This window comes from Podarcis filfolensis, assembly GCF_964270895.1.
Source record: "Podarcis filfolensis genome assembly, chromosome: 8".
NCBI classification, from domain to species: domain Eukaryota; kingdom Metazoa; phylum Chordata; class Lepidosauria; order Squamata; family Lacertidae; genus Podarcis; species Podarcis filfolensis.
Genome location: NC_139611.1, coordinates 55,850,929 through 55,986,703, shown reverse-complemented (window position 1 = coordinate 55,986,703; position 135,775 = coordinate 55,850,929). Strand labels below are relative to the sequence as shown.

The window sequence follows — 135,775 nt, the reverse complement described above, 5'->3', positions numbered from 1 at the left end:
TCCCCCACCACCACCACTCCCCTTCCGTTTTTGCTGTTAAATGCGAATTTAGAATGTGGAGGTAGACCTCACTAACTGCGGAGCCTTTAGAAGGGGGAGGGTTATAATTTATTTCTGTCGGTCCACAGTGGCCTTAGGAGCATCACAGCGTTCCTTTGAGCCACTGCTGAAAGCATCCAGTCTGCTCATAATTGCCTGCCTCCTGGAATTGCACTCTCCCCACCCTCTTTGATGCCAGGTACAGGGTCATGGCTAATGCCAAACATTGTCACATTAGAGGAGAGAAGTGGTGCTCATGGTATTTGCTAAAAACATAGCACTCCTCAGACTTTGATCTCCAGGTGATGATGGAACTGCAACTCCCACCATCATTGACCAGTGGCCAAGTGCAGTAGGTTAGATTCCAGCCATGCAAGCCACACACTTTTCCATCCAAGCAAGCATTATCCTAGTTCAGGACTCCGTTGAATGGCTGGTAGAGTGGAAGGCAGAGACCAACAGGAAGTGGAGCCAAAGTTGTGGGAGGCAGAGACTTTTTAATTCTACTTTTATCCCCTTCCTCCTCCTCCTTTTCCTTACTCAGTTCTACAATAGCAACACTGAGACGAAGGGCAGTGGCATACGCTGGACTGGATGCAAGAAAGACAAACAGATGTGGGGTCTGGCTTGCGCTAATAAATCAGTGTGATGTAGTGGTTAGAGTATCAGACTAGGACCTGGTCAACTAGGGTTCAAATCCCTACGTGACCATGAAACTCACTGGGTGACTTTGGGTCAGTCATTGCCTCCCAGCCTAACCTACCTCCTAACCTACCTCCCAGGGTTGTTGGGATTAAATGAGAAGGGGGAGAACCATGTACGCCACCATGAGCTCCTTAGAGAAACATGTGGGATGAAAATTTAACAAATCAGTTATGGTTCGATGCGCCCAGGACTTCGGCTATAATATCCAAATGGATGTGTAGGAAAGACTCTGGAAGGTAGACATAAAATTCACCGCATGTTATAATCTGAAAGAAAATCTGATGAAAATGTTTTACAGATGGTAGCTGACCCCAGCCAAATTAGCCAAAATGTATTATTAAAAAAAAAAATCGAGCGTTTGCTGGTGGTGTAAGAAGTCAGAAGGTACAATGCTACATATGTGGTGGAACTGTGTGAAAGTTAGAGAATTCTGGGACATTATATATAATGAACTTTTTAAAAATCTTTAAATTTTCATTCCAAAAAACCAGAAACCTTCCTGTTGGGAATCATGTACAATGAAATCCCAAAAAACTCTAGAAGAATTTTCATGTATGCAACAACGGTGGCTAGAATTTTGATAGCAAATAATTGGAAAGGAGAGGTGATATCCACCAAATTAGACTGGCAGGTGAAGATGATAGAATATATAGAACTAGCCAAAGTGACTGGAAGTTTAAGAGATGATTCAAAACAGAGATTAAATAAAGAATGGAATGTCTTTAAATAATATTTACAGACACATTGTAAAAACTTAAACGCTTTGACAAGTCTAGACTGAACCTTGCAGGACAATAGGGAACACGAGTAAATTAAGTGATAATTAAAATTAAGAAGTGATAATACAAAGTGTGAAATTGAAAATGAAGCCTAGAAAACATAGTGGGATGAATGGAAGTCAAAAGAATATGTGGTGTTTTTTCTTGTTTGTTTGTTCTTTGATGCTGTTACTGCATTGTTTTGTTTTGTTGTGTGTGTTTTTTTGTTTGATTGTTTGTTTGTAAAGTATTGTTTCAATAAAGTAATTTTTAAAAGAAAGAAAGAAAATTTAACAAATACGGTAAATAAACAAACTTTCCAGTTCAGGGACACATTCCAGCCAAGCAAAAATGGGGAGAGTGCTGGGGGTCTGGTGTGACCACCCTTTGCCTCTCGGTCCACACAATGACTAGCAGCCACTCTCCAGGGTCTCAGGACTGTTGCCTCTCCAAACCCTTCCTGGCAATGTTAGGAACTGAACCCAGGATCTTCTGCATGCCTATTCTGTGTTCTACAACTACAAGCAACAGCCTCCGATCTCACCAGTGTACACCCTCTCTGGTCTGAAGTTGGTTTCAATTAGTGGGAGCTCAGTAGCAAAATGTAAGAGCTGCAATTTTCATTCTTTTTTGGAGTCTGTCTCCCCACCCCTTCCTTTTATCGTGATAGATTTATCTGTGCGCAAAGCGCTCACTCCCCCAGTGGGATTTTTTAAAGATTCAAATTGCAGCTAATTATTTAAGCTCTTAGACTAGAGGCTTAGACAGAAGGCCTCTCCCAGCCTCGGTGTGGTTTCTATTAAAGGCGATATCCATCTGTCAAAGGGCTCTTTTGATTTCTGAACTCTCAGACTAAATAGTTGAGTAATACTTGCTCTCTTCACCCTGCGCTCTCTCTCCTTTTCCGTAGAAAAACACACTTTGTGTGTTGTTTAAGGGAAGGGGGGGGGGGGAGAGAAACTTGGGATCTTCCCAGGAATCTGATGTCCAGGCTCTGCAAGAGCAGAAAAAGTTAGCTTCAGGAATGCAGCTCAAGCTGTGGCCAAACTGGCAAAGAGACTACACAGAGCAGGACATGTAAGATGACTGCAGCAGTCTGCTGCTGTGCTCTTTAACGCATAAGAAATAACAGGATAACTTGTTCCAGGGCAGAAGCACACACAGTGGGATGGAAGCAAAACTAATGATGAGGAGCAGGTATTGAAAGAGATCCGAAGAACCAAGAAGTCCCTCTTGCTTTCTGAGCGGTGTTCTCCTTTGATGTTTTGTGTCCTTTTGCATCTGTGCTCTCTATCTGCTTCTACTAATTTCCTTCTTACCCTGTCATGTGGGTGCTGCACCCTCCCAGTCAGTTTACAAGTTCTCTCTGGGCAGAGTCCTCCTCTTTCTCCCCTGTGTGTTGCACACCACCGGTGCAGAGTGCCATGGCCTCATCATGCCACGTGTCTTAATCTGTGCTTTTCTTTTACAGCCCCCACAAGAGTTGTGAAATCATTTCCATAGAAGAAACTAACATTTCCCAGCCAAATGGAAGCTCTTGAATGGATTTCCGTTCGGAGTTTTGCCCCTGCTGCTTTTTTGACAAAGCAGAGGCTGCCAAGGTGAAATGGAAAGCTTTGACCTTTTCCCCTTCTCCCCTCCTCTTCCTCTCCCCACTCACCTTGGCTGTGCCTGCCTGGCAGATACTGGGAAGGCATACCTGCAGTGACAGCCGCTAACCTGGACGACTTTAAAAGAGGACTAGGCAAATTCATAGAGGAGAGGGCTATCGGTGGCCACCAACCACAATGGCTATGCTCTGCCTCTACAGCTGGAAGCAGCAAGCTTCTGAATACCAGTTGCCAGAACCCACAGGAGGTGAGAGTATTGCTATTGTGCTTGGTTCCTGCTTGCAGGTTTCCCACAGGCATTTGGTTGGCCACTGTGAGAATAGGATCCAGGACTAGGACTAGATGGGCCATTGGCTTAATCCAGTAGCGTCTTCTTATGTTTTTATGATTTCCAGTGTTCTCTGGCAGCCACCACGTTTTTGCATTTGGGTTCTTTGTTGCTCTTGATGTCATGTATGTGCACTCCTCCCAGAATCGCCTCTGGCAACCAGATGGATATGCATTTGCATCATTTCCATGCAATACAAGAGGCAATATGCACCTACACACACCATGGGAAGTAAAACCTATATCACAACAACCCTTTGGGTTCTTTTGAACTCTGTTCTCTCTCCCCCCCCCCTTCCTTCCCTTGAATGCCCCCCACCCACCTACCCTGCTTCTCCAACTGAGTATAGAGATCCCAGGCTGCAATATATTATAGTGTGTATAAATACCATCAGAGTGATTAATCTGGGGTAGCTGCTTATATAAATCTGGAGTTTCTGATACCTCGAAGGAGAGCCTTAATTAAAAAAAACACCCAAACCCACAATAGCAATATTATGTTTTCTTGTTCTTTCGATTTCACAAAAACAGTCACTTCTGCAGCGTTCTAGAGAAAGACCACGAAAGAATGAAGGGCGAAGGATGCCTCACACTTCTGAATGTATAAACTGGGATTTCTTCAGAGCAAAGAGTCATTTTAATGTAAACATTAACAAGCAAGGTATATACATTCTCTAGGTTGCTATGGAGGCAGAAGGCTAGTAAATTATTATTGGGGGGCTGCACATGAGCATGTTAAACTTGGCTTGCCAGGGAAGCTGGCGAAAGTTGGGATTTATATTAAACATGGGAGGAAGAAGATAATCCGTACAATTTGTCACTGTGGTGGGGGGTATGCTGGACTTTCAGCTGAACTCTGGGTGGGTTTCTTTGGGAAGACAAGAGTGGGCAGAGAGACAGAGAGCCTGGCGTTGTATGTGATATAATATTTTTCTGGCAACTGCTGATTCTCCACCACTCAATTTTTTATCACTTGCTAAATATACCTGGGTATGACTGCTCCTCATCCTTTCCTACTTATTTGCCATGTTCTTTTTACTTAACTACTCTGCAGGGCCCTTTGTGGCTAGAGATCATGGCTCTGGGTGGCATAAAACTTCCCACAACAAGGGACTGGCCTCTGGGTCCCCAAAAAGAGAGAACATGGGGTGAGGTTGATTCCTGATCTTGGTTGAAGCAAAACTCTCTGGTTCTGCTGGGGCTCATCTCAGCTGCAGGTTATGGGGGCTTTCTGTTTGATGATGATGCCAAGGTACCAGCGAGGAAGGGCTGCAAGCAGCACCACTAACAACTCCCCGTCACAGCATATAGAACAATATTTCACCTATGAGATCACCTTACCCCGTATGTGCCCACTTGACCACTTCAGTCAGTGGAACTGCCAGTGTTAGAGGTGCCACATAATATCTGTTCCACATTTAGTGTGGCGACTGCTACACTTTGGAACTCCCTGCCTGTTGATATCGGGCAGGAGCTTTCACTGTACTCTTTTCGGCACCTGCTAAAAACATTTATTTAAACAAACCCACCCAGATGTTTAGAAAGGTGATACGAGTTGTCATCTGTTTTTTGGCCATCATTATTAAACTTTTTGAAAGTCTTAAATATTGTTAATTTTTTCTCAGTGATAATTTTATCTTTTTTTTGTAAACAGCTTTGAGGGTTGTTGTTTTTTAAAAGGAGGAGGAGGAGGAGGACTTGCTTTTTTCTATCCTGAATCATCCAACATTTAGCTTCATTGGACACCCATGAGTTCTAGTCCATGGGAGAGGGAGAAAAACTTTCCTCTGTCCACTCTTCTGTTGCAAAGGCACAGGGCAAGGGAGTGCTCTGCTAAGGTAATTGTTCCGACGGAGTCAGTCTCATAACAGAGCATCTTAGCGACTTGAGGCCCCACTCAGACAAAGGCCCTTCTTTTGCCAGGAAGCTTTCGGAGTTCTGGAGGGTCACGCGGCCCACTGCTGAGATGCCGCAGCAGAAACAAGCTGCTTATCTCTCACTCGCCGGGGGGAGAAATTTTAGAAGGAGCCGAGAAGACCTCCTTCGGCTTTTGCCTCAACATAATCTCTGCGCGGTTCAAAGGCTGAGCCTGGAGGAGCTCTTGCCCACTTGCGGCCTGGTATGCTGCTCGTTTATCATCGCGCTGAAATGGAATCCCCTCCGAAAGATATAACGGCGCAGTGTTTACTTAAGTGCAAAGTGGATGATGGGCCTGGCAGCCCTGCTGTGAACAAGCAGTCCGGGAGAGCTCGGTACAGCTCTGGAATTGACACAACTATTCCGCTCCCACACCCCTGCTGGAGCCAGGAAGGCAATCCGGTGAGCCTTCCCTAGAAACGTAACTGCCCAATCCCCTTGGCTGCAAACAGAAACCAGGGTGGAAATTCCTAGCAGGACAATGGAACTGCAAGAGGGAACCGGACTTGGCTGGTGTACACCCACAGGAGAAGCCTTGTGTTCCCATGCTGCAGGCCCGACACTCGTCCCTCCAGGACTCATTGCTCAACAGCCACGTCCAGTGCAGAATCATAAAATCATGGAATTGTAGCGTTTGAAGGGACCCCAAGGGTCATCTCAACCAACCCCCTGGAATGCGGAAATCGCAGCCAAAGATTCCCTGACAGATGGCCATCCAACCTCTGTTGAAAAATCTCTGATTTTTCAGCCACCTTCCAAGGAAGTCTGTTCCCTTGTCAAACAGCTCTTACCCTCACGAAGTTCTTCATTGTTTTCTGCTGATCCAGAGGGTAGGACCCAAACCATTGGATTCAGGGCTTATCCATACTTAACCTTTCTCCACTATTTCCAGGCACAGTCTGCGCATTAAAGCTTCATTTCCAGAGCTTTTTCTGCGAAAACCTGCTCTTTACAGCTAAATTGGCACAAGCAGCAATCCGCTAAAAACCCGAATTAATGTTTTCTCTGATTGAGTGCTAAAGAGTGAGTTTTCATGGGGGTAGTTGTGGGGCAAAACAAACAAAACAAAACAACACTTGGACACAGAGCTTTTAAGCGCAGACTTGTGCCTGAAAAGAACAGGGCAAAAGGTAAGCCTGGATAAGCTCTCAAATTACAGGAAAGGAGATTCTACCTAGGAAGAACTTTCTGACAGTAGTGTGGCAGAGGAGGCCTCAGGATTGGGGGCCTCCAGTCTGGGTGATGTTTCGCGGGTGCAAACAGCATTGAAAGCACAATCACATAAAAATGCCATGGTGGCATCATAAGCACCAAACATCATGAATGCACAATAGAAAGAATGTTTAAGCAGACCTTTTATGTACCCTGAAGGATGAGAATACTCTTTTCAGAGATAACTACTTTGAAGATGATCTGCAGACATCAGAATGGGACTATTTTTGGGGTTTTTTAATCTGAAATTTTGAAGCAGTATCAGGGCAAACACCCCTGGACGTTCATCACAGATATGCAACACATATTCTCAGTGATACAGGTTGAAACACAATGGAGAGGACTTGAAAGCAGCCTTTGTGCATTTCCAGATTTTGAGCAAACTCATTCCAGTCTTGTCCTTGGCATTGGGAACTGTCTCCTCTCATGCCGTCTGTCCATAGTGACTCCAGCTGGAGATGTTTGCTCAGTGGCCCTCCTTAAAGCACATGCCTTCTTCCCTCCCATCATCCCAACATCAAGTCTTGGGCACTCTGGTCAAGAGCACCTTGTTGAGACAGTCCCCTTGCTAAGGAACCACGAGGAATTTCCATGTTTCTGATACACTACGCCAGATATAGGTGGGTCTGCATTTTTGTACGTTCTGCCCATAGAAGGATCCTTCCGTCTGTCCAGCCATGTCTTACGTCATCGTGGTGCAGTGTTTTGGTTCAATAAAGCTTTCATATACATAGCAGCAATGGAGGTTTGTCATCGCACAGCTGTGGAGGGACAGCTACGGAGCAGAGGTCACAGGCACAACTGTTCCCCTGGGCTGGCCTTTCCTTCTCCTGACACGGCCGTCCTTGGCATCTTTCCGGCTTCTGTCCTCATTCGCGTTGTCTCTCTTTCCTTGCTCTTCCTTTTTCTTTTTCCATCCTGCAAACAAGCAAAAGGCCAAGAGTGAGACGGAGGAACAGATTGCCTGCTAGTTGAGAGGAGGTTGTCCCCTAACCTGCATCTGCTGTTCAGCAAGAGGACATGAGACACTCTGAAATGGTACATAAACAATCAACACCACGTGCTACCTGTGCATAGGAAGCTGTCTTATATGGAGACTGGCCATGGGTCCACCTAGCTCAATCTTATCTACTCTTGAGTCACAGCAACAACTCTCCAGGATCTCAGGCAGAAGCTTTTCACAGCCCTGTGTAGAAATGCTGCAGGTTAGACCTGGGGCCATCTGTGCACAGAGCAGGTTTCCTACCTCTGGGCCTTCTCAACAGAGAGAGATCGCCCTCCTTCTTCAAGCTATAATGTTGTCTCTGAGGGGCAAAAAAGCTCATTCCCCCCAGATCAATTAACACAGGAAGCTGCCTTATACCAAGTCAGATCACTTGTCCATCTCACTATTGTCTACACTGACTGGCATTGGCTTCTCCAGAATTTCAGGCTGTGTTCTCTGTCCTCTGTACCTGGAGGTGCTGTCAGGGAATGAACCTGGGACCTTCTGCATCCAAACCAGATGCTCTGCTACTGAGCTATGGCCCTTCCCCTGGATGCAAAGGCAGGGGATGGCTTTTCACCTAGCTTTTGAGATAGACATAGGGAGTGGAGTACAGGCTCCTGCAATGGCCTTGGATGAGTTGAAGAAGTGATGTTGCTGACACTCAGAAGTTGTCGGTGAGGGAAAGTCAGCCTGGAGGACAGGCAGGAAGGGAATGGGGGATGGCCCTGAGAAGGTTCTGCTGAACATGCTGAGAGTCCTGCTTCTGCCTCTCTCCCCCAGGCCCAGGGCTTGGCCTGATAGACTACAAAAGGACTGCTGCTGCTGCCCAGCAGAGAGTACTGTTTACATTCTTTTAAACTGCTTTTTATTTTATTTTAATTAAAATGGTTCTTGACTTTTTATGTGTTTTGAGGGTGTTGATTGGCTCTTTCTGTTTTGATTATGCATTTTGTGTTTCTGTATTGTAATTTTATATTGTGAACCACCCTGAGACGTACAGGTATAGGGCAGTATATACATTTTAATAATAATAACAATAATAATATGCCTTGGTCCACGTCACAGTATTTTTATTCTAGGTGCCTCATGGGATGGAGTTGCACACAATGCAAACCTGTCTTTTCACAGGAAATGTAGTCTTATCCAAGGCAAACAGCACCACAAATCAACAGATAGCCTGATACATTTTGAAAACGGGGCTAAAGGGTCACAGCCCACATTCTTCCTCCCTGCACACCCAAGACAACAATGTTGAAAAATGAGGCAACAAGAGCGCAGTTGTTCCTTTTGACTTAGCTGGCCGGTTTTCAGCTTGAGCACCACCTGCCCCTGCGAGATACATCCCTAGCCGTGTGTTGCTTATGCAAATCTGAACTGCATTGGAATTGGAGAACTGCTGACTCTGAAAAGGGCATGGAAAATTCAGCCGGTCCAAAATGCAGCAATGAAAGTCCAGCAAAGCCTCCATTGGATTTACCAGCTAGCCAGTTGAAGAGAACGCTTACATTTCGGGACATAAAGCAACCGTCTCTCTCATTCTTTGCCCTGTGCTTATGCCAACCAAGCAAAGGGGCTAAGTGGAACTCATAATCCATTCACCTTCTGGGCACGGGTTCTTCACCACTGTGCATCTCCGGAGCTCGGTATTGGCTGGGCACACAGACACGTCCCCCAAGGAGGGCGCCTGAAGGACCTTCCGAGAGCGCTCCTCGTTGCCTCTCCGGAAGCCGCAGAGCTTCTTTTTCTTGGAGCAAGGGCCCCATGGACCCCACTCGCTCATTTCACATTGTGCTATAAAAAAGCAGGGGGTGGGGAGAGAGAGGGGGGTCTGTTTGTCACAGAGTCATAGACCTTGGGGGATTTTTTTTGCCCCTGTTTTCATGGAAACCAAAATATACATCAAGGTGCTTCAGTGAATACAGCAAAGGCTGAATAATCCTGGGGAACATGGTGGCCTCTGACCAAAGTCCCCTCCTGCTCTGGCACCTCCAGGGCCCCCTGGGCCTGAGCTACTGGCTGCCCTGGGCAGGGCAGGCAAGGAGACCTCCTCCAGCACCACCACCCCTCTTGACTGTCATGCTCACCAGGACTGCTGCATTCCATGGTGCCGTTGGCAGCAGAATAACCCTCAGGGCAGGTGGCGTAACATCTTCCTTTGTGCAAGTACAGGCCTTCCTTGCACTTTGTGCAAAAGTTTCGGCTGAAACAGTCCTCACAGTTGTCGATTTTGCATTCTGTGTCCCGTGGGAGAGAAAGAAAAATGACCAGCTAGAATTACCGCCTCAAATGGAAATCTCCCTCCCACCCAACAGTCCCCCTGTGAGTGGATCCCAAATTAGGTGGCCAAGAGGTCCCATGTGGTTGGCGGGGGGCGGGGCAGGGATGGCAACAGAGCTGGCACTGAAGTAAGATGGAATTGGCACCTGCCACTAAAAGAAAACAACACACAGGAAACAGTTTGTGCCCTGCCAGTGTGTTGGGCCCTCATCGATCAGGGGCTTGCTAAGAGGAAAGTGAAGTGTCCATTCTCTGCCTTGAGAACTGAACATGGCCCTGATCAGTTCCCACCTGTCTGTCTAAAATTCGGGACAGCTAAAAGGAAGTCCTCTACAGAGCACATAGTTCAACTACGTAACTTGCTCCTACAGGACGCTGTGATGACCTTCCAGCTGGATGGCTTTAGAAGAGGATTAGGCAAATGATTGAGGAAAGGGTTATGAGTGGCACTGTCAGAGGCAGCAATGCTTTTGAAACCACAGGGGAGGAGAGTTGCTCTGCTCGAATCCTGGTTGCAGGTTTCCTACAGGCATACAGTAGCATGAAAGGGCAGCAAAGTGGAGTTGCTGCTATATTTTTGCTCCCAGGGAGTGGTCCTGCTTGTGGGGTTACCTGCCTCAGGTGCCAAGGTATCCCGACCAGCCTTGGGCGCTGTGCCTTTTGACTTGGTGAATGGGGTCCCATTTGCTCTCCCATGTCAGGCAGCCAAAGGTATTGGATCAGCCCTGACTTCACCTCCCTGCAGGTGTGATGCTCTGCATGCTTTCTCCTCTTTGTCCATACTTTCTAAGGGATCTTTCTGTGCATAGTCATCCAGCCCTGGCATCAAAGGAGGCATGCCTCCTTCTGCCGCACTGTCCCCTTCCACAGGAATGCAACCAAGCTTATAGCTTACAGAGCTGTTCTTGAGGAACCAAGGAGTGCTCTGGTATCCCATCTACACTTTATTGATTGATGACATTTATAGCCCATCCTTTGCTCCATGGAGCTCAAGGTGGCCTGCATAGTTCTCCCTCTCAACCTGGTGAGGTAGGTTAGGCTGAGAGGCAATGACTGGTTTAAGTGAGCTTCATGGCTGAATGGGGATTCAAACCCTGGTCTCCCAGGTCCTAGTCCAACATGACAACCACTGGCTATGGGGCCAGAGGACTTTCTTCATCCATTCCGCTGATGTACGCACTGAAATGAGCTCTTGGAAACCCATGATATTTTTCGTTCCAATGGAGGCCAAAAACATTTGCCTTAGGTGAAAATGCATTTCCTAAGTTAAGAACCTTCCTTATAGGAGTTTAGATGGCTGGCTCACACCTCAGATTACGTATCAGTTGTTCAAAAATCAGAAATCACACAGAATATTACAAAGAGACCATTATATGGTGAGAAATGACATTCAAACATGGCTGAATTTCACAAGAAAATAATGCTGGGCTGCTCCCTCCCCCCACCCTATTCCCCCCCAACCCCCATCCCAAAGACTCACTCATGCACTTGTTCATGTCTGGGTTCCGCACATCGAAGTAGCCCGGTGGGCAAGAGGGCAGGCAGATGCCAATTTGGCGAATGTCGTTCCTCTCCAGAAGGATGAAGAGTTTGGGGGAGCATTTGAGGCACCCGTTGAACTCAGAGCACAGGTCACATCCCTTCGCACAGCCTTGAGTCATCTCAGTACTGACTGGAAGGAGGGAGAGAGAAGTGAGCACCATAGAGCAAGATCACCTGCCTGCTTCTATGAAGGGTCATAGCTCAGTGCAAGCAGGAGGTCCCAGGAGTTGGGAGCAGAGACCCAAAGCATCTCCCAAACACCCTTTGGCATGTGGTTGCCCATCACTGCTAGCTAGGCCCTTGAGAAGCTGGAGATGTTCACAGAATGCACATTGGGCAAGTTGAAGCAATAAAGCAACTAAAACAACAACAACAGATTCTGCCTAAACCTTAGGAAGAACTTTCTGAGGGTAAGAGCTGTTTGACAGTGGAATGGACATCCTCAGAAGGAGGTGAGCGCTCCTTCCTTGGAGGCCTTTAAAGAGAGATTGGGTGGCCATCTGTCAGGGATTCTTGAGCTGTGATTTCTGCATTGCATGGGGTTGCATTAGATGACCCTTGGGATCTCTTCCAAGTCTACAATTCTATGATTTCTTGCTGTCAGAATCCCCTGGCATCTCAGGGACATCACCACAGGACCCTGGGACTGGTTTGCTTAAGTTTCTTGGGAACGGATTCTGAAGTTGCTATTTCCACCATTGTCAACAACAGCTACAGATGGAGGACCAGCTTCTTGTACCTTCCCATTAAAGCAGTTTGTGGTTGGGCGCAGAGGCCAATCTCCCAGGCAGAGCAGAAGCCAGCCTTAGAGGGTCAAGGGAAATGACACATCTGTCCATGTATGGCTGTGGGTCTGGACCATTCAAGATTTAAACTGCACATGCCAGGCAGACTATGGCCTGACCCAGAAGAAGCTTTGCCGAATCATAGAATAATAGAATTGGAGAGCTGGAAGGTACCCCAAGTGTCAGCTTGCCCAACCCTCTGCAATGCAGGAATCACAAAAAATAAAAATAAAAAATCCCTGACAGATGACCATCCAACCTCTGCTTAAAAACCTCCAAGGAAGGAGAGTCCACCACCTCTGAGGTGGTCCGTTCCACCGCTCTTACCATAAGAAAGTTGTTCCTAATGTTTAGGCAGAATCTCCTTGTCATTTGAATCTATTGGTTCAGGTCTTTCCCTCTGGAGCAGCAGAAAGCAAGCTTGCTCCATCTTGCATGTGACAGCCCACCGGATCTATGAAGATGGCTATCCTATTAGCTCTCAGCCTTTCCTTCTCCAGGCTAAACAGACTCAGCTCCCAAGAATGTTTTGGAATTGCTTCCTTCCCTCAATTCACACAAGGTTTTGAGAAGAGTAAAGGTTTGCCCCAGCAGAACCTACAAGGAAAAGTCGAGGCTCCCACAGCCTTGTCTCTGCTCTGCTCTCCTCCAGGGAGGCTTCCCTCTCTGAACTCGCTTGGATGGAAGCAGAAGTCCAGATCCGGAGAGGACAGAGACTCACTCCTCCTGGGCCCTCCTTGGCTCAGGCCAACAAAAACATCCCCTTTTATGTCTGTGCTGCTTTCTGGTATCAATTATCATGGACAACTCAGCCAGGTTTTTAAACAAATCGTCACAGGTTATTTATATTTATACTGGTTAATTATGCAAGCATTGGCTTTTGTTTATAGCAAGTCTACATCTTTTTTGACTTTATTTTAAACACATTATTTATTCTTCCTGCAAAGCAAGTGCTCTGACATTCCTGAGAGTCAAAGGCCCGGCTTCTCGGTGGTGGGGAGATAGGCAGAGGCTGCAAAGGCCTCCCGTCAGGCTGCGAGATTGGGAGAGAAGCAGCAGGACCAATTTGTCAACTCAGCCACGACTGGATTTGCAGGGGGAAGCTGTTAGAAGCGGAGCCTGTCTTGAGAAATTGGGAGCCGATTCCTTCTCCGAAGTGAGTCCACTTCAACCACCATGGACCACTGGGACATCAGATTTTTTCCCATCTTAATATATTAGAAGATTGAATTTAAGTCCTGCTTAACACACTTGTGTCTCAGACACAGTTTCATGACCACTTCAAATTGTAATAATAATAATAATAATAATAATAATAATAATAATAATAATAATAATTTTTTATTTATACCCCACCCTTCCCGGTTCAGAAAACCGGGCTCATGGCGGCTAACAACAAATTTAAAATGCTTAAGTGTAGAAGCAGCATAAAATACACTATAAAAACATGAATAACTAAAATTCAAAGTTCAGAAATCAATTTGGGGAAAATCCATCTAATAAGCATTAGATAGTAACCAGGGCTAGCTGGCTGAATTAGTCCTACTTGGGCCAGCGAGGAGGCCAGGGGAGAATTAGCTGTGGGGTCTCAGAGCAGGTAATCTTCATAAAAGGGGAAGGGGAGGGAAGAGAAGGGAAATAAAAGATCAGGCTGAATTCAAATTAAAGGCCAGGTGGAATAGCTCTCTCTTACAGGCCCGACAGAAGGAGGTTAAATCCTGAAGGGCCCTAGTCTCATGGGACAGAGCATTCCACCAGGTCGGAGCCGTCACTGAAAAGGCCCTGGCCCTAGTGGAGGATAGTCTGACTTCCTTAGGGCCCAGGACCTCTAAACTATGGTTATTCATGGACCTTAAAGTCCTCTTCCAATTGTAGAGTTGGAAAGGGCCCTGGGGGTCATCTAGTCCAAGCTCCCGCAATGCAGGAATTGCACCCCTGTTTCCCTCTCACATCCTCCAGGGTCCACAGAGATGACTGCTGTTGTTTTGGCACAGTGACTTCTCTACTGTTTACAGGGACAGGGCAGGTGGGCTCCCATTTGCTCCCCTACTCTTTGTAAATGGCACACATAGGGACCCAGTGTGGATCTGGAATGCAGCAGACCCCAAGAAGTTAAGCCCCCCACTCCAGCCCCAGCCGCTGCTGCCTGCCAGTCCTGACTGATGTACATCCCTTCTCCATGCTAGCCCCTTGACAAAAAAAAAAAAGCCCACCCCCTTCAGGGCAAACCATGCAGTTAATGTCGCATGTAGTTTGATCTGCAAATATATATACACACACATCTCCCATATCTATTCTGGCAGAAGGTATATTGCAATATGGTTATTGAAATGACACTTCTGGCAGCATAAAAGTGAGACATTCTTTAAACCACATTCACACCATATATTTAAAACACTATGGTGCTACTTTAAACAGTCACAGCTTGCCTAAGGAATCCTGGGAACTGTAGTTAAGGGTGCTGAGAGTTGTTGAGATGCCCCTGTTCCTCTCACAGAATGATTTAACAGTCAATCCCTCTTCCTTGGGAACTCAGAGCTGTCACTCAGGGAGGAGAATAAGGGTTTTCCAGCAACTCTTGGTAGCAGGTATGTCAAATAGCCAGAATGTGGAAATATGGAGTCCAGAATGAAAGGCCATGAAAGCTTATGGGGATGCTACAGATGCTGGACTAGATGAGCCTTGCGGTCCCTTCCAACTTTACAATCCTAGGATTCTATGACACCCCACACTCTACGCAAATGGACAGGAAGGTGTCTAGAAGCTCAGTTTCCTTTCTTCCATAAGAACCACTCTCCAACTAAGACACCTTTCAACCACACAGCATGCTGTTTCCTGAATCTAGGAAACATGGCATTTCTCACATCAATATTAAGGCCACCCTCACACCCCAAAAGGGGTGAATGCCAAAAATATGGCAATACTAGGATCTAGGAGAGGGGAGCTTGGCTTGAGTCTGGCAGGTGGAGGAGGGGCTGCTATTTTTTATAAAGAAGCTAAGAAGAGCCTGCTGGATCAGGCCAAGGGCCCCTTTAGTTTAGCATCCTCTTCTCACAGTGGCCAACCAATGGGAAACCTGCAAGGAGGATTTAAGCACAAGAGCCCTCTCCTCTCCTGTGTTTCCCAGCAACTGGCATTTAAAAGCATTGCTGCCTCCAACTGTGGAGGCAGAGCAGAGCCATCATCAGATCAAGGCCAGATCACCCTCCTAGACAATTCCTGTCAGCCCCAAGCGCTACGTTGCCTGAAAACGCAATGCAAGAAGAATAGGTCAATGACGCAGGTCTGCAACTTGCCATTTCAAAGGGCTTTCATACATACTTCGTCTTTGCCTCTTGCCCTTCAGTGCTTTGCTGCTGCTGCTGCTGCTGCTGCTGTCTGCAAGATCCGCCAAGCTCAGAAAAACCACCACTGTGCACAGTCCAAACTGCATAGTAACTTCCCAGCAGCTCAGACCCTCGAAGGCAGAGTGACTGGAAGGACTCCGGCCCACAGACTGGGTCGCGGTGTGTGAAGCTTTTTCCTAACGTGTTCGGGACTTGATCAGAACCACGAGTCTGTACACAACGCCCAGTAAAAGACCATCTTCACGAACCAAGGTCTTGACCCCGAAAGCATTAGGTTGCAGATAACATGATTCTGTTTCCAACCCCATAAGGAGCCTGAGAGGCGAGAGGCGGCAGTCCCATTGGGCACAGACAGCGAGGGTGAGCTTGGGGCGACTTGAGTCGTCTGCTTGCACCAAGACACTGGAAGGAAGGGAGAAAGGAAGATGGTTAGTTAGCTGGTTTATTGCATTCACATCCCTCCCTTTCATCCAAGGAGCTCAAGGTGGCAAACATTGTCCTCCCCCTTCTCATTTAATCCCCACAACAACCCTATGACGTAGGTTAGGTCACACCCAGTGAGCTTCATGGCTGAGTGGGAACTGGAACCCTGGTCTCCCAGGTGCTAGTCCGGCACTCTAACCAGTACTCCCCACTAACTCTACAAGCCTTCATTTCACAGCCTTCATTCTCAGCTGCTCTAGATTCCTAGAAGGCTCCCGGCAGGCATCTTCTAACATTTTGCCTTTCTGAAAACAGTCAAGACTGTGACAGTTTCCAAATATGCTATCACTTAAGGCTGTGACAGTCAGATGCTGCATGCAACAGACAAAACAAGGAGCAGAGGTCAAGTAACAAAGGGGATGTAGTATTTATATACAGGTTGGACCACTTCCTTTATCATTCTGTGGAAACTCCCACTCTGCTAAAGCTGGAAAGGCCCGTAATTCAGAACACATCTGTGGGCGCCTCTCCTGCTTGTAAGACCACTGTGGCAGGACTCCAGCGAAGAGGGGGAGAAAGGAGCTGAAAGACTCTTCTCAGCATTACACAGACCACAGACTTGAACAGCACCACACATGCCACGGAAAGGGCAAATTCCACGCTAGGGATCACTAGGAATGGAATTGAAAATAAAACTGCCAGTATCATGATGCTGTTACACAATTCTAGGGTGTGGCCGTATTTGGAATACTGTGTACAGTTATGGATGCCTCGTCTCACAAAGGATATTGCACAGCTGGGAAAGGTTCAGAAAAGGGGAACCAATGGGATGGAGCGACTCCCCTATAAGGAATGGTTGCAGCATTTAGGACTTTAGTTTAGAGAAAAGGCAAGGAAGAGGTGACATGATAGAAGTTAATAAATGGAGAAAGTGATTAGAGAAAAGGTTTTCTCCCTGTCTAGAACTAATAGACATCCAATGAAGCTGAATGTTGCAAGATTCAGGACACATCCAAGGATGCCTTAAACTTAGGACACATCCAAGGAAATGCCTTCTTTACGCAGCACAGAATTAAACCATGGAACTCGCTTCCACAGGGCTTTAAATTCCTGGAGTACAGGGCTATCAGTGGCTACTAGCCAATATGGCTGTGCTCTGCCTCCTTGGTCGGAGGCAGGAATGCTTCTGAATACCAGCTGCAAGTATTTCACAGGAGGGGAAAGGGCTCTTGTGCTTGAATCTTGCTTTGGGGTTTCCCACAGGCATCTGGTCGGCCCCTGTGAGAAAAGGATGCTGGACTAGATGAGCTGTTGCCCTGACCCAGCAGGCTCTTCTGATGTTCTTACGTTCTTATGCTCCGAGTTGAGTTTGGTAGTGGCATAGCTAATTGCGGCCCTAAGGAGCCAGGTCATTGTTGGCCTTGGCTGAGAGATGGAGCAACTGCAGTTCAAGCCCTTGAGCCAAACAGATGGAGCCGAACCTTCTCTCCACGCTTCTGCCGTCACTCTTCAGGTCGTTGCCAAGGCTGCCAGATTATCTTGGTGTCAAGCATGTGTTTGCACTTACGAGGGACACTGTATCATTAAACTTGTCTGCGTCGTTCGTGTGTGTATGCCTGCGCACGTGCACGTAGATTTCAAATAAACAATTAGCTGCTTGTGTAAATCCTGCCTGCCTCTTGACTTGGAAGTCTGTCTGATGCACTTGGCATCACCTTTTAAGCTTCTCTGACCAAGCATAGTTTCATTTTTAGTGAGGGTGGGGGAGAGGGGGACTAGGAGCACCCAAAACTGTTTCCCAAGTAGTTGAGAATGAGAAACAGCCTTTGAGAAATCCATTCTGCTGAAAGGATCCTCTGTTAAACCCCAAACCACTGTTGAATGTGCAGGGAGTCTCTGTCGCAGGAACACAGCATGAGGTCCTAAGAGCCCTCCTGGATCCAGCCAAAGGGGGCCCATCTAGTCCAGCATTTTGTTCAGACAGTCGCCAACCAGAAGCCTATGGGAATCCCTATTTCTGCTGCTCAGCAACTGGAAGTCATAGACATACTTCCCCTAAGAGCGGAGACAGAATATACCGGTAGGCATCAACAGCCTTATCCTCCAGGAATCTGTGTAGCCATCACTGTATCCAGCGGGATCAAATTCCATAGTTTAACTGTGCACCATGTGAAGAAGTACTTTCTTTTGTCTGTTCTGAAATCTTCTGGCATTCACCTTCATTGGCTGTCTTGAATCTGGACACCCCAGCCAGGGATGGAGGAGAAATCCGATTCAGTTTGCATTTAACCTTCCTGATTTGCGCTTTTCAAAACAATTCCCAGACCGAAACACAGCCAAATTTGCCCTTCTCCAAATTTTGCAATGCCATCCTCCAGCCAACTAAGGTGTTCAAAAATGCATATGCTGGTGTAAAGTGTGCATACAAATGCATATACTTATGGAAATGACTTGCAAAGTTGCAGACAAAACTGTCGTATTAGGAGAAATTTGCACTAAAATGCATGTGGATTTTCACAAAGATATCTTTGTTTAAGAAATTTCAAAATGATGAAATGATGTGGAAATTTTGAGAACTTAAGATGGGGAGGGGGTTAGAAACGGAGAGAAACAGATATCGAAAATTTTGCCCGTCCCTCACCCTACAGGGCAATATTGTTAATTGTGTGTATGGAAAATGCTGCTTTGTCTACACTGGGAATGCCAAAGTGTGGCATAAGTGTGCTTTGTGTGTATGGTGTGGGTGTTGTCTACCATGTGAGCAGAGCATTCAGAATGTACAGACCATGTGATCAAGAACAGAAATTTAGGCTGCGAAAGGGAAAGCTGTGATTCCTGCATCGCAGGGGGTTGGACTAAATGACCCTTGGGATACCTTTCAACGCTACAGTTCTATGATTCTAGGTAAAACTCATTTATTAGTAGCAGGAGTAGTATTCCATCACTTACTAGATAAAGTATCTCAAAGTGACTAATATAAAATACAAAATTGAAAGTGAGTACAAAACAATATTGAATATTTGCACCGGGCATTTGACATCACAGCACAAATTAGGAGTTTTGTCCATGTCCCACCCGCCTTCCTAGAGATGATTTTAGACCTGGTGTCATGGGTCTCCATTTCTTTCATTCTTTAGAACTTCAGCATTGCCTGAGGTCCTCTTGTTGGGGCAATTCAGGATCTCATGGCTGCCTTGGCAACCTGGGGGCTCTCACAGAATGACACATGTGGCAACAGGTGACCCATACAGTCTGACGGTGTGGTTTGGGTGGGGAGCTGGTGGTCCATGTTGGGTGGAGGTGTCAACAGGGCCTTCATCACTACCTCAAGGGATTTGGACTCACTGAGTAACCTTCAGAGGTTGGTGGTGTTCTGAATTTGGAGAATTTCCTGTTGACCTTGCTGGCTCACCTATCAAAGCCTGGTCAGTCTTTGTCCATAAGAACACGAGAAGAGGCTGCTGGATGAGGCCAATGGCCCATCTAGTGCTGCCTTCTGTTCTCACAGTGGCCAACCATACGCTTGTAGGAAACCTGCAAACAGGATTTGAGGACAAGAGCCCTGTCCCCTCCTGTGGTTTCCAGCAGCTGGTCTTCGGAAGCATTGCTGCCTCCATCTGTGGAGGCTCAAGTGACAATTGTGGCTTAAAGTGCTTCTTACTGATTTCATTTGACCCATGGAAGAAAGCAGGATCACTACAGTTATCCACACTTTACTAAACCCAGATTAGATTATGCAGTATTTGTAGGGAAGCCTATGAATAAAAGGTTTGGAAACTGCAACTGGTCTAGGTTATTAACAGATGCTGGCCAGCTGGCCAGATTCTGCCAGTGCTGAAACATCTTTTCTGGCTTCCAGTTTGTTTCTGTGCACAATATAAGGGATGTGACTTTTTCTCTTCCTGGGCTAGGCTCCACAGGGATGTTTCCAAGCAACTTTAATAATATCCTTTCGGCATCAGGGGAAAACTATTTCAATTACTAAGTCCTCAATTTATGGCCAGTCTTTTTTATGTCTTCTGCAAAGTGCAATTTTGGGATTTGCATAGTGGATTATTGGGGAGGGGGTGGGTTAGTTGAACTTTTTAGAGTTAAAACAACAAACTTTTACGAAAGAGGTCTTAGATGTGTGTGTGTGTGTGTAATATATAATCGGAAGAACTTTCTGATAGTAAGCTATGCAATCGTAGTACAGACCACATTGGAAGGTGGCAGACTCTTCTTCCTTTGAAGTTTTTAATCAGGTTGGTAGCCATCTTTCTGTGATTCCTGGGGTGAAGGGGGGTGGACTTGATGACCCTTGGGGGGCCCATCCAACTCTACATTTCTATGATTCCATATAGCAAATACTAGGGGCTCTGACCCTACTTGCTCCATTCACCAACCTCACCTACTCCTTTGGCAACCCCCTTTCCCCCACATCGGACCAAACACCTCTCCCTTTACACCTCCCCACTCCAAAGACCCTGTCCCTCCCAGCTCACCCCAGTCACTCCTTTTTAAGTGAGCCAGGGGAGGGGCATTTCACAGAGCAGCTAGCTATGTGGGTGAAGCCCCCCTCCCCTCCATTAAACCTCACTGCAAGTTCCTTTAGCATAGCAAGGGCAGGTGCGTCAGCCAGAAGCTCACTATATCATTGAGTGAATGGCCTCTTCACTCTCCACCGAACCTCGCTGCAGGCACATTAAATGGGCTCATTATTCTCATGCTGCGGTTTATTATTTATTGCATTTATTTCTTGTGTTTATATCCCACCTTTCCTCAAAGGAGCCCAAGGTGGCAAACCTAGTTCTCCCTATTTTATCCTCACAACAAACCTGTGAGGTAGGTTAGGCTAAGAGACAGTGACTGGCCCAAGATCCCCCAGTGAGTTCCATGGCACAATGGTGATTTGAACCCTGGTCTCCCAGGTCCTAGACCAACACACTAACCGCTACACCACCTCTGGCTCCTATTGGTGGCCACACCAGCATGATGACATTATACCTTTTTATGTGTATAGGAAGATAGGTAGATGATCTATCTATCTATCATCTATCTATCTATCTATCTATCTATCTATCTATCTAGTAAGCCAGTGTCTCTTCAGTGTTCTGTGTGTGTCCCAGGGATCTCCCATTGCCTTCACCAGGAAGAGGGGTGTGGTCTGCAAAGTGAGAATGTGCTCATGCTGCAGCCAACCTTTTTGGCTGCCACTTGAAGAGTGAGGATGGTGCAGCTGTTGAGCTGAGTTGTGGGACATTTCCTGGTCTTGGGGCACCAGTGTTGCCACCCTTCTAGAGTCAGCCCCGACCTCAATTTAGCACCCTTTGCAGAGGATATATCACACCATCACACGGGTCTTTATTTGTTTCACGGTCTATAAAACTACCCCCCCTCTGCTCCCCCCATTCTCTGCCAGGTTTTGCTGGTAAGTAACATGGCAGTGCATGCCAGCAGGCTGCCACCTTTCTTCTCCATCTTGCGCCTTGAGCACCCTGGTTTTCTTTCACCTGCCAGAGATCTTGCTTCCCATTAATTCTGCATGTTTGGAGGGATTCCCTGGCACACGTTCAGGACCGCCTACCTCTGCCTCGGGGGAGTTGTGTTGCCATCCATCAGGATCCAATGCAGCAGCCAAAAACCAAGAGCAGACGAAACAGGCTCATCCCTGCCAGCAGGTGGGTGTTTCCTTTGGCTGCAGCTGAAGAACGAGATCAGGGAGCAATGGCAAGGCCTTCCTGCTTCACGATCCTGTCAACAGGGAAGAGGGTGCCTCTGGGAAGCCACCAAGCAGGCTAGGTGGCCATTCCACCACCGCCCCACAGCAGCAATTGTCATTTTTACTTTTACAGTGGTACCCCAGGTTAAGTACTTAATTCATTCCAGAGGTCCGTTCTTAACCTGAAACTGTTCTTAACCTGAAGCACCACTTTAGCTAATGGGGCCTCCTGCTGCTGCTGCGCCGCCGGAGCACAATTTCTGTTCTCATCCTGAAGCAAAGTTCTTAACCCGAGGTACTATTTCTGGGTTAGTGGAGTCTGTAACCTGAAGCATATGTAACCTGAAGCGTATGTAACCCGAGGTACCACTGTAGTTCTAGATTTAGAACCATACACCTGTTGCAATGACTAGTAGCTACTGATAGCCTTACCCTCTGTGAATTTGTCTAACTTCCTGTTAAATGGTGGTGGTCACCATCACTGCATCATGTAGGAGCAAACCCCATATTTTAACACTGCGCTGCATGAAGAAGTCATTCCAGTCCTGAATCTTCAGCTTTGTTCGAGTTCAAGGTAGAGGCTACTGTTCTGTTGTTGTTTTTCCAGCAGATTGTGCTCTTGTGTCACATCACACAGCCAACTCCCCCATCTCCATGAAGCCAAAAGTATAAAACTGTTTTGGTATGGGGAAAAAATGCAGATCAGATCTTTGAACAGAAAAATGTTTAAGGTGCTTGAAAAAAAGCAAAACTCCAAAGTGGGCTTTGCAATGAGATGTTGGGTGCAAAAACTGCCTGTCCAAATGGGGACTGGAGGTAGGAGCAGAGCTCACCCAGCAGGAGAAGAGCCTTCAGGTACTCCTGCCTTCATCTCAATACTATACTTCTGTTGATTCAACCTAGAATAGCATTAGCCTCTTTCACTGCTGTATCACACAGTTGATTCATGTTAAACTTGTGGTCTACCAAGACCTCTAGATCCTTTTCATATGTTCTACTAACAAGCCAGGTTTCCTACATCTTATATTTGTGAAGCTTTTTATTCCTGTCTAAGTGCAGAACCTTACATTTACCTCTATTGAAGTTTATTTTGTAAGCTTTGGCCCAGTTCTCCAATCTGTTAAGGTCATCTTGAACCCCAATTCTGTCTTCTGCATCATTAGCAGCTACCCTTCCCAGTTTGGTGCCATCTGCCAATTTGATGAGCATCCCATCAATTCCTTCATCCAAATCGCTTATAAAGGCATTGAACAACAACAGGCCCAGGACACAATGCTGCAGGACCCCATTTGTCACTTTTTTACAAGATGATGAAGAACCATTAATGAGCCCTTTTGGGGTTCAGTCAGTCAACCAGATACAAATCCACCTAAAGGTTACCTTGTCCAGCCCATATTTTACCAGCTTCTCCACAAGAATATCATGAGGGATTTTGTCAAAAGTCTTACTGAAATCAAGATACACTATGTCTACAGCATTGCCCTGATCCACAAAACTTGTAACTCTATCAAGAAAAGAAATGAGGTTCATCTGGCATGACTTGTTTTTGATAAACCTATGCTGACTTTTAGTAATCACAGCATCTTTTTCTAAGTGCTCACAGACTGACTTTAATGATCAGTTCTGTTATAAGAAAATAGATGGTCTAGATGCACCTTTGTTCTGATTAATCAGGACTCTTCTTATGTTCATACTGCCTTTGAACCTGGAGAAAGTTGCACCACTTTCCACTTTGTGATAGAGAATCCAAAGCCCACCTGACAAGCCCAGATGGACACACATGGCACAACAGCAGCACACAGAGCTTAACCTACTATAGTCCTGGGAACTAGCAACAAGTTCCCCCAATAACAGCTGGCCTGACTCAATGGGCCTGCAGATGAGAGAAAACAGCAGTAGAGGAACAAGGAAGGAGAGGCTCCTATTGCCTGTAACTAAGAGTGCAAGGGTGGGCCAGAGAACGCATAAGAACATAAGATCCTGCTGGATCAGACAAAGGTGGGGGTGGACATCTAGTCCAGCATCCTGTTCCTACAGTGGCCAACCAGATGCCTGTCAGAAACCAGCAAGCAGGATCTGAGCACGAGAGTACTCTCTCCCTCCTGTGTTTTTTAACAACTGGTATTCAGAAACATTACTTTCTCCAACTTTGGAGACAGAGCACAGTCATCATGGGTAGTAGCCATCAGTAGTCCTCACTTCAATGAATTTGTTTAATCCTCTTTCAAAGCCATCCAAGTAAGTGGCCATCACTGCCTCCTGTGGGAATGAATTCCATAGTTTAAGAGAGAGTTGGGGAGGGAGGCTCCATTGCCTCCATACAAGCCCAGATACTGACTTCTACCTGTCAGGCTGGGCTTCCAAACCTCTTGAGTTTCTGCTGTTCCCATCCATAAAAGATATTCCCTGGGGTCACTCTTGCAATGGGTTGACACCTCATAGTTTACTTAAGTGACAAGTGGTTTTAGGAGCCCTGGCCCCAAAGCCCATTCCAAAGCAACCCGGGGGCTGCTGCAATGCATAATGTCACATTGTACATCAAAAGTGATGGGGGCCTTTCCTGTCAGATTCCTTAGCAGTTACAATTGTGGGCCGATGAATCCTCCCAACCCGTTAAGTTTCCATTTGGCTCCACAACTGAGGTGCTTAACTCCTGCAGGCCTCATTGCCTAGAAAGTTGATTTGGTGCAGACGCGTGAACCTCCTCCAGCCAAAACAACCATGTCCTCGGCATCAATAAATAAATCTCCTTCATAAATAGAGATTTTAATAAATTCCTGCAAGCCAAACAAGGATTACGCCAGCTTCGCAGGGTGATTCATCCCCTGTTTACATCCTGTGATCTCCACTTTGCTGTGCTCTTCCCCCTAAGAGGGACGGCTCAGAGAGTCTCTTCGTTGGTATGGTTCACACAGACCAGTCAAAGGCTGGCTGGGTGGCTGGCTGGCTGGGTGGCTGGCTGGGTGGCTTGCAAGGGGTCTTGAGACCAGCAGGACTCCTTTGCCAGCACTACCAGCATCTACTGAAGTGCAGTTCCCACCAGTGGCGTAGTGTGGGTTGTCAGCACCCGGGCAAGGCAAGTAATTTGCGCCCCCTAACCCGTGGATTTACGCCCCCTAACCCGTGGATTTGCGCCCCCTAACCCTAACCCCCAGATGTTGCGCCCGGTGCGGCCGGCACCCCCTGCACCCCCCACGCTATGCCACTGGTTCCCACTCCTGGTGCCAGCGTGCATAGGAGTGGAGGGAAGACGGAAGCAGGTTGGGTGACTGGTGGCAATCCTGACACTTAGGCATCTCTCACTCCACAACAATTGCGGTGGGAGGGGGGCAGGGCATGCCAATATAGCTGGCCCTTGTAAGCCCTGTAGCAACCTCACATAGCCTGTGATAACTACTACCCAGGATGCTCAACTGTGGCCCTGGAGCCCCTTTCCATCCTGCTACATGTGAAGCAATAACAAAGCAGAAGATTAACCTGAGCATGTGCAGAGTGCTTTACCATCGCCACCATACTAGGATTGGGGGAAGAAAAAATCCAAGGCAAAAGGTGTGGCTGGAAGGCTGACTCGAGCAATGGCTGGTTCTCTGGCCTACCCACCCCTGCTGCCACCCCAGAAGTTTGCAAGATATGGATGGTTAGCTCATTCAGTAGAGTACAACACTCTTAATCTCAGGCTTAGGGGTTTGAGCCCCATGTTGGGCAAAAAAATCCTACATTACGGGGAGTTGGACTAGATGTCCCTCGTACTCCCTTCCAACTCTACAATTCTAAGATCTAAGAAGGAAACACAGATCCGTTTGCCCTCTCCCACCTTCATGGAGGCATTCCCTGGCAGTGACCCTCTGACTGACCCCTTCCCACCCCTCTGGCCCATCATCATTTCCTGCCTGCTCTGGGGGTCAACATCCTGCTTGGCACGCTGAGCAGGGAGAGAGCCGCACAGGACAGAACTGCCATCTCTCGCCTCCCGTGGTGCACAAGGTCACCGAAAGCAGAGAAAGATCCGTGTGGCTGGCAGGGGGAGAGAGGGGGGCCGTCGCTGCTCTATCCCCACATGATGCTGAAAATGCACTTTGTTTTGCTTAATCCTCCAAGCCATAAAAACAGGCTGGGCTCTGTTGTGTTTCCTAACCAGAAGGTCAACATTTGGTTTTGATAGGAGTTTCTCTAATCCTGAAATATAAACTGAAGGGCAAGGAAGCCATGGAAGAAGACCACTGAAGTCTGCAGGAGCCTTCTCAAAATCTGTGTCCTCCTGCCCAACCCTGGCTCCTGCTCAGTACTCAGGTGGGCTCTGCTAACCTGCAACCCCCTCCTCTCCCTCCCCCTGCTGCCCTCAGAAAGCCTCGTTCTGGCAGCCTCAGAAGCCTCAATTACCTTCTCTTGCCTGTGAATCCCTTGCAAAAGGTCCCATCAAACTAGAGGTTCTGTTTTAGTTTGTAAAATTATGCATGGCATGGAGAAAGCCTTTCTCCCTCTCTCATAACACTAGAACTCATGAACATCCAACGAAGCAATGTTGGAAGATTCAGGAGGAAGTCCTCCTTCACTCAGGGCATACTTAAACTACGTAACTCACTCCCGCAGCAGGCAGTGGGGGCCACCAACCTAAATGGCTTTAAAAGAGATTTCGAAAAAACTGGTGGAGGAGGTTAAAGCTAACAGTGACTACTAGCCTGAATACTTCTGAATTCAGAATGCTTCTGAATACTAGTTGCTGGAAACCACAGATGGGGAGAGTGGTCTTGTTCCCTGGATGGCCACTGTGAAAACAGGATGCTGGACTGGATAGCCCATTGGCCTGATCCAGCAAGCCCTTCTGATGTTCTAATTCTCACTTTCCCTGCTTCCTCGCCAGTCCATTGGCCTACAGTATGCATTGCATGGAAGCATGGGAATAAGTACACTAACAAAGCTATCAGGCTTTATACAGTAGCCAAAGGAAATGGAGCCATGATATTCATGCCAATGGCAGTAAACAATGACACCTTGAAGCTTTTCTAAAGCTCATCGCCAACAACTCACACAATGCCTCTTGGCATTAAGAATATAAGAAGAGCCTGATGGATCAGGCCAATGGCCTGTCTAGTGAAAGATTTGGTTCTCACAGTGGCCAACAAGACGCCTATGAGATGCCTGGAAGCAGGACCGAGAGCAAGAGCCCTCTCCTCTCCTGCAGTTTCCAAAAACTGGTATTCAGAAGCATTGGTGCCTTGACTGTCGAGACAGAGTGTAACCATCATGGTGAGATCAGCTGGTGTGGACTTCAAAAGGTTAACTCTTTTGGGGTTGGGGTGATGTTCTCACTGGCTGAGGGTTTTCAGTTCATCCCACTTCTGAGGCTCACTTGTGCTTGATCTTGTTTGGGCAAAGAGTCCTGAGGAAGGGTGCTGCCAAAGGGTCAGCAAAAGAAGGAAATGGGCTGTTGACAAACTCGCCTCCTTTAACATAACATAATTGTGCCCAGATTTTACAGCTTCCCGTTATTTCTCAGGGAGGCATTGCTTTCGGAACAAAACAAAAACTCCTGGGTGCATTTCTTTCCTGCAAGAAGACGGTCATCACCAGCCTCCAGTCCTTTTTCTCTGTTTGTTTTTTCTTCTTTTTTGGCATTCAGCATTCCCTGTTTCTTATGGACCCCGCCCTGAACCCCAAGTGCAGTACCAGCCCTGCCTCATTCCAGGCAGATGGAGAATCCCTGGGGGATCATGCTTCCTGCTGGGACTTTGCCAGACGCCCCCAGATGCCAAGGTGCGGTTCTTTCAGGCATGGAGAAACTTGCTGCAGGGTTGAATTCTGTCCTCACTCATCATCCTCACCCAAAAGGAGGGATCTGCTGGATCTCCCTCAGGGGATAGCCTGCGCTGGTCCTTGAAGCCAGGTGCCTTCTTTCTCCAGCTTTGGTTTCAAAGGAGTGCCTCCTGCACAGCCCAGGAAATCATGCAGAAGAGCAGCAAATCATTGAGCCACACAGGAAACTGCTGCCCAAAGGATCCATGTCAGAGGATTGTTATTTTGAGAATCTGAGAGGCTTTGTGGCCAGTGATGTGCTTATCTCAAAATCTCTTCAACCAGAGAAGCAGTGTGGCGTAATGGTGTGTCTGACTAGGACCTGGGTTGAAATCACCTCTTGGCCGTGAAGCTCACAGGGTGACCTTGGGCCAGTCACTGCCTCTCCCAGCCTAGCCTACCTCACAGGGTTGTTGTGGGGATTAAATGAGGAGGGATAGAATTATACAGGCCACCTTGAGCTCCTTGGAGGAAAAGGTAGGATATAAATCAGGCATTGGCAAACTCCGGCCCTCCAGATGTTTGGGACTACAATTCCCATCATCCCTAGCTAACAGGACCAGTGGTCAGGGATGATGTGAATTGTGGTCACAAATATCTGGAGGGCCAGAGTTTGCCTATGTCTGATATAAATGCAATTTTAAAAAATGGATGTATATCCCAGGGACAAAAGAAACGCTTGTACATCACTGATCTTAGATGGCCATGCAAATCTCTCAAAAATGATGGTCCTCCAAACTAAAATAGTTGAAGGTGGTAAATGACAGCAGGACTATTGTTGCTCATTTGGAACATGCCTACCTTGCTAGAATTGCTGATCATGCAGTGTGGCCAGCTTAATCAGACACTGCAGCGGAGTGAATGGTGTGTGGGTGTGGGTGTACACTCCTACATGTACACCACAGGAAACAATGGCTCTAACAGACCATCTTAAACTCTAAAAAAAACTACTGTTGATCTCCATACTTTGATGACAACCGTTTCAGCACAACCATATAGCATGTTAGCTCAGAGATAATTCCCGCTCAGTAAGGTTTACTCCCATGTAAGCATGTATAGGATTCCAGTTTCTGCTCTTCAATTTGGAGAAATTTAAAACACCTTTCTAGAATGTCAGCCCAGGCTTTGGGGACCAACAAAGAGGATTTAATCAGATGCAATCCAACGTGTAATCACCACCACCGTTTCCCATCTGGTTGTTACCTGGAACCAGGCATCATGGGGCATTATGTAGAAGATTGCCAGGCTGAATGCCTCCTTAGGAAAGGTCTGGTCAGGAAGGACTATAGCAAAGAAACCAAATACAGCAGGGAGCCCTAGCCCCTATTCTTTATATTATTATTATTATTATTATTATTATTATTATTACATATTTTTATTAAAGATTTCTTGGTTTACAAAATTATGTGTGATGTCTCTTTTTTCAAGTCAAATTTTCTACATATCAGTTTCATTTGTTGAGATATTAGTGTTACATTAGGAAGAAAAAGGGGAAAGAGGTGGAGGGGGACATGGTGAGTGGGGATGTATACACAGTTGTCCTGAGATGGTTCCCTTGATCCGTCACCTAGGAACATGATCCATATTGCCAAACCATTTCCTAACACTGATCCAGAATCAGGCCAGGAAAACCCTGTCCCTGGTTTGAGAGTGGAAGCCCTCCAGGTTCTGTTCTCTGGCAATGCCAAAAAGTGTGATCCACTGCATTACATTAGGTGTGCTGTTCTCAAGCAACCTGACATGCCCAGCAAATCAGCCCTTGCAACAGCCCCTTCCAAACAAGCGTGGGTTGCGAAATCCTTACCTCTGAGCTGTCAGTTGCTTGCTGCTGCCTGAAGAAACTCTCTCCGCTACTCTGGTTAGACTCCAATTTCAGCACTCATCGCAATCATCCATTCCACCAGGGAAAAAAGTTTCCCCGCACAAGTTTTTCCCTCTGCCAGTTTTTGTACCTTCAGTTTGGATTTTTTAAAAACAACAACAACCCCAAATCCTTTCTTCTTCCAAAGCCAGGCACCAAATAGTTTTCCAAATTTCACAGAGGGAAGCGATTCCGTCTCCTCCACTGAGCCGAATTCCTGCTTGCGAAGATTGCCTGGGCTCGTTTGTATCCCACACGGCTCTCTGGATATGCTGAGCAAAAGAAGAATGTGATCATATCTAAGCAATTTGCACATTAATAAGTTCCTGTTTTTGATGCGGCAGACTCCAGCCCCTCTTCGCCCGGACGGCTTCCCCTGTATCACTGCTCTTCTCCTCCTGCCTACAAACGTAACACATCCAGCTTTGCAAAGGCATGGAGTGTGCAAACTGCGGCAGGAGGGAATCCCACCCCACTCGTACCACCTCCTAAGACAATATCCTGCCAAAATATTGCGACTGTTGCAAAACCTGGACTGGAGCATGCAAAGTTCTGTCTAGAGCCAGCAGGAGCTCAGCAAATTGCCACGGTGGGTGGAAGATGGGACAAAGAGGCCCTTCTGTGTCTGGCTTCATTTAAAAGTCATGGAGGATGAGGGTGAGGGTGACATTCCAGTAGTAACCAGCCTAAGGAGTCATCTATGGTCACTTCTGCATCTGTTAATAAACATGTCACATATTCAAAGCAGCTTGTTAGCCACTTGGAAGGAAGACAACTTTTTTTCTAACAGGAGGCTGGCCTGGGAGCTGGACGCAAAGCCTAGGAGTGTAGCCTAGTGAAGCCAACTGAGGCTCAGTCCAAAGTCTGATTCAGCTAAACTTCTCTTGTGTCCATTTGTGCCTGTATAATGCATTATTGTGCATTCACTGCTGTGAGGTTCATCTTCATGGAATAAAAAGCTATCAGACCAGTTTCACTCCACGCACCAGAGAACCCCATATTGGGGGAAAACACCTCTGTGACTCCTTTTCCCTGAGTACACAAATGATATTGATTCACTACATTGCACTAAGTACATTGCACTAAAACTTCAGCCCGATGGATGAATGGTGAAGAAACCGAAATGAAATTTAAGAAAACCTCCACCCATCACAACCTTTCAGGTCATATTTAGGGCCAGTAGGAAAGAAAAACTGTGTTTGAATGTGGGCATTGGATGCATCTGGCAAAATGGGCTTGAGCCCATGGAAGCTTATGCCACCACAATAGCCTTTGAGGTGCCACAAGGCTCTTCAATTGTTTGGGATAGCTCAGGTGCCATTGTGGTTGCTAGATGTGGCTGCTTGTGGGTTTCTTGGAGGCACCTGGAGTCTGATTTGGGGGCATTGCAGTGAATTCTGGAATAAAGCCTTTGGCAACCATTGGGCTGAGAGTCTGAATGCTGCAGGAGGAGCCAGGACACCTCTGTGTCTTCACAACATGCTCCACTTGGGGGAGGGGGGTCATCTGTGCTACGATGATCCATAGCCCTGCCCTCACCCCCAGTTAGCTGAAGCCACCCTTGCTGTTGTGTTTCTACCTGCTGCTGCAGACCTGCTGTCACATGTGATGTCATGCAGATGGGAGTGGTTTGGGGAAAATGGCCTCCCAGGCCCAAGAACGACCTGTGCTGGGTGGAATCAGCCCCACAGGCCAGAGGATCTCCACTCCTTTTGTAGTGCATCAGCAAAGCGAATGTTAGCGCTGAAATTTTTCAGCAAACAAATGGGGTTTGCCAACCCTGATATACAAAAATGCTCCAGGCATGGTCCTATGCCTCGTTGCAAAGGTCTCACATTTTACATTTTGTGTTTGGGGGGAGTGAGAGAGGGGTTTTTTAACATCCACGCACACTGATTGTGTAGGAGTGTTTGCAGAAAATACTGTAGCTTATACCAGATCTCAGTTGAATCCACCACAGGAAAGATGCAACTTTGTTGCTAGGAAAAAAGGAAGGGCTAAATGATGGAGTTTTCAAGGACTAGCAAATGAGGCAGAAGCAAGAAAGAAAATTGCACTAAAGGGGAAGGGAAACAGCAGCTCTGTAGGACCCCAGAGATTCCTATTGCCTGGTGTCCAATCAACTCACTTGTCTGTTAGGGCTTTGACATCACTCATTGGCTAAAACCACAAACAAGGCTGAGAGGGGCCAGGCTGGCTTATCTCACAGAAGTCAATTAGAAGCTTTGCTTGGTAACATTCTTTCCAGAAAGGCTAGATACTTACTGTCAAATGAAATCTCAGAGTTTGGGGTCCCTGCTGGCTGTGGTGCCTGGTACATAAGTAACCCCCATCCTTGCTTCTTGGCAGGCCTGGTCCTCTTCCTCTCACCTGCTCCCTCACTTCCAGAACCAGCACCTCCTGTTTCTAGGAAAGCAAGTGCTCCCTGGACCCAAGACATGCCCAAGGTGGAAGCAGCCCACCTCAGGCAACCAATTGCAGTGCGCTTTGTTCTCCAATGGGAGGAAGCCTCAGAACGTAGCGTAGACCAGTGCTTGGTTCACTTACATGTAGCTAGTAAGTGCAGCTCATTGTGATCCTCCTCCCAGTGTGTATCTGTGTTCACACCATAAGCAACAAGAATTTACACAAAACGAAAATGGGGGGAGGGGAAATGAATCCTTTCTTGGTTAGTGACAAAGGCTTTTCTGTGGTGGCTCCTCTGGGACACTCTTCCCAGGGAAACAGGCCTCCTTCTTGGTTGGTCTTTAGAAAAACTGTAAATATGTTCTTCATTCCAGGCTGCAGTTAGTTCACCATTTTTATGGTGTTCTGTTTTAGCAAATGTCATACATGGTTCTCCCCCTTCTCCATTTAATCCCCACACCAACCCTGTGAGGTAGGTTAGGTGGAGAGGCAGTGACTGGCCCAAAGTCGCCCAGTGGGCTTCATTGCTGAGAAGAGATTTGAACCCTGGTCTCTCGGGTCCTAATCTGCCATTCTAACCACCACACCACACTGGCTCCCAATCTACTAGAGAGTAGTACTATGAAACTACTAAACTAGCAAATCTCTATAGTTGTGCTCTCTCTTTTGTTATTTTCTTGTCATTTTAATATTTATCGTATAATGATGATGTTTGAGGTTATAAACTGCCTAAGGAGGGTAGGTACCCCAAAAGGTAAGCTAAAGAGCAGCTAATACATAAATAATACCCCACCCACCAAGCAAACTCTGTCTCTAACATCTATGACTCCTCCATATATTATCCTTCATTCCTTGGCACCCAACTAGCTCCAAAACAGATTATCAAAAACAAGCCAAACATCTAGTTTGAATAGGAATGAGGATTTGACCACGTACCACAACATCTGAGTTTGTGCCATCTAAACTGATAGGGATTTGGATGTGCATCTCATGTTGCTTGTTCTGGGAATAACAAGGCAGTTTTTGTGTTGGGACTCCTTGCCAGTGTTTGGCCAACAGACATGTTCCTGTCTGGATGTTGCTGCAGGGATGTTGTGGTATCATATTATTTATGAGGGAAAGCCCAGGAGGCCTTTCTGAAGGCGTCATGTGGTGTTATCTCTGTGGTATTTAATTGATGCCACCCTTGTTGCATGAAGCGGAGGCTGATTGCCAGGATGTCTTGATTCTTCCTCCTCTGCCTGGCTCCCTCCCAAGACAGTGCCAAATATGCAGTTCAGCATATGCCTACTACGCTTTATCCTTTCTGCCTGTGAAGACAGAGCAGGAGAACAAGATGGTAGAAGGGCCAGTAGTCGAGTCTGATCAGGGGGCTCCAACACCATCTTGCCAAAGGCGGGGGGGGGTGTCAATGCATGAAAGCCAGAGCTGGAGAGAGCAGGCTCCTTGTATGAAACACAAAATACACAGAGCGGGAAAGTGAGGCAGGAATACAGAACCACAGTGGGGCTGGTAGGAGGCTGGCATGGGATCCAGTGTCTGTAAGGACCACCCCACAGCTGTAGAAAAGAAGGAACTTCTTATGGTGGCTTAGGAGAGCCTTCACCAAAGTGATGCCTTCCATATGCTTTGAATACAAGAATATCAGAAAATAAGAACAGTCTGCTGGATCATGGCCAATGGTCCATCTAGTCAGCATCCTGTTCTCACAGCGGCCAACCAGATGCCCCAAAGGGAAACTCACAAGCAGGATTTGAGCACAAAGTACAACCTTCCCTAATCCTTGACAGATGGCCATTTCTGGCTGCTGGGGCTACCTGGCTCCATCAACACCTGGAGAGTGCCTGGTTGAGGAAAGCTGACTTAGAGGAAAGCACTCTCCCCTCCTGCATTTCCCAGCAACTGGTATTCTAAGTATTCCTGCCTCCGACTGTGGCAGCAGAACACAGTTATCATGGATAGTAGATGTTGATAGCCTTCTCCTCCATGAATTTGTCCAATCTTCTTTTAAAGCTATCCATGTTAGTGGTCATCATTGCGTCCTGCAGGAGCAAGTTCCACAGTTTAACTATTCACTGCATCTAGTAGGACTTTCTTTTATCAGTCCTGAATCTTCCAGCATTCAGATTCATTGGCTGTCCATGAGTTCTAGTGCTATGAGAGAGAGAGAACTTTTCTACATCCACTTTCTCCATGCCATGCTCTAAACCCTTCCCATGTTTTGTGGGTCCCAAATGGATACATTTGGAGAACCAGAATGGCCCCTAAGGAAGCCTATTTTCCAGCTGGAGCCTCTTTTCCCTTCCATTGACTACTGTTGTTCTCGTGATCTGCTCCAGATGGCTTCACTCTTCTCACATTGACATTTGAAGTCGCCTGAACGCTTTTTGGAATTTATTTTAGGTGGAAGATCTACTTAAGCAGAAGCTATAATTCTTCTTTAATGAGCCGCAGTCCATTTCTGCCTCGCTGAAGGATGTATTGGGGGCTGGTGACATATTGCTTAGGCCAAGCCTGGTGACTCATCCCCCTCCCACCCAAAAACCGCTCTCTCAGGGAGATGGAATGAGGTTGGAAAACAAGAGAAGCCGAGTCCATATCAAAGGAGAATTACACTCACTGCGGCATGAAGTGAGGAGGACGTTGTCAATTTCCATTCAGTTGCTTTCTCCAACCCACCTAACGACCAGGGCTCAGACTTGAGGCTGTGGGGTCATAGCTGTCAGGGTGCTGGGCCCCTTTAGAAATAAAATCCATCCTGGCGCTGCAGGCAGTGGCAGGCAGCTGTGTCCACCTGCCACTGAAATTTCCCACAATGTTCCAGAGTGACAATATATTTGGGGCAATCTGGGAAATTAAAATAGACCAAGAAACTGAAACTGAAAGTGATGCTGCCACTGGCTGAGACCACCAGGGATACCACCAAAGGACACTTTGCCAGGCCCCCCTTGAACCTGGAGTCAGGCTTTGCTGGCGGCAGTGAATTCAATGAACTGATTAGGTGTTACACAATGAAGAGGTACTTTATTTGTGGATGTCCTGAGGCCAGGGCTGCAGCCCACCTGCCATTGGCCAAATAGGCAGGCAAGCTGTGATCCACTTCCTGGACCAGGTGAAGGTGAAAAGGGTTCACCCAAGCCCGAGAAAACCCCTCACCTCCAGGGGATGCGTGGTCACCTACCCAAAATAGCGCCCAACCTGGTGGTAAGCGCCATTACACAACAGATGAAACATGTACAAATCATTTCTAATTTTTTTCTTCTCTTCTCTTCTTTCTTTATGCTTCTACTTCCCCCTTATTTTTATTCAGTGTCCCCCAACAGCACCTGAAACATTGCCCTAGAAGGTGACAAACCAGCACATATACATTTATCGCACACATTATGTCTGTATCACTGTGTTGAGTTTACAGACATTTTTTCCTTGTTTTTTCCTTCGTTGCCAATGTGCTTGTGTGATAGAACAGGGGAGGGGGAATTTTCTTTACTGACAGACTCCACCCTTTTGTATTGCTCCCCCCCACCCCGAAAACAATTGTGATAGTTTGCCACCAGGTGGAGTGAAGATTCTGATGAAAATATCCTTCCAAATTCCAAATGTTCAAATATAAAAGGAGGACAGAGTCTTGGATTTTAGATAATTTTTCTCTTGAGTAGATGTTTCCATAATGACAATGAGTGGGGTTAAAGCCTCACATATTTATGGGAATCTGTAACCAGTAAATGATGGCCTTCTTCCTAAGATGGTTTGTTATTAAGCCAAGCAGAGAGATTAACTCCATTTCTGATGTCCGTTGTCTTCGTGGCAAAACAGAAATGTACTGTACTCAGATGGTAGTTCCACCTTCTTAACAACTCTGTGCCTACATAGTGGAAGAGCTAGCCAGTTCTAATTGGATGCAGCATTGTGAAAAAGAGCTTAACTCCTAGATATTTATTCAGAGACAAAGCACAGGATGTATGTGTATTCATGCTTCACGGCAGGAGTTCAAAATTCCCACATGCTCTAGGTGGCAGTACTGAGCTATGTTGGAATATAAGGTTTCATAACAAAAAAAATTTTTTTCTTTCCAGTAGCACCTTAAAGACCAACTAAGTTAGTTCTTGGTATGAGCTTTCGTGTGCATGCACACTTCGTCAGATACACTGAAACAGAAGTTGCCAGATCCTTCTATATAGTGAGAAGGTGGGGAGGGGTATTACTCAGAAGGGTGGTGGGAATGGGTGGTTGGCAGATAGCTGAGATGAGCCTGTTGACGGCTCTTAACGACTGCAATAGGTCTTACAGGAAAAAGCAAGGGGTGAGAAGGTGAAAAATGGCTTTGTCATGTATAATGAGATAAGAATCCAATGTCTTTGTTCAGACCAGGTCTCTCCATGGTTTTAAGTTTGGTAATGAGTTGCAATTCAGCAGCTTCTCTTTCCAGTCTATTTCTGAAATTCCTTTGTAGTAATACAGCTACTTTGAGATCTTGTATAGAATGTCCTGGGAGATTGAAGTGTTCTCCTACTGGTTTCTCTGTCTTGTGATTCTTGATGTCCGATTTATGTCCGTTTATTCTTTGGCGTAAGGTTTGGCCTGTTTGTCCAATATAGAGAGCTGAGGGACACTGTTGGCATTTGATGGCATATACAATGTTAGACGATGAGCAATTAAATAGTCCCGAGATGGTATGTGTGATGTTGTTGGGGCCAGTAATGGTGTTGTCCGGGTGTATGTGGCAGCAAAGTTGGCATCTGGGTTTATTGCAGGCTCTGGTGCCAGTGTCCGTGTTACGTCTGGTTGTAGTATTATTGTGGGTTAGGAGTTGTTTAAGATTGGGTGGCTGTCTGTAGGCAATGAAAGGTCTTCCTCCCAGAGCTTGAGAAAGAGAACTGTCATTGTCCAGGAGAGGTTGTAGATCTCTGATGATGCGTTGTACTGTTTTGACTTGGGAGCTGTATGTGATGACTAGAGGTGTTCTGTTATTTTCTTTTTTGGGTCTGTCTTGCAGCAAGTTCTCTCTGGGTATCTGTCTGGCTCTGTTGATCTGTTGTCTAACTTCATCTGCTGGGTATTTTAGTTCTAAAAAGGTTTGCTGTAGATCTCTTAGGTGAGAGTCTCTGTCTGTAGAATTGGAACAGATACGGCTGTAACGTAGTGCCTGGCTATATACAATGGACTGTTTGGTATGTTTGGGATGGTAGCTAGAGGCATGTAGATATGTTTGTCGGTCAGTTGGTTTACGGTATAAGGTGGTGTCTATGCGTCCATCCTGTATTTTTATAGTAGTGTCCAAAAAATGTATTTCTTGCATAGATTGATTCATTGTTAGGTTGATTGTGGGGTGAAAATCATTGAATTTCTGGTGGAAGGTGTCCAGGGTCTGTTGACCATGTGTCCAGATGATAAAAATATCGTCAATGTATCGCAGGTACAAGAGAGGTTTGAGTGGGTAGGAGTTTAGGAAACGTTGTTCTAAATCTGCCATGAAGATGTTGGCATACTGTGGGGCCATGCGGGTGCCCATTGCTGTGCCGCTGATCTGAAGGAACAGGTCATCACCGAATTTGAAGTTGTTGTGGGTAAGGACAAATTGGCAGAGTTTGGTGGCAAAGTCCGCTGTGGTTTTGTCTGAAATGGTGTTCCTTATAGCTTGTAAACCATCGTTGTGTGGGATGTTGGTATACAGAGATTCCACATCCATAGTAGCTAGTATAGTGTTGTTGGGAAGATTATTTAAAGATTGTATTTTCCTCAGAAAATCTGTGGTGTCACGTACATAGCTGGGAGCACTGATGGCATATGGTTTCAGAACAGAGTCCATATAACCGGAGACACCCACTGTAATAGTGCCAATACCTGAAATGATGGGGCGTCCTGGATTTCCTGGTTTGTGTATTTTAGGTAGAAGATAGAAAGTTCCTGGTCGAGGTTCTGTTGGTGTGTTGGTGAGGATCTGTTCTTGGATGTGTGGGGGTAGCTCCTTAACAATCTTGTTCAGTTCTTTTTTGTATTCTTGTGTGGGGTCTGAGTCCAATTTTATGTAAAAGGCGGTATAAGGTTTCATCACAGCCTCAGAATCCTTCCTCTGAATCCATTACACAAAGACAAATTTCACTTCACTGCAGCCAACATTTACTTCTTCACACAACACTTATTTAAACAATGGAATTCACTCCCACAAGATGTATTGATAGGCTCCTTTAGGAAGCAGGGCAGGATTAATAATAATAATAATAATAATAATAATAATAATAATAATAACAATAGCGCTATTTTTCTAGTAAAAGAGGTACCAGAACTCACCATGCATGTCTCTCTTGTTCTCTTATAATGGCAATGGCGCCCACCTTAGAGGTGCCAGAATTGAGTTCTGGTAAGTTCCAGCTGAAAAAAAGCCCTGGCAATGGATGTTTTTAAAAAGGATGTTTTTAAAAAGGAGTTTATTGCCTTCAGCTGTGGAGGCAGAGCATACAGTAGCCGTTGTGGCTAGTAGTCTTTGATAGCTCTCTCGACTACTAGCCACAACGGCTACTGTATGCTCTGCCTCCACAGCTGAAGGCAATAAATGCTTCTAGATACTAGTCGCTGGAAACCACAAGTGGGGAAAAGGCTCTTGCGCTTGAATCCTGCTTGTGGGCAGGACTTCTGGTTAGCCACTGTGAGAACAGAATGTTGGACTAGATCAGCTCCCCTTTATCCCGAACTAGAAGCAGGGATTTTCTGGTGTTTTTATTTCATTACCTTTGACCACTAGTTGCTTTGGTTAGCCAATAGCTCCTTGGCTTCAGCAGCTAAGGGTGCTTCTGCACCAGGTGTGTGGTTTCCCCCCCTCCCCCAAATCACAAGTCTACAGATACGCAACATGCATGGTACGTCATGCAAAATGTAAAAAAACCAAAACAATAACTTTATGCTAACCCAAAAATTAAAGATGAATAGCTGGTGTCTCTCTAGGCCCTTTAATTTACTCATAATTTTTTAAATATATACTGCTCTGTCATGAAAATGTATCAAAGCGATCTACAGCAATAAAGGATAAAACAGTACAATAAAGGCCATAAAAAAAGTTAAAAGCAGACATCAATTAACCATTTTGGAAGGATGCATTCTTAATTGCCAGCATAGGCCTGGCAGAACAGAAAAGTTTTCAGCAGGCATTTCCTCTAAATGTGGAGTGGAGGGGGGTTGTTTGTTGCAATTTCTTAAAAATATATAGCAAAATAATACTATAATATGGGTGAGGTCAATGCCTATGTCATTTGATCTTGATATGGTTGAGAGTTCCCTCCTCAGCTAGGCAAAACTGATCAGAATTATTCAGGAATGAATACACCATATACGCAAGTTGACTACATAATAACTTCAAACCAGTGCTATTTTTCTAGAAAAATAGGTGCTGGAGCTCACCCTTGTTTTCTTAGAATTGCAATGGCGCCCACCTGAGAGATGCCAGAGCTGAGCTCCTCTGGCTGAAAAAAAGCCCTGCCTCAAACTCTTAATATCCAAGAAACAGACACGGGCTTTAACAACCATTTCTGACCATGTTCCGGTCAAAACTGAATTAGACTATGCCTTTCACACAAAACAAACCCAATCCTGGCATTTAAACCCTTCACTTCTACAAAGCAGGCTTGCAACAACAACAAAAACCCAATAGATGACATAAAACAGGGGTTGGGGGTATTGTTGGTAATTCATCGGCTGGAGGCATATTCCACTGATCTGCTATGGCATACACTGAGGGCAGTTTTGAAAGGTACCTTTATACAAGAATGGAGTTGAATTAAGAAGACAGGACAAGAACAGAAAGAGCTTTTATTACAAGAAATTAAGAATTTAGAACTAAGACATAAAAGGGCTGGGAGCAACAGGGTATACCGAATACTAACTAGGAAAATAGCAGAACTAAATTCCTTAGAGAGAAACAGAATTGCAGGATCCCCCCAGTATATTACGGTAATCAGTGGTGTTATTTTTTATATCTATAATATATGTGTTAATATAGTATATATATTAAATAACTTAAAATATGTATAAATATCATATTTAAAAACTGAAGTGGTTTCCAATAATATCTATATATAATAACAGAAAATTTTTAAAAACCCAGAGAACATCAACTAACTAATGGGCAAAAATGCATTCTTAATTGCCTGCATAAGCTTGGCAGCATAGAAACATATTCAGCAGGCTTTTAAAGACTTAAACAGAAGGTGCCTGCTTAATCTCTATCAGCAGAGCATTCCGCAAGATTGGACCAAAGACACTAAGGGCCCTATTTCATGTTGATGGCAAATGAGCCTTGCCAATTCAAGGGACAACCAACACTACGCCTGCAGAGGATCTCAGTGACAGAGCCAGGATATAAGGGTTTGGATGGTTCCTAAGGTATCCTGGAAACAAATTGTCCAGGGCTTTGTGAATTAATTCAAACACCATGAGTCTGGCTCAGCAGTAGATGGGCAGCCAGTGCAGGTGTTTTAACAATGGTATCACGTTTTGTCGGTCATGCCCCACCCCCCCAGCAATCTGGCTGCTGCATTCTACACCAGCTGGAGCTTGGGACCAGACCAAAGGGCAGCCCCATGTAGAGAACCCTGCGATAATCTAGCCTTAAGCTCATCAATGCATGAACTACACTGGTCAGGCTGTCCCTGTCAATGAACGGCCTTAGCTACTAAACCAAAGCTGGAAAAGTCACAAGCAGAATCAAAAACATGAAAGTCATAGTAGTAGTATTAAAAAAAAAAAAGCAAGCCAGGAGGAGGTCATGTGCAGCAGGATAAAAACATACTGGAATTTTTGGAGCAATTTTTTGGCTAGGCTCTGTCTGCACAGTCGGAGGCAGCAATGCTTCCAAAAACCAGTTGCTGAAACCCGCAGGGAAAGTGTTCTTGTGCTTGAATCCTGCTTGTGGGTTTTCCCCAGGCATCTGGTTGGCCACTGTGAGAACGGGATGCTGGACTAGATGGGCCGTTGGCCTGACCCAGCAGCCCCCTCTTGCGTTCTGAAGCTTTTGTGGGCTTGCTTCTTGGTGCCAGCCAATCAGTGGGTCATATAGACACCCCCCTGCCGAGAGCGGAATGCTCAGAGGGGATGGAATGTTGGTTGCTCGTCTGCTAAACATTCTCACCATTTTGTTACCATTTATGAAGGGGTTGTGATGAGACGCATTGGCTAGAATGCTAAAATAAATAACTTTCCCAGACTATAAATATTTAAAAACCTTTTGTCTGAAAACAACTCGGCCTGTTTGGTCATCACACTTGCGTCAAAATGTCAAGCTCTCTCGTTTCCAGCTGCTTCCTTCTGGGGAGGGCTGCGGCTCAGGAGCACAGCGGAAGATATTTGGTGCTGAGGCTGGAATGAGCCAAATGTGGATCCACGAATGCAGGTATGAGGAACCTGTAGCCCTGTCCCATCCCAATACCTGATGTGGTTGACCTACAACCCACCATCATCCTTGGTCATTGGCCATGTTGGCTGATAGTAGCTGACCAACATCTGACTAAGGGGTCAATTTCCCTCCTTTCTTTCTTTTTTAACAACAATTGATTCTCTGGGTAGGCTTGAGGTCTCCTTCATAAGGCCCTAAGCAAGGATACTTCATTTTGGCATTACAGAGGATTGCAGAACAAAATACCCACATTGCTTGGGTAAGATTGACCCCACTGACATCAGCAGTGGGTGGGGAGTTTGCCACAAGGGGAAAATCCTTTCCTAACCTCTCTCCTACTGCAATCTGCTTTGATAACTGATCTGGAAAGGGACATGCTTCGTGGAGAAAGGCCATAATTCAGTGGTAGAGCACTTATCTTTCAGGTAGAAGGTTCCAGCTTCAATCCCCGACATCTCCAGTAAGAGGTGGGATTGTCCTCTGTCAGAAATTCTAGAGAGCTTCTGCCAGTCCATGTGAAAAATACTGAGCTAGAGGCATGGGCTTGGCCAGGGGTTTTGTTGGGGGGGGAGGCCTTTTGTTAGGGGGGGCAGAACCTTAGTTTGCTATGCATTTTTATTTAGTTTTATTGATGAGGGCAGCTGCCCCTCCCTGCTCCCCCTTTGCTATGCTCATGGCTAGAGGGATCAATGGTCTTACCTGGTATAAGCCAACTTTCTATATCCTTCACCTTTACACACACACACACACCCTGCCCTGAATTATGTTGAATGGAAGAATTGTTGTTCACGGCTCTATATTACCAAGTATATTTATATTTATTGAGTATGTCCCTTTCTTCTGCTTGGTAGAACCACATCCCAGAGCCAGAGATGGTCAGATGACCATAGAATCATAGAATTGTAGAATTGGAAGGGACCCACAGTGTCATCTAATCCAACCCCTGCAATGCAGGAATCACAGCACTCATTGGTTCCAGATATCGGTGCCCTTCTGAACCCTTCCAGATTAGACCACCCAACAAACCAGGGCTTCCCTGCATTAACACCATGGACTGAATCCTCCTCAGATGTTGGCCTCTGCCTTTTCTTGCCTCACTCTTCAGTGAACTAGGAGGTGAGGCTGAGCTGCTGGTCTCTTGAGCTCTGCTACCTGAAGTCTAGCTACTTAGGTCTAGTTTCTTACACAGTTTTGAAGGGGGGGCGTGTTTGCCTCCATCAGGGGTAGGATCTACTGATACCGGTAGATCACTAGGTGATTTGCAGTGCATTGGCAAGGTTTCCTGACTCCAAAGTGCTTTAACAAGAATAATAAAGCCTTTTTCTCTCCCTCTCTTCTAAATTGAGCTGTTTGAATCCCTTGCCTGTAGTAGCTCCGGAGCAAATTTGTCCTTGCCTCTGCTGGCCACGCCAGAGTGTGGCTCATGGGGTGCAGTTAGTAATTGATGACACTGCCCGCCAGCTCCCCTCTCCCCACCTGGCTCTGGTTAGTAGGCCTTGGGGTTCTAGCACAACACAAAGAGTGGAGCCTGAAGGCTGCCCACACCTGTTTCAAATCACAAATCCGTCAGCTTGAATCAAGGAAGCAAATATTTTCTTTCCAGGACTTGTTGGTGTAGAGAATAGTTTGAAATAAAAGGGCAAGATAAGAAGACATGGATACTAAAACTGAATTTTAAAAAGATCAGACTTGATGCCAAATGTAGATCTCATGTTCTGAAGGGGCCATCACCTAATTCAAAAGGGGCTTGAGACACGTAGGGTGGGGGGGCTGGCTGGCTTGGGTGACCTTGTAAATGGCCTCCACAGCAGCCTGCACAGCTACCAGAAACCATCTCACAAAGAAGGGCCTTCCTCATGAAATAGCTAACGGTGTCATGTGAAATAAAAACGAGGACCCTGGGTACAATTACCATCTTTATTGTCACCATCCTTCTCATCCATGGGAGCTTGATCGTATTCCATAAATAAAGGGTCTTTTTAATACCTTTAAGAAGTTCTGTAAACTGGAATTTTTCAGCATGGGCCAAATTCTTGGGAATCATTACCCCTAAATATTCTAAGGCAGCGAGTCAAAGTTTTGCATTTTACACTGTACCTCTGGCATGATAGTCATGAGTAGTATTTTGGATTTACAGAAATTTATTTACAGTCCAGCTACAGTGCCATATTTCCTGATTACGTCGTTTTATTATTCATTTATTAAAATGTATATACTGCTTGATTGTCAAACAAAGAAACAAACCTCAAAATGGTTCACAAAAAGAATTGCTTCTACAAGGGAAACTACTTATCTCAACCACCTGCTAGGGTTCTTTAAGAGTGTCAACAAACATAAAGATAGAGGAGATCTGGTTGACATGGTGTACTGGGACTTTCAAGAAAATATCAGCAAGTACCTCACCAAAGACTCCTGAGTAAGCTGAGCAGTCAAGGAATAAGAGGAGAGTGCTTGTTCTCCAAGTGGAGAGAAGTAGAAAGTGGAATTCCCCCAAGGATCGATATTGGGACCTGTGCTTTTTAAGTTGTTTATAAACAATCTAGAATTAGGAGGAAGCAGAGAAATCACCAAGTGTGTGGGAATAAAATTAATTACTAACAACAAGTGGATAAATGAGGAACAGACAGTTTTTGAGTATGCATTCTGACAGCAAGACAGAAGATGTCTCAACATAAACTTGATTTTGAGGAGCTGGGGGTGGGACAGAAAGATGGTCCCTTACTCTGGACTTCTTCTCCCCTTATTCTGCCATGCTGCTGGGCAGGCAGGTCCACCTGGGTTGAGGCCTCTCTCATTGTGAAGCAGAGAGGAAGAACCACCCCCTGCTAAACCTAAAAGCTTGTAATGAATTATGGGGCAGACCTTCCCCCATCTCTTTTAAGGGTTGGGTAGGACACACGCCAACCCTAAAAGGGGACTCTGCTGCACTCTGAGGTACAGTTCTGCCCACCTAAAGAGTCTGCAAAAATTGCAGCACTTTGTTGTAGTCTTTAAGTGAGGGTTTTTTCCTCTCTTGGTCGTTTTCCCCTCAAGGATGTTGGGTTTTGATGTGAAAGCTTCAAGCTTTCACATCAAAGCCATCATTTTTAACTATAAAATTTCAAACCTTTCTGTGTCTGTTTCTTGAGTAGCAGCCCCACTTTCCTTGCCTGAGAAGTTTGATTTGTGAAATGTGGCAAGACGGAACGGAGGTTGGGAAGGAAAGGGTTTTATTTCCCAGGGCCCAAGATTGCTGCTTTCTGTCTTCCACTCCCCATGGAAGAGCTTAGGTTACACCAAACAAACCTCATTTGTTATAGACAGCTTCCAATTTTTGTTCCTGACGAACACACATTAGATATTTTACTCCTTTGGGTCAGCTGGTGGTTTGTGAGGGAAAGGCTGAGTGTTCCAGGGGTTGGAATATCAGCTTGACTAACAGCCACCACAGGCATGAAGGCATTTTGGGGTGTCTCTCAGCATCGGGACTGTCTAGTTTTCAATTATGGCTCTACTGCTGCCCTCCCTGTAGCCTTCAAACTTCAGCAGCCGTAGTCTTAACAGAAAACACACACCCGCATACAGCTCTCTGCCCTTTTGCTTGAGGATTTTTGCTTGTCTCAGGTTGTGAGACTTTCATGATGAGCACAGCCTGCTGCTCCACAGGTGAACCTTTGCATGCTGTTAGGGAGAGGAGCAGGCCAGATCCTGGCATCTTCTGACCACCACTTCTCCTCCTCCATCTTCTTTCCCCACAATGTCCCTCTCGGTAAGAGCTGCCTGCTAGTTCCTTAACTCAAGCCATCAGGCAAGTTGTGAAATGAATTTCAGGGGGAAAATAAGATGCTGCAGATAAAAGATGGTTTTGCCTCACTCCAAATGTCAGCCATGTTGATCTTTTACCCCATATGGTGAAAATACTCAGAGGGCTGAGGAAGGGTGAGCAGTTGGGAGACCTGGGATAATTGAGAAGTTGGGAGACCTGGGATAATTCGGCAGTGACAGCTCATTGGCTTTGACTGGCCACTGTGAGCCTCAGACAAAGCTTGGGTGGGTGGGAGGGAAGGAGGCCCCCTTATGCCTCAGGTGTTTTCTCCCAGTCATGGGAAATGCAAATATCCCAAAGGGAAATGCTTTTTGAAAGGAAGCTGACAAGAATGCAAAGTATCAAGTTTAATTCCTCACGATTTTCCTTACTCATTCTGCCATCATCCCTATTAAAATCTGGAGATTTCTTCTTCTTCTTCTTCTTCTTCTTCTTCTTCATCATCATCATCATCATCATCATCATCCGCCCTTCATCCAAAGATCACAGTGGGGTTACAATGTAAAACACAAAATAAAAACCACAAAATATGTAACAAAAACTACAACAGCGTTTTTTTTAAAAAAAAACACCCAAAAACACAAACACATTTAAAAGGCCATAGATTAATCAGCCAAAGACCTGCTTGAAGACAAACATTTTTGCCTAGCACCAAAAAATATATAATGTAGGTGCCAGGTGAGGCTCTCTGGGGAGACCATTCCACAAATGGGGAAACACTGCAGAAAAGGCCGGTTTTTGTGTTGCCACCCTCTGGACCTACTGTGAGCAGGGCATACAAAGAAGGGCCTCAGATGCTGATCACAGGGTCTGCATCAGTTCATATGGAGAGAAGCGGTCCTTAAGGTATTGCAGTCCTGAACCATTTAAGGTTTTATAGGACAAAACCAGTACTTTGAATTGGGTGCAGAAACTAATTGGAAGTCAGTGCAGTTGGGCCAGGACTGGTGTTATATGCTCAAACCGTCCTGTCCTGGTTGCCAGATTCTGCACCAACGGAAGTTTCCAAACCATCTTCAGCGACAGCTCCACATATAACACATTGCAGTAATTTAACCTAGAGGTTAGACAACAGAAGCTAGGTTATCCCTGTGTAGAAAGCTCCTTTTTCCTTCATGGGGTGGAGTGGGGTGGCAGCCAGGGGCATGGCTGGCTGCTTCGGCGCTCGGAGTGGCGGGGATGGGGTGAGCCTACCACGGGGGCGTGGCAGCAATCCATACACGGGGGTGGAGCAGAGAGCCGCCCATGGAGTCCGCCTGGCAGATGCAATCCCCAGACTGCCATTTTAGGCAGCGTGGGACCCCAAGCCACCACGTCACTCCCAGGAGAGCCGCATGGCTTGGGTGCACTGCAGGCCAGGCCCCATGGTAAGTGCCGCCCTGCACAGTGTGCCATTTTGCTACCCCCTCAAGGATGACACCCGGGGAGGGTTGCACCCCCACACACACCCCTTCGTACCCTGGGGGCAGCCACACTTTCTCTTTCTCTTTCTCTGGTGCTGAATGATGGGCCTCACTACTATCATTTCTCTGTGCTTGGCTTTGGACAGATACAATAGCCAACTTCAAATACAGTGGTACCTTGGGTTAAGAACTTAATTCGTTCTGGAGTGGTACCTTGGGTTAAGAACTTAATTCGTTCTTAACCTGAAACTGTTCTTAGCCTGAGGTACCACTTTAGCTAATGGGGCCTTGTGCCGCCACTGCACAATTTCTGTTCTCATCCTGAAGCAAAGTTCTTAACCCGAGGTACTATTTCTGGGTTAGCGGAGTCTGTAACCTGAAGCGCCTGTAACCTGAAGCGCCTGTAACCTGAAGTGTCTGTAACCCGAGGTACCACCGTACCTAACAGACTGCTACTTCCTTCTTTGCTGCAGCTCCAGAAGGCAGGACTTGAACCAATGGATTCAAATGACAAGACAGAGATTCCGACAAAACGTTAGAAAGAACTTTCTGAGCTGCTTGGCAGTGGAACGGACACCCTTGGAAGGTGGTGGACTCTTCTTCAGTGGAAGTATTTAAACAGAAGTTGGATGGCCATCTGTCAGGGATTCTTTAGCTGTGATTCCTGCATTGCAGGAGGTTGGACTAGATGGCTCTTGGGGTCCCTCCCAACTCTACAATTCTATGGTTTTATTATTTACGTGGTGGTACCTTTGTTTTGCGGGTGGACACGGGTGGAGCTGTGGGTAAAACCTCAGCGCCTAGGACTTGCCAATCGTATGGTTGGCGGTTCGAATCCCCGCGGCGGGGTGAGCTCCCATCTTTCGGTCCCAGCTCCTGCCCACCTAGCAGTTCGAAAGCACTCGTTAAGTGCAAGTAGATAAATAGGTACCGCTTTATAGTGGGAAGGTAAACGGCGTTTCCGTGTGCTGCGCTGGTGCCGGCTCGCCAGAGCAGCTTCGTCACGCTGGCCACGTGACCCGGAAGTGTCTGCGGACAGCGCTGGCCCCCAGCCTCTTAAGCGAGATGGGCGCGCAACCTGAGTCGGACATGACTGGCCCGTACGGGCAGGGGTACCTTTACCTTTACCTTTTTACCTTTGTTTCATTTGGGCCTGATTCGCAGATGCATCAACTGAATCTGGAGCAGAAAATAAGTGGATGTATTTTTTTAATAGATATATTTTCAAAAGGACACCTGCTTCTTCCTGACTAGGCCTATGTGTCAGCAAAGAGCTCTGGAAATTTCTGGTCCAAATTCTGGTCTCAGCTCCCCTGTGGTGGCTCCCAACCTGCCTAGCTGCAGCCTGTGATCCCAAATCCTCGCACGGTCCTGGAAGCCAACTCCTTGCTAGACTCAGGACCAGGTAGCCCCCTCCCCACTTGTTATCTTGTTTAGGGAAGAACATTCTTGTGGGCAAGACCCCTGATAAAGACCTCGAATATTTGCCGTCTGCAAAGAGAGATAATGTGAGATGGATATGGAAGGTTCCTGGGGTTAACTTAAGGAGGAGAAGGAGGGAATGTAAAGGCAGGGAACGGAATGTGTGGTCTCTTCCTCTCCCATCACCAGAAGTGAGGGGTGCTTGGTGGGGCAGGGAAAGAGGGGGCCTCTCTTACTGTGGGTGGCAAAGCGAGGGTGGCTTCATCTTTCTTACCTTCACAAACACTACAGACTTCATCCGCTCAGCTTCTATGGCAATAAAAAGAATTGGTGGCCCAGCCTCACCCAGGCCACCTATTCAGTGCTAATAATAATAATAATAATAATAATAATAATAATAATAATAATAATAATAATAATTTATTACTTATACCTCATCCATCTGGCTGGGTTTCCCCAGCCACTCAGGCTTAGCTGAACACACACACTTCTGAATTAGCTGGGACAATTAAGTTGTTGTGCTTTTTTCCCCCAAAAAAGTTTTTGAGCTATTTTTAGGGAAATTCAGATTTCCACATACGCTTCAGTGATTTCTGCCCAGACACTGTTTCCAAAGGCCAAACCCTTAAATTGTGATAGGCAAACAAAAGGGATCTTCCTTTCCTATGCTTTGCTATGGATACAAAGTGACTGGATGTCACCAGCTCCTTATTAGGTGATTCCCTTCTGACATTTCATATAACCATATAGTTGTAGAGTTAGAAGGTACCCCAAGGGTCATCTAGTCCAACCCCCCTGCAAGGCAGGAATCACAGCTGAAGAATCCCTGACGCACGTCCATTCAATATCTGCCTAGAAACCTCCAATGGAGGAGAGCCCACCACCTTCTGAGGGAGTCCGTTCTACTGTTGAACAGCTCTGTCAGAAAGTTCTTCCTAAGGTTTAGTCAGAATCTCCCTTTTTTCATCATTTGAATTCATTGGCTCAGGTCCTCCCCTCTGGAGCAGCAGGAACAGGCTTAATCCATCTTCCACGTAACAGCCCTTCAGATATTTGAAGATGGCTCTCATATCACCTCTCAGTCTTCTTGGCCTCAAGTGCATCATTAGTTCATTCCCTTCCTCCCTCCAATCTGGTTATGCCAGTTTAAAAGTCTAAGCAATTTCCCTTGTCCTCCCCCCCCCCCCGCTTTCCCAACATTCTTGCGCTCCCTCATACGTTTCTTGCTTCTAGCAAATGGCTTGCTTCTTACTCCACAACGGTAGCTCCTGTATTTGCTCACCATCCTCCCTTTCTCCTTTTTTCTTTCACTTTCTTCCCGGCCCCCCAGCCCCTCAAATTGCTTCTGCACAGCTTGATTTAGATGGTAAGCTCCTTGTGGGCAGGGGCCTGTCAGAATTGCCTCTGTGAAACTCCATAAGGTACATGGATGGATAGATTGATGCCCTCATCTGGGGCCGGATTAAGACCTTTAGAGGCCCTAAGCACTTAAAAGATTTTGGTCGCCCCCCCCCCATATATCTAATTCAAAATATAAACAATAATAAACAATATATCATTAATATTACTATTTGTATTATTGCATATATACATGTATATGGCTTTGGTTTTTTTCATTCATTGTGGGTTTTTTGCAGAACCTGTTTCAGCTACACCATATGGTCCATGGTAAATCCAGGAATAGAAAGTTTCTAGGTGCCCTCCTTCCCTTGATGCCCTAAACACATGCTTATTTTCCTTAATAGTTAATCCAGCCCTGCCCTCATCAACAGGCAGGGTTTTGCCAGCAGCAAAGTTAGTCCTGCTCCTTTCCATCAGGTAGAGACTTCACTGCTTTGTTCTAGCATCTTACCATAAACGCTACCCAGAAAGAGTCATGCAGTCTTTTGCAGGACAAACGCAACATTTTCAAGGCACTTGCCTCAGGAATGGGTGAATGAAAAGTGCCCATCAGCCCACAAGGAAGTGTTCCCCTTTGGCCAGCCCCGAAGCCCTCCCTGCCCTCTATGGCTTCTGTGGATACTGGCTGGTGCTTCTGGCACCCTGCTGTCACCAGACAGCCCCACCTGGTCCTTCCAACCTTCTCCTGCTGCTCCCAGGGTGTCTCACAGCTGCCGCAAATGCTCCCTGCTCACATTCCCTTCCAAAGCTGCATGACAGAACTTCCGATCCTGGCTTCCCCCCTGCAGGAGGCTCGTCAGCTGATTCCGCACATCATTGGAATAATATAATAGGGGATCCGGCTGCTGCCCAGACATGCTAATCCCACAGCAATTGTGTGGCCTTCCTAGTGGTGTTAGAAGCTCAATGCAGGCTCTGCAACCATAGCACAAATGGTAATCTGTGCAGAAGGAAACAAACCCAGTCCTCGGCTATTTCATCCCAAAGCATTTGCGATAAGTGGGATTGTGTTTAATAAATGTTCACAGGAAATATCCTCTTAAGATGGGCAATAAGCGACAGCCTCTCTCTGAGGGGTCTTTAAGGTGGCATAACCTCTGGCTCAGCAGGTGGATGCATTCTAGCGGTTTGAAAGAAGAAACTGCAATACGGTTGGGAGGAGGGGTGATGGTTGCCTGGAACAAGGCTATCTAACAAGGCTCATTTCATCTCACCTATAACATCTCCATTATATTGTCTTACATAAAATTAAATTTAAAATCACATTTGTCTTTGAAGAGAATGTAATGTGCTCTCATTTCCTCAATTTGCCTTGAAGTCGGCACGTATCTCAGATTAAGACACAATAACTTCAAAATAGGGACGTCTTAAGAACTCAAACAATTCTTCTTTTTCTTCTTTGGCGATTACTCGTAGTCGAGTAAGATTGTCTTCCATGAACACGATCTTAACATGAGTCCGTAAGTGACTGCGGAGGCCAGTTCTGGATCCACACATCCTCCCACAGCAGGGACATAGATTTCCGGGAGGGAGTTGATCATGGTGAGGGTTTGCCAAACGTGCCTTCCTCTTAGCTCGTTTCTCCCTTTTGTCCTGAGTCCGAACGTCTTCAAAGTCTATGACACCTTTGGTAAAGGCTGTTCTCAAATTGGGGCGCTCACAGGCCAGAGTTTCCCAATTGTCGGTGTTTATACTACATTTTTTTAGATTTGCCTTGAGAGAATCGTTAAACCTCTTTTGTTGACCACCAGCATTACACTTTCCATTTTTAAGTTTGGAATATAGTAGTTGCTTTGGAAGACTATAACCAGGCATCCGAACAACATGACCAGTCCAACAAAGTGGATGTTGAAGTCTCAAACAATAACAGGGTATGAAATCACAAGGCTAGATGGGGTCAGGGAGAGGGAATGTGCCAGGTTACCTACTCAGCATAAGAACCTTGTTTGACTAAGATTAGAGTGGGCACTGCTTATACATGATTTCTTATGCAATGAAAGTGTAGTGAAGACTTCTAAATGCAAGCTTGGTTCAAAAACATATAATTCACTGTGATGGGGAAGGACTGGCAAAATCCTATTTTTGCATATGGAACAGGACAAATTGGGGAGGGATTTGGTCTAGATCAGGCTTCCTCAAACTCAGCCCTCCAGATTTTTTTGGCCTACAAATCCCATGATCCCTAGCTAGCAGAACCAGTGGTCAGGGATGGTGGGAACTGTAGTCTCAAAACATCTGAAGGGCCGAGTTTGAGGAAACCTGCTTTAGATGCACAGCAGCAAGGTGAGGATTCACACACTCCTGGGACTGTGGTGGAACCTCATAGGACACAAAGTCAACTCCCCTGTCTCTGATTCCGCCCAGTCATCCTGACTTTTCTACTCACTCCCTTGGAGACTCTGGTGAGAAGGATGTTAAAACCCAGAATGGTCACACCTTGAGACCTGGGTAACAGCAGGAGCAGCCCTATTCCCCAGCAGTATCCAGGTAAAAAACTAACACAGGATTGTTGAGCAGCATGCCAGAGTAAGGCCTATATCACCTGGACCAAGTCTGCCTGGCTGCCAAGCTCTCCTGAGGATTCCAGCAACTGATTTTCAGAAGCATCGTACTGCAGATAGTGGAGGTAGGATACAGCCACAAGGGTTCATAGCTACTGAGCATGCCTCTCTGTGCCAGTGGCTAGGGAGCAGGTATGAGAGAGAGCTGTGTCCCTCGTGCCCTCCTCCATGTGAGATCATGGGGAAATAAACCAATCAACTTACAGGCAACATGAAAGGAAGAAAAGGTGATGACGCCATGGTGCTAAAGACACAGGGAACTGGCCTCCAGTTGACCCAGCTTTGTGCAGTATCCCATCAAACAGCATCTTAGGGGGAACATCGACAACCCCAAAGCCCCGCAGAGTGCCTGTCCTCAGGCTCCTCTCCCTGCTGAGCTGCGCATGAATGATACAAACCTGCCAGTTGTACTTAACTTTGACAAATAATGTAAACCACACAATCTGGTTTGAGGGAAACGACTTCACCACAATTTATTTTAGTGCTTTCAACCTTACGCCAAACTCTGTAGTGAATTGCTAAATTAATGCCGGGCTGCCTTCTAAATAGTCATCTTCAGATCACAAGCATGTTATGGGGGGAATGGTTTCCTTTGAAATGCTTCCCACCGCTTAAAGGCTGCGTGGAGAAAAAATGTGCCCAGGACTCAGCCTCTGCCAACATATGGCTGCCACATTTTCCAGCTGCTGCTGCTGCTGCTCCTGCTGCTGGCCTGTATGGGCAAGAAGGCCAAGGAGGCATCAGCCACGCGAGAGGGAGAGAATAATAGAATCAAAGACTTGGAGAGTTGGAAGGGACCCAAAGTGTCATCTAGTCCAACCCCCTGCAGCAATAGAGTGAGGGAGATGGTCTAAAGGTGGGGCTAGCGCAGGGGCAAAGGCAGGGGCCCAAGTCAGTGTGAGAGCACTGCAGGTGATGAGAGACTGAGCTGGGAGATGTTCAGGTCATGGTGTCTGTGCATGGACCCCCATAGCTGCCTATCTTGGGTCACAGTAATAGAGCAGCTGGCTGAACTGAAAAGAGATTCACTTCCAGGTCTTATTTGCTTGCGCCTATATATTTAAAAGGGACGCGGGTGGCACTGTGGGTTAAACCACAGAGCCTAGGACTTGCCGATCAGAAGGTTGGCACTTCGAATCCTCGCGACAGGGTGAGCTCCCATTGCCTGGTCCCTGCTCCTGCCAACCTAGCAATTTGAAAGCATGTCAAAGTGCAAGTAGATAAATAGGTACCGCTCCAGCGGGAAGGTAAACGGCGTTTCCGTGCGCTGCTCTGGTTTGCCAGAAGCGGCTTAGTCATGCTGGCCACATGACCCGGAAGCTGTACGCCAGCTCCCTCGGCCAATAAAGCGAGATGAACGCCGCAACCCCAGAGTTGGTCACGACTGGACCTAACGGTCAGGGGTCCCTTTACCTATATATTTAAAAGATTTATAGCCTGCCTTTTTCTTCTACAGTTCAAGGTGGCTTTCAAAAACAATAAAATCCAATCTCAGATGTGATTGCTACCAGAGTTATATCCAATACGGTAAAGCTCATTAAAATCCATTAGTTCACTATCTGAAAGAGTATATTTCCCCAATATTGTCCTACCTGGAATTTGAAGTCTGTTAGGGAGGCCATTCTGGTAGTGGCCAATGCTAGGTCAGGAGATCTATGAGTCATCAGCAACCACCAACAACCCAAATTGTAGGGCAACTTCCCCATCCAAGTCTGGATGGTGCCCACTTGGTCAATTTTCCAGCATCAGCTGAAGACCTCCTTCTCCCCCACCTCCCATGGGCTTTCTGGCTACTTGGGGGAAATATGACAGCTAGATGCACTATGGTGTGTTTAAGAACTTTGAATGCAGCTGGATTATCAGTAGCTTAACAATTATTGCAAATGCATTTAGTAGCCAGGGTGGAGGAACCCTGTAAAAATCACTGCATTCAACAGGGGGAAGGGCTTCTTTACAGGAAAGTATCTCTGAGAAAAAACCTGAAGTATCTCCATTGGCAACTGCACCCTCAAAGCACCATCTATTTAGGACCTCCAGAAGAGGGAGAAGCTAATACAGCCTTCTGTATTACTGAACACCCCTCCATCCCTAATAAATGATTTGTGGGGTGTTTTCCCCAGGGAGGCTCACCTGGTGCCTTTATTACATAGCTTTATAACCAGGATTTTGGCTGCTTCACAGTCTATGGCCTTTTAAATGTGTTTGTGGGATGGGGGTTATTGGTTTGTCTTTGTTCTTGTTTTATTACATATTTTGTTTTCTCATTTTGTATTTTTATGTTGTGAATCACCCAGTGATCTTCAGATAAAGGGTGGCATACAAATTTAAATAATAAAAAATGATGCCCAGGTATGACAACACCTCTTTTTCAACTTTGGATGCAAGGATTTAAAGTGCCAGGTGCTATACTTTAGTTGTCAAGTCATATGAACACTGAGTTTTCAGGTCTTGTTTGCCATTACATTACATTTCATGGTTCCTGGTGATTTCAAACAAAGGCTTATGGTCCAAGACTTCCTATGAAATCAATACTATCTAATCAGCTACTATAAACTTCAGGGCTTTGCAGGAAATGTCAGTTTCAAAAGAAAGGGCTGTTGTGGTCTTGCGTGGTCTACTTACAAGAATGGAATTTAAATATACCAGCAGGAGTACATATTTAGGATCTCTTGAGCGGCTGTGTCAATGATCTGTGTGAGATGACCTAGAGAATGCCTCCTTGCTTAAGAAGAATGTGGGAAGTGTGCTGAATCAGGCCAAGTGTCATAGACTGGATGAGTTGGGATGATGAGGACCCAAGGGAGGGCTGGACTCATCCAGCCCATTACACCAAGCATCCTGCCTGCCAGCCCAGCAACTAAATTCATGCCACTTGTTCTGAAAAGCCTTTCCCAGATGGTTGTAAGGAAAGTGGGATGGACAGGGTGAGCCTTTTGGTTTCTCCTTCGCAGCCACAGAGAGGAAGCTTGGGGAGAAAGGCATTAGAGCTGTAGTTGTGGCCTTGCCAAGTGGCCTCCTGCACCCACCAAGTCCCTTGCTGCTACCCTGAGCGGCAGGCAGCAAATGGAAAGCATTTATTTTCCCTGAGATGCTCCCTTCTTATCCCTGGAGCCAGGCTTCCTGGCTCAATCCAGCTTCCCAGAGACCAGCTGAAGGGGCCAGATCACACTACAAACTGGGCAGGCACTCCATGCCTCTGGGAATCCCTCAGACATTGCCGATGGCTCCTGGCATTTGGAGCTGGTACAGACCCTTCTGTGCACTAGGGGATATTGGTGGGTTCAGGCAAACACCTCCATCCCTCCTTTCGGTTCCAATTCAATGCCTAGCAAGACAATTTACAAAATCCATTTAGGAAAACAACTTTTCCATTAGGGCCTTTTCCCTCTTTGATCTACCATAAGGTCCTGGTGCACTTTCATTCCCGGGCTCTTCTACCCCATTGCCATTTGGGGATCAGAAGCATTCCCTATCACTCACTTCTTAGGGATCCCGTCCCTCTTCTGCAGGTCTGGCTTGCCCCCAAAGGTCCCTCGGGGCCTATACAACCCTTCCTGTTAGGGCCTTACCACCAGAATCTGACCTAGGCACTTCCTGCAAACATGGGGGCTGGATTTTCCTTCAATGCCAGGGAGTCATTAATGTTATAGAAGAGGCAGGGTCTTATGTACTTCATATTGCATTTCATGGCCTGCCTTTGGTTTGGTTTCAAAAGTATTGATTCCCATCACTAGGGATGGGGATATGTGAAAAATACAACAAGGGTAAGAAATATTTTCAGATTGCATTTATTTATTTATTATTCCCAAGATTTGGAGCAGCTTAAATGTATATTGTCGGTTCTACATTTTGAACAGGGCTAAGAACAAAGGGATAGATTTTTCTTAGGCAGATTCTATAAACATTCCCCAGGTCAGCTTTGGTGGTCAGTGAAAGAGAGAGAAAGACAGAGAAACTGGTTGTTTGGAAGAGGCTCTTTGTGGGATGGAGCAGGTACAAGCTCACAGCAGCTCTTAAATTGCAAAATATTGCCCCCACTTTTTTAAAAAAAAAAATGCACCTCCACTCCATTGATTGCAAGTTGTGGGTCAGCACAACCCCTGGCCATCGTGATCAAAGTCGCACTTTAGAGGCATGAGTGGATCTCAGCTGGAATTTCTTCTGAGCTTCTAGACTCAGGAAGGATCAGTATAAGCCTGGAAGCCCAGCTCAAGCCAGAACAAAGTCCAGAGGTAAGCAGGGCGGTGCTGATGCCTTCCTCCAAGTCCTGGATGGGATGTTCCTGATCCAGCAAAGCGCCCCTCCATATTCTCATTGCCTGCTGAGACAGTGACGGGGCAAAGCTTACACCGCTCGAGGCCTCCCTCCCTCTGCGTGCCGTCCCCCCATCGACTGACAAAGTTAAAAAGAACAGAATGGCAACTTAATTGACTTCAGGTGCTTTGCCGAGGGCAGGGGGCCAAAGACCGAAGCCCCGTCTCACCCAACCAGTGCCAAGTTCCACAGCTGAGAAGCTCTGGATTCTGCAGGCCTGGCCGGCAGCCGGAGGCTTCTAAACAGAGAGAGAACAATTAGCAGCTCCAGCTCCATTTACCTTCTCTCTTTTAAGCTGCAATTCCAACAAGGCTAGCATGAGTAAAGCAAATGCCAAGTGGCATTGGGGTGGTGGGCTTGGCTTCTTCTGCCTAAAGGATCCCAGCTCAAGTGGCCCTCCTCTTATCCAGACAGAGTGACACACCCACACCTCTTCCTTCTTGTATTTGAAAACTACAATAAATGGAACAAGTGCCATGTTAGGTGATCAAGGTCTTAGTTTGGTAGAATTGTGCTGTTTGCCTGTTGCACCTGTTTAGGCTGCGTCCCAGTAGTGGGTCCTGACCCACCAGTTATAGACCAGTGGTTCCCACACTGGGTGCCCCCTGGGGGCCGTGGGATAACCTAGGGGGCACACAAAGACACATGGGAGTGGCAGGGAGTGCTGGAGGTGTAAATGGTTATCAGACTTTGAAAAGATGGTATCACTGGATCAAGTTCACCAGTTTTGTTGACTTAATTAAACTAAACAGTTTTAATTAGATTTTGAATAAATGTGCAATTAACTTACTGCTTCAAATTCTATTGTGTTATTATCATCCTTAGTGGGCCATGCAAACCCCTGTTCTGAATTATGCTTTTTATAGGGTAAGGTAGGGGGTACTGGGGATAAGTTTAGGGAAACAAGGGGGCAGTGGCCCCAAGAAGATTTGGGAACTACTGACTGAGAGGCACAAAGTATCCACCATTCAGAAACAGTTTCTTTCTGCTCTTGTTCTGTTCCAAGAGCATTCCTCACCACCCCAGCCTCTGTAATCCATATTCTGACATGTTTGAAATTATGTCACTTGTGTAAATGAGCCTCTTAGTGGCTCTCTCTGCAGAAGTCACAACCCCTGCGGTGGTTACTCGAAAAACAAGTTTGTGTTTGTGAATGTTTGTGTTAACACAGAGATTCTGAGCACATCATCCTTGGCGCAACTTGAGGCTTTGAAGGAATCCCATTCCAACCACAGTCTTGGCTTGGGATTGGCAAGAGATAATTGATTCTTAGATGGGGGAGGACCCCATGAATTGGAAGTAGGTGCCACCTACCACCAGAACATGCCCCAGTGAGCAACCCGGCTGCTGCATTTGCAGCTTCCAAATACACCTTAAAGACAGTCAGACAGATTGAGGAGTATTTACTTCAAGTATTTGTATTAGGGCTCAGGTTATTTTGGTCTAAACCACAGAGCCTAGGGCTTGCCAATCAGAAGGTCAGCGGTTCGAATCCCTGTGACGGGGTGAGCTCCCGTTGCTCAGTCCCTGCTCCTGCCAACCTAGCAGTTCAAAAGCACATCAGTGCAAGTAGATAAATAGGTACCGCTCTGGCGGTAAGGTAAACGGTATTTCTGTGCGCTGCTCTGGTTAGCCAGAAGCGGCTTAGTCATGCTGGCCACATGACCCGGAAGCTGTACGCCGGCACCCTCGGCCAATAAAGTGAGATGAGCGCTGCAACCCCAGAGCCTTCTGCGACTGGACTTAATGGTCAGGGGTCCCTTTACCTTTACCTTATTTTGGAGCAGCCCCGATCTGACCAGGGGCAAACCTGACCTGGATCCAGAATACATACCAATTCAGGGGCCTTCCACAAATATGGTTCCTGCATTGCAGGGGATGCACCTTCCAACTCTACAATGCTATGATTCTATGATAAAGATGTCTGGTGGTGCCAGGTGATTGGCTGGTGGGTTGTACTGAATCCTGAGCACTCCTATGCCAATACGGACCTCTTGGGGCCTGTCCATTTCCACCTAGGGGCTTGCAATTTCTTAGACCTGCCCTTTCGGTAGTATAAGCTGGGCTGTGTTTTTTGGGGGCATGCACAGAGGATGGCAGGGGTTTGGACGCTGCAGAACCATGCCTCTCACCCTGCCCTTGACACACCCATACTGGCCCTTTCTGCCCCTGCTGCTTCTACTTGGCTGGACTTCAATCTGCAGCAGTCTCCATCCACAGGTGGATGTTGATCTGCCAGTCCAGCCCCTCCAAACAAACATATCTGGGGTTTAGAATCGCTTTGTTCTGGTAGCTGTACTGCTAGCTGTCTTGAGCACAGACCTTTCCCAGTAAATAAGCCAACCCTGCGGCCCGACTTCTTGCAATTGCTCAAATACTCTGGATAGTCCTCAGCCATATGCAGCAAATTCCGAGAGAACGAGAAGACACAGACACTTTGAAGGCTTTAAAGTGGTGCATGGAAGACCGAGGAATGGTTGTAAAACATTCCACGGTAACAGTCTGGAAGTTCAAAGGGCGAATGCACCCTCGCCACGGGAATCTGCGGGGGCCACAATCCCCCCCACACACAACCAGGAATCAACTTCACTTATGAGGTCACGTTCCATTCAGAAGACTCTATTGCAAAGCCAAGATGTTCTCCTTTGAATTCATCAGCCAACAAGGTCTTGTGATATGTTACAAGTTAATATGCATTCTCCATGTTAGTGATATTTAATGTTGATGAGTCTCGTGCCTGACACAAAACACATTTGAGTCTCTTCATTTGTTTTTATTACACCATATGTGGCTTTCTGGGGCTCTCTGCACACAACCCCCCCCCAATCACTCCCTACACCATTCACTTAGCATTTTTTATTGTCATATCATGGGATCAACCCAAACCCAAATGCTATTTTTAATTAATGACAGGAAAAGGGAAGTACAAAACTGGAACTACAAAACTAAATATTTGCGTATGTGTCCCTTGGAAAAATAACTGGAAAATTGACCACAGCACCTTGAGGGGCTAATTTAGTTTCTTTGGTATCAGTTTTCAAAGAGGATGGTCAACCAGATCAGACCTTAACACAGTCTGAGAAGGTGGCTAGGCTGGAAGCCCACCTGTCAGAGGACACCTCAGTGTCACTGAGTGGCTTGTGGCATTACTGTGCTGCTTCTGCAACAGAGGCCAAAGCACACTAATAATGCAGCATTAGTTATAACTAGAACACTAAAAACAAAGAAGTGTGTTTGGAAATTTGGAAGACCTACTGTCACACATCCACCCATTGCCAAACACAATCCAATAAGGTGCAAGAGACAATGGAACTCCCTGGCCCAACCCTGCCTGCCCTTGCTGGCATTGGGAGTTCTCAAGAAGACCCAGTTCTGCCCCCTGAGCTCCTTCTCTGGATGATGCAGGTGCCTGAGGCCACCACCTTGCTGAAGCTACCATATTTTTCTGTGTATAAGACAACCCCATGTATAAGACGATGCCTATTTTTTAAAACCAAAATTAATAAATTAAGTTGTTTAGCTTTTGGGGGTTGGGGGAGGTCACTTCTGCCAATCACTCACCCGCCAGCTCGCCACTGCAGATCGCTTGCCAACAGCCGATCGCCGCCAATCACCTGCCCAATTGCCGCAGCCACAACCAATCTCCAGCAGGCCATGTTGCAGCCACCAATCACCCACCCAATTGCCGCTGCCAATCTCCTGCTTGCTGCTGCCATTAATCACACGTCCCCCCTCTGCATTCACTATCCGTGTATAAGATGACACCCAATTTTTGCCTATTTTCTTTTTAGCAAAAAGCATCCTCTTATACACAGAAAAATACGGTAAGTGCCTCTGGAACTGGATGGGGGGGGCCCTCCAGTGAACATGTAGGCCACCTTAAGTTTCAGGACGAAAGGAAGGTGGGATAGAAATGTCATAAAAGAAATAACTAATCCAAACACATGTTCCGCCTTCTGCAAAGTGTACTCTGCAGCAGCTGGGTTGCAATGGAGGCAGTTTTGCATGGCCTGCTCCACGTGGCCTCCCTGGTTTCCCAACAAAGATGGAGGGGTGTGGCAACTGCAAGCATCAGTCATCATCTATGGCTAATGGGGCCACTTCATGAGAACCCACAAACATTTCCCCCAGTTGGATCATGGTGGATCCCAATTCTGGTTCTTCGCCTCCAATTATCCAGACGATGCAAGAGGGTGGCTTCCTCTTCCCTGACTGCTGGAGAGCCCAGGTGGGTCTCAGCTCAAATGCCAAAGGCAGCACGAACAGCAGGCTTGTGCTTCATGAGAGCACCATCCAGGCACGTGAGCCTGCAAAGGTACACAGGCCCCTGCTGAGCTCCCTGACCTGCAGGCACATCTCAGGTTCAGCTGCTATCCAGGCTGAGCGGGGAATTGTTCGGGGGGGGGGGAGCCCTGGCAAGAAGCAGCAAATGCTCTTTGACATCTGGATAGGCTTGGAGCAGAATTGAAACTTACTATTTCTGAAATTAGCAGTTCTGCAGATTCAAAACATTAAACGGAAATTTCTGGTTCTGCTTAACATTTTTAAGGAAAGTTCTGAATTGATTTTAATTTTTTTTAAAAGCAACAACACTTTTGTGGTCTTTTTGGTATTACTTTCATGAGAGATGTGATTAGCAGTTCAACCCCACCACCCAAAAAAAAACCAAAAAAAAACCCCAAGGAATTTTGGGAAACTTAAAAGGTCACTATTTCATCGCCTAACACAAACCAGAGTGTCACAACATCCTTCAAGGATCTGGTCTGGTTCTGGCAACCGGAGGCACATCTGGAATGTGGGGTTGGGAGAAGCAGCATGAGGCCGTTTGTGCTCAATGCATTTAAACATGTTGGTGTTGCAACCATTTTGGTTTCTTCTGAGCCTTCGCTGGTTTTAAGGGGTGAGGGTTTGAGCAGCCTCCTTGAGCCAGACCCTTTCAGCAACCTGACTCCAAACACTGTCTTAAACACATAGACACACATACACACGCCTGTGTCACTGAAGTTCCTCAGGCCCCCCAAGTCACAGCTAATATCGGATCTCTGAAGGACACCCTGAAGCCCCCTTCAGTGGTGGGTATCGCCCAGCCTCTCAAGGGTTAAGGTTAATTGGAGTGGCTTCTCTTGTTTAGATTCTTTTCAGGTTTCGTGATTCCCGTTATTGCCACATGAAATCACTTGCAGGCGGCTCAGCGCTCTGCTGGAGGGGTGCTGGGGGCGGCACTGGAGCTGTAACAGATGTGAGCTAATTGGAAGCAAAGCAGCAGCTGCAACAAGTGCTGGGCTGGCTCAGGAGGGGGGCAGGAAGGGCAACTGCAAAGATGCCGTGAGGATGACGGTGTCCAAGCAGTGCCCTCTCCACCTGCAGGTGCAACGCGGGAAGAATGGTGGGGCTGAGCCCACAAAGGATGTCAAGTCCTTTAGCTGGGGGAATTCTGGCTGAGTGTATCAGGAGAGCCCAGCCATTTCTGCACTGCAAGCCCAACACTTGTGTTGGCCTTTGGACTCCCTAATGTTCCTGCCATGAGTCCCACCTGGGATTCTCTTCTTTGCACCCCATTTTTACTTTGAGATGGTTCTGGAACTGGATGAGAAAACCCATGGACTAAGTTCCCTCCTTCAACCGGAAGTGGCAGATCCCACCCTCTGGCTAATCCTATGGGGGTAGGAAACTGCTTTACAAAGGGGGGGGGGTCAGAAAATTTGTGGAGGAGAGGGCTATTGATGGCTACTAGCCATTCTCTGCCTCCACAGTTGGAGGCAGCAATGCTTCTTAATACCAGTTGTGGGAAACCACAGGAGGGGAGAAGGTTCGGTTCGTCTCATGGGTTTCCCACAGGCATCTGGTTGGCCACTGTGAGAAGAGGGTGCTGGACCAGATGGGCCATTGGCCTGATCCAGCTGTCTCTTCTCATGTCCTTATTGGTCCATCTAGCTCAGTATTGTCAACACAAACTGGTAGCAATAGCTCTCCAGGGTTTCAGGCAACGAGTCTTCCCCACCCCTACCTGGAGATGCAATCTGAGACTGAACCCAGGGCCTTCTGCAGGCCAAGCGGATGCTCCACCACTAAGCCATTGCCCTTCTTCATAAGCTCCCATTAAGGATACTTGAGGCAAATATCCCAAATACTCAAGTCCAAAAGCATCCCTGCAGCTAGGTGCTAGAGTCTATTTCTGAGTCCCTCTGAGCACAATGGGAGTACAAGCCCAGTTGAAATTCTGGTGCTATGGGAGGGAAGCATATGACCGGCCAACCTTTCAGCTGGAAGGGAGGGCTGCTTGGAGTTGACCTGCTTGGCCTCTCCATGGCTGCTTTGAACTAACCCTGGATATAAAATGCCTGGCCCTCGCTGTAGCTCACCTGTCCATTAGCAATAATAGACAACTTACTGGGATTAGAGAGAATGTCATAAGTCTCCAAGATAAACACATTTTTTCTTGCAAGTTAAGCCCTTTTTCTTTTCTTTTCTTTTCTTTTCTTTTCTTTTTTGATCCAACCAAGAACAGATGTCTGAACCAGCCAATGAATTGGAAACATCTGAAACAACTTGCCTCAATGAAGTACAATAAATATACCTTTCATCACAGTCCTTGCAAGATACTTGAGCTGGGTGCTCTGGAGCAGGGCCCCTGGGGGACCAAGACAGAGTCCAGGAGTGAAGGAGGTCAATTGGCAAAGCCATCTCCCAACCCTGGTTTCACTACAAGGCTGTAAGAGCTTGGGCAGGGTCTCCTGCTTTTGACAGGCCTCTCACTCCCCACCCTCTTCTTTCCATTGAATCACAAAATTGTATAACTGGAAGGAGTCCCAAGGGTCATCTACTCCAACCACCAGCAATGCAAGGATCACAGCTAAGGAATCTCTGACAGATGGAAATTGGACCTCTGCTTAAATACCTACAATGAAGTAGAATCCACCACCTTCCGAGGGAGTCCATTCCACTGTCAAACAGCTCTTACCATCAGAAAGTTCTTCCTAATGTTTAGTAGGAATTGCCTTTCTTATCATTTGACTCTGTTGGTTTGGGTCCTACTTTCATGAGCAGGAGAAAACAAGCTTGCTCCATCTTCCATGGGACAGCCATTCAGATATTTGAAGATGGCTATCCTATCAGCTCTCAATCTCCTCCTCTCCATGCTAAACATACCCAACTCCCTCAACCGTTCCTCATAAGGCTTAGTTTGCAGACCCTTGGCCATCTTGGCCACCCTCTGGCACTTAGGCTATGGACCCATTAGCTGCTGAAAACACAGTGAGGTCTTCTCCTCCCACTATGTTTCAAGTCACATTTGCACATGGGGTGTACACACCAGAGACAGGTGTGGGGAAGGGGATGTCTTCACTTGAATCACATGACTTGTTTAGTTTCCCTGCCCCTGAACCCACCAACTCCCATTCATGTAGCTGTTCTCTGCACTTGCATGATGGCTATTTGAACTGCATGCACTTCAGCTTAACCCCAGCCTACTTTTCCAAGTGGGGTGGAAGCTGGTTTGAGGGGAAAGACATTGAATAGAAGTATTCCTCAAGGAACTGCAGGATGGATACAGTTTGTGGTTCATGTCACATGTGCACACCTTCCAACACCAGCAGTGGGAGTGCACCAGAGCCAGAGTAGGTGGCAGTGTGTCTAGAGTCTCACTGTTAGTGATACCAGGAAGCCAAGGAGGAGTGGAAGGAAATAGGAATATCCATAGCAACATGTTAGATGAGACCAAGGTGGATCCTTTTATTTCAACCAACAGTGACTGGACAGGAAGCATCAGGCAGCTTCCTATGTTCCTGAGTGCGACTGTTGGCCCTTCTAGCTCAGAACTACCTCCCCATTGACTCTCCTGGGACTCAGGGAAAGGAGGTAGACTACCACTGAACTACAGAGTTCCCAGATGCCTCTAGAACGCTCGCAAACCAATGTAGACAGCTGGGGGATAGAGAACTATCTGCCATTGTGTATCCCCAGCACCTGCATTCAGACTGCCTCTGAACATGAAGGCTCCATTGAGCCATCACTGCTAACACTTTCAAACAGATCAATTAATCTAATCTTTCAAAACTGCCACGGGGAGTGGCTGTGGGCAAGATTGGTTCTCTAGATGAGGGATCCTCAAAAGCTCAGCTGGTGAGAAGAGTACTGCATGAGAAGAGGAGGTGGCTCCATGCCTGGCCCACAGCCCATACCTGCAAAACTGCTGCTGTTCTAGCCCTGTGACTCAGCAGGCAGGATGCAGCTGATCTGAGCCCAGATGGAAGACAGACTGAGTGTCTCACAGAAGCTGTGTCTCACAAAAACAGAAAGAGGGAGATATATGGGGATCCTGGGGACCCCAAAGGGCCACCAGCTGCTCACATGCTTATCACACTACACTGTGCAGAGGGCTGGGTGTGGGGAGGCCCCATGGCCTCACTGCAGCTGCATCTCTCTCATTGCACCAGCCAAGCTCCAGCTTTCACCTCCTTGCCTGTGTAGTCTCATTGGTTCCTCTCTGCTTGCTCAGCTGCCTTTGTAGAGATCATCTTCACAGAGCCTTCCTGGTGTTGCTTTTCCCCCAGTGCAGTTCCTGCCTGGTCTGGAATCAGACCTCCAAAGCTGGAGGGAAGATGTTGCTTCTGGAGTATTTTCCCTGCTCTCCCTAATCCTTCTGGTGAGTTGCTAATCCCACAAAAGCCTCTGGAGGAGGAAGGGCAGGACAGGGGGCTCTTTCATGTGGTCACTGCTCTCTGAGGCTTCTTGATCTGCATTCCCTCTGGGAGCTGCTACTGAGCTCCAGCAAGAGGGAAACATGGCGCCAAACCACTCTGGGAGGCAGTGTGGAGAGCAAGCCCCATTCAGCACAGTGGGACAAGCTTTTGAGTAAACATGCATAGTATCGTACTGTCAGAGAAGTGATCTGGGACATTGGTCTAACTGCTTCTGTAGCTGTCAACTTGGCCAAGAGTTGACTACTGCCTCAACCTTTTTTAAAACAAAAAAGGTACCCTATTAAATGTTGCTGGGCCATTTTTTCAGAAACATACTTGTCTTCCTACGATTTCCCTCCACTTTCCTCCTTTGAAAGGCCTTGAATGATGCTGGCAAGGGTGTGGGGGTGCATTGCTACTCAGGGGGATACATGCTGTAGAGAAAATCAATAGATGGCGTGAAGATGACTGTCATGGCACCAGGGTATCTAGAAACACTGCCACAGCCCACTAATCAGGGACTCTGCCAGCAACAACATTTCCCTGGGTACTTCCTTTAAGGGAGGTTTAGAGGGGGATGAAAAGGGTAAGAGCCTCTGGGCAAGTAGGTATGATTAAGAGCCATTTCCCTGAAATCGTACCCACCTGCCCTACTCCAATACCACATGAATTCAGATGCAAGGCCATTAAAGCCATGGCTGCCACCAGCTTGAAGTTCACCTGCAAGTGGTTTACACTGACACTACTTGCATAAGGACATAAGAACGTAAAAATAAAATTCTGGCTCATCTAGTCCAGCATCCTGTCCTCATGGTGAACAACCATATGCCCCAAAGGGAAACAGGCAAGCAGGACCTGAGCACAAGAGCACTCCCGTCCCGTTGTTTCCAGCAGCTGGCATTGAGAAGCATTGCTATCTCCAACTGTGGAGGCAGAGCATAGCCATCATGGCTAGTACCCATCAATAGCCGTTTCAGCCATGATTTTGACACTCTTCTAAAGCCATTCAAATTGGTGGTCATCACTGCCTCCTGGAGGAGCTCCATAGTTTAACGATGCGCCATGATCCTTTTTTTGATCTGTCCTGAAGCTTCCTGCAATTAGACAGATCCTTTCTTTGATCTGTCCTGAAGCTTCCTGCAATTAGCTTCCTTGGCTGTCCATAAGTTCTAGTTCCATGTTCCACCTCTTATGTGCCTTTTCTCTAAACCAGTGACTGGGCATTTTAATGGCCAATGCAGGGAGGTGTTCCTATTCCCCTGCCCACTTTGGATGCCCTGTTTTTAGCCCACCCCCATTTTTCTTTTTCTCAAAGCCCTTTCTCCAGCAAGTCCCAAGGTGGGGAGAGTGCAGCCTGTCTCCATGGCGTAGGCCCAGCCACACAGCAAAGATGCCCAGCTCTTTCCCACCAACCCTGTGCCTCTGCCCTGCCATGCTGTGAGACAGCACTGGGATCATTTGCATCACAGCATCTTCCCCCTGCCTTCAGTGTTTTCTGTTTCAAGAACAGAGCCTGGCCCCTTCCAGAGGCAGCTGCCTGAGCCCAGATGGGGTCTGGAGCAACTTTCTCATTTAAAAGGAAATACTTTGGACGGCACCACTCTTTCTCCCCCTTGCCAGCACGTGTAGGGTTTCATAAAGGCTGAGTGGTAATAGGTTACAAATGTACCTATAATTTTTACATTTGTTTTCATTCAGGATTTTTGAGGTCTCCTCAGAATGTCAGCTGGGGCTTAGAGAAGGTCCCAAGTGTGAAACACACACATACACACACACAACTTTGCTATTTTGCCATCCAGCAGGGGGGTGGGAAATGCCTGCAAATTTTCTCCCCTCATCTAGACTGACTCTTGTGGCTAGTAAAATTGGACTTTGGGCAAGACCTGGGGTTGATTTAGATGCTCTGCAATGCATGCTCATGGTGCTGCTGATGTAACAGTGTCTTCTCCCAAGCTGCCTGTCCTCCTCACAAGGGAAGGCAGCTCCGTGGAAAGATGCCCTTTGTGTGGCTGGGAGCTGCCTTCACCTCTAAAGATTGCCCATCGCCAAATTCAAGGCTCATCTGGGGACCTCCTTTTGGACTTGGGTTATTCCAGTGGTGGGTGCTGGGAGACAGTACCATCAGCTGCAACAAAAGGCAGGTTCAGCCCTCAAGCCGCAGGCCCTGGCTGGGAGCAGAGCTGGGCAAGCTCCCTTGCCTCAAGCCCATGCCTCTCTATGGAAAGCTGACAAGTCCAATCAGGCCTTCTGATTAGGACTTCTTCAGGCAGTACAGAGTTGAACTATGGAACTCACTCCCACAGGAGGCAGTGATAGCCACCAACCTAGACAGCTTTAAAAGAGGATAAGACAAATCCACAGAGAGGGCTACTAGCCACAACGGCTGTGTGCTCCCTCCACAGTCGGAGTAGCAATGCTTCTGAATGCCAGTTGTTGGAAAATTCAGGAGGGTCTTCTTGTGCTTGGGTTCGGCTTGCAGGTTTCCCATGGGGGCATCTGGTTGGCCACTGTGAGATCAGGATACTAGACTAGGTGGACCATTAGCCTGAAGCAGCAGGCTCTTCTTATGTTCAACCTGTGGCTGAGGCACACATTACTGGTTTCAGATACAGCAAGGCTGCAATTTTTCTCAATTCACACCAAAGCTGGTTTGGGGGCAGGGGGAACTCATCAAAACACAGCCTTTCACAGGAAATCATAGGCTAGATATGGAGTGCAGCCAACACCATGCACACAGCACTTCCCAAACCTGCGTTGGGGATGCACTGGATGCAACCAGAGCCTGAGAATCACCACCTGTGCAGCTTCACAGCAAAGAAGTCTCTGTGACTGACCCACTGCCCTGAGTGCCTGCTTGTTCCATTGCCTGGAATATGGTGTGGAGCTCCAACCCCTGGAATCCTGCAGTGCCAGGAGGAGGAAGATGAGGACCTGAAAGCACTGCTGCACCCCTATCCCCATCTGCCATAGTGCCCCCTTTCCCCTGGCTCCACTGTGGAGCCTGCCTGCCTGCCAACTGGCTCCTCCTTCCTTTCCACAGCTTGACACCCTGCGGGGAAGGCAGAACTTCTCACTCCTCAGCCAGACAGTGGTTTGGAGAGAGAGTGAAGAGCTGGTTCAAGGGATGTGGCTCCCCACAAGGGAGACATGGTGGAGACAGCTGTCAAGAAGAGTCAGTCACAGTGAACTGTGGGCACACCGACGCCCCACCCCCGCTGGCACCTTTCCCCCAACTCTGGCGTTCCTGTTGGCCATGAAGGGTATGAGGAGGGCCAGCTCAGGCTGAGCTTCTCAGAACTCAAAACTCAGTAGAGCAGCTGCTGAAAATGTCTCATCAGAAGGGGTCTCTAAGGCGCCAATGATGGTTGGCCCTTTTCCGTTCCTGCCAGGTAAACTGAAAGGGAGGGGTGGTCAGATGTGCTTCCACCAACACGCAGGATCAGGGAAGCCTAGAATCCTAGAACTGTAGAGTCAGACAGGACCCAGGGCATCATTCAGTCCAACCCCCTGCAATGCAGGAAGCACAGCTAAAGAAAGCTACGGTATTAGTGTGTCACTTCAGCAAAGATCACCACCAGCTTTACACCTCTTATGGAAGCCTGCCACTGAGTGAAGCAGGAAAGAGGGGTTGACGAGGCGCCCCCTCCTCCCTTCTTGCCTCCTGCATATGGTTGGGCTTGAAGTAGATGCCTCCCCCCAAGGAAGCCCACACAGACATTCAAGTCACCTTCTCAGGCCCTTGCCTGGCTGCCTCCAACAAAGGAGGTTTGGCAACAGGTAGCTAGCAAAAATGGGAGCCACCTGAAGCATCCCCATCCCCAAGGTTGAAGACCTTTTTATATTTATATTTTCTCAGGGCCTTTTAATCTTTTTAACGTTGACGTCTTTTATGACTCTGTGGGGTTCTGGAAGTTTTAAGACCTGCGAGTACTGCGGCCCTGCTGTGTTTGTTACATTTCTTTTCTCCTCTGATGAACGGCTTTTATGCCGTTCCGAGATTTTATGGCTACTGAGTAGTGTACAAAGGCAGCATATCAACCAACCAATCAATCAAAACTGACGGCCCCAGAATCTGGGCTGGGCTGCATTTGGGAAAGGAAGGAGGCAGCCTGGAGTAGCCACAAGCCAAAGAACTGAGGGGGAGTTTTGCCCACTCCCAAGTCAGTGGCCACTGGCTGGTAGAAACTGACATCCCAGCCTGGCTTATGCTCACTTGCTCTTTCCCACTGATGCCTCCGTGTTGCTTCCTGGCTCTCTGCTGTGACTTGAGTGTCAGTAAGGGTGCTGGTGGCAGCAAGAGGATTCAACTTCACTGTCAGCCTCAACAAACCATGTTGGACTAAGACCTGGGAGGCCAGGCCTCAAACCTCCACTCAGCCATGAAGCTCACTGGGTGACCTTGGGGCCAGTCACAGTCTCTCAGCCTAACCTCCCTCACGGGGTTGTTGTGGGGAATAACTGAGGTGGGGGAAAACCATGTATGCCACTTTAAGCTCCTTGGGGAAGAAGGTGAGATATAAATTCAATAAATAAATTTTTGGCCTGGGCTTTTCGATCTCCACTCCTGCCATGCTGCCATATTCCCAAGAATCAAGAGTCCATCCCCATTTGTCAGGCCCCATCACTCACAACTGTGGGTATCTGAAGAAGTGTGCATGCACACGAAAGCTCATACCAAGAACTAACTTAGTTGGTCTTTAAGGTGCTACTGGAAGGAATTTTTTTTTTTTTGTTTTAACTGTGGGGAGACACTGACATGCCCCAGACATTTCTTGTCATGCCTGGAAGTAGGGTTCTTTCCTTGGCCTCCTGCACCTGTTGCCCCCACAGCCCTCACCCCCTCTCTAAAGTGCTGGTGAGTCCATAAAACCTGCCATCTTCATCTGCTGACAACTGGGTGGGTAATTTATCACTCTGGAAAAATGCTTTGAGCCTATAAAAAGAGAGAAAGAAGCCCAAGCTGCCAAGTTCTGCAACATCTCAACAGACGCAGGTGTCTCCGCACCTGTTCTTCAGCCTTTGGAGCAGACAAAACAGGATTTGTTTCTCCTGGACACAAAGCAGAACAGGCCCTGAGGAAGAAGGGTGGGCAAGCTTCTTGGATGGCGTCATTGAGCACATCTTCCTGTGCTAGGCACGAAGATCACAAACCTCAGGCCAGGCGAGAGGAAGCCAAGCTCCACCTAGCAGACTTTGGGAGAGATTTGAGAGACGGGGCAGAACCGGGGGGGAGGGGCCTCCAGGAACCCTGGCTATCATCACAGGCAAAGGCCACATCACAGTCCAAGGCTCTTCCTTCCTCCATGGAAGTCTCTGTCTTCCACACAGCTCAGTGCAGTCACTCACACAGGGTCATCACATTTTCTCCTCCCAACAAACCTGCGATGTGATTTCCTTGAGAGATAATGACTTGCCCTAGGTCAGTCATGGTTGGGTGGGGATTTGGTCCCAATCACCCCTCCTGGCCCCGCAGAAGAATTCAAAAAAAGGCACACCCATCGTCTTCCTTGCCCAGCCTGGTAGGGATGACGGCAAACCCAGAGAAGCTGTTGCATTCTTGGAAGAAGGTTGACTCTGTGACATCTGGGTGCAACATTTGGCCCTAGGGTGGAGCTCCATTTCTGCCTCCAGGCTGAGCAGCAGCGGGAGAAGTTGCAAAAGACAGATCCTTCGGAGAAATACCTTTGAGCCTTTTCCAAGAAGGCTGGTGAACGAAATGTGGAATGAATTAAGCATGTAAATGAGAGGTTGATTTATCTCCTCACATGAAATCTTATTGCAGTGCCCCCAAATTATTGGATTATTTATACATTTTAAATCTTCCAAATTTGGAATGTGGAAATACATACACATAATTTTTTTTCAAATAAAACATTGTAAGTTTAATGCAAGCCACGTTTTTCAAAAAGGAAAGCAAAGGGGGTGAATCTGTACAGGATGAGCGTCCCCTCCCCTCTGTGAGACTCCTCTGCAGGGATGTACAAAAGAGCATCACAGAAACCAGTCTCTTGCTTACACTCAGGCCTTGTGAGAACTGACATGGCAGAACCTCCGCACAGACAAATTGCTTTACTGTGCAATAAATGCAGTGTCTTTCCTTAGCGATTGAGGGAATTAGGTGTCCTCACATTTCTTCAAGTGTCATTGCATTCACACAATATTTCACCTGCTGGCTTCTGCACTTGTTGGCGTATGGACAGCAGCATCTATAGTAGTGGGCTGCACAAGCATCTGGACAGTGAGCCCAGCGACATCACCTAACAGAAGAGCCTGCTGGACCAGGCAAATGGCCCATCTAGTCCAGCATCCTGTTCTCAAAGTAACCAACCAGAGGCCTCTTTTGGAAAACCCACAAGCAGGATTCCGGCATAAGAGCACTCTCCCCAACTGTGGTTTCCAGCAACAGGTGATCGGAAGCCAGTGGCGGAGCTTCAAGCGCTGGCGGAGGGGCAGAGAGCAGGCAGGGGTGTGGCTGGCATGCACCCTGAGGGCATGGCGCACCGCCCACGGGGGTATGGCACATGTCCTGGGGGGTGTGGTGCACCGCCTGCAGGGACATGGTGCCCAGCGGGGGGGGAGCCGTGATGGCACCCCACCGGGATCATGCCGGGGGCGATGCGCTTCCCCTGCACTCCTGTTCCTCCACCAGTGTCGGAAGCATTGCTGTTTCCAACTGTGGAAGCAGAGCATAATCATCATGGCTAGCAGCCACTGATAGCCCTCTTCTCCCTGAATTTCCTTAATCTTCTTGTAAAGCCATAGAGGTTGGTACCCATCACTGCCTCCCGTGGAAGCGGATTCCATGAGCTACGTGAAGTACTTTCTTTTATCTGTCTTGAATTTCCAATATTCAACATCACTGGATGTCCACAAGTTCTACTGTTATGGGGGGACGACTTCTCTCTACCCGTTTCATCCATGCCACGCATAATTATATAAACTTCCATCATGTCATGTCCTATTCACCTTTTCTCTAAAGTTCCTGGTGGCAGATACTGCAACCTTTCCTCACAAGGATGTTGCTCCATCTCTTTGATCATTTTTGTACCCTTTCCCAACTCTACAATATCCTTTTTGAGATGAGGCCACCACAAACGTACACAGTATTCCAAAAGTGGCTGCACCATAGTGTTGCGTAACAGCATTACGCGCAGTTTTATATTAAATTCATTTCCTAATTATCTCTAGCACAGAATTTGCCTTTTCCACAACTGCTACACACTGCCAACATCTTCACGGAGCTATCCACTATGACTCCTGGTAAGTCACATCCAGTTCAGATCCTAGAAGTGCATATATGAAGTTAACATTTTTTTTTTGGCCCAACACACATCGCTTTGCACTTCTTTACATTGAACTGCATTTGTCATTTTACCACCAATTCACTCAACTTGCAGAGGCTCTTGAGCATAGAATTTATTGCTTGTGTCCATAAAGCTGTCCAGAATCCATGGGTCTTTGCTTGAATATTCATGTTAAAATTATGTTCATTCTGTTAGATGAAAAAACCTTTAAATTTGGCAGTATCTGGGCTGCTCATGAGCTCACCACTTCATAAATAACATTTTGTAATCAGAGTCCAGGATTCCAACCCCCCCAACTCCAAAATGCCCCCTTCTTTCTCCCAGGCTTCTGGCTCAACTCTAACCCTCAGTCATGATGTCAGAGAAAGTAGCAGGCGCCAATCGCTACCACATGTTCGTTGCTTCATCAGCCCAGAAAAACAGCAACAGAAGAGGCAGCTGCCCAATAGACATGGTCCTCAAAGCGTTTCGAGAACGCTCTTTTGTTAAGGGAAATGCTGGATGCTTCTTGATAAAAACTGCTTGGGGAATTTTTTTCTACTCCAGCTCAACAAAACATGCTGCTTGAATGGTTTCCTCAAAAAATGTTGAGAACCATATCTATTTGCTGCTGTTCTTGGCTTTTTCTACAGCTGTTATTGATCTTCTCTACTTGTGCAACTGGCTTATTTCACCCGAGTCAAGAGAGTTGGCAGAGGTCCTCACAGCATCTTTCTGTCCTTGCCTGTAATCTGTTCTGGGGAATGAGCAACGCATCCCATTAAAGTCAGACCATGGCAACTATGAGATCCCTGATCACTCACACACCTATGGATGAGACAGTTATAGTGCCTGGACTCTTATGGGGGAAAGCCAATTGCCCCTTCATGCTGGTGGGTGGAAGGGTCAGAGAAGAACAAAGTAGTGGCAATCCATGGGCAACACTGGAAGGAAGGAAAAATGTTTCCCTTTGATGTGCAAAAAGAAACAAATCTGCCTGGAAGTGCCAAATGTTCCATCATCAACATCATAACTTATCTGTACGCCACTTTTCCATAGTAAACTATGGCCAAGGCAGTTTGCAAGGAAAAAATTACATAATTCACTTAGTTATGAAATGTAACAAAATTTAAGTGTTAAAGAAAGCACCTCAAAAAATATTCAATAAAATTAAATAAACCCCTTATAATGAATAATGTCTTACAACAAAATACAAAAACAGAAAAAAATAACATACAACAAAGATTAAATCTTGGGCCTAACAGAAGCCCATAAAACATTACCCACCCCCCACCCACGATTGTCTCCAGGTGTCCTGAGCAGGATGTCTTGCAGCACCCACAGGTCAATGGTCTCTTGGGTACTTTCTGCTGAAGCAGTTATGAGCCAGCCTGTCCTCTTGCTGGCCAGATGGAAAAAGACCAGCAGAGATGGAGAAGGATGGAATGGAGGAAGAAGACAACTCTGGAAGGGTCATTGCTCAGTGTGGCAGTAGACGAGTCCTGGAGGTGATCTTCCCAGCAACCCCTGAAATTCTCATTCCCCGGTTGCAAACAGCTCCCCTTTGCATGCTTTCAAGTGCACACATGCAGCACACATGTATGTGAGAAATACTGTATTGTTGATTGTTTTATTTATTTTTAAAAAATTTAAATCTCACTCTTCGGCCAAAAAGGGCTCCCAGAGTGGCTTACAGATCAACAAACAAACACCAGTTCCTGTCCTTAAGGACACAACATAAGCAAAGGCAGAGGGAGAGAGGGAGAAAAGCAAAGTCAAGCACCAGTTCTCAGTTATGAAGTACCGACATGGACCAGCTGGGATAGGTCAGTTCAAAGACAGAAAAGTAGCCAAATCTCTAAGTAGAACCAGTGGAGTGGCCTTGCTTCCCTTCGTTCCCTTTCTTCTGCAGCCTGGCAGAATGGCTGCCACTAGGCGATGAGGGAGAGCCAAAAGGCAGCTGTTCTCTCAGCAGAAGCAGCAAAGTAGCCCTGCTTCCCATCTCTCACACTGCTGCAACCTGACAGAGTGGATGCTATTGGGTAATGGCTGAGGAAGAGCCAGAGACCTAGTCTCTCAGCAGTCCGTGGAGCAGCAGCCCTCCTTCCATTCTCTCCCTCTGTCACAACCTAATGCAATGGCATCATTCACCCTTGCAAGTCATCTGCCCCCATTTGTGAGCCGGACTAAAGTTCTTAGTGAAAGGCTTTTGGGATGGGAGAGGTACGGAATTGCCACAGAAGTGGGGAAAGGGGGAATCAGCAGTTCTTTATGAGCAGATCCTGGTTTGTGCAACTCTTCTCCCTTGGGGCATTACAGAAGTGATACTAACTCTCCTCTCCCCTCCATCCCCAATGTGAATTTTGATTATTTGGACCCGGAAAGGGGCCAGATCTAAAGAAATACAAACCCGCCTTTGCAGACCCGCAAATGGTTTGTTTTAACAGCTTGGGTTGAATCGCCTTCCCCTTTGGTATCTCCAGTCTGGCAGTAACGGGCTCGCTGAGTGTTTGCCTAATGGTTAACATCCTTTCCTTATTAAGCAAAACATTTGAAGTGATTATAGTTTATTTACAACCAAAGTGGGCTTAAATGAGATCTAATTCCTCTCCCTTCTCCGCTGTTGGGCCTTCAGCCAGCCCACATGCAGCTGCCTTTGGGCAAGGAGCAAAACTGCGAAGGAAGGAACAGCCAGGATGTCTCGACCTTGTGGCAGGCTGTGAGAAAGCACCTCATGGGCATGCGTAGCATCAGAAATCCTGCACAAGCCAAGGCTTCGTTCTCCGTCTCCCCCAATGGCTTTCTGGTGGGACTCAGTCAAACAAGGAGCATCACCTATTTCAGTACTCTGGTGGGTTGGGTGCTCCTGCTAGGGAGGAAGGGGGAAGGATGGGTGGAACAAAAAGGAAGCTCAGCTCACCACACAGATGTCCCTGGTCAAAACGGCACCGTTCTCCTCCTGCACACCAAGAATGCAAAGGACCTTCCCAGTCCAGAACCAGCAACTGCACTTAAAGAGAATCAATAGCAGGTGCTGGAAAAGGCCTCCCTCTGCCCAAGTCCTTGAGGGTCTGCTGCTGCCACCGCCAGAGTAAAGAAAACTAACCTAGATGGCCTTATTCACAGTAAGGCAGCTTAATCTTCTCATTCATCCAAGAAGGTGGCTTAGAGTGGCTCTTTGGAGTTCCTTTATTCTGAGGCAGGCATCCCCAACCTGCAGCCCTCCAGATGTTTTGGCTTACAGCTCCCATGATCCCTAGCTAACAGGACCACTGGTCAGGGATGATGGGAACTGTAGTCCAAAACATCTGGAGGGCTGAAGGTTGGGGAGGCCTGTTCTGAGAAGTCCATTCAAAATCCCATCTTCCCAGCTGGCCCTTTCCAGCCACTCTGGAACAAACCACATTTTGGCATTTCCAGAAGGACAGAATAGTTGCGTCAGCCCATTGCCGCAAAAAGCAACAAAGTGCCTTCTTACGGCATATAGAGGCTTACACCATAATTAATTAGCGAGTCTCTAAGGTGCAACAAGACTCTGTTGTTTTTATAAGATTCCATTTGTCTTTAATAATTTGACCTTCAACAAATGTCCCCTGATGGGATAATTCTATTAAGTTCTCTGATGTGAAGGGGTCGTACGAGCGGAACCTGATGGTTCTATTTCAGCGCCACAAGTTGTGTGTTTTGCTCTGTAACAAATTCCAACCGCTTCTCAATGTCCATCTCAGCCTAATGTGTGTGACGGTTTTGGGTTACTGCCTCGGAAAGGCACACCGCCCTGCCTAATTGGTTTCAGGTCCGCAGCTGGGTGCAGTCTGAGACAGGCTTGGCTTTTGCTCTGCTGAGGTAAGTGGCACCTTTCAGGCAACCTCCACTCCCCAAAAGGCCCTCCAGCAGAAATCACAAATGATTTCTTGGGTGATATCACCCCAGAGCGATTGTGGGGGGTGGGGGTGGGGCACGATCCAGAAATGTCAGCTGTGAGCTTGCCCCCAGAAATGTGACAAGGCTGCCATTTCCATGCACTGCTGGCAAGATGTGATAAACCCTGCCAGATCCACCAAAACAAATGAGAACGCAAGCTAAGCATGTTTGCTACTATGACACAGCTATGTTCACAAGTGGCCTGAAGGACATATTTCTGCAGGATGTGTGAAGATGGACAGAAAACATTTGGGGCAGATACATAGAAAGAGAAGCCTCTTTTCCCTTTCTCTAGCTCAGGGTTTCCCAAACTTGGGTCTCCAGCTGTTTTTGGACTACAGTTCCCATCATCCGTGACCGCTGGTCCTGCTAGCTAGGAATGATGGGAGTTGTAGTCCAAAAACAGCTGGAGACCCAAGTTTGGGAAACCCTGCTCTAGCTTCAGAGTCTGTAGACCCTCCAACTTCAACAGCCACTTCTTGCATTCTTCAGCTTCTTGTTGCCTTTGCTGCAACAGGCTGCTCTTCTGACTGATTTATTTGGAGGCCACATGGAAAAGAGAAAGCTACAGTCAAGTCCAGACTCAGCCGGTGGGAGAGCTGATGCTCTGAGCACAAGAGGCAGAAGTACACCTCGTCGCTTCAACAGCCACAACACCAAATGCAGGGAAGCTCCTCTACAACTCCTTGCAACAGCTGTGCAGGATGCTCTTGGGCTGCCTTAATGTGTGTTGCCTCAAACCCATCCATCACCATTTCCAGCCAGAAACACTACATTAGTAGAGCCGTGCAATGTTAACAGTGACAGGTGTTTTGTGGGTAACAAGCACAAGCACCAGATGACCGTAGGAATGCACAGCTTTGACGCAGATTCTCCAGATGGGAGGGATCAAAGGCACCTGCTGGTCACGTGTCCTGCTGGAGCCCTGCGCTGCTCAGCAAGGGTGTGTTTGTGCGAGATGGTAAACCTTCTGCTGCCATCACCCACTCCAAGCTGCTTAGTGTATTTTAAGTATTATCACATGGGATGATAAAAATGCATTTGGTAAAAAGAAAAGAGATGGAAAATGCAGTAAAGGAGGACCAGGAGCTAAAAGCACTGGGCTATTTAATTTTAAGAAGTTTTTAGGAGCCTTTTAAGAAATGCAAAAAGAGAAACAAGCACAGAGGAGGTAGAATAAAACCAGGGTGAGTTTACAATGCTATTGTAATGTTACAATGCTATTGTAATGACTTTCATCCCAGCTTTCAAGACAACTCACAATAAAGTGTTATAAATAATAAAATAAACCAATTATATTTGAAGGCAGGCGATTTTCCCCGTTGCACAGAGGTGGTATCTTCCTCTAGCAGGTGCGCAGCAGGGCTGTTTAAAATACCAGAGTATGAAATGAGGAACGACCAGTGACCTAATATGCCAAGTAAGAGAGGCAAAGGGTTTTGCTTCGCCCCAGCCGCTCCCTCTGTAGGAAGGTCTGCAAGCGCCCTCAAGTGGACACACAGCATACAGGGAAGCAGTAAGAACTCAATCACATTTTGTTATACAGTCACAGACACTTTAAAAGCTGAATAGTTTCCTTCCATAGATACAGTGATGCCACAGTATAGAAACGGAAATATTACCAACCTTCTTCACAGGGCTGTTGGGACAGAACACTTTGCAATTTAACAGTATTACTGAAGTAATACATACAAAACTGATTTACAGTAGCTGACTGCTCAAGCCTGCTTCTCAAGAGGAACGGCACTTCCACCAAAAGTGGGGGAAAGCTGTGGGAGGGATAAGGCACAACTCTTTTCATCTTTGCTCCTAACAACTCCTGCAAGGCAATTCCTAAAATTCTAAGAGGTCAAAGGGAGTTCATTCAGTCCAGCATCCTGTTCTCACAGTGACCAACTAGATGCCCACAGGAAGCGCCAAAGCAGGACCTGCATGCAATAGCACCCTTCCCACTTGTGATTCTAGCAACTGGTATTCAGAGCAATAGTGCGTCTGACAGTAGAGGTAAAACATAACCATCATGGCTAGGAGACACGGATTGTCTAATTCTCTTTTAAAGCTATCCAATTTGATGGCCGTTACTACATCTTATGGCAACGAATTCCATAGCTGAACTATATGCTGTGAAGTACTTTCTTTTTCCATCCTGAATCTTCCAACATTCAGCTTTGTTGGATGGTCCCAAGTTCCCCCAGACCCCTTACTTGCCTTTTTTCCAAACTAAAATGCCCCAAATATTGTAACTGTTCCTCATAGGGCAGCTGTTACATCCCCTTGATCATTATGGTAGCCTTTTTCTGAACCTTTTCCATTTATGCATATGGTGCAACTGCACCATAGATTTTTATAACAGCATTGCTATATTGACCTTCTTCCATCTCCTTCTATCTTAGACATTCTTTCCCATCTGTTCAATTTGATAGCACTGTGGTCACTGTTCCAAATCAGTTCACCAACACTTACATTTTACACTCGTTTCTGAGTGCCACTTAAATGATGCACATTACTTCTCCTCTGTTTGGTGCCATGACCAACTGTCATTAGAGTATGTAGAAATGTTGCCTCTTTGTTGTGGCTAAATACAAATTCAGCCAGGCAACGTGCATCTATTCCTGGAAAAAGGGACATCTGGTTGATCTTCTGGAGAAACTACCCCACAGACCCTCACCCAGGCTATGCTTCTTGCAGCTGTTCCACTCTGGACAGCTACAGGCACAACAGGAAAAGGGACATTTTGCACTCCAAGGGTGCAACATCAAGTTTAACTTACAAAGAGACGCCTACCAGAAATGGTGGCATGTGGCTCAATAAGGAACGATCCCCAGCTACTGGTTCACATACTCTTCATTTCAAATCTGAGGGCCAGCACCAGCCCAGGATCCGGAATTGTGCATCTTCTGACTGCGGGGCTGGGGAGCTCCATCCGAAAACAAAAAGCAGCCCTGTTTAAGGTCTGGGCCTCTTCACATGGTGGTGAGCTGTCCCAGGAAAGCTGGCCTCTCTTGGGAAGATGAGCAAGTTCCATGTCCTTACACAGCTTCCAGAAAGTAGGAGACCTTCAGCAACACTTCTGAGAGACAGACCAGAAGAGGGCTCTTTGTGAGGAACAGGTCATGGGTAAAACTTCAAAGCAGGGATACTGCAGGTGCAAAGCACTGTCGTTTTCTATAGGGCAATATTGGTTCAGTTGTGCACCTGTTCACAGATGATGGGCCTGTTGGTGGCTATTTGCCAGTGACTAAGACTTTCCCGTCAAAATCTTACCTCTGCCATGAACCCTTGCCCTGCATCAGCACTAGCGCACTGCCTTATTTTGCAGGAATGGTGTAAGGATCACAATAAGGCAGTGTATGTGAAGGTGCACTGAACACTCCCAGTATTAACATTTATGATACCCAAAAATAAAGCCTCCATATTCATGGTAAAGGTAAAGGTACCCCTGCCCGTTCGGGCCAGTCTTGCCAGACTCTAGGGTTGTGCGCTCATCTCACTCTATAGGCCGGGAGCCAGCGCTGTCCGCAGACACTTCCGGGTCACGTGGCCAGCGTGACAAGTTGCATCTGGCGAGCCAGCGCAGCACACGGAACGCCGTTTACCTTCCCGCTGTTAAGCAGTCCCTATTTATCTACTTGCACCCAGGGGTGCTTTCGAACTGCTAGGTTGGCAGGCGCTGGGACAGAGCAACGGGAGCGCACCCCGCCGCGGGGATTCGAACCGTCGACCATGCGATCGGCAAGTCCTAGGCGCTGAGGTTTTACCCACAGCGCCACCCGCGTCCCTACCCATATTCATGGTACTATACCTCTATTCAGCTACTAGAAGCTGAGGGTTTGTGTTTGCTATTGATCCCACCTCATCGCCAAAGACATGTTCCACATTGGTGTCATTACCTTCTACTGTGTTTTGGAGGCCCTGCTGTAGCACCTGCTCCCAGGCCTTTGGAAGAGCTTGCATCTCCATCAGATTCGTGTAGCTAACCTGAAGGAGGAGAAACTTGAGCCCCAAGTATCTTTTCAGGTGTTAAGGACAGATAAGCAGCCAGCTCAAAGTGGAATGACAGAGACGCATTTCCACTCACCCTGCTCCATGAAAATGGGGAAAGCCCAAAGGGCCTCAGTCAAAGGAGGTGGCACAATAACTTCAAGCTACACAAATCAGAGGGGCAAACGAGAGCAGTCCAGCACAGGATTATTTGGTAAATTTACATCTTGCCAGATGCTCTCAACAGGAGCTTTTCAGGGGCGATGAGAAGAGCTGAACTCCATGGAAGGAAATGAGAGTGTTTCTGGGGGCAGAGGGCTTGAAACTGCCTCCTCCACATTTGCACAGCTTGAAAAGTTGTGGGAGAATGGCCTTGGGGCTGGGGCCCTGCAACTCTCACAAGTGACAACTGAATCAACAGTGAGGCATCTTATCCAGAGCTGGAGGCAACAAGGATTCTGGAGTGCTAATGTTGTTTTCTTTTACTGGCTTGTGTTTCAGTGTTTATTGCTAAACTGAACTGTTAGCTATCTTGGGGGTCTTTTTCAAGACAGACATAAAGGCTGCATAGACAATTATTTTAATAAAGGTCTGTTTCTGGAGAACAGGAGGACCTTGCAGATGCATAACTCTTTCAAAGGATACACACGATGGTAAAATTCTTCAACATCCAGAAGCCACTCCAGCATGTCCGCCAATGAGGGGCATGATGCAGAGCGCTGGAAGGTCGTCTCCAGGCTTAGGCCATCTCCTGGCTGCTCACAGAGCCGGAAAACGCTGTCCACACGGACCCCAACAGTATCCCTCACTTTCTGGAGCTCCATTCTACACAAAACAAAGACCACTCATGTCACACTCTGGGGTGGTTTCCATAGAGATCAATCACCCAGAGAAACTACTGGTTCATTTTAAGTGTGCTAATACTGGCTTTCATCATACATTGTTACATTCTCTCTTGTTTGCACTTCCGCCATATTGTCTGAAGGGCCTTGCACAAGTTTAAGACGGGGTGAGAATCTGGCCTGCACATCTCTGCTGCCCAAGCTCAGGTTGGAGGTGAGAAATTTTTGGCTGGTTCTTTAAAACAGGCATAGGCAAACTTGGCCCTTCAGATGTTTTGGGACTACAACTCCCATCATCCCTAGCTAACAGGACCAGTGCTCAGGGATGATGGGAATTGTAGTCTCAAAACATCTGGAAGGCCGAGTTTGCCTATGCCTGCTCTAAAAGCTGTGTAGACAACTTAAGCAAAAGACAAACGTTGCTAATTTGAACAAAGGTCTTACCTAAATTCAACCTGTTGCAATGGGAACGGTGAGCTGAGCTTGGGCAGCTCACTAGGAACTGCCACAAAGCTCACTGGATAGAGCCAAGGGAAGCCAAACTGAGCTACCCCATGTGGGCTGCTGTTATGAAAATAAGTAAAAACATGAAACTACTTTTTTTAACTGGGAAAGTGCTACATAAATAACTGACTGGAGCCAGACAAAGTCAGCTGAACTTACTTGATTTCAATGGGAATTAAGTTCAATTAGCTTAAGATCTGGCTCCAACCCAAATAAATTTAGATGTACTTTTAAGATGCCATAGTTGTAAGTTATAGAGTAATAATACAGAATTGTTCATTGCCTGTAAAAAACTGTCAGCTGCCAAATAATTTTGACGGGAACTTTTTTCACACTGTGAATGACCCAGAGAGCTGCAATTCCCCCTCCCCTCTGCCCTACCCACAAAGCAAAGCAGATGCCCTTACAGGTGGTCCTGCTGCAGCACCTCCAGCAAAGCCTCCATGGCACATTGCTGCTTGTGCCTCAGCCTCTCTGGCAGATCTGGGAAGTCTCGCAGGGGGGTGTTGGCAAAGGAGACCTTCTGGGAGGCCTGCATCTGCTCAGCCAGGTTGGCCAAGGAACTGAGAAGAGGTGTGCAGGCAGCTAGCACTCTCTTCCAAGCCTCGTGTTGCTCCTGGAGAGCACGGAAACACTCCTGCAGGACACCATGAATGGTGTGCAGGGAACTGGAGCCCCCAGAAGCCATCCTGGAAACAAAACACAGAAGTCAGGTCAAGAAGCAGCCCAGGTAACAAGACTCCAGCAACACCAGGCTTGGTTCAACCTGCCCTTCCCCTCACTTGGCTTGTCACACATCTGCATCAAAAACAAAGCAGATATTTCCTTTTGCAGAACATCAAACATGTTTGCAGGACTCAAAACAAGTTAGTTAAGTCATAGCAGTAGGCTGAATCAAAACTGATTCAAAACCATACACATACAAACACACACACTACTGTGTATCATTTTTTAAAAAGAATACCTGGTTTAAAATGAAATCCTAGTTTAATACAACACCAGGAGGGTGCCAACTATGTCCCTCATCCCTCAGAGTTTAGGTAAAGCTTTGAGGAGAACAAACCCATCTTCCCTGCCTTTTTCTAGAAGGGCTGAAGGTTGCTAGCTGGGATTTCCTCATGCTATCATTAACCAAGTTAATAAACGGATTCTGATTTTTCATTTTTTTAAATTTCCTTCTCAAGTCCTATAGCCGACTGGATTTCCTAGGTGAACTTCTCAGCCACAGTCTATCATGCCAGCCATTTACAGTGCATTTTAATACTGTTTTCTGAAGCAATGCTAGCACAGCCTAACTGCTACAAGCAGATAATGCTCCATCACCAAGTTATCCTTATGGGTACTTTTCAGGGCCAGCTCTGGATTTCATGGCCTCCATGGAATGTCTCACATTGCCATCTGCCCATCCCAACATACTCTTGGTTTAGTGTTTACTCTTAGCAGGGAGAGGGATGGTGAGGATATAGGAAGGATGATGGTAACCCTGTTGTCATGGCCAGAATGTATGAACTTTGGGCAGCAGACCCACTCTGCAGGGGTTGCAGAGCAATTCTATGGTCTGCCCCCAGAGATTAATGGAACCTAGTAGGTTCCTGAATGCTCGGCAGGCTGGGACGGTGCAGGTTTCCAGTGGATAGAGCTGGTGATCTAGTCAAAGCCTGGGTCGCACTGTGGGGCAGTGCGGTGAGATGGGATATTGACACAATTGCTCCCAGGAGTCCTCTCTGATGTCGCAGAGTCTGCTCTGCACCTTGTTTACTGAGCTGCAGCAGCTGGTAGATGACCAGAGTGCAGGTGGCAGGAAACTTGTACTAAAGCTGACCAAGTGCTTGGTAGTTTACATAATTCTGCCTACCAAGAAGTGCTGAAGGCAGGAAAGAATGCCAACTTTGCCACCTCCACTGAAGAGCCATCCAGCAGTCACTTTAGGTGTCAGGACGCTGATCATACCAGAAGTGTTGGGTGAGCTTCTGGAGCATTCAGTGTTTGCATGACACTCTGAGAATAAAGTTGCTCAGCTTTTTAGCCTTGGATGCTTCAAGTGTCGCAGCCCCATGGTGCCCAACGCAGCACACTCCCAAATTAAGCAACTGATTTCCCTTTATGCTATCCAGCAGAAACAGGACCTTTTCCACAGTGGCTGCCAAGGCTTGAAACACTCTGCCCCGGCAGGTCCACACACAGATCTTCCTCCTTCTTCCACAGGCTGGCAAAACCCCCTCTGATCCCCATCAGGCATTTGGGTGAGCAGCAGAGATGTCAGGCACCGCCCAGCAAGTGTCCAGAGAACTGCATCCTTAATTTTGCTCTGGTTTTATTTATTTTGAATCCCTGGTGCAAGTTCATGAAGCGCTGCTTTTCTATTTTAACCTGTTTGCTCTCCTTTCTCCACCAAGTCGGCAGCAAACTGCCACGTGTTTTCTCCTGCACCCTAAACTGCCTTGAGGGTTTAGTTTTCTCTGCGATCAAGTGGTGTATTAAACTTTATGATTATTTTTTTTAAAACAATTCATATAATTTATAATTTTCAAGACTTCTGGACATGTTATTCCTCACCAGCACCTGCCTAGAAAAGGCTGATAGGAGGATTTAAATACCGAAAATATTCGGCATTTTGTAGGTGACGCTGACACGCCTCCCTCCGCCCCAAGATGGCACAGGAAGCGCTTTGCCTTCCTTGGACGGAGGTGGTGGTGGTGAGCAGGGACAATACAGCTTTCCTGACCTACCTGCTTCTCTCCGGCACAAAAGCCTATTGCTGCCAGGCAAGGCCCTACCCCAGCCCTTCCTCGCCGGCGCTACGCGGGTGCCGCTAAGACCTTGGACTCCGCTGGGTGGGGAGTGGGGTGTGCTGGGAAATGTAGTCCCTTTTCTCTTTCAATCTGCGCTTGCGCGCTTTGCCACCTCCCGCCGAGTTTCCATTGGTCCAACTCACTCTCCCGCGCTTCTGATTGGCTGGTTGCTCCGAAGCTGATGGGAAGGGGCTTTTCGCGCGCCGCTTTCTTTCTCGGTTGCCATGGGGACACGGCAGCGGCGAGGTGACTGTTGCCTGGCGACGCCCACCACACTTCCTTGAAGCATGTGCAGAGCGCTGCTTTCCTCCCTCTTTGAAGGCCAGGTTTGTAAATTGCTTGAAGTGAATAAATGGATCCAGCAGCAGCATCCCAGGCTATGATTCCTGCTCCTGCAATGGGATCCCCAAAGCAGGCGGCCCAGACTTGGGGATCCGCCCACAGCGCCTCCTCCCGTTGCCAGGATTCAGAATCTTCCTATTGGGTCGCATTCAACCCACTACAAAGCCCAGGCCCTGGGCCAGGTTTTTCTGGGCCACTCCTGACACGCAGATGCTGCAGAGAAACAGAGCTGGTCATCACTAGGGAACTCCTGCCCCTCGTTGTGAACATTCTCCATGTTTCTCAAGACTTGTGTACTGATGCAACAACAGAGCATTAGCGGCATCTTTATACTGGACCATCCACATGCCATTCTACGGTATTCTGTGTTTTGCAATGCGGCCCCAAATGTTGCCACATTATTGCCTTCAGAACTGGGACTCTTGCACTATCGCCCAACAAAAGTGGGGCATTCATAGTATAAAAAGTAATAGGATTTCAGCAAGAGATTACAGCACCTGCACTGACTGGGAACGAGGCAGTACGTTCACCATGAAAGGTCTGCAGGTGCAGTTTTGAAAGCGGTATTCTGTATAGCTGTCAGATACCATCATGAGCATGCCTTTGCTCTCATCCTCCTAATATCACAGATCTGCGTTCTTGTCAGTAAAGCCAAAGTCACCCTCCTCCCTCCCTTCGTTCCACAGGGTGGGGAAGGATGAAATCTCATAGATTCAGAGTTCACATCTTTCTACCCAGATGCATTGTCCCAGGCACATCTAGAATTAGCCTGATCCCCCCTACCTTGCAGTCTTGATAACAGTTAGTCTTTGGGAGTCCAAAGAGCTGAGTCTGTTGTTCTAGATGTTGGTTTGTGGTGCAAATAATAGCTGTGAACCATTGGCCCACCTAGTTCAGTCTTGTCTACACTACGTGGCAGCAGTTTTCACCAGCTCTGTTTAAGGATTGAGTCTAGAACCTTCTGCATGAAGAGAAGCCAAAAGCCTTCCTTTGGCTCCAGAGTTTGCCTCCCTCTCCATTTCCATAATACTTGCATGTTGATAGCAGGAACAGCAAGAACCTGGAAGCCTAATTCCTGCTGCAGAATAAACAAGCATGTGGGTGAGCAAACTGAGGAGGTGTGACTGTATCTAGACAACAGGAATATGATAATGTTATTAATGGAGAAAAATGCATCCAGCTAAACCCAATCTAGACTGTTTCCTTGCCATTCCAATGTATAAGCAATGCATGCACTTTGCCATATGTCTTTTTGTGGCTCCGGAATTCATGATGGGAACTGAAACACTTAATCTTCCAAACATAATGAGAAAGATAAGGAGCTGTGGCTGACACTGAGCACCAAACAGCCACCTTCGGTAAGATAATGACTTCAATTGTTGCCTCTCTGCAGAGCACCGTGATGGATGTGTACATTGGCTGCAGAGCTATTTCGGATATGGCACAAAGTGAGCATTTATCATTGCAAGCAACTGTTGGGGTGGAGCAAGCAGCCTCCTGGAGCTTGTGCCATTAAGCACACTCCCAAGCAGCTGTTTCTTGTGAAGTGCTCAGAGCTTCTTCCTTCTGACCTGTTGAGGGGCCTTTGGAAAAGCTAACAAACACAGTTCATGAGAGAATTTAGTTCTGATCTTGTGCCAGGAGACTGTTTTCCAATGTGATCCGGGCTTCATTGCAAAGAACAGGCTGCTGTCAGTCTGATTAAAGCTAGTCCAGAGCTGGCACTTTTTAGCCAAAATATAAGATACCCAAGCTGGGTTAACATTCAGGTCATTTAGTATTCAAGGAAGCAAAGGATATGATAGCAGAAACTTTCCATGAATCATTTTTATCGAGAAAAATACCACAAAGTAGCAATTAACAGTAAGCCAGGGAAGGCTTCCCAGGGAGGGAGAAAGAGGACTTGAGAGTGAATCCATGGCACAGTGGCCCAGGATGACTTCACTGTAGCATAAACATTACCAGCTTAAAACTCAGCAGGCTTGTTCTTTTTCTCAATTTGAATCTAAGCTGACTGCATCAAAACACAGTATTTTCTTAAGATACAGGAAAGCTATGGATTGTGACTAAAGTGTGTACCCCACTTCCCAAACCAACAGTGGGAATGCACTGGATGCAGAGTAAGCAGGAGTGTGTACACAGCCTTAGAAAGGTAAGGAGAGAGGTTCAATGAGAAAGAAGGGAGAATTACTCCTTCTCTCATACATCCTTCCACTCTGTGTCAGGCGCACCAGAGGAGGTGGTGATTCAAGAGAGCGCAACGATGGACACCACCTGGGAGTTCAAGAATTCTATGGAGGGAAAAGACGGGAGAAACTGGGGGCGGGAGTTGAAGCCCAGGGGGGAACTGGCAGAGAGACAGAACTGTTTTTAGGGCATGGGCAGACTCGGGGATTCTAGCATGCGAGGGCATATTAGACTTGGAGGGTGGGGGAGGCTTATTGCACAAAGGGAGGTGTCCTGGGAAAGCAATTTTGAGATATGCCCCAAAGGAGAGGCCTCTGTTTAATAAAATAAAAAAGGGGTTTAGGCTACAGTGGGAGTTTTACAGGACTTGTTGCATATCACCCTTCTCAGCATTCCCAGTGATCAATCAGTGAGTGAAGATTTGATTAGAACTGGAGGAAGTTGTGCATTTGTGATCTCGGGACGTCCCAAACAAGCTGACTAGAAGATGGGAGTTACTCCTCTCTCCATGGCAATAGAGAGTTTCCGTAGGAAACTTGCAAATTGAGTTGCTCTGTGTAGTTAGATCCTTCCTAGCTCACCTTTATAGTTAAAAAATAAACTATGGAGACAAGGTGCTTGCTAGGGAACATATAAAATGGTGAAGGATTCTTGCTCTTGGGAAACACTGCGTTAACAGCCATGCATGTGTCTTTCAGCTAATTCAAGCATACTGTATTTTATTTTATTTTATTATTGCATTTATATCCCACATTTCTTCCAAGGAGTTCAAGGTGGTGTGCAGAGTTCTCCGTCCCATATTATCCTCACAACAACCCTGTGAGGTAGGTTAGGTTGAGAGACAGTGACTGGCCCAAGGTCACCCAAACTCCCCATCTGGTGAGGTGAACAGGAATCAAGTGATTCAATTTCTTGCTCTAAAATATATTATTCTCTAGATCAAACAAAAAGATTCAAGTTGCACAGTCTCAGAGAGATGGTGCCTCATAAAGGGAAGGTAGTCTTTCCACAGAGGATCTGGACCAACTGGCTGGCAAGGCAAGTGAGAACCACCCACTTGTCTTTCGAGTCCAGCAGGCACTAATATTTTCAGTAGCCAAGAGTGGAGCCAATGATTAGGGCATGTACTTGGTTGGCTTGCCCAAAAGAGCAGGTCTTCTCCTTCCCAACGTTCATCAGCTCTTCCTGTATTCTTCCAGAACAAGGGACAGCTATGAGTTTCTGCATTGCTCAGAGTTCTCACCTGCAGCTTCCCTTGAGTCTGAAGCCTCTATAGCTTGTGTGTATTGGGCTGAAGAGGTGGGCATCCTGAGGGAAGGAGACCTCTTCTCCAAAGCACCGCTGGCATGGAAGGACATGGATCTCCACAATCCCCACCACAAAGAAATGTCAGCTGCAGTCCACGTGAGGTGTGGTGGTGCTATTCAGAGCAGCATGCCCACTGTCTGTGCTCCAGAGCTGGGAACACTGATGGGTGGAGCAAGAGAGCCCTCCCCTTTGGACTCCTTTACCTTTCAAATCTGTCTGTCTCCAGTGATTATGGAGTTGTAAAAAACAACCATCATGTACACTGATAAGCATACAGTAAACTGCTGTGGACCCAAACAAAGGAGGATTGCAGAGGCCCACTTAAGTTAGTCTTTCTAAAAGCATAAGTCTATTTGGCAAATGCCACACTGAGACAAAGGAGTGGGCAGTGAAGGGAAAAACCCACCAGCATAGGAGGAGGAAGAAGAGCCTGGCTCTCCCAGGAGTCCCTGCCATGGCCTTCAAAATTGCATCAGGATACCTGCCTGGGTGCCCAGTGTGGCCTCTGAAGACTAGCCAGGGGGTTCCATCATGGCTCAAACCACCACCTGCTGGACAGCACACACAAATGCTTCTTATCCTGCTGCCTGCAACGTATATTGTCTCCAACTCATGACCTGGGAAAGAACCCAATTTCCAGCAAGGAAAGGTCCTTGATCTAGGACAGCCTAGAGGCCTGCCTCTGCTTCCACCTCCCATCAGCTCTGTTCATTTGGTCCAGAGTTTGGGGAGATCTCCCCATCACCCAATGCAAGCTCCCAAGCCAATAAAGTGCTAGGAGCTGTTATGGTCCAGGCCTCCAAGAGCGCAAGTAGGTATGCTAACCTGCAGCTTTGCTGTTGGCTGAGATAAGGAACGAGGGAAGGACTCCTGAATTCTGCTTGTCCTGCAGAGACCAGCTAAGTCAGCTGAAGCTTGTGATACTTTCTCTGCATCCTGTGAAGGCTCTTTGCTTTGAGGAGTCAGGAGCAATGGGAGTCTGAGAGAGAGGTGTCTGTGGCTAATGACTTCAGGAAGAGATGCCATCAGAATTGACTGCTGCAAGCATTTGGCACTCAAGAGCTGAGTGGGCTGGAGCTCAGCAGCATGTGAGGCAGGATTCCATTGCCCACTGAGAAAGGATCTCCAGGGCAGGAACCATCATCCTTCCACCCTTTAACTGATTTTCTTTCTGGCTGTGCACAGGTGAGACACCATATTGGACAAGGTTGGCATCAACACAGTACCATCAAAGTAGCCCATTGTCTTGCAGTAAACCTGTTTCCAGTTGTGCATCTTCCTGCTGTTGCCCATGTAGCCTTCATTCCAGGTAGAGGTGGAGTGTGCAGTCTTCCCATCTGCCCAAGAAGTGATGGAAGGAGGCTGGGAAAGGAGGCTCACTGGAGAAACAGTCACTCTACTGCCCATTGAGGAAATTTCAATAATTGGCAGCTTCTCAGAAGATGCATTGCTCTGAGTTCAGACTCTCAGGGGGCTTAAGGGTCACCAGCAGACCCTCTTGCTCAGTCTCCTCTCCAAGGTGCCATTGGGGTAGATGGGGAAGAAAAAGACCAGCTCTTCAGCTGCTGCAGAGAGGTCGCTCTGGACCTCCCATGGAAGGGGGCAGTTGGTTCCCACCACCTTCCTGCGTCTCCAGGACATAGCTGCCAACATCCTCTGCTCTCAGGTAAAGTCTCAGAGACGTGGCCTCACCAGGGCCAGTGGGCAGCTCAGGTTGGTTCTGCAGACACACACCGCTGCCCTGCTTTCACACCTGCACTCCGTGGCCATGCATCTGGATCACTTGAGCCCGGAGTGCTTGGATCCCACTTAGGAGAGTCTTTTGGTGTGCCACAGAGGTGATCCCCAAGCTCAGAACATCTCTGGAATAAAAAAAAAAGTGAGCAGCCCACTCCATACCAGAGTCAGTCTGAGCACAGCAGCTCACCTAGTCCCATCAAGCAACTAAGACTGGGAAATGGGGCTGATGGATGGTGAGGAGTGCCTCAGCAGTACCAGAGCCAGCAAGTGGGAACTGGGTGCAAAGCACAGCAGAACACCCCTGAGGAGAGTTCTGAGAGACCATAAGCCAAGTCAGTTGTTCAGGAGGCCCAGGAAGTGTGTGTCAGACTCCCAGCTGCCACCACTCAAAAGAGAAAGCCGCCCAAGGAGCAGCAGCAGCAGCTTTCTCAGGTTAGCCTGAAGCCAACCCCAGAGCCAGGTTGCCGCCCTGCTCTCTGGGCCCTTCCCTGTTACAAGGGGCCATAGTTGGGTGTAGCCAAGCCTATGTGTGGCTGGCTGGCAGCGTCCTTCTAGAGGAGGGGAGGTTCACTTACTGTACTGTCATTCTGGCCACTGAATCCAGGTAGCAATAGCCAGCAGCCACAAAGCTGTCCTTATACCTGCTCATCTCAATGGCTTCCAGCCACTCCCCAACAGAGCTGAAGTACGGGAAGGAGGAAAAAGGGCAGTCGGAGGGAGGGAGGGAGCAGCTGGCAGTCCTGGAAAGAAAGAGAGAGGAGCTATGTGGGGACATCACAGGAAGGAAGGTCTTATGCCCCAGAACCTTCCACCGCCCCCTAAGCTCAGATGTGTGCAAATACAGCCTCTGTCACTGCTGTTTTCTACATGGGCTTCAAGGTGGGAGGGTCGGGGATAATGCAATCACCTGGCATAGGTGAAGGTGCTGTTTCTCGAGAGCTCTGGGGCCTGAAGCATGTTGCCAAGTGTGCTATGGACCTGGGAGAATTTTGGCCTCTCGGTACAGTCCTTCTGCCAGCAATCTAGCATCAGCTGGTGCAGAGCCGGTGGGCAGTTTGCAGGAGCAGGAAGCCGGAAGCCATCTTCAATGGCTGTTATCACCTGGAAGCAATTGTTGGAGATGGAAGTCACACCCAGCAGGAGCGTGGTAGGATGCTCTCGCTTGCAACCAAAAGCACAACCACACCCACCACATTCCCTCCCACCACGAAGCACAACAGAGTGGTGGAAAGGCAGAGGCCCAGGGAGTCTTGGCCTGCCCATTTTCTGCTCCTCGTCCACACCACCACCTCCAGCACACTGGGGAGCCACTTACGTCCTGGTTCGACATGTCCCAGTAAGGCCTCTCTCCGTAGGACATCACCTCCCACATGACAATGCCAAAGCTCCACATGTCACTGGCTGAACTGAAACGGTGGTACTGGGATGCTTCAGGGGCCAACCACAGCACCAAGCTTTTCCCACCCTGGGCATGCATAAAGAAAAGGCATTGAAGAAAGACCAGAAAATAAGTAACAATAGAAACAAAATTAATTGCAATAGAGACAAATGTAAGGTTCTACACTTAGGCAGGAATAACCAGATACACAAATATAAGCTGGGAGACACCTGACTTGCCAGCAGTACAGTACATGTGAAAAGGATCTGGGTCTTAGTAAACCACAACCATCACATGAGTCAACTGTGTGGTGATGTAGCAAAAAAGCTAATGCAATCCTAGGCTGCATCAACAGATTTATAGTGTCCAGATCAAGGGACGTTTTAGTACTACTATATTTTGTTTTGGTCAGACCCCACCTGGAGTTCTGTGTCCAGTTCTGGGCATCATAATTTAAGAAGTGTATTAACAAGCTGAAGAATATGCAGAGAAAGGTGACCAAGAAGATCAAGTTTCTGGAAACCAAACCCTACGAGGGACAGTTCAGGAGTTGGGTATGTTTAGCCTGGAGAAGAGAAGACTGAGAAGTGTTATGATAACTATCTTCAAATATCTAAAGGGTGGTCTCAAGGAAGATGGAGCAGGCTTGTTTTCTGCTGCTCCAGACGGGAGGGCCTGAACCAAGAGATTCAAATGAGAAGAAAGGTGATTCCAACTAAGCATTAGGAAGAACTTTCTGATGGTAAGAGCTGTTTGACAGTGGAACAGACTATCGTGGAAGGTTGTGAACTCTCCTTCTCTAGAGGTTTTTAAGCCACCTGTTGGATGGCCACCTGTCAGGGATTCTTGCTTTGCGGAGGGTTGAGCTAGATGACCCTTGGAATCCCTTCCAGCTCTACAATTCTGTTGCTCTACAGAAAACACCACACATACACGTTGTCTGCCTCATTATCATTATTATGTATTAAATCTGTATACTGTCCTTCATCCAAAGATCACAGGGTTGTTCACAGCATAAAAATACAAAATGAGAAACAAAGTTCACGTCTTTCGTGCTGCCAGATCCCTGTTTCCATTCTCTCTCTTCCCCACCTGCTACCGGAAAGCTGGCCTTTATACTGCACATGCAGCACAGCTGGATTGCTCAGGGGAAACTCTGTCCCAAATTCATTTAAAATGAGCTAGTTAACGTTCAAAGCAAGGTGTGTGTGCGTGTGTGTGTGTGTGTGTGTGTGTGTGTGTGTAGGGAAAGGAAGGGAAGTCCTGAAATATTCAGGCAATAGTTAAGTTCTCCTGCTAGATGGTTTACAATTAATATTTCATGAGGCAGCTTGTCGCTTGCCCAGCACAACCCATTTAATGTCTTTCATCAAGGAAGATCACAGCAGCAGCAGGAAGAGAAAGAACAGGGAAGCCAGGAGGGCTTCCCCATTCAAAGCACAGGAAGCACCAAGGGGTGATTCCAATGCCCCTTGCAGTGCTCCCCTTATGCCTCTGCACATACAGCATACTGTATATCCGCTGCCTGCCTTCTCTTCTGCTTTCATCAAAATGCTCCAAAAATGCTCATCCTGGTGGCATCTGGAAGGTGTCATTCAAAGGCTTTGGTGTGTAATTTGATACTTAAAATGTTCACAGAATCATAAAGTTGGAAGGAACCCCAAAGGTCATATAGTCCAACTCCCTGCAATGCAGGAATCACAGCTGAAGCTTCCCTGACAGGTGGAAAACCACCACCATTGGCAGTGGAACAGACTACTTCAGAAGGCGGTCTTCCAAGACTCTCCCTTCCTTGGAGGTTTTTAAACAGAGGTTGGATTGCCATCTGTCATGGATTCTTCAGCTGTGCTTCCTGCATTGCAAGGGGTTGGACTAGATGATCCTTGGTGTCCCTTCCAAGGATCTATTATTCTTCCTGCCCCCTCCCAAATACATACCAGCGTGCTGAAAACGGTCTCCATCTTCTCTTCCTGGCCTACTCTGAAGCCAGAGATTTTGCAGACCAGCTCCCCATTTACCAGGATGTTATGCGCTGCCAGTTTCTTGTGGATGTAGCCCATCTCAGTCAGGTATTTCATCCCGGAGGCAATCCCCTGCAGCATGCCAATCAGCTGGGAAGCCATGAGCTGCCCCTCATGCCGCTATGGGTGGGAAGAGAAAAATCCATGAGGCTGGCTGCGGGCGCATCAGCAGAGGACTCCACCAGGCAAGTGGCTGGCATATAGCTCATCCCACTATCAGGGAAAGGTCTCACTCACCCGCAGAAAGGAGTCCAGCACCCCATTCTCCATGTACTCCATCACAGTCATCATTGGGTTCCCTACACAGAGAAACAAGAATCTAGTCTCTGGGTCTGTCTGTCTGAAAACCAGCTAGATGAGACAGAGGGCTCTATCTGTGACATTAGGTCAGAAAGATGTTAATCATGCACCGGTAGCAACATCACATTCATGTTCACACAGAGGCAGTATTGTAGTGCTGTACTTCCTGCACTAGTAACAAATTGGAGTAGATTACCTTTGAAGCACCCTTGTGGGAGGAAGCAATTGCTTGGTCCCAGTAAGGCAGTTCCATGAAGCGATGCCATGCAAGGATCAATTGCCCACCTGCTTATGTTGTTTCCCTAAAACTCTCCTCTCTCTGGACTAGCCTGATGAATGAAGACCAGCTGCTCAATGAACCCTTTGCAGTGAGACTGGCTTCCCAGCTTATTAAATTAGCTACAGAACCCCTAAGCATCTTAATGTTGTGGGCTGGAACTGACACATAAATGAACCTTTGGCCTCCAGAGTGTGTAGTCCCAGCATTTCTGGATAATCGTCTTTCTAAACCACATTAACCACCACAGACTCCACTGCAAGCAATTAAGAAAACCATCAGTATTCTCTCCCTGCCTTCACACAGGACAGTCACTTTCCTGAGATGGCTTTTAAATCACCCAGGCAATTAGGCAGAACTGCAGCTACACACACAAAAAAAAACCCAAGCCAGGCAGCGGCTGCTTTCATTTTTGCTGGCCACAAGTAAGTGCGTAATTATTCCAGTCCCTTAATGACTGTTAAGGAGAGGGAGGGCATTGGGGCATTTGCCTGCCTGATCACACTTTTCCTTGGTGTAAACTGTCCACAGAACCACCTGAACTGCCTCACAGTGTGAAACCAGCATGCCCTTAAACACTGAACCTGGTGGCTCCTGCTGCTTTTCATGCATAGGACACCATGTTCCTAGAAGGAGTGCCATGCGCAGGAGGACCAGCAACCGCTGCCTCAATGCAAAGCCGTATTTTCTAAGAACATAAGTAGAGCCTGCTGGATCAGACCAATGGTCCATCTAGTAGGCCTCGATAGTCCTTCAGTTTAATTGAATGTCCATGAGTTCTAGTGATACGGAAGAGAGAAAAATGTGTTCTTCGCTCCCCATGGGTGGGGGGCACAGGAGAAAAAAGACAGCCAGTTCTCTCACTTGTAGGGCTGCATTCCCTCCTAGGTCTTGGGGCTGCATACTAGTAATGGGCACAGCAATGAATGTGACCCTTATCCTTGTGCAGTAGGAATGGGCATAGTCAAGGGGTGGCAGGGAGGGGCAGCTGCTCCCCTTAATCAATAAAAATTAATAAAAATACATAGCTAACAGATTCTGCCCCCAAAAAAACAAAAGGCCTGCCCCCCCCAAATCCTGGCTACGCCCATGGCAATAGGATACATTCTATACACACAAAAGGCAGACTTTTTTTTACACAAACACACCACACCTCCATTTTAGCAAGGAAGAGGCATCACCACAGCAAGGAGATTCCCAGTGCCCTCAAGCAGGAACAGTTAGGGGCACGGCACTGCCTGGAAATAATCCCAAACCCCAGGTAGAGCAGCCTGAGGTTCCAGAATCCAAATGCGGAAGAGAGCCACCTCCCCATACACACACACACACAGAGTTGAAATCAAGCTTGGGCATCTTCTCAACATACACTTGGCAAGGCAGCAGAGGTCAGTGCCTGATACACAGTCTTGGACCTCCCTTGAAGGTGTGCAACACAGGCGCTTCAAGGGGCTATGCAAGGAACGACTGCCTGGTGTTCTGCAGGAAGTACCATCTTCTGGCATGCAAATGGGCAGAATCCATAAGTGCTTCTTACCTCTGGTAACAACTCCCTCCAGACGGACAATGTTGGAGTGGTCAAACTGGCCCATGATGCTGGCCTCAGTGAGGAAGGTGTGGACCTGCTTTTCGGAGCAGCTGGCTTGCAGGGTCCGGATGGCCACAGGCAGCTCCCGCTTACTGGGGAGCTTCAGGCACCCCTGGCAGATGTCTCCAAATTCTCCTGCCCAGAAGAAGGACCCGGAGTTAGAACCAAACTCCCTCGCTGCGTAAGCAAGAAATCCACATGCAACAGCACCCTCCCCCCGGACTCTGAAAGTGGAAAGGGAGCCACTGCCGAAATATGAGGCCCCCGCAGTCCCTCATGGCTTCCTACAGAGGGTTTTTTATTGGAAAAGTTCTAGCAGCAAGGAATGGCAGAGAAAGGAAAAGTTGGCGTGTGCCAGTTGAGAAAGGGAGAAAAGGGGTGGGGTGCTGCTGCAGCTCTGGGAGAAGACCCAATGCCATTGTTGTTGTTTCTCTTAAATTTCATCTAGTTTGTGCTATTGTGCTGTTTTGGATTATCTATCGCCTTTTATGATTCAGGGCCCATAACTGTTCTAACACAGTGGTTCTTGAACTTTTGGGGGCCACTGCCCCCTTGGTTCCATAAATGCATCCCCAGTGCCCCCTTCCCTGTAAAAAGTGTTATTCGGAGTAGCAGTTTGCATGACCCACTAAGGAAGATAATAAATAACACAATAAGATTGAAAACACTAACAATTAATTGCACATTTACTCAAAATCTAATTAACACTGTTTAATTAATTCAACAAACCTGATTAACTTGATCCAGTGATACCAGCTTTTCAAAGTCTAATTTAACTTGATTCAGTGATATGAGCTTTTCAAAGTCAAATTCACACTCCAGTGCTCCCCTGCTGCTCCCCTGCTACCCCCCCCCCGCCCAAGGTAATCCCACTGCCCCCATTTGGGAATCATTGTTTTAATACCTAACTATATGCAATCAGTTCCTACAGTTTATCCTCAGGTTCCCTGGAGGCTTCCCCTGCTTGAACAGTTACCTTGTTCAACCCACATTTTACCAGCTTCCTCGCAAGAATATTGTGAGGGACTTTGTCAAAAGCCTAACTGAAATCAAGATACACTATGTCCACAGCATTCCCCTGATTCACCAAGCTTGTAACTCCATCAAAAAAAAAGAAAAAAAAAAGAAATGAGATTTGTCTGACCTGACTTATTTTTGAGAATCCCATGCTGGGTCTTAAGCAATCACAACATACTTTTCTCAGTGCTCACAATTATCATTGTAGGCAGTACTGAACTAGAAGGACTGATGGCCTAACTCAGTACAAGGTAGCTTCCTATGTTCTTTAAGAAGAGGAGGGGGGCATGCAACATATGGAGAAGACAGCAGCAGGGCTGTGCCATCTCCAAGTCAAGGGGCTCCCACATAGGTGCACAGCTGCTTCCCCAGCACAATGAAGCATGGAAGGAAGGGACCGTCGAGCTCACTGAAAAGCAAAGGGCCTGGATCCACAACACTCACCTGTCCCAAGCAGCTTTTCCATTTTGATGCTGGAGCTATCAAGTTCCTTGGCAAAGAGAGAGACAGCCTGTAGGGGGTCTTCACAGGTCTTGGGGTCAACATACATCCTCCGGGTTGGTATCTTGACTACAATGGGGCAGCAGAGATGGCGTTAAGGCCTTTTGCCAACATTGAGGTGCTGCAAATTTCCCCAACCTGGCAGAATCCAGCCAAGAAACAAATATTTTCCCTTGCTCCTGCCATCCGCCCCCTCCCTATGTCTTTACCGTCGTGGAAACCTGCCTCCCATGTCCAGCCCTTTTTGTCACTCATCCAGAATAAAGCTACTTTTGAGGCTGGACCTCAAAGAAACCCACTAATGTGGCAGTTTAGACAACAAGCCAGGATCTCTCTCCTTACTGGAGGGAAAAGGGAAAACCAGTCTCATTTAACATCTTTCTAGGGAGTTAATACATAGCAACAGTTCCTTCCTGGCTAGAACACAGACATCTCTGTACAGACCAGGTAGATATGTGTGTGAGCAATGTTGTAGTTTAACCACTTACCGAAAGTATCCTGTAAGTGACTGTATTAAAACTTGCAAGTTATGAAGGTAATCAGTTTATATTTGATGCCTTGGCAAACTTAAGTATTAACTTGCATTGAACACACTTTGAAGGAAGGTTTGGAACTGGTGAGAAAAGGTACCATTAGTCTCACCCACTGGCCTTGGTTGCCTTCGGCCTGGACCCTCTGAGGGGGTCTGAAATTCATGAGCCCTACTGTTTGGTCTCCTGCTTTTCTATACAGCCAAGAAATCAGACGTTTTTGCTACTCGACTGTTGATGGCCTCTGTTCCATCTGCCTTGGAGTCCTCTGCAGGACCAAGCTGTAGCTTAACATCAGACCATAAGAAGAGTGTGCTGGATCATGCCAATGACTCCTCTAGTCCAGCATCCTGGCCAACCAGATGCCCCTATGAGAAACATGCAAGCAGGACCTGCACACAAGAGCCCTTTCTTCTCCTGTGGTTTCCAGAAACTGGCATTCAGAAGCATTTACTGCCTTCAGCCATGGAGACAGAGCATAGCCACCATGATGAGTAGCCATCAATAGCCCTCTCCTCCATGAATTTGTCCAATCTTCTGTTAAAGGCATCCAAGTCGGTGGCCATTACTGCCTCCTGTGGGAGTTCTCTAGCTTAACTATGTGCTGCATGGAGAAGTGCCTTATTTTATCTGCCCTGAGCTTTAGTGTTGAATCCAGCGTGCATTTCTGGTGCCTTCCTTCTACCACTCCAGTGCCACAGTTTGTGGAGCTCAGAGCAGTTGCTGAAGCTTAACCCAGAGCAGGATGTGCCCACTTGGCAAGCTGCAGCCGTTTTCGAGTACATGAAAACAAGAGCCTCACAAGGCCCTGGAGGCTTCCTTGCAGGAGCAGTTCCTTAGGGCATCTGCCTGGGCAGAATGAAGAGGGGGCCCTGCAAATGCACACTTCAGAGTCAGTCTAGAGAGGAGAGGAGGGAAGCCCAGGATGGCTGTCATGTTTGGAGTCTAAAACGGCACCACTGTAGTTCATCTCCAAAGCTGGACTCCAGGAGAGCCTCTTGCTACTCCTACATCACTAGTAGCAGGGAAACCTCCTACCCTTCCTCCTCCCTCTGCCTTCAACTCACAGTGGAAGTACAGCTCCTCCTCTCCATCCCGGTAGGCCTTGCCGTAGTCACACTGCCTGCAAGGGGGAGAAGCAAAAGCCACATTATACCTTCTCAGCCAGGACCTGCCCCAGAAGCGGCCTCAAGCAAAGCCCCAATATAAGCTGTGAAGAAAGGCGTTGAGTCCCAAAAAGAGCTGTGTCCTCAGCCCAACTCCAGCTGCCCTACTCAGCAACCTCTTAGCAGAGGAGTGGGAGGGAGTGGGCAACATGGGATGGTCATGTGCTCACCTCCTCCAGGTCAGGATGCCCAGGATCACAGAGACCAACACAATCAGCCCAGCAATCGCCACAATGACCACAAGGACTATGGGGCTCTGCTCATGGAAAGCGACAGCAGTGGCTACAGGAAGAAGTTGGGGTGGAGAAATAGAAGGAAATGGGAATTAGACCCACAGAAGCCAAGAGCAGCAGGGCCTGGCTCATCTTGAGCAACTGCCTGTTCAAGAGCCAAAGACAACCGCACTAGGACATTCACTTTAATTGCGTGGTTGACTGGCAAGCAGCAAAGCTGGGATACTTTAACAATACAGTTGTACCTTGCTTCTCAAACTTAATCCGTTCCAAAAGTCTGTTCGACTTTCGAAAATGTTTGAAAACAAAGGCACGGCTTCCGATTGGCTGCAGGAGCTTCCTGCACTCAATCGGAAGCCACAGAAGCAGTGTTGGACGTTCAGGTTCCAAAAAAAGTTCGCAAACTGGAACACTCACTTCCAGGATTGCAGAGTTCGGGAGCCAAAACGTTTGAGTCGCAAGGTGTTCAAGAACCAAGGTACGACTGTACAATTCTTTTTTTTCCCTTTTTTTCGGTTTTATAAATTTTTATTAAGCTTTTCCTTTACAAATAAATCCGTACAACCATGTTTACAAATTTCCTGTTTTTGAACTTCCACCAGCACATCCCTCAATCATCCATTTTTCTTATCTTCACGCATTTTCTATATGATATTGCCAATTTAATATTATCTTTCCATCTCTATTTCTTTTTTACAATATACCTTATACTATCACAAAGCCTCCTTAAAACCCACTAGCGTTGTCTGTTCATCACAGATAGTTTTCAGATAATCCGTGAACTTTCCCCAGTCCTTGATGAATTTGTGATCTTTCTGATATCTGATTTTTCCAGTCATTTTATCCAATTCTGCATAGTCCATAAGTTTCATTCTCCACTCATTCAAGGTCGGTAGTTCCTCTTGTTTCCATTTTTGGGCAATTAATATTCTTGCCGCTGTTACTGCATACTGAAAAAGTTTGTGATCACTTCTATTTATCTCTCTTCCTGTTATTTCTAACAAAAAGGCTTCTGGTTTTTTTACAAACGTGTATTTAAACATCTTTTTTAACTCATTATATATCATTTCCCAGAAACCCTTTACCCTCTTACATTCCCACCACATATGAAAAAATGATCCTTCTTTTTCTTTACATTTCCAACACTTGTTACATGTTTTGAACATTTTTGCTAACTTTACGGGTGTAATATACCATCTGTATACCATTTTCATAATATTCTCCTTTAACGCCATACATGCAGTAAATTTCATATTTTCATTCCATACTTTTTCCCAATCAGCCAACTGTATATTATAACCAAAATCTCTGGCCCAATGTATCATAACCGACTTTATCTCCTCATCTTTCATTTGCCATTCCAAAAGTATTTTGTACATTTTTGATATTGTCTTAACATCATTGTCAATTATCTCTGTTTGAAATTTTGATTCTTTCTCTATATATCCCCTCTCTTTAAGGTCCTTTTTAAACATTTAATTTACCTGAAGATAATGCAACCAATCATAGACATGATCTTTAACTTGTTCATATGGCTTCATTTTCCATTCCCCCCCCTTTAATTACCAACTCTCCATAGGTAATCCAATTCCCTCTCATATTGATTTTCTTTACACTCATTACCTGTAGTGGTGACAACCAGTGTGGAACTTTGGGTTCCAGTATATTTTTATACCTATCCCATATTTCTATTATGGAGCTCCTGAAAATATGATTATCAAAACCCTTGTGACTTTTCTTCTTCTCCAACCATAAATAGGCGTGCCAACCAAATCTATTATCAAAACCTTCTAAATCTAATAGTTTGTTGTCTTTTAGTTTTATCCACTCCCTTAACCAACAGAGACAAGACGCTTCATAATATAATTTCAGGTCTGGCAGGGCAAAACCGCCTCTTTCCTTAGCATCTGTTAATAACTTAAATTGTATTCTTGGCTTTTTGCCCTGCCAGATATATCTTGAAATCATTCTTTGCCACTCTTTGAAGATCTTTGTTCCCTTGATTATAGGGATCATTTGAAACAAAAATAACATCTTTGGAAGCACACACATTTTGATCGTCGAAATTCTGCCCCAGAAAGACTGTACAATTCTAGGCCTAGGGCCACAGTTCTGCTTTTCTGTCCCTCTCCACTTGTAATCCTGATGGAAATACCCCGTGCCCTAGTTAGCTTTATGGTGAAAAGTTCCCATTGCCAAAGAGGCAGATCACAGCTGGGGCTGGAGGTGATAAAACACCCCTCCCTGCATGCTGCAGCCTTAACATAATTTTTTAAATCTCCCAATGCTACTGCTAGTCCTGCAACGGAAGCCATATCTAGCCTGGTCCTAAGTCCCAAGAGGATGGAGATGTAGAAACGGTGCTGAGCTTTCAGCTCCCACTCCTTGTTGCAAGCTGTGACTGTTGGAACTGTTGGAATACATGGGAGAAATCAGAGAATAAGAGGAACCTCCAGACTTCCCAGACTGCCCTTTAACCTGTGCTGACCTTCCCCTGGGTGCTAGACTGATACTCTCATACTTTCTTTCCTCATTGCCTTCTTCTTGCTTACCTTGGGAGAGGAGACATCTTTGTATGTCTCTCCTTCTGAGAACTTTCCTATTCTGCCAAGCCTATGCAGGCAGCTAAGAATACATCCTTTCATAATGGTTAGTTGATGTCTGCTTATAACTTTTTATAGTTTTTATTGTATGGTTTTGTTGCTGTGAACAGCTTTGATATATATTTTTATGGCACAAATATTTTTTATAAATAAAGATCAGGCATGTTGCCCCTGGAAACCAAGATCACATTGCTGTAGTTGGTGGTCCAAGAAACAGAAGTTTCTCAGCAAGGGGCTTTTATGGCATTTAAAGGAGTGGGAAAGGAATCCATTTGCCACCAAGGACTGACTTCTGGGCAAACTCACAGTGGGCAAAAGTCACTGGATGCATCAGGAAATCCAAGTCAGAGCCTTTTAGGACTTTTGGTTTAATGCTCCTACCCTCTTCTTTTTGACCCAGGCAGACTTATTTCCCTCTACCTCTGGAAACTCTCTTTGGCATAAACTAGTTACGGTACGTATTGCTTTCTCTGCTATTTTCATTTAATTTCAAGAGTAAGTGACTTCATGAATGGGTCAAAGGGCAGTGCGAAAGCATTGTGGGCGAGCAGCCAGGAGCTTGTTTTCATCCTCCCACCCCCTGCCTCATGGTCTGTTAGGCAACATTAACGAAATATTCTTTAGAAGAGAAGCATTAAAATGTATGGCTTACAAAGTGGTTTTCCTTCAACACTTTAAGACTTGGTTTTCTGGCTTTTGCAAATGGCTACGTTCTATGAGAATTTTTTTATTCAATTCAGTTTGTTCCAAAAGCATCTTGTGTGGCAAATGGATACAATTTAAAGCCCCATTAAACACAGCCTGTAGAATTCCTACTGGGTGCATCACCCCAGTGCTTTCATTTCCAGCTAGGCAGAGTTATTAAGCTGAAACCTGGCCTTCTCGCCCCCCCCCCCCGTTCACTGGGGGACTGAGGGGCTGCTAGGCCAGGTAAGAGCTGCAAAGAGTAAGCCAGTTGGGAGTCACAGAGGGTGCAAGCCTCCCAAGTGGTTTTGTTGCAGCCTCTCCAGAGACACTTGCACACTCACTCTCCCCCAGCGTTTCCACCTCAATGCTGTGGCTGCAGTTCCCGTGATCCTGGAAAGCAGAAGACGACTTCTGGACTTGGAAGACATAGAGTGTGCTGGGCTTCAGGTTGTCCACTGTCACGGCTGGGAAGGTGGTCTTCAGGGATGAGTAGCTCTGCTCTTTCTGACCCTGTGGGACCCCAGAGTTTCAAATTAGGTGAGACGCTGCTCCCCAGATCTAAGAGACTAGTTCATTCTTCTAGGATTGGTATTTTGCTCCACTCTAGGTTGTTAAGAAGGGAGAAGGCACTTGGGACGGGCCTTGCTAGAAGCCAAAAGTAAATCAAATCAGCAAGGAAAAGACACAGACGTCTGGCTTTCTTAAATTAAGGTCTAACACTCTCAGCCAAGAGGCTGTATGTGGAGGCTCCAGCCAAGGCAAGCCACAAAACGAAAGGGCTCTGTGTTCTGCCCTCCTACAGCTGCATTTTATTCTATATATAGTTGTGAGTTTGGGGGGTCAGTCTGGATGATGCCCTGAGTCCCTTCCAGTTCTTGGAGTCCTGTATCAAATGAGGATTAAAATCTAATAGAAGATTCTATAGCTGAACTGGTCAGAAAAGTCTCTTTGGCCACAAGTGTCCTCATCAACATCCCGAAAGAATCAGCTAGGTTGTGAGAGCTACAACTAAGTGATGGTGCCCTCCAGGCTAATGGGTGAGCCTTTTCTCCACCCACCCACACCAATCCAGCTGCTAGGTAGGGAAACAATAGCCAGAGGTTGTGTATGAGCTGAGCCGGAAGCAAGGTGGAATCTGGAGACACAGTGAAATATTTGCTCTGTGCTGGATCCAAAGCTGTGACTAATGGAGAAGCAAGATCTGTTGGGGTGTTGATGCTGAAAGCCCCTCCATCTTATGCTCAGGTTGTATATATGTGTAAATAAAACCACATATCCTAAAGACATTGTCTCTGCCAACCTTCATTCCAAGAAAATTGAACCTGGGTAAGAGCCTGGAACCCCCGGGGTCTCTCTCTGCTCGTAAATTGGGGTGGCGCACAGCTATATTTTCCTTTTTTAAAAAATAACATATTTGCTGTGTCTTTTAATATGTACACAGCCTCAAGAATTTGGTGAAGAACAGGTACAGAAATGCTGTAAATAAATAAGAAAGAAACCAGGAACTAGCTTAAGTCAAGCAGAGATGGAGGTGCTGTCCCTCTCCAGCCTGGTGGTGTGTGGATTCCATATTCTCTCTCACCAACCCTGAACTCTTCTAAGCAGCAATGGTGGAAGTGCTGGGTGGTGGGGTGGGGAGAGACTATGCCCCAAAGAGCAGCTCCAGTGCAGAAAATGAGGGGATCTGCCTTTCAGAGTTGAAGACAACAGCACCCCTCCTGAAACAGTTACCTTTACATAGAAGCTAATGTCATATTCTGTGTCATTGGCGCTCAGGGCGCTGGCCTCTTGCCAGGACAAGGAGATGCTCTTCTGCTCAATTCTCTCAGCGCGGATGTCAGTGACGAGCCTCTGGGCTAAGAAAGCCAAAGAGAAGAAAGGCAGGTGGGTCGCCAGCAGCTTTGCCTGGGCATGACTGGCCCACAAGACCTTAGGCAGCCCCTGTTGGGCTCCTTATTTTTTCCATGAAGAGAAGCTGTAGGACAGTTGTTCCCAAACTTTTTCACTGCACCCTTAGATCCATAAACTCCTCCCCCTATTCAACCCCATAAAAACCATTATTCAGAATGGCAATTTGCATAACCCACAAGCCTAGTCCAGTTTGCTATTCCTATAAATAAATCAAGTTTAGTGCCAGTCAAAGTTATTTGGGCCAGGACTGGGAGCAAAGTGCTGGAAGGCTCCAAAAGTCCAGTCTGAAAAGGAACAGAATTTTCTGAAGAGAATCTAGAAAGCATGCAGTGGGGTGGGGGGGTATTAGGGGATGGGTAGTATCTCTGGTGGGGGACACATTGTGCTCCTTCTGGGGTAGTTTGTCCTCCTTTGGTCCCCACTCTGCACTCAGCTCTCACCTGTAGCTCCTAGAAGTTGTCAGTATGTGACAGCGGCCAAACCCAAGGAATGGTTTTGGCTGACCGGCTAAACCAGCTGAGGGTAGATGATAGGTTTCAAACCCTCGGTAAGTTAGGGACTTCCCCTGCATGTGAGGACAAGCTGTGAAGGATTGAGGAAACAAGACCAATAGTAGCCCAATAGTCAAGAAGGCTGTTTCTGCACATGCTGTAGAAGGAAGTGAGGGGGTGAGGGAGCCCATCAACCTGGGAAGGTAGCCCTTCCAAGAGATAAGCTCTGATCCTAAACCTCCACTGCCTTGTGGGACACCTTTGGGTCAAGAAAAGGCTAAACAGTAAACCATGGGTAGCCAAACTAAGGCCTGGGGGCTGGATCTGGCCTAATCGCCTTCTAAATCCAGCCCGTGGACAGTCCAGGAATCAGCGTGTTTTTACATGAGTAGAATGTGTGCTTTTATTTAAAATGCATCTCTGGGTTATTTGTGGGGCATAGGAATTCTTTCATTTCCACCCCCAAAATATAGTCCGGCCCCCCACAAGGTCTGAGGGATAGTGGACCTGCTGAAAAAGTTTGCTGACCCCTGCAGTAAACCCTACACAAATCTATAGTGGAGCCCCTAAGACAGTTGGATGATGCTTCGTATGCCTCTTTCTGACAGCTCCTGCAGCCAAGCTGGTGCCAAACGTATTGCTCTGCTTTCCTTTGAACCACATCAGCATGGCCAAGTGGTCATGGTCTTGTCGTCTGGGCAGCCCAGAGTCTCCATACACACTGCCCAGGCTTGCGCCCCAGAGAGGTCACTTTGGGGCTGTTAACGCATCGGGTTTGACCTCACCCACAGAGCTCCACTATCTCTTGAGACAAACATACATCAACAAGCTGGAAAGCAGAAAGCATGCAAGCTCTTTTAAAGAGGCTAAAACCACCACACAAGCTTTCATGCTGTGAACTACTGCTGTAAATACACTCTGTGCTCATTCATATTTCAGACACACACCCCTCCCCCTCCCCCCCCCCCCCACATTGCCCATATCCCGGAAAAGCAAACATTAAATTATTCACTACCCCATGGCTTGATTTGATCACTTCGGCTCCCTGGGACACCAATGCTCTCCTTAATTAAGAAGCCAACCAAGAGGGAGGAAAAGGACAGCATAGGAGCATGGATGGGAAAGGAAACAAACAGAGCAAGTGAGCCTAGCTTTGAGAGGTGGCAGAGGAAAATGATGATAAATTTTATTTTTTGTACCCTGCCCATCTGACTGGGTTGCCGCAGCCACTCTGGGCAGCTGCAGCCTTCAGGGTGGGCAAAGGACAGCCTATTTCAGCTTCTCATTCTTTCTCCACATCAGTTTGCAATTTATTAATGTCAAGCCTGAGCGTCTGTCAGCATTTCATTTCCCCAAGCAGAGGCACACTAGTGAAAGGAATCTCTTCCAATGCGTATTTGAATAATGCTTTCACTAATATTGGACTTGAAATAGGTTTTGTAGCTATGCCGTTTTTAAATATATGTTTTTATTGTGTTGTGAAATCACTTTAAGATGCTTCGCAGGAAGCGAGTCCAGCCTTTCTGTTGAAGATCGGCATAGCAAATTTTGAAAGGGAGCTGCATTTCAGTTCACATATTGTTCCAGGAAGTGCAAACCAAATCTCTCCCCTCGCTACCCCCACTGCTATCTAACAGGCCGAGAAAGCAGAGGTTGTGTCACAGGCTCTTTCAACTCTGATTTTGAACAGCTCCCCGCTGCTTTCTCATCCACTTTCCAATGAAGACTCTGATCTCTTGCTTTGCAGAGACCTGAAGAAATGTTTCATAAGGAGTTTGACCCTGCCTGTGAACTGGTTTCACATAGGCCATAGGAGGATTCTGGCTCAGCAGTGGGGTGAGCCTCAGGGATGGGCCCCACTAAGCTGAAAAGAGGGCAATGAGCTCCCCCCCCCATAATGCCCAACCTTGTCTATTAATAATCTATTATTACCTTGTTTTCCAGGCAGAGAGGAACTCAAGGCAACTCTGAACAGTTTCTTTCTCCCTCTCTCTTTCCTGCCCTGTTGTGGCCCTGCAAATAGGTACTGAGTGTAGGGTAAAAGTGGTGAGGGCCCTGCAGAAGCCAGGTAGGTAAATCCAGGTTCAGCCTCTGATTTCCCTCCCCCACCCCCCACAAGATCAGTATTTAGTTCCTCAAGATAACTTGCAGCGACTTCTGAGGCCATCTCTCTCCCCTCCACCCACAAGCCGTCTTGAAAGCCAGTGTGGCGCAGTGTTTCAAGTGTCGAACGAGGACCTGGGAGAGACCAGGGTTCGAATCATCACTCAGCCATGAAGCTCACTGGGAGAGCTTGGGAGCTAGGCACTGCTTCTCAGCCTCACCTACTTCACAAGGTTGTTGTGGGGAATAATGAGGAAGGGGGAAGAACCACATGTGTCCCCTTAGGCTTCTCAAAGGAAATATATAAACGCATTAAATAAATAGACCATAAAATCTTTCGTAAGCAGTAGGCTGAAAGGCAGGCACATCAAGCAGGGAGAATACCTCCCCCCCCCACAAAACACCCCACCTGCTTTCCTACCTGTCACCCCGGTAAAGATGGTCATTTCTGCGTATGGCTGCTCAGATGAGCTACCCAAGCCTGAGACACCATTGACAGCCTCCACGCGGATGGTGTAGTTGGCCTGGGGCAGCAAGTTCATGAGGGTGGCTGTCCTGCCCACCAGGCCCCTCTGCTGGGGCACGAAGCTCACCCCATGGCTGCAGGGTGTGCACTGAGAAGAGGGGGAGCAGTGAAGGCACAGGAGGTTATAGGAGATGTCGCTGCGCCCCCCCAAGTCCACCGGGGGACTCCACTCGAGGACTAGGGTGGACTGCTTCAAGCGGTAGACGAGGTTCACAGGTGCCGATGGGGGTCCTGCAAACAAGACGGTGGTTAGGCATATCAGCGGCAAGGGGTGGGGATGTTGCATGGCAGCCTAACTTCAAAGGGCATTTAAAATGGTAGAGCCCTGTTTTTAAATAAGCAAAACAGGTGGCCATTCTGCCACTAGTTTTCTTTCTATTCCGCCTCTGGAGCTGTCATGCAATGCTATGCCATCATGGCATGCTGCAACTCCAGGCCCAAGATTCAGAAAAGCCACACCCCCATTGGTCACACACATACACACACCTGCTTGCAAAGGTGCTTGTGTGATTGAGGATGCCTCTTAGCACCCCTCACTGATGGATGAGCCAACCTTGCAATCTCTACTACCAGAAAGAAAAGGATGCCTTACGAGTGCAGGGTGCAGACAGCAAGTCTGAAGGGGCCCGGGTGTAGGTCGCCTGGCAGAAGCAAAAGGTGGAACCTTCCTGCTGTGTAAAGCTGTGTGGAGGGCAGGGAGAGCAGCGCAAAATCCGAGCAGACCTCTTGTAATATCCAGGAGAGCAGGCTGAAAGGAGAAAGCAAGAGGCAACAGAGCTGAGGCCAAGGGCAAAGGCAAAGGCAAAGGCAAAGCCATTCCTGGGGAAGGACCCAGCACAAAACAGGCAATGAGTTGCAAAGAGGGGAATATATTTAAAAGGTGTATTGGGGAAAGTCTTGCTGCACCTAGAGGAACACATGAAGCTCATCGGTTCATCTCACTCAGGACTGCCTACCCTGGCTGGCAGCAGCTCTCGTGGGTTCCAGGCAGAAGACTTTTCCAGCCCTGCATGAAGACTGAACCCCACGGAGCAGTAGAGAAGGCAAACCTTGTTCCTTCTCTTCATGCTTTGCAGAAAGAGGACAACAAACCAGCAATCAAAAGAGTCAGAGATGCCTTTGCCCATCACAGGGTCTCCATTTAAAATGGTTCTTTCAACTTACTATCTGGGGGAAACTATGAAAACTTCTGCCAGTGGTCTTTCAGCTATACATTCCAAATATTTGAATGCAAAACCTCCTTAAGGTTTGTCCCTTGTAAAACTGTGCATCACAGCGACAAATTACTAGATAACGCATCTTCCTTGCCATTCTACCAAGACCTTACACAGGAGAAACAAATTGTGGAGAGTTAGTGCAGAAGGCTGGCTTGAGGTATTCTGGTTATGGGAGAAATCAGGCAACCCTAGCATAGACACATCACTCTCCACAGAGTTCTCAGCAAAATGTCAGGAGAGGAAGATCACACACAAAATGCAACTTCTCCTTCTGCCTCTTCAAGTCATTGCATGCAATATGTAGCATGGCAGAGAAAATAGCAAGCTCTTGGCATGGATAGGTCTAATCCCCCGAAGAAAATCACCTACCAATTTTGTTCTCACTTGGTACCCACTACATTTGCTCCCTGCGCTTGTGTAACAAATGGGTCCCCCCCAGGGCAGCCAAAGATTCCATTCGCTTGACAAGGATTGCACAAAACAAGTAGCAATGCTTGTAATTTTCAGAGTTGTCTCCTTGAAAATTAAGTGTCAGGGGAAAAATTGTGTGAGCCTCTGCTGTGATTTCCATACCCGTAATTATTTCAGACAGGCAATGTAATATGTGGCTCAGCACAATAATGAAGCAGGAGGCTTGAGGGACTCTATGAGAGGGAGGATGCGCCAAGGAGACAAAGAGGGAGAGAAAGTGGCAGGATCAGTGAGATGCTGCAAAAGCGAGCAGCAGGTCCCTGATTCCTCTGCTCTGGTATTACAGAGTTCTCGGGCGGCAGACGTCACTCATGCAATTCTGAGATGAGAAGCGGCTCTTTCAGCTGTTCTGAGTCCACAGTCTAGCTGCATGAGGCCTGAGCTGCAGCTCCTGTTGATCTTCCAATAAACGACACGGTTGATACATCAGGCTAGACTTGCCATTGTCTGGACATGCAAGAAACTCCTCCATAAGGGACAGGCCACTGGTCTTTTGCAGGATCAGAGCAGCTATGGTTACATGCAGAGTTGTGGTTCACACAAACTGGCAGGGCCAATTCATGCATTGCCAAGTCCAGGAGGGAAAACGGGAAAGCTCCACAGTCGCAGGGGTGCCTTTCTTGCAACCATCTGGCAGACACAGAGAAAGCAGACAGCTCTTCTTCCACTGTCTAATCTGCACACATGCACAATTGTGAAGACAGGGCCTAAGGAAGCAGGTGCTTTGAATGGCTTTTTCTCCTAGAAGACAAGCTTCATGAACCTGACCAGGAAATCTCACCAGGGGAGCTGAGAGGAAGATGGGAGAGGGGCAGGAGATGGAATGATAGACAAATCACCACAGATTAGCTCCAGATTCTGCCTTGGTCTTGAAAGTGGAAGGAATGACACAATGAGGGTCTTGTAGCCCAGAATAAATAGGGAGATGGTTAGAGAAACCAGACTACTATAAATTACATGGTTTTTGTTGTTATACTATGCTCTGCTTTTTTTTGCCCTGCAAACTGCTTTGATAGTCCTTTGAAAGACAAGGTAATATACTGATAAATTTAACAAATGATTTTTAAGTCTGCAGGGCCAGATGAATTGCACCCTCAGTTGCGAAAGTAGATTGTGGCTATTATGATATTTCAGAGCCACTGACTGTAGCCTTTGAGAATTGCCTGAGAAGGGGAGATGGGTGAACGTCCTCCACTCCCTAACTGCAAAAAAGAGAAAAGTGCAGAAACTACAGACCAGAGAGTTCAATACTAATACCAGGCAAACTTCTAGAGCAGACGAACCCTGGTTTGCCCCAGCAGGGCCTTTCAGCTACACTGGCTTGTGCAAGAGAGGATTATGCAGATTCCAGACTGCTATCAGTTACTGAAGGTCAAGTTTGAGAGAGAAACAGAAGGGCCCAGACAGCCATTCACTCCATCTTGCCTAATTATTATTAACCCCAATTACACCATGCAGCTTAATTATGTTCCTGGACACTTCTGTAGAATCCATCAGCCAATTAAAGTTGTCCCCTGGTTTAATGGGCACAGGAGCCATTAAGAGGCAGGATCCTTCCTCCTCCTTCTCCCCCCTCCTCCAACTGTCTTGTGCCAAATTTAACAGCAGGCAGAACAAGAGGCAGTCCTTCCTTTGTGAGGAGCAAGTCGACTTCTGTCTGTAATGTCACAGGAGGGGCAAATCCTGCAAGCGCTTCTCGCAGAGAAGGTGGACTTGATAAGCAGAACTCCTTTCCCTAACCCAAAGGAAAGAAATTAATTTCTGGGGGGGCCACTAGGTGGCGCATCGGAAGATGGCTGACAATAACATCTCTCCGACCCACACGAGGTAATTTGGAGGCTATGATGGGGGTAATTAGCCTCCTTAACCCCCCCAGGATTATGGGGGGGACGGCCCTTGCCTGCTGTGCCCTATACCACCCCCGAATTTGTGGGGGTGGGGGCACTAGGCACAAAGCCCTCCTGTGGGATTCCGGCACTCCTTGATGCCGTCTCTGATCCGCGCCTCTAGTTTGCAAGAATCTTCAAAAGAAACAATTTGGACGAGATAAATTGCACATACTTCAAGGAAAAAGGGGGAGTAAAGACTGCTGACAGAAGAGATCTCTGATAACAAGGCAAGAATAAAATATGAGAAGATACGACAAGATACGGTATTGCAAATGACTGAGGGGGGAGGGGGGAAAAACCTTCCATTCCTTTTTACGTGACTTAACAAGAATCCCCTCCCCTAATAAGTCAGAACTTTAAGGACTTAAGCTGTGATTTAAGGCTGTGTGGAGATAAACTTTCGAACCAAAGCAATGTTTCAAGACGAAGCTGGAAAGTTAAGAGTTTTGGAATGACGCAGTTAAAAATGCCGTCGCCATCTTGGGAGGCATTGTTGGAGCTCTTGGGTCTGGGAGGAGAAAGAGAGAAATAGTGCTGTTTACATATCGTGGATAAACTCCTCTGTGGGATTTAAGAGCGAAAAAAATGCCTGATTTATGATGGAAAGAGTGATGTTATCTACGAAGGAGATATATGGAAACCATCTGGACTTAGATTGGAAGAACGGGAAATTCACACAGGATTATTATATTTGCTTATCGGCTCAAGGAGACTAACAGAAGAGATCGTAAAAGAAAAAGAGAAATTTTATGAACAAGATATGATGTGGAAACACCAAGATAAGACTGGATAGAATTATGAACTTTGTCTGGACTGATTGGGACTGATTTGGACACTAACGCAGTAATAAGAAGATGATTTGAATCCCCCTTTGGATCTTGAAGTATGGGTTCCCCCAACAAAATTTAAAAATTTGGCTTTGTAATTTGGAATTTATGTGATGTGATTTAATTTGATGTGATTGGCCAGTTAATAAAAATTATTTTAAAAAAAAAAAAGAAATTAATTTCTGAGCCTCTTTCCAAGTCCACCCTGAAATGAGTTCAGGCTCTTCCACTACCTTTGCTCAGAAGATTTTCAGAGGCCTGAGGCACAGCCAACAAATTATCTCTTCATTTCTTGGCACAGGGCTGGCAATTGCCTCTGCAACAGAGGCTCCCTGCAAAGCGGCCACTTTCCTCAGCCACGCCTGCCTGCCACAAAGCCAGCAGAATATTAACACAGCACAGCCTCCCACTACTGCTGTCAAAGCCAGAGAGGAACATGCTGTAATAGAAATTCTCCTGCAGCACCAATTTATGCCTCTGTCAAGGAGAAGTGGCTGACAGTTATTTTTGGAACTGGATCTCCATCATATTAATTTGATGGCTGGTTGAAGTTGTCTCATTTGCAAGAAACCCAGCTGATAAATATTAACCTTGGACTTCGCTGGAAGTCTCCTTGCTGCTGCTGAGCGAAGGGTGTGAGAAAGATGGGCAGCGTTTGCAGGAGTTGTCAGCTGCTTCTTGTGCTGGAGGGCTCCAGATTCACAAAAGTACGTGCCCAGCAGGATGCGAAAACATTTCTCGCCTTCTTCCTATAGCCAATGATGGAAGGCCCAGTGGGCTAGCTTGCTAACCATAGTTTAGCATAGTTTAGCATGAGAATGACCCTATCCTATTCTGGGGCTCCCCTCCAGCACAGCTGCAGCAAGACCAGAAGACTTTGCTTCTGTTTTATATTAACTGCAGCTTAACAAATCATCCAGAGCAATGGTTAGTCTTAACCATGGCTAATGTAAACCATGTATGATATGATCTTGGCTCCTTTGCACTAGCAATAGTTAAAACTATAAGATTAACCACAGTTTATCAACTTCAGATGACATGCTAAACCATGGATAATCAATAAGCGAAGTTGACTCTTTCAGGTTCCTTGTGACTGCATCAGAGTCAGGTGGGAGTTCAGAACTCAAAAGGGAGGGGAGGCTTCTCCTTCATCTACAGTAGTACCTCGGGTTAAGAACTTAATTCGTTCTGGAGGTCCGTTCTTAACCTGAAACTGTTCTTAACCTGAGGTACCACTTTAGCTAATGGGACCTCCCGCTGCCACCGCGCCGCCGGAGCACGATTTCTGTTCTCATCCTGAAGCAAAGTTCTTAACCCGAGGTACTATTTCTGGGTTAGCAGAGTCTGTAACCTGAAGCGTCTGTAACCTGAAGCATCTGTAACCTGAAATACCACTGTACTTCATCATGAAGTAACATCCAAGCACAGCCAGTGACTTCAGCAGAGAGAGACCAGCAGATGAGCAGCCACAAAGCTAGGCAGGCTCATCGCCCCCTACATTCCAAGGGAACCAGGGTGAGGTTTGAGACCCAAATAAGCACAGAGGAGCATTTGCCTGCAAACACACAGTCACAGAGTTCCTCTTAACTTTTTTGGGGGGGGAGTGGGGAATAAACTTGCCACATCCTTAAGGTGGCTGCTTTGGCCAACTGAGACAAGTTTTAAAACAGTAAACAGCTGAACCAATATCATGCAAACATTTCCACAAAAGGTTCCATATGTCATTCTTTATAGAGAACTGTGAAAATAGATGGATTGCAGGAAATTTTTTGATCTGCTGAGCTAGCGGAGGAGCTGTCACCATCAGGGCACCTAATGCCTGCTTTGCCAGTGTCCTCAGGATATGGACTTCACTTCATGATCATGGGAACAGAATCGCAGAATTGTACATTTGGAAAGGATCACGATAATTATTTAGTCCAGCCCCCTGTAAAGCAAGAATCATAGCTAAAGAATCCCTGACAGCTGGCCATCTAAATTCTGCTTTAAACCTCCAATGGAGAGTCCACTACCTTCCAAGGGAGCCCATTTCTCATCAAATAGTTCATGCCATCAGAAACTTCTTCCTGATGCTTAGTTGGAATCTCATTTCTTGTCATTTGATTGTATTGGTTTAGGTCCTACCCTCTGCAGCAGCTGGAAAAAAAGCTTGCTCCATCTTCTATGGGACAGCCCTTCAGATATTTGAAGATGTCAATTGTATCCCCTTCTCAGTCTTTTCTTGTCAAGCCTAATAATGCCTCAACTATTCCTCACAAGGCTTGATTTTCAGACCCTTGATCAGCTTGGCCACCCTCTTCTGCATACATTCTAGCTTGTCAATATGCAGAACTGGACACCTCCCTCCCTTCTTCCAATCCCACCTCAAACCTCCTAGATATAGCCTCCAAAAAAAGTGGAAGGAATAATGGGCCTCTCTTTCAGGGCTATTTTCATTCATTCATATTCAAATATATGCAGTTTTAATCAGTTAATCAACTTTCTTTAATCAGGAAATTGCCCTAGTTAGCATACATGTGTCAGGGGTGTTTGATCATGTTATTAGGGGGGAACTGTTGCATGGAGCAGGGGAGGCGAAGGGGGGAGGGGAGAGACACCCATCATCTCCACAAGGTCAAAGCAGGGCATGAAAACCAACCAGGAGACAGTCAATACTGCTGGTGCTTTGGGTTTTGCAAGCAGGCTCCCAAATTGGAAGAAGTCAAAATAAAAAGAGAGAAGAAAACTAAATGAGGAGTGTCTTCCCAAGTAGCCAAATATGCAAAACTGAAAAATGCTTATTAAACACAGTTTTTCTGCAGACAAATCCAGGCCAGTCATGAAAAGAAATGAGGGGGGTGGGGTGGGTTGGCCAAGCCATTTTTAATTAAAATGCACAAAAGTCACATTCCACTGAAAAAAAAAAGATTGCTGCCAATTTGAGGGGCTGGGAAGACTGGGTGCTTTTCTCAAGCCTTCCTGGCAACCCGTAAGTGTTGTGTCAAAGTTGTGTGTTAGAACTGGCTGTTGCCCAACACCTGCCAAGGACTTGGGGGGCCCTGAGGCCAGAATCACCACTTTGCCCTGGGATAATTTAAGCTTCTCCAAAGATGTCATTGAAGTTAATGCCTCATCTACAGTTGCTCAATGATAAGACTTGTGAAAACTCTCAACCAATTAGAATAACTTTGAGGGACAACACCCCGTTTGCCCCTTCCCGACTCCACCCCCCTTAGCAAATGCTGCAAGTCCCCTAAACTGCCCTGCACCTTCATTCTAGGCCAGATGTTGCTGGACTACAACTCCCATCATTGCCAATCACTGGCTGAGACTGAATGGAGCTCAGCAGAAATCTGAGTCCAACCAACCACATCTGGAAGGGCAGAGTTGTCTTCCTGCTCAGGTTCTGGACCCACTTCCAAATGAAGAGAAGCAAGGAGAGCATCAAGGCAGAAGCAAAACAAAGCAGCCCACAAGCCTGGAGCATTGAGATCAACTGCCAGAAGCAAGACACCAGGCAGGGGTAAAAACCACCTTGCAAACCCTTCAGGTTTCTGGTCACCCTGACAGGAGGAGCTGGGCAGTTGATGGACGATGTGTCAGCCTCACATGGTGGACCTAGGGCAGTTGCCCTCAGAGCGTGTGGGTAAATCAACAAAGAGAGCAAAGACTGGAAGAAATCCACTTCCACTTCCTCCCTCTCTCTCAAAAAAAAGTGTTTCTAAATTACTGTAATTTTAATTTAACCAAGCCCCTTGACAAGACTCTCCTGCTTTTGCTGATCCTGAAAATGATTACATCTGCAGGCTCATTAAGACTGCAGCGCATGAGATCATGTCCAGTCTCGTAATATTTTTAAGGATGGCTGTTAAATGATTCAGGGATTCCACAACTCAAGAGAGAAAAATCCAACAATGGGAGTATTGCTATTGGCATGGAGAGGAGAGGCTCCACAATCTCAGGTGCCTTTAGATGCCATCATATCTTAGCCCAAAGCGCCCTGGGTGCACATACACAGTAAGGGCTGGTTACAGCAAATGGCGAGTTCTACAAAACACATGATTGGCCCGTTAGAACCAGGTGATGGGTGGGTGGACGACGCAGCCTCAGCGTAAGGGAAAGGGTACAGACAGCCGTTCCTTTTACCTTGACACCTGCTGCCCTTTTCTTCAAAGCCAGCCCTGCAGGTGCACTTCCCAATGGGGACCAGCCACTCCCCCTCTGCGCTGCAGTGCATCCTGGGAGGGCCATCTGCCTCCACCTCAGAGTGGTTGACGCAGGCCCCCCTCACTTCCACCAGGGTGGCAAAGGCAGCTTCCGCCACCGTGTCGGGGAAGGCGGCCAAGTTCCGCACCGTGGAGAGGCACTTCTTGTAATAGACCCGCACGGACACCAGTGCCACACAGGCGCCCACATCCTGGAAGCCCAGGTGGAAGCCCCTCTTGCTGAGGTGCCCGATCTCCCTCAGCTCCACGTTGAGCTTCATCTTCCGCTCGCCCAGATCCCCCTGGGTGAAGCTCTCGTCAGCAGCGATGGTGTCTATCTTGGCGTACTTCTGCTCGCTGACGTTGGGGCCCAGGCTGGAGTCGGACTCTGCATAGTAGAGGTTGAAGGTCTCCTTGCAGGTGCCCCCCACCCCTGGGATGCTGTTGCAGTCCCTGAGGGTGAATTTCACCTCCACAAAGATCCTCTGGCCACCCTGCCGAGAAATCCACGTGGTCTGCAGCCAGTTGTTCTGGTTCGGCTCCATGACGTTACAGATCTGGTATGTGCGGATGGGCCGGTCCTTCTCGTCCACCCCACTGATCTCTTCCCACTGCAGAGAATATGAAAGGGGACACACCTGTTATTCCATGGAAATGGCTACTTGGGGTCCTCCCTGCAAAGGAGCCCACCTGTCATTGGTGCCACTCAGGGCTTTTTTTCCCAGCTGGAACTCAGTTCTGGTACCTCTCAGGTGGGCTCCATTGCCCTTATAAGAGAACAAGGGAGGTGTTCATGGTGAATTCCCGACCTCTTTTTTCTAGAAAAATAGCACTGGTGGCCTGGTGTTTCATAATCCATGAGAACTGGCAGAAAAAAGGAAGATAAGTGATTAAATGAAGCTAGGGTATTGTATACCCTTAGAACCTCAAAGATTTCTACTTGGTTATCTATAAAATGTTATTCTGCAGAATGATTATAACAGCTTTTAAGATTATGATAGCTTAAAAAATGAGGGGGGAGGCATATTTCCTGCTACATGCAAATAGATTGCTAAATTTGGGCTATAGTAACTAAAGCTAACTTATTACAAACTAATACATATAAACCAGCCTAACAGATTTGAGGGGGTGGGATGAGTATATTTTGTAATGTTTTGGACAATAAATTTAACTATAATGACTCTATGCTTTCACCCTGCTGTAATATTATGAGTACTTCTTCACACAATTTTTCTTTGGTTTATTTTACTTACTAATAGCAAACTTTAAAAGATTACAAGAAAAAGCCTAGCAGGCTTCTGAGGCCACCTGGGGCTTCTCAAACCAGATTTCAACAGTTAAAGCCGATGAGGAGCCATCCTCTTGCAATTGCCTGGCCATTAGTAGAGCGAAACAGCTTGCCTACCCTGGGAGACCATGAGTGCCCTTCTCTCTGCCACCAAAGTGACTTCAGGCAGCAGGCAGGGTCCTTGCTGAGGGAGACGCAAAGCAGCCGTTCTCTTAATCAGTAAACAAAACTAACCTGGGGGGAAAGATCACCACCTGGCCGAAGAGAAAACATGACACTGGGCCTGGGTGTCCTCAGTGGCTTTGCTTGTGGCAGCAGCACCACCACTCCCAAGCCAGCCTACCAGGCCAGGCTCAGCAAGTGTGTTGCAGAACCGCAAATGCACCAGAACAGCCACTCACCCCATTGGAAGGGTGTGATGTCCATCCCAGTTCAGCTTGCGATTCCTGAGAATCCAACAAAATGACTGAAAGAGAAAGAGAGAAACGTTAGAAGGAGACTATGCAGTGGAGCCTGTCCCTGAACTCTCCCTTACAGGCACCCTTGGTTCACTCTGGTTGATCTTTAGGGAAGGAATCCAAAAGGAAACTAGCAAATCTATGGCCTGACTGCTGCCTACCAGAGCTGGGCTTGAGGGCTCAGCTGCTGCCTGCCAGAGCTTTTGAGAACTCCCAGTAGGCCTGTTCCTAATATCTGATAGGTCCCCTCAGAGCCGGAAAGTACTTGAGGGAAGGCCCAGAACTTGGAAGGACTAGGCCACCCAGAGTCGGTTCTGTGGTGAGGCCCCAAACGGCTTAATCCTTCCTTTCTGCCAATTGCTCATTGCCCTGAAGCCCTGACTGCCTTACATGCCCAGACGTGCCAGTCATGTGATTTAACTGCTTCTGCTCTGTGACCCTGAACATGGACGCTCCCACTTTGAACCAAGGCTCCTTTTCTCAATCAATTCCCCCCCGTCCCCCGGTGGCAGTTTTGCAGGACAGAGACTGGTGGAGAGAGGAGAAGAGTCATCTCGATTCCGCGACAGCTTCATTATCCTGCCCAGGCATCTCACAGAAGAAGCTGTTTGACCAAGAGATTCAGGGCACATCCTCCCCTTGACAAGCAAAGCAGCAGCTGCTGCCACAGTGACTATAATAAAGATTTCGTAGGACCCTCCTGCCAATCCAAGCCAGTTCATTCCCACAAGACCAAAGCAGTGCAATGTTCAAGCAGTGAATGCTTTCGTCTGCCAGGGACACTGCTCTTTGCAAGCCAGAGGGCAGCTAGCGCAGGAACAGAAGCAGCGTGCTCTGGTTATTTCATTCCCTATTTGTAACACACTTCTTTCTTTAAATAATAATAAAGAAGCATTTCAGCTAGGCCTTTGGCTGGTTAATATTCCACGGTCTTCTAAATTTGTGGGGAGGGGATTGGGTCATTGTTTTAGTTTTAATTATTTACTTGTGTTTTTATCTTGTATTTTATTCTGCAAACCGCCCTGCGATCTTGTGATGGAAAGGTGGGATATAAATTTGATAAATAAAATTCTCAGGGCAAAAAAGCAAAAGGAAACAAAACACCAGCCCGTTTTATCAAAAGCAATTCTAGAGCCAAACGGAACAGATGATAGCCATAGCAGGCAGCATATTTGAAGTCAAAAGCTCATCTGGAGGCAGCAGCAAAACCCACAGCTGACAGCAGGCAACAAAGGAGGAGAGGCTTTACCTGGCAGGAGGAACATCCTCCTCCCCAGCAGGACTCAAGGGAGGCTCCATCCTCTCACTTCTTGAAGGAAACCTTACTGGACCCTCTTGCTAGGAGCTGCCACTGAAACCGCCCTGAGTTGAGGGCTGGCATCTCTGGAAGCGGCCTCTCTTGGGCACAGGAGGTTCAGCTCTGTGCAGCATCCAGGACTGTCCCTGCCCGCGGGCAAAGACTGGAATTGGGGAAAGGGGGGTGTCGGAGGCAGCAGGAACAAGGAGCAAGCGAGAGCTGCCTGCCTGAGCCCGGGAGCTGTCGGTAGGGAAGATTTCTAAACATCTGCGGGGGTGACAAGCCTAGCCCACCGACAGTCAGTCCATCCGAAAGCCGTCGAGGTCGAGCCCCGTTGGCGCTGCACGGTCCCGTCCCCGTCCCCCCCCCCCCCCGAGCGCCGAGCTGGGCAGCGGCGTCCCTGCCAGCCCATTGAAGAGAGATGGCGCTCCTCCGCAACCACTTCCCTGCCGGGGCCCCGGAAGACGGTTCCCGAAGCAAGCGAGCGACCTTAAGGACCCCCGACGATCGGTGGGTCTCCCGACGGGCTCCCCGTTCTCAGCCGCCCCCCAGTCTCCCTCCGGAGGCGCTGGCGGCAACGTTCGACGTAGGAGACGGGCTTTCCGGCGGCGCAGCGCTCGGAGCGGAGCCTCCATGTGCCGCCGCAGTCTACCCCGGGTCAGTCTACCCCGTCTGGGCCGGCCACGAAACACCAAGAAAAGGTTGCGGGAGGGGAGGAAAGGAAGAGGAAGGGGTTTTCCTGGGGTACCCTGGCGGGGGTGAGCTTTAGGAAAGCCTCGCCCGCCGCCTACCCCCCCCCATGGGGGGGGGGAGAAGGGGCTGATGACCCAGCAGGGCATCTATGCTCGTGGGCACTCTACCTCCGAGAGGTGGCTCTTCTCCAATGGGACTGCCTGGCCCTGGCGGAGGGCGGCGTCCCCTCGGTGGAGCCTCCCTGGCTAGGCGCAGCCCTCCCCCCTACCTTGCTCCGCGGAGGCAGCGCGCACGACCAGCCCGAGGAGGACGAGGCGCGGCAGTGCCATGGCCCCGCGCGCCGGCGAGGCTCCTCATGCTGCCAACCCGCTCCAGCTGCCCGCTGCTGCCAGGCAACTGCCTCCGCGCGCCACCACGCCCACCGGCCAATAGGGGTCGGCGAGCGAAGGAGAGAGGCGGGGCTGGCGGGCGGGGTTGCCCGGGGGCGTGGTCAGTAGTTTGTCTACGTCAGTGTTTCTCCCTTTTAGCTAGTATAAAAATCCCACGCCCCCCCCACCTTAAAACCTGGCTCCCCTTATGTTAAACGACTGCAATACCGGGAGTTTTAATTACAAATCATAGAATTGCAGAGTTGGAAGGGACCCCCCCGGGTCATCTAGCCCAGCCGCGCCACCTGCAATGCAGGAATCGTAACGAAAGAATCCGTGACAGATGGTCATCCAGCCTCCGTTGAAAAACCTCCAAGAGAGGAGAATCCGCCGCCTTCCAATGTTTTGGGGTTTTAACAATAACAATGAATCAAAGTGCTTACAATTTTTTAAAAAATCAAAAACTTCACATGAAGTTTTAATTTTCAGAGTCTGTTTTAATTATTATTAATCTGTGCACAGATGTTGCACGCTTGTCAAATGCCTTTGTTTTAATAGCCATAAGAGCAGGAAGACCAGCTTCACAAAGGCATTTGGATCAAAACGTCTTTGACAGCTGAATCACACTTGATTCCCCAAAACTCCTTTTGGAGATGCTCTAGCAAGGACTGAAGGGTAGTGATGAAAGGCTTCCTCACACTGGTGCTGCACAATTGGCAGGTTGATCTGTTCAGTTTACTCTACCAGAACCATACAGCTGGAAGGGGACCTAGGTGGTAATCTAGTCCACCCCCTGCAATGCAGGAATATGCAGCTGTCCTGTATGGGGATCAAACCTGCAACCTTGGTGTTATCAGCACCACACTCTAACCAACTGAGCTATTCATTGTGTGCAGAATCAAGTTGCCAACCTAGGCTGCTTTCCCTGAGGGTTTCTAGATGGTCTCACTCCAGGTCTGGTGACTCTGAGATGCCTGACTAGGAGATGGAGGCATTTGGTGAGTGAAGCCAAAAGGGATTGATAAATTAGTATGAATTTCCTGGATTGGCTTGCTAATGGAGCTCCTCTGTCTCTCATGCCCAGCTGAAGTGGCAGGGGAGGGAATTGTGAGTGTAGTACTTCTATTAAGAAAACAAAAACAAAAAAAATGTTTAGTTCAGGGCCCAACTACCTGTAGAAACAGAAAACTTATTAACTTTACATCTATAATAATATGCCACTATTGGCTGAGAAGGACCCTAGACCAGCTCTGTTTTGCATTGTCTGCAGAAGAAGGAACATGGGGTGCTAGACAGGGCAACAGTGCAAAAACAGGAGGACTTGAAAAGTATTGAGAAGGATATGAGGGGGAAATGCCTGCCTGAAGGTGTAAGTAAAGCAGAGGCTGTTTTTCTTGCCCCAAAGAAAAAGGACCCATACTAGCATGGCTTCAGCAGTTTAACTCAGCGGAAACTAAGTTGATTTAATCATCTATAGCAGGCATGTCCAACAGGTCAATCGCAATCTACCGGTTGATTGCGGGGATGTTTGTGGTCGATCACGGTACCACTTATACTAGTGATCTTCTGGGTGATCGTTATTGGTCCCCCAAAAAAGCTCAACAACTCTGGTCAATCCTTCCCCCCCCCAAAAAAGCTCACTGCCAGTTTTTTTATACTGGGAGTAGATCGCAGTCTCTTGGGAATTGGACGTGCCTGAGCTATAGAACCATAGAACCATGGAGTTGGAAGTTGCCCAAAGGATCATCTAGTCCAACCCCTGAAATGCCAGAATCACAGCTGTTGCCAGTCATTGAAGTGCTTCCTAACTACATCCACCTGGTGTGTGTAATTTCCTCCCCACTTTTCCAGCTGCACAATTGTTGTTTCAACCACACACTAAAAATATCTGCCTTAAATCAAAGATAATTTTATAGGTAATAGCAATGGCATATATAGTATGTGTGAAATTCTCACAATTCACTGCAGCCTGCATGATGCACTGCTGTGCTATATATATTGTACATCACACCAACCGAGAGGTAATGCTGAACTCCTGTGCACCCATGATGGCATGCTGATCACGTAATAAGCGGCACGTGATCTTCACATACCACTTCACACTTTCATATTTTAATTTGGATGGGTTGTGTTTTTTTAAGTTATATTGTACATATTTTTTGGAAGCACTCATCCTCCCCTGCCGATCTTCATACATATACTCCCCTGGTTTAGAAACACTGGTCTTGGTACTCAGATACTGTCAATAGAATAAACTCATCCATATATTTTTTTTAAACAAACAAACAAACACAAAGATTATTTGATGAGGAGGATTAACAAATCTCTTAATAAAGAGACCCTGCCAAGGAGGGTTTTGAACTGCGCTGGATCCAGGAGTGAGCAGGGAACCAATGGCAGGATGCATTAAGCTTCTGTGGTCAGAGTGACAAGAGAGGTGAATCGTTCAGTGGGTTTTGCAGGCTGAAGCTGTACTGAGATAACATCACAAATAGGATGAAGCTTTGGAAAAGTTGCCGTTTAATCCATCCACCCTTGAAGTCATCACATACAAATTGATCCGTCTTTTTCCACTGCAGTAAACTCACATGACCTGCTCTTTGGGGATCTGGTCTTCACATCCACCATCTGCATAATCGTGTGTGCAAGTACAGAGTGCATTTCCATCTGAGTGAGTTAAAACACTTTCCACACATCCAGGGGATTTTGTGGAAGGACTCCCAGATCAGCAGGGAGGGGAAAGAAGGAAAGCAGCCCATCTGCTTCCAGGGGCTGAAGCTGGGGTGGGAGGGGTCAGTGTGGAGGCGAGCACTGGGAGATCATGAGGGTCCAAGCCTTCCTCTCCATCTGTTCTCTGCTGGCCTTTGAAAGCATATCTTCTAAAACAAACATTTGATTCTGCTGCGTCTTAATTTCATTTGAATCTATTTGTGGTTCGTTCTGCCTCTCTGGAGAGCTTTGTTTTATTGATGCTGTTTTATTCTTGGGGGGGGGGGGTTGTGTAACTTCATTAAATTATGAGATAATGGTGTTTGTTTTTAGGCTTCCTTTGTCTCTTTGAGCAACTTCTTTTTTGAGGAGGCAGCAATAATGATGATATTTCTATAAAATAAGCAACCCTGGTGCTGTTACTCTCACTTCAGGATCAAAAATGTAGTCCTCCTGCTGTGATGAATTGCCACTTCCAGATTAAATGGCTTACATGCCTCCTTTCATTGGGGCCCCATTTGATTAAACATTGAGTACCTGAGGGATACCTGCCTAGAAACCCATGCAGATGTCTGTGCCATGCTGTGGTTTGGACAGAAACCTCATTTTTGGATGGGCAAAAAAGATGCCCTTGGGTTAACACAGCAACCGCATGGCAGGGATGGATTTTTGTATCTCTCAGTTGCTCTGATATTCTCTAAGGTCAGTTCTTTGCATGAGAACAAAAGGGGCCTACTGGGATAAGGCTCATCTGGTCCAGCATCCTGTTCTTATGGTAGCTGATCAGATGCCTGTGGGAAATCAGAGAGCAGGACCCAGGCACATGAGCACCATTGCCTACTGTGATTTCCAGCAACTGCTGTTCAGAAGCATTGCTGCCTCTGAACATGGTGGCAGAGCATAGCCATCATATATTGCTTATGACTACTTTGGTTATGTTTGTAATTATGTTGTTTTTTCATGTTGTATCGTGCTTGAGCAGGGTTTTTAATATGGAAAGGTAGAATACAGATAAAATGATGTATGTATGTATGTATGTATGTATGTATGTATCAATCACGACAAGTAGCTGTCAATAGTTATAGCCTTATAAGATGGAGGCAGCAATGTTTCTTTCTGAATACCAGCTTCTGGAAAAGAGCGGAGAGGGCTCTTGTACTTAAATCCTGCTTGAGGGTTTCCCACAGGCATCTGGTTTGCCATGATGAGAAGAGGATGCTGGACTAGGATGGGTCATTGGCCGGATCCAGCATGTTCTTCGTAATGTTCCTGTGTTCTTAAGAGGGTGGCAGGGAGGCCCAAGAGACCAAGAGCAGCTCCTCTGCTCCCCACCCCCACCATAGGCACAGATTTGCTGAGCTGCTTCTGAAAGAGTGTTTGAAACAACTGTGAAAATAACACTCAGAAATCAATGCCAACCCCTAGGAGACTTTGAGGACATAAATTCCACAGACAGGAGCTGAAAGCCTCCATGGGAGAAGGGGGAAATTGAAGCCACAGGAGTACAGAACAAAACTGACTGTTTTGCTGACAGATGACTTTTCCCCTAACAAGTGTAAGAGCTGCAAAATGAGTCAGCCAGGTAAAACAGCTGTAGTGGCCCGCCTTGAAGAGAGGAAGGGTACAAAGTGAGCTTGGTGATGGTGGGGCTATGGAGGAGCAGAAAATGGGGCTCAGACAGCCTGACACCCCCCAAATCTCCTCTAAGCTACATCATCATGGAGGCAGATGAGCACCTGTCTTTCCCTAGGGAGTACTGCATCATTATCATTATTATTACTATATTATTATTATTATTATTATTATTACTACTACTACTGTTATTATTATTATTAATACCCCACCCATCTGGCTGGGTTTCCCCAGCCACTGTGGGCAGCTTCCAACAAAATATTAAAAATACAATAAAACATCAGACATTAAAAACTTCCCTAAATAGAGCTGCCTTCAGATGTCTTCTAAAAGTCAGTTGTTTCTTTCCTTGACATTTGATGGGAGGGCATTCCACAGGGCAGTCACCACAACCAAGAAGGCCCTCTGCCTGGTTCCCTATAACTTCGCTTCTCACAGTGAGGGAACTTCCAGAAGGCCCTCGGAGCCGGACCTCAGTGTCCGGGCTGAATGATGGGGGTAGAGATGCTCTTTTAGGTTGAAGCAGGGCAGGGAAGCCCCATTACTAAGGCTCAGAGAGATCCCCCCCATCAATCCCAGGAGGCAGGATTTGACAGGCTTAATCCACTCTGGAGGTTCCTTGCCTGCAAATTTCACCCGCATATCTGAAAAGAAAAAAGGATGCATGCATTTTTAGATCTCCTGTTACAGGGGTGAAACAGAGCCTCAGATCTAACAGAACAAATTCAGACCAGAATAATGAATTGAATTGGGACAAGGCAGAGAGCATCCAAAACATATTGGGAGGCCTCTCAGTGCTACAGATACAAGGTGAATATGGAGTCTGGATTAAGCTTCCAGAAAGATCCAGATTTTTCTAGGAATTTGTGGTGTTTGTGCCCTATTTTCACTTGCTAGGGCATTGCCTCCTGTTGTCTACCTGTTGTAGCTGCATCCATCCCAAAATAAGACTCAGACTTTTTTTCTCCCTGGGCAAATGACTGACTGGTGCTGCTTCTGTTGAATCAGCCCCTATTGAAATGAAGAGAATGAACCTCTCTGGGGAGCTCTTTGCCCTAAGAGACATGAGACAATGCAATCCCCAGACAGGTAATTGGTATCTGAGAGACAATTGACAGGGATTAGGGGTAAACAAAGGGAATCAATTATCTGATAAGAGGGTTTAGGTGCTGACACACAATGGAATCAAAATTATCTGTGTCATGGATCAAAGAGAGAATTCCATCCTTACCTGAGACAGCTCCTGCCTGCCCAGTATTGCAGAAGGCAAGAGGAGGGAGTTATCTGCCAGAAACTGGTACCCTGACTGCTGCCATATGGGACCATAATCAGGACAGACAAAATAAAGTCCTTCCTCATGCTGTGTGTGTAGTTAAACTATGGAACTCCTTCCCACAGGAGGTAGTGGTGGGCACCAACCAAGATGGCTTGAATAGAGAATTAGACAAATTCATGGAGGAGAGGGCTATCAATGGCTACTAGCAATGCTGGCTCCACAGTGGGAGGCAGCAGTGTTTCTGATTACCAGTTGCTGGAAACCACAAGAGGAGAGAGGGCTCTTGTGCGTGGGTTCTGCTTGTGAGCTTCCCATGGGTGCATCTGGTTGGCCACTGTGAGAACAGGCTGCTGGACCAGATGGGCCATAGGCTTGAGCCCACAGGCACGTCTTGTGTTCTTAGGACTAACACAATTTAGACAGGAGCTGGGATTCTGGGCTACAGAACTCTCTCTCTCTCTCTCTCTCTCTCTCTCTCTCTCTCTCTGCCAGCCTATACAAGACACCTGTGGGGACCATAGTTTAAGAGGAATCTGCCCCATGTCCCTACAGCTAGTAACCTTAAGGGCCCCCCAAAAGCAACTTATTACAGTTCTACATCTTATTGGGATAACAATTTTAAGGGGCCCAGAGATCATGAAGCACAATTGCAATTGCTTTCTGGAGTTACCAGCTGATGGTTGTAAGGGTTCCCCACCACCACCACCAATTCTCTTTCCAAAGTTCAGGTGAACCTAACCTGTTGATGTAATATGTCAAGGGATAGTGATGGGCATTCCCCACTGAACACGGGGGGTACAGACAGTGCCTTAAACTGAACCAGGCCATTAGTCCATCCAGTGTAGTAATGTCTATTCTCACTGGCAGCAGATCTGCAGGATTTCAGATGGAGCCATTCCCAGTCCTACCTGAGGATGCCAGGGATTAAACGAGGGACCTTCTGCATATAGAACAGGTGAGATATGACAGCCCTTCCCCAGTTAAGCTTTCTCAGCATCTGAAAACAGATAGGTAGCCGTGTTGGTCTGCCATAGTCAACGCATCATCAGAGATCTACAACCTCTCCTGGACAATGACAGTTCTCTTTCTCAAGCTCTGGGAGGAAGACCTTTCATTGCCTACAGACAGCCACCCAATCTTAAACAACTCCTAACCCACAATAATACTACAACCAGACGTAACACGGACACTGGCACCAGAGCCTGCAATAAACCCAGATGCCAACTTTGCTGCCACATACACCCGGACAACACCATTACTGGCCCCAACAACATCACACATACCATCTCGGGACTATTTAATTGCTCATCGTCTAACATTGTATATGCCATCAAATGCCAACAGTGTCCCTCAGCTCTCTATATTGGACAAACAGGCCAAACCTTACGCCAAAGAATAAACGGACATAAATCGGACATCAAGAATCACAAGACAGAGAAACCAGTAGGAGAACACTTCGATCTCCCAGGACATTCTATACAAGATCTCAAAGTAGCTGTATTACTACAAAGGAATTTCAGAAATAGACTGGAAAGAGAAGCTGCTGAATTGCAACTCATTACCAAACTTAAAACCATGGAGAGACCTGGTCTGAACAAAGACATTGGATTCTTATCTCATTATACATGACAAAGCCATTTTTCACCTTCTCACCCCTTGCTTTTTCCTGTAAGACCTATCGCAGTCGTTAAGAGCCGTCAACAGGCTCATCTCAGCTATCTGCCAACCACCCATTCCCACCACCCTTCTGAGTAATACCCCTCCCCACCTTCTCACTATATAGAAGGATCTGGCAACTTCTGTTTCAGTGTATCTGACGAAGTGTGCATGCACACGAAAGCTCATACCAAGAACTAACTTAGTTGGTCTTTAAGGTGCTACTGGAAAGAAAAATTTTTTTTTGTTTTAGCATCTGAAAAGTCAGCCTGCAGCAGGCATTGCAACCTAGAGGGATGGGAGGGGGTCCCTAAGCAGCAGACAGCCCCAGTGGCTGCCTAATGAAGAGAAATAATTAGCACCCGCACTTCCTAGGTCTGGTGGCCCTTCCTCCCTTCCCTTACAAGAGGCTGTATTTACATTGCCTTTGCATTCCTTTGAATCTTCCTTCCTGTATGTCTGTGAGTTAGGAAGCCTGTGGCAGGTTCTAATGGAGGTTTTGCAAATATAATGCTAATTGCTAGATTTTGCAATGAGAAGTGCAGTGCGCAGCAGTACTTCTGTGCCCAGCTGAGCTGCTTCCTACAGGACTCTCTTGCTGGAGCTGTAAACACTTGGAGCCTGAATGGTGTTTATTGGCACAAAAAGACCCAGGAGAGGGGTGGTGAGCACCATTGGCTTTGATAGCATCAGACAGAGCACAGCCCAGGCTGAAATGAAAGTCAGCGTTGGGGCAAATGAATGGGAGCAACCTAGGGGGATGGGCCAGGGGGGCATTTGATGTGTGCATATAAAACACATAAAGAATCAAAGACATCACAGCAAGAGCAGTAGTGCCAGAATTTATCCCAAGGTGAAGGCAAATGACAACAGCAGACCTAGAATGAAGGGAGGGCTCTGATTCCTCATGCCCTCATCCAGGTATCTCTCCAGGAATCAGCAGAGGGACCTTGGCAGGTCGGCAAGGGAGCCTGTCCCTGGGCAAGGACTTGCTTCTTTGCTATGGCTACAATTCCACCAGAAACAGTAGAAGGGTGACTTTAGGAAGATACAGTTTTCTTCCACCACCTATAGGCCTGGACCACATCCACCAGCAGCTGAAGCATGGAGCATCTGCCTGGAGTGACAACAGGGCACAGGGCACCCAAGCAAACAGGCAGCTCCCTCTCTCTCTGAAACCTTCATAAGAACGTAAGGAGAGCCTGCTGGATCAGGCTAATGACTCATCTAGTCCAACATCCTCTCCTCACAGTGGCCAGCCAGATGCCCATTACAGAAAACCCACAAGTGGGATCTGAACATAAGAGCAACTCTCCCCTCCTGTCGTTTCCAGCAAGTGGCATTCAGAAGCACTGCTGTGGAGACAAAGAATAGCCATCATGGCTAGCAGCCATCAATACCCCTCTCCTCCATGAATTCATCTAATCCTCTTTTAAAGCCATCTGAGTTTAGGGCTGTCATTGCCTCCTGCGGGAGCAAGTTCCACACTCTCTGTTAACTCTCTGTTGCATGAAGAAGTCCTTTCTTTTATGTGTCCTGAATCTTCCAACATCCAGTTCATTGGATGTTCATGAGTTCTAGTGTTATGAGAAGGAGGGGAGAGGGACTTTTCTCTTTCCGCTTTCTCCATGCCATGACTAATTGTAGAAACGTCTATCATACTGCCTCTTAGTCACCTTTTCTCTAAAAGTCTCCAAAGCTGCAACCTTTCTTCATAGGGGAGTGGCTCAACCCACTTAATCATTTTGGTCGCCCCTTTCTGAATCTTCTCCAACTCCACAATATCCTTCTTGGGGTGAGGGGACCAGAACTGTACACACTATTCCAAACGAAGTCACACCCCATAGATTTGTAGAATGGCATTATGGCATTGGCAGTTTTATTTCCAATGATCCCTAGCATGGATTTTGCTTTTTTCACATCCACTGCACACTGCGTTAACGTCTTCACTGAACTACCCACAATGACCCGAAGGTCTCCAGCTCCTTCATCCCCAGCTCCTGACTTTCACCAGAGAACAGCTGCTGCTGCCTCCTCCTTCCTTCTCACCCGCAGCCACATTTAGGCCGATGAAACCCTCAGGAGGGCAAAATCCGGCAAGGCGCTTAGGCAGCTCTCTTCCTGAAGAAGTGACATGATCTAAGAGTTGAGCTTTTTTCTTTCTTCCTGCTTTGCCAACTGGGAGATGATCCAGTTTTTTAAGCCTGCAAAAGAGATAGTAATTAACAAGTCTCTTTCTTCACTCGCAAAGGATGTCAAGGAGGTTGGAGGAAAAGCGGGCATATCGGTGATGTTCTCTGCAGGAAGGCAAAGGTCAGGAGACGGGGCCAGGGAGCTGAGCTCTTCCTCCCCAAGAGGAACCATTTGCTCAGCTCTCTCCTTCAGAGATGAGAGGCTGAGTTTGACTTTCAACATCTGAAAGCCAAGCCAAGGGAGATGCTCCACATTAATGGATTAAATCCAGAGAAAGTTTTGCTGATCTGTGCACACTCCGGAGTTGAGCAATGTTGCTGTGGAGCCACAAGTCTGGGAGCTGATTTCTTTATTTAAACATTCATTGCCCTACCTTTCCTCAATGAACCCAAGGTGACTAGCTGCATACCTTAAAACAATCACTTTATCTTTCTAGCAATATGCTTCTCATTTTTTAAAAAAACATTCCTTACTATTTGTTTGCATGTGGGGTTTTTATGGGGGGGGGGGTTGCCTGTTTGTGTGCCTTTTTGTTTTCCTGATTGGGCCAGACTCCTATTTGTTTTTGGAAGGAAGCCTTCTTGCCTCTAATGACTTCTTTGATTGGTATCGTCATGGTTCTGGTTGTCCCCTTCCTGATCTGAGATTTACATTCCAGCTGAGATTGTAATATTGTGTGTGTGTGTGTGTTTTAAAAAAAACCAACTCCCAAGCGCTTTTGAGTGATTTGACCCTCTTGACTTGGCCTTTTAGCTTCCTTTTCAGGAATCCACTCAGTTCTGAGAAACTTAGTTGTTTACAGCAGTGAATTGGAAAGCAATGCCTGAGTTATTTATTTTTACTATAAAAAGAGGTCCTGTAACATTTATTTATTTAGGTAGTTAGTAACAGTATTTATGGCCCACTCTTAATTGTATGTTTTCAATCCCAGGGTGGGGAGGTGTTGTAAATAAAAAATATGCCCTTTTCCCTTATGGGGTATCCAAGAGCCCATATAGAGTCCTTACATAGGTTCCCTATTGGTAGGAGAAGATAACAGAGGCCAACCAGAGAATATTGAGAAGCAAAGCAGCTAGTAAACCTGATCTTTATTGATCTGTTGCAACAGGGTGCTCCCCTCACTCGCAGGAAAGGCGGAGGACCCACAAAAATGTTGTGCAAGGGCTTATAAAGACTTTTGAAATTCCCCTCCTGTAGATCAAGACCACCCCCAGAAACATTATACATCACAGAAGGGGTGTAACCTAAGACCACCCCTCAGATACATCACTAAAACAGAACATTTGCATGTTGTTTTTCTCCTGTCGCTTGTTTATTTCCTGTCTGGCAGGTTACTTGATTGGATTGCCTGAGGAGCCTGGCCATTCTTTTGTAGTGATAAATACTTATTCAAACACCCTTAAGAGAGGATTTGTGAAGGAAAAGACAATGGGGAGGCTTTTCCACTTTGACCATGCAGAGAAACATTTGCTCAGTTTAGGAATCAAAATGGCTCCAGGTTGGCCTTCCTGTGCTGATCTATGTATGTGCGGTTATGAACATTACCATATATCTAAGACCATAAAATTCCTATCACAGAGGAAAATAAAAAGATAAACAAACAAACAGAGAATGTACAAAAATTACAAAATTGTATAAACAGGATTAAGAAACAGCAAAATGATTCTATCATATGCTAAGCAAGCAAAACTACTGCAGCAAAAAATAATATTTCCAATTTAACCAAATACCCAGGTAACAACAAAAAGGATTGCGAGAATTGAAATAGATTAAACAACCCCATGGGTTTGGCAACTGTTCCTACTGGAGGATGTATTATTACTAGAGCAGTCAAGTACATAATTTTCCTGTTGCCTAGAATGGACACACAGGGGTATGTGGCTCCAGACAGGGAGGACTTCCTGTCATACCTGCTCTGGAGCTTCCTCCCCTTTTTGGGACCAGGTAGATGGGCATGACCCTAGCTGACCAAATAAAAGGACTAGCCATGCAACCATCTCTCTCCTGGTCTTGGACTCTTGCTCTCCTGGCTCTTAGCCAGTGCATGGCTCAACCTTCACATAGGATGTAGCCCACAAGCAGAAAGTCTGAGATGTAGCTCAGACTTCTTTTCACTGTAACCACAAGATAAAGCCAGCCTTCAGATTACTGCTGTGAACTGAATGCGAGTAAAATTTTTATTCTTACTTTTAAAGAAGACTGTGTTGTGCTGTTACAGTGGTACCTCAGGTTACATATGCTTCAGGTTACAGACGCTTCAGGTTACAGACTCTGCTAACCCAGAAATAGTACCTCGGGTTAAGAACTTTGCTTCAGGATGAGAACAGAAATCTTGCTCCGGCGGCGTGGCGGCAGCTGGAGGCCCCATTAGCTAAAGTGGTGCTTCAGGTTAAGAACAGTTTCAGGTTAAGAACGGACCTCTGGAACGAATTAAGTACTTAACCCGAGGTACCACTGTATTATTTTAAGAGGGAAATAAAGGGGAAACTTACCAGGAACAAGCCAGACTGGACAAGCCAGACCGGATTGCTTAATTACAAATCATCAACTTGCTTCCAATAAGTTGCAAAGGGAATGTGCTCTGCTGTTTACTCACTGGCATGAGTGAGGAGGGATAATATCAAAACAATATATCCTCTCCTACCTTCCTTAACATTCCCACACCTAGCCCATATTTCACTTATAGCAGACAAAGTTCCTCCCTCTCCGTAGCAACAGAGCAAAAAACATATGCAAAGGAAAAGAGGGGCTGTCAGGGGAAAGACAAAACTGAAAGCCTTGCACTTAGATCCTTCTCTGTCTCTTTCTCTCGCTGTAACACGGAACATTATTTTGTGATGCCAAAAAAAGAGCATCATCAGTCTCCTCCCCCAAATGAGAAAACAAATAAGAAGGAATGGCTTTGTTCCAGGCAGCCTTTGGGGTGCCAGAACACTCCAGATTCATGCCAAAATGTGGGTTTAACTAATTTGTCCGGCAGCCCTTCTCCACTCATTGCAGCCTTGGAGAAACAGCCATGACCCAGGGGGCTCTTCTTCTTGGCGCAGGGCAACAGAACCAGGTTGTGGCGTGGGGTGGGGGCATGTTAATCCATTTTGCTCTGCTCCCTTTCCTTTACTAAGCTCTTAATCCCCTCCCTGGCTCTGCTACCTCTGATAGCTGCTCAAGATGCCAAGATGATGGAAAGTCACTCCCCTCTTGGGATCCCTGCCTAAGCCAGCACTGGTTGCTTTGCCCTTTGAATCTCCTGCCACTTGGAGGGGATTAGATGCAATGGCTCGCCAAGCCCTTTGGATATCCTTCCAGACTGAAGCTGGCAAACCCAGCAGCACCAGCACCAGCCCGGACAGGGAGAGTCCGCCAGTCCTTTCCCTGCTGCTGAAGGAGACATCAGGCAGCCTCTGCCTTATGATCCCCACTTCAAAACAGTTGCCAGATAGGGGAGCTGAAGCAAAAGGCAGGAACAGGGGGGAGAGAGAGAGAGAGAGAGAGAGAGAGAGAGAGAGAGAGAGAGAGAGAAGGCCTCCATAGCCAGCTTTTGCAGGGGACCCATCAGAAGCAGAATATAGACAAATTCAGTGAGGAAAGCTTTTCCACACATGCCAATATGATATGAGAGCCATCTCTTCAAATAGCTCCAGGGCTACCGCATGGAAGATGGAGCAAGCTTGTTTTCTGCTGCTCCAGACAGGAAGACCCGAACCCATGAATTCAAGTTACAAGAAAGGAGATTCAGACTAAACATCAGGAAGAACTTTCTGGTGGTAAGTTTGACAGTGGAGGTTTTTAAGCAGTGTTTGAATGGCTGTTGGCCAGGGATTCTTCAGATGTGATTCCTGTACTGCAAGGAATTGGGCTAGATGAATCTTGAAGGCCCTTTCCAACCATACAATTCTATGATTTTATGAGATGCAGAAAGAGGAGGAAACAGCCACTGTGGAATTCCTGCTTCTCTTTTTATTATCACCACTCAGATTTTTTTAAAATTATTTTTTTACACTGTGTTTTCAACCCAGAGGACTATTCTGACAGGTTACCATTAAAACACACACACACTCACACACCTGCAACAACAACATCTAGTCGTTATAGAAAACAACTCGGCCTAATAAAACATTACATAGACCCATTTCAGTTTGGGTTCAGATGTGGTTTGTGGACCAAATCAGCCTTTGGGGGATCTTTATTGGGAGAGGGACAGGGGGAGGGGTGACTTTGCTGCTTCTGCTTGATCTCTCCATGGTCAGGGAGTCCTCCAGGAATGGCTCATTTTCAGATGTCAGGTCCTGTTTTACAGTGGTTCCAGTCCTACCTGTAGCGTCAGTTCCAGACAGTAGCATTTGGAGATATTCCTTGTCTCCCTGGCATTTCTGCTTAAATCTGCAGCTATACCATTTTATTCAGCATATGCAAATGTTATGTAAATTTATGTCCTCTTTTTTTGGCAATGCATGGGAAGAAGTCAACCTGATCTCAGGAGGTGCTGGACCCAGAGTGGAGAGCACAGCATTCAAGGCCCTGATCCTGATTCCTGTGCTCCAGATCATGACAGTTCGGAGCTCAAACACCCTCTACCCAAAGGCATGAAGGCTCAGCAGAACTGGTCCCTTGCTGCTTCACACATCCTCTTCCTTCACCCCTCTAATGCCTGTCTTGTGTTACTAATGAATTGACTTCCCTTCTGCAATAATCCATTAACAGGCAACAGCTAAAAGTGAGGCTGGCAAGAATTATTGTTGTGCAAGAACAGCTCCAAAAGGGGCTTCGGGGAGCAGGAATTTTAATGGGGTATTGACTGACAATATCCCACCTGATATGCCAAACTGGATCTGGAAAGCCTCCATGATGACTCTCTCTCTCTCTCTCTCTCTCACTTGTTCCACCTTTATTAAAGAGAGCTGCAATTAACTGCTCAGCTGATCGCTTTAGATTTCAATTAATTTCCATTAGGGGATATAATTGCTTCCCAGAGACAATAATGCCGCACAATACATTCTGCTTTTCCATTACATTTAAACAGAAATGCTGCAGCCAATTGGAAGAGCCATCTCTTCCTTAGAATCACAGAGTTGGAAGGGACCCCAAGTCCAACCTTCCCCACTCAATTTGAAGCCCTAGCTAGCTTAAACGTGCTAGCAGTTTTATCGCTGCACCACAATGATCTTACTGTTTTGAACCCAATACATTAATGAATGTCATAATCTAGCAAATATTTGGGATATGTTCAGAGTGGTAAACACAAAAGGAGATTGTGAGGAACTCCAAAAGGAGCTCTTCAAAGTATGTAACTTCTTTACTTATCGTTGATGTATAATAACCCCACCTGGTGGTCACTCAAGTAGAACTTCTGTGGCTTATCTTAGCACTTGGGCAGGCTCATACAGGTGATGTGGTTGCTCTGTGCTTCTGCAAAAAGTGCTATTGCTCGCACACACTCATGTGATAATTCTGATAGCCACAGGAAGCCCTGGAAATGTGCTGAGCTGGCAATTTGGACAACTGGGTCAGTCGGATGTAGACCTTTGAAGATCTTCACTGAGGACTTCATGATTCATTATTCATGAAGTTATGCAAAACCAGCTTCATCCATTCGGCAGCTGTTGCCGTTTTGCTGCATGTCTCTTCTGGAAGTCTGAATAATCCACTTGCCAGCACAGTGCCTGCCCTATGTCTTCACCACCCAGAGGTAAGAGACGCAGTGGCAACCTACACAGTGCATTACATAAGAACAGAGGAAGAGTCTGCTGGGACAGGCCAAAGACCCATCTAGACCAGCATCCCGCTCCCGCCACAAGATCCCCCAAAGGGATGTCCACCAGCAGGATTTCCATCAACTGGTATTCAGAAGCATTGCTGCTTCTAATTGTTGAGGCAGAGCACCACCATAATGGCTAGCAGCCATCAATAGCCCTCTTCTCCATGAATTTGTCATTGTAAGCCACCCAGCTGGTGGCCATCATGGCCTCCTCTGGGAACAAGTTCCATAGTTTAACCATGCACAGCCTGAGAACTGGTGAGCACGGCCTCCTGCGAGGGCTCACCCACCCTTCTGTTGCCCCATCACTTTCACCCAAGAAAACACACTGTTTTTCACTGAATCAGAGCAGACGTCAATTGGATTTTCTCTGGATTTATGTTTGCTCCTATTTAGTACTAAATAATGGCTTTTCCAGAGGAAAGCATTGAGAGCAAAGGCAAAACTGCTCAGACCCATGCCTAGAAAACATGGGGCAAGCATGCAATCACTCACACCCATACGTAGGACAAGAGCCTTCAGTTTTCAGGGGCTCCATAAGAGAGAAGGAGAAGCCCCCTTACCCTCCTTTAGACTCCTCATCTCTCCTGACTGGTTGGGAGTATTATATGAATCGTTAATTCCTAATACCTTGAAAACTGTGCAACGGGCTTGGGATAAGAACAGCTTGATGTTTCAGAAGCAATTCATGATCTAAATTACCAAGTATAAATCACATCTCTGCGATGCTGACAGACTTTTAACAATGATCAACAGCCCTCAGAGGATTGCAGCAGACTTCTGGATTCATATGGAGGCTGAGGAAACTAGGCACAGTGCAGAGTACAGAGACCAAGTTTTCCGGTTTGTGAACTTTTTTCGGAAACTGAACATGCTCTATTTTGAGTGTTACACTGAGGTCTGTCTATTTTTGCTATTTATCTTGCGTTTTTGTTTTTGTGGCTTTTTTGTTTTGTTTTTGTCACTGTGT

General features: G+C 47.0%; 3 protein-coding genes across 7 annotated transcripts; all 3 read right to left on the bottom strand.

Annotated features, from left to right (window-relative positions):
* Positions 1-6,790: 6,790 nt before the first annotated feature.
* Positions 6,791-29,953, bottom strand: RSPO1 (R-spondin 1). Of its 2 annotated transcripts, XM_083625361.1 has the most exons (6): positions 29,229-29,953; positions 15,482-15,909; positions 11,314-11,505; positions 9,641-9,790; positions 9,156-9,347; positions 6,791-7,486 (listed from the first exon to the last, which is right to left on the bottom strand). In XM_083625361.1, the coding sequence occupies exons 2-6, from the start codon at positions 15,591-15,593 to the stop codon at positions 7,344-7,346; spliced, it is 789 nt and encodes a 262-aa protein (XP_083481487.1). In that variant the 5' UTR covers positions 15,594-15,909; positions 29,229-29,953; the 3' UTR covers positions 6,791-7,343. The 2 variants fall into 2 exon arrangements, with proteins under 2 accessions (XP_083481487.1, XP_083481488.1); XM_083625362.1 differs by lacking the exon at positions 29,229-29,953 and having other exon boundaries at positions 11,314-11,501; positions 15,453-15,601.
* Positions 29,954-76,957: 47,004 nt separating this feature from the next.
* On the bottom strand, positions 76,958-85,241 carry AIRIM (AFG2 interacting ribosome maturation factor). Its single transcript, XM_083625373.1, has 5 exons — positions 83,972-85,241; positions 81,602-81,883; positions 80,494-80,673; positions 79,758-79,876; positions 76,958-78,937 (listed from the first exon to the last, which is right to left on the bottom strand). The coding sequence occupies exons 2-5, from the start codon at positions 81,880-81,882 to the stop codon at positions 78,897-78,899; spliced, it is 621 nt and encodes a 206-aa protein (XP_083481499.1). The 5' UTR covers position 81,883; positions 83,972-85,241; the 3' UTR covers positions 76,958-78,896.
* A 1,991-nt stretch (positions 85,242-87,232) lies between these two features.
* Positions 87,233-129,031, bottom strand: EPHA10 (EPH receptor A10). 4 transcript variants are annotated; one of them, XM_083625163.1, is made up of 17 exons: positions 128,907-129,031; positions 117,170-117,234; positions 115,422-116,091; positions 107,485-107,640; positions 106,788-107,123; positions 103,593-103,717; positions 102,203-102,371; positions 98,509-98,620; positions 98,240-98,295; positions 96,586-96,711; positions 95,074-95,259; positions 93,200-93,261; positions 92,879-93,082; positions 90,879-91,028; positions 90,471-90,664; positions 90,139-90,303; positions 87,233-89,685 (listed from the first exon to the last, which is right to left on the bottom strand). In XM_083625163.1, exons 3-17 carry the CDS (start codon positions 116,023-116,025, stop codon positions 89,571-89,573), a joined length of 2,760 nt encoding a protein of 919 aa, XP_083481289.1. In that variant the 5' UTR covers positions 116,026-116,091; positions 117,170-117,234; positions 128,907-129,031; the 3' UTR covers positions 87,233-89,570. The 4 variants fall into 4 exon arrangements, with proteins under 4 accessions (XP_083481289.1, XP_083481286.1, XP_083481287.1 ...); XM_083625160.1 differs by lacking the exon at positions 128,907-129,031 and adding an exon at positions 119,485-119,597; XM_083625161.1 differs by lacking the exon at positions 128,907-129,031 and adding an exon at positions 118,476-118,772.
* Between the last annotated feature and the right edge of the window lie 6,744 nt (positions 129,032-135,775).

Coding starts and splice junctions, on each gene's coding strand:
- AIRIM (XM_083625373.1), bottom strand. CDS start 81,882: ATGGCTTCTGGGGGCTCCAGTTCCCTGCACACCATTCATGGTGTCCTG. Junction 80,674..81,601: donor GTGCTGCAGCAGGACCACCT/GTAAGGGCATCT, acceptor TGTTTTGTGTAG/AATGGAGCTCCAGAAAGTGA. Junction 79,877..80,493: donor GAAGAATTTTACCATCGTGT/GTATCCTTTGAA, acceptor ACACCTGAAAAG/ATACTTGGGGCTCAAGTTTC.
- EPHA10 (XM_083625160.1), bottom strand. CDS start 119,545: ATGGCACTGCCGCGCCTCGTCCTCCTCGGGCTGGTCGTGCGCGCTGCC. Junction 90,665..90,878: donor GGGACATGTCGAACCAGGAC/GTAAGTGGCTCC, acceptor AATTGCTTCCAG/GTGATAACAGCCATTGAAGA. Junction 90,304..90,470: donor AGCACCTTCACCTATGCCAG/GTGATTGCATTA, acceptor CTTTCTTTCCAG/GACTGCCAGCTGCTCCCTCC.
- RSPO1 (XM_083625361.1), bottom strand. CDS start 15,593: ATGCAGTTTGGACTGTGCACAGTGGTGGTTTTTCTGAGCTTGGCGGAT. Junction 11,506..15,481: donor GGGCAAGAGGCAAAGACGAA/GTATGTATGAAA, acceptor CCCTCCTTCCAG/TCAGTACTGAGATGACTCAA. Junction 7,487..9,155: donor GAAGAACCCGTGCCCAGAAG/GTGAATGGATTA, acceptor GCTTGTTTGCAG/GATGGAAAAAGAAAAAGGAA.